The following is a 115,330-nucleotide window of genomic DNA, read 5'->3' on the forward strand; positions in this document are numbered from 1 at the left end:
ATCAAATCATTCTGGAAACGTATATGGCGTGGCTGATGTGTGGCACTTTCGCAACCCTGCTTCGAGGGCATATTCATTCTTGTCCTCTGTTCATTAGACGTTTTCCCCGAATTGACTATTTTTTTCATCGACAATAGAATTTTGCACTTGGTGAGGGAGTGTGACTATGGCGCTATAGTCATTTCAGATCATGGGCCACTCAGTATAAAATTGTATATTTTCAGATTCACAATCAGTATACCGCCCTTGGCGATTTAACGCTTTACTTCTTTCAGACGAGAATTTTGTTAACTTTATATCAGCAGAAATTAAATTCTTCCTCTATGTTAATCAAACCCCAGGGATGCCATTTGCTACTGTCTGGGAGGTCCTTAAAGGCCTACCTAAGGGTCAGATAATCTCATATTGTGCTAATAAGAAAAGGAGAAGCACTGAACGGCTAAGATTGTTGACAGAAGAGATATTGCTTGTGGACAGGGATATAGTCACTCTCCTTCGCCAGATTTAGTGAAGAAACGTATGTCACTTCAAACTGAATTTAAATACTCTGTCTACCCAACAGGCCGAATACCTGAACTCTAACGTCAAGGCATGGGTGCTATGAACATGGTGAGAGGGCGGGCGTCTTCTCGCACATCAGCTACGCCAAGATCAGCTACTCAAACTATTCCAGCAATAAACAATGATCATGGTATTAAATGCTCAGACAACGAAAAAATTAACTTGTGTTTTAGCCAGTTCTACCAATCACTGTACTCTCCAGACTCATCCTCTAACCTATCTGATTTGGAGTCCTTCTTTGAAGGCATAAATGTTTCCCTCTGTAAGCGCAGATCTGGCCGATGAATTGGAAAAAGACATTTCGGTAACTGAGATAGTTTTTGCAATTAGAGACATGCAAAGTGGCAAGTCTCCAGGGCAGATGGCTTTTCAGCTGAATTTTTTAAGAAAGTTTCAGAACTGCTCTCCCCCTTATTGTCAGTTTTCAATGAGTCTTCTGTTACCTCGTCACTTCCATTATCTATGCGTCCAGTTATTATCTCTTTAATACTTAAAAAGGATAAAAACCCTCTAAATTGTAGCTCATACCGGCCTGTGTCGCTTCTTAACACGGATGCAAAGATTTTCGCAAAGGTCTTGGCAAGGTGCCTTGAGAGGATGGTCCCCACTATTGTCTCACCTGACCAGACGGGGTTTGTGAAAAATTGACAGTCCTTTTTTAACATTAGGCGACTGTTTAGTGTGTTATGTGGCTCCCACTACGCCCGGCCACAAAGACGATGAAGTGGATACTCTCTCTCGATGCTGAAAAAGCATTTGACTGGGTGGAGTGGGATTATCTTTCAAGACTTTAGAAATATTTAAATTTGGCCCTAAATTTATTTCATGGATAAAATTGCTTTACTGTTTCTCCAGTGGCAGCGGTACGTACCAATAATAACATATCCAGCTACTTTGAATACAACAAGGTATAAGGCAGGGATGCCCGCGTCTCGCCCCTCTTATTTGCGATTACGATTGAACCTTTGGCTGTTGCTGTAAGACAGAGCTTAGTCATTAAAGGTAAAAATCGTATGGGTTTCTCTTTATGCTGACAATACTCTTTTGTATATTTTGGACCCCTGGTCCAGTATCCCAGAGTTATTGATCTTACTTGGTAAATTTGGGAAGATTTCTGGCTATAGGGCTAATATTCAGAAAAGTGAGATGATGCCAGTGACCTCTCTGGAAGGGAAAACTGCTGGCACAGTCCCATTTAAGGTTAGTGCAGGAAAATTCAAATATCTGGGTATTTGGTAACACCAATTTTAAGGACCTCTATATGTCTATCATCTTTTTGTTGGCAAATCTTAAACAAGACATTGCTCGTTGGGAATCCTTGCCTCTCTCCCTGGGGGGAAGGATAATTCAATCAAAATTGACTGTATTGACTAGAATTCTTTATTTGTTTCAAAGCTTGCCTATTTTTCTCTCTAAATCATTCTTTCCAACCTGGAAAGCCAGCTATCCTTTATTTGGAATAAAAAGCATCCTAGGAGCAGCAAAAAGATATTACAGCTGCCCCCTAATATGGGGGGCATGGCACTTCCTAATTGTAGTATTATTATTGGCAGCTAATATTAGAGTGTGGTTATATTGGTTAAGAAGGGACACTTCTGTGCCAAGTTGGGTGACTTTGGAGAGGGGCCTCAATTACATCCAGCTCTCCTGCGGCATTACTCTGTTCTCAGTTACCATTCCAGCAACCAATTTCAACATACTCCTCTAATCCAGTTGTTGTCCACACAGTTAAGATTTGCAATCAATGTAGACGGTCTTTTGGTTTCACCAGGTTATTGTTTGCTGCCCCTGTGACAAGGGAACCACATGTTTATTCCTTCTGTAACTGATGAGGCTTTTAATATATGGGCTTTGTACGGACTACATTCACTTATAACCTGTATATATGTTTTTTAGATATTTGCAATTGAGAAATCTTGTAAGGGCTAATTCTGACTGTTTTCCTTTATGTCCCCTCTCGGTCCCTTGTGGACAGGATATTTGACTGTAGTACAGTCACCAAACAGGTCTTAAGCAGCATTTACACGGTGCTCAGTTCATACCATGAGAACAATCTGGACGTTCTGAAACACAAATGGGAATTGGACTTGGATAAAAACATATCAGACAAGGTCTGGCAAAAGGTCCATACAGAATATTCACATGTCCTCAGTGTGTTTGAGACATGCTGTTATTCAGTTTAAAGTGGTGCACATGCTGCATTGGTCCAAAGACAAACTGTCCAGATTAAGATTAAGTTGGACCTGGATTCTGCATGTGATCGTTGCAAACAAACCCCTGCTACACTTCTACACATGTTTTGGACTTGTCCGGAGCTTCATGGATATTGGCTTCTATTTTTTAAGCACTTTCCAAAATATGTGGGAAAACTGTGCACCCGTGTCCTTTGACTGCATTATTTGGGGTGATCAAAGTGGATGCTTCTTTTAGCAGGTACCAGATGAACATAACTTTTTTTGCTCTTTGCTAGCTAGAAGACTTATTCTGTGTAAATGGAAGGATCACACCCTCCAACATATGGACCCTGGATTAGAGAGGTCATGTGTCATATACATCTGGAAAAGATTAGATATAGTGTAAAAGTGTCAGTTGAGAAGTTTTATGACATGTGGCTGCCTTTAATGTGTTATTTTGAAAGTGTGTCCGCTGATAATTTTGTATAACTGTTTATGTTGTGTATGCACAAACCTGTGTTAAGAATTGTATGATGTCATTCTAGATGCCTGACTACTGTTTACAACTCTAATTGATCAGTGAAACATTAAAAACAGTGAAAAACTTTTTCAAACCGCTAAAACGTATGTGTTTTGATTGTATTAGCTTAGCATTGTTGGGTTCAAGGCTCTGAGAAAACTGGTATTCCACTTGGTCGCACTGTGGAATAACTTGAAGAAGGGAATTAAAAGAGTAGAAATTAGTGTTGTCTTTAAGAAATCAATAAAAAACTGAGGAATACAGAAATATGAATCCCTGTATAAGTTTAGTAGTCTGTTCACCACCAGAAAGCTGGTCGTTGAGTGATTTTCTTATTGTGATGTATTTTTTGTCCGTTGATCATATGATTCAAATCATGAGATGTGATAAAGGAGCAGACAGTTTAAATTAGATTTTCTTTCTGCTCCTTTTCAGTTTTTCAGTCTATTGTGTTATTTATTTTGTGTAATTAGCTGTTAATTTTGTCAGTTTGCTGAAGAAAACTTTGCTTATTGCAATGCTACTTGAACAAAATTCCCCAGCCAGGCAAAAGACAGGGCAGCTATAGAGCTAGGGGTCCTAGTGAGGTAGCTGCTGCCAACTTAGCGACTCTGTGGCTATATTTATATATTTTCAGACAGTGAATTTTTTTCAAAAAGCAACATTTTCTGGTGTTACTGGAGAGTTTTCGCCCTGCTGGAAGTTGCTGCTGCTACGATTTGAGCTGCTGTCTGTCGCCAGATGAGGATCAGCAGGTAAAGAATAAAGTCCGGTTTTACTTTTACACCCTCAGAAGCACAAATCCGTCCCATTGCAGAAAGATTTAACATTCACGTCGTGATGTATAGAAGCACCAGTACGGTTCCACAGCATGAAAAACAAATGCTGTTTTTAACCTGTAGGGGGCGTTATGAGCCATTTTTGACCCACAAAAGGGATAGATATGTGTGTATAAATGGTGTGTGTATGAATGGTAAATGGTCCGTATTTTACATAGCGCTTTTACTGTACCTGGAATGATACCCAGAGCTTTTTACATATTCATCACATCCACACACTGATGGCGGAAGCTGCCGTGCAAGGTGCTCACCACGACCTATCAGGAGCAATTAGGGGTTCGGTGTCTTGCTCAGGGACACCTCAACATAAACTCGACTTGGCTGAGGATCAAACTGGCAACCCTCAGGTTACAAGAAGACCGCTCTACCTTGCTGTATATATATATATATATATATATATATATATATATATATACATATACACAGACATATATTAGTTAAAACAGATCTGTAACTTGCACTGAGCACAATCATTTCTTGCATTTTGTGCTTCATTACAGCAGGATGGGAATAAAAAATGTAGTTCAGCTCTGAAGCAGCTCTTCCACAATGCCTCCACCACTGAAATGATTCTGTTTCTTCTTCTCCGTTCCCTTCCACACAGAGACTTCCACACATACACACACTCTGAAACACCATCACCCCATCCCCTCCGTCCCTCCCCATCTCCCTGCTTCCTCTCCTCTTTGCTGTGCTGCTTCTATAATTCAAATTCTGTCATGCTTGTTCCAGACTTGCTGGCTCCAGCCCCCTCCAACCACCTTCCTCCCCTCCTCCATCTCGTTTTCTCTCTCTCTCTAGGAAAAGAAAAACGATGGGGAAAAAAGAGCTCTTTGAGGGACAAAGCTGACAGAACCACACACAGAGAAATATACCAAGCTGAACTAAACAGTAAATATGGAAACAGCCACGTTGTGCATCTGGGATTCCTGCAGAACACTCATCCTCATCTTTTCTCCTCAAGTCTGCTTCCTACTCATTAATTCGCCTTTTGTTTTTCCCTCATCCCTGATCTTAGTGGGAGATGAATTTCTGAATCACTTTAATTGCCTACTTAAAAAGGAGGTACTCAGCTGGTTTGGTATTGTGTCTCCATAAAACCAGAGGACTTGAGAGGGATGGACCATCTAAGGCTGAGGAACGTACTTGCTTTTAACCTCATGTACGTGCAGTCAGCCAGCTCTGTCATGGGCATAATTGTTCCATCACTTTCTTACTGTTTGTTACAGGAGGATCCCACCGGGGGGCGCACCAGAGAACTCAGACTAGATGCAGCTGCTGACTTTGTAGGATGGAAACTATGCTTTGAATCATTTAAATTTATTATTTTATTATGATTTTATTGTGATTTTTGCTATTTGTTGCTGCTTTTTACTACATTTTAATGCGTTCTCTGCACCATCTGTAAAGCTTTTAATGTTTATGTAAAGCACTTTGAATTGTCTTGTACATGAAATGTGACGTACAAATAAACAATTTCCACATGAACAATGTGAAAGAACTCAAGGGACTGAACAGCTGTGGAGCCAGAAGAAAACCACTAACCAGTGAGGCTAACCAGAGAAAAAGGCTTCAGGTCTCTAGGGAGCATAAAGACTGGACTCTGGAGCCATGGAAGAAGGTCATGTGGTCTGATGAGTCCAGGTCTACCCTGGTCCAGAGTGATGGAGAATCAGGGTAAGAAGAGAGGAGGATGAAGAGATGCAGCATCATGCCTAGTGCTGGCTGTACAGGTCTAGATCTAGGTTCAGGTCTAGGATCAGGTCTAGGATCAGGTCTAGGTTCAGGTCTAGGTTCAGGTCTAGGATCAGGTCTAGGTTCAGGCCTAGGGTCAGGTCTAGGTTCAGGTCTAGGATCAGGTCTAGGTTCAGGTCTAGGATCAGGTCTAGGTTCAGGTCTAGGTTCCGGTCTAGGTTCAGGTCTAGTACAGCTCTAGGTACAGGTCTAGGTTCAGGTCTAGGTTCAGGCCTAGGGTCAGGTCTAGGTTCAGGTCTAGGATCAGGTCTAGGTTCAGGTCTAGGTTCAGGTCTAGGTACAGCTCTAGGTACAGGTCTAGGTTCAGGTCTAGGTTCAGGTCTAGGATCAGGTCTAGGTTCAGGTCTAGGTTCAGGCCTAGGGTCAGGTCTAGGTTCAGGTCTAGGATCAGGTCTAGGTTCAGGTCTAGGTTCAGGTCTAGGATCAGGTCTAGGTTCAGGTCTAGGTTCCAGTCTAGGTTCAGGTCTAGGTACAGCTCTAGGTACAGGTCTAGGTTCAGGTCTAGGTTCAGGTCTAGGATCAGGTCTAGGTTCAGGTCTAGGATCAGGTCTAGGTTCAGGCCTAGGGTCAGGTCTAGGTTCAGGTCTAGGATCAGGTCTAGGTTCAGGTCTAGGTTCAGGTCTAGGATCAGGTCTAGGTTCAGGTCTAGGTTCCAGTCTAGGTTCAGGTCTAGGTACAGCTCTAGGTACAGGTCTAGGTTCAGGTCTAGGTTCAGGTCTAGGATCAGGTCTAGGTTCAGGTCTAGGATCAGGTCTAGGTTATTCCATCTTCCCTGATGGCTCAGTGCAGGATTCATGGGGCTCAGGCTGTGAAAGACTGGTTCAGGGAACAGGAGACATCATGTTCACACATGGATCGGCCTCCACAGAGTCCAGACCTGAACCCGTGGAGGATCTTTGGGTGTGATGAGAAGGCTTTATGCAGTGGTGGGACTCTCCATCATCAATACCAGATCTTGGAGAGAAATTAATGCAACTTTGGATGGAAATAAATCTTCTTACTTCACAGAAGCTTCTAGAAACAATGACACAGAGAAGCTGCTGGAATCAGAGATAAAGGAGGTCCAAACAAAGATTAGAGACTTTTTTTTTTTTTTTGGCCACACAGTGCACACACACACACACACACACACACACACACACACACCCTTAATCCTTGAGTAAGGTTTAGGTTCATCCTTACCCAAAAAGCTATAAGAAATCTGAAACGCAGGCCAAACTAACATTCAGCTCTTAGGAGGTTAACAAGCTCTGAATGAATCTGATCTGCGTATCCAGTAGATTCATAAGGATAATGTTTCCAGAATCAGAATTTCCACTAGGGAAAATTATCCATGTTATAAGGGCAAATAATTTATGTAATCACACACATTGTTGTAAGCTGTTTGTTCTGATGCTTTTCATGAAAATGCCAAACAGCTTGAACCTAAGAACAAAACAACTTTTAATTCAGATTTGTTAAATTCAGAACCTTCAATAAATGGGATAATGAAACTTTAAGCATAATAATTATAATAGAAAAATTCCTGACAAGTTTCATACAATAAGCCTTTAAACTAAATGACAAACTGAGAAGAAAAAGAACTGAATAAGCAGAAAGTGTTTAGTCCCCGAAACTGCTTCAAAATATTTGAGTTGAACTGAATGAAAGTTTGTTTTAAACATAAAACATTACAAATACACTTGTCTACGAATGCAACAGTAAACAAAAACAGTACATTTACAGTGTATGAAAAAAGAGTAGGAAGAAGCAAAAACTTAAAAAGTCCTACCCCTTGTTTCTGTAACTTTCAACCAACAACTTTACATCCCAAATCATTTGTACCTCTTTGTCAAAAACAACAAATATAAAGAAAGCGACAGTCCCTCCGACAGCTAATCTCATCTCCCACGAGTCGATAAAGAAAATGAATCCTTTGGAAATTGTGTTACGCTTGTACTCAGTTTGATATTTTCATCTACACACATGTGGATAAAGTTGTTGGTTCCCTTCGGTTAATGAAAGAAAAACTCACAATGGTCACAGAATTAACTTAAATCTGACTAAAGTAATAATAAATAAAAATTCTATGAAACTTAACCCATGGAAGTCAGACATTGTTTTTCAACCATGCTTCAACAGAATTATTTAAAAAAATAAACCCAAAAAAAATGATGGTACCCTTAACTTAATATATTGTTACACAACCTTTTCAGACAACCACTGCAATCCAACGATTCCTGTAACTGTCAGTGAGACTTCTGCACCTCTCAGCAGGTCATTTTTGTAGGTTTTTCTTTCATTAACCGAAGGGTACCAACAATTTTGTCAACTTGTGTAATCCATTCCATAGAGTCGCCATACAGACAGAAATGCACGAACTTTAAAATGTTGTTCACCAAAGTTGTTTGGAAGAGTTTTTTCCTCTTAATTGATAGCCCCCTTCTCTCCAGGAACAATCCCAGTCTCCGATCTATGGATGTTGTCCCCAAAGTAAGAACTGAACTGGGTAAGAAAGCATTTTCAGCGCCTTGACTAAATTACAATCTGAACTTCAGTTTAATGCCCTGTTACACTGAATGAGTTTAAAGCTGCGAAATCCTTGCAGTCCACGTTGTCTGCGTGCACGTTTTAATGTAAATTTTGTGTTTATTGTTTTAATGAGACTATGCTGCTGCCTTCCTTGCAAGGTCCCCTTGAAAAAGAGATCTTTGATCCCAATCGACTAACCTGGTTAAATAAAGGCTAAATAAAAATAAAGCTTAAACAAAGGAAAAGTTTTTGTCTTTTATGATTTCTTGCTTTATATTCCGTCTGCAATGTGTCACCAAACCTACAACTCCAGAGTTTATTAGTATGATCTCGGTAGCCTACATTACGTACTATTCTTACTGATCTCTTTTTGAAATGTGCTTAATGGCTTTAAGTCTCTTTCGTAAGTGTTAATCATTTAATCATTTGAACTTCTCAGTAGGAAACCGAATGTCTGAACCTGAACCTGGATTTTCTCAGTTTGCTCTGCTTGCAAATGAACTCTGGACTGAATGCAAACTATCAGATTCTTTCTTATTCTTGGGAAAGGACAGCCTCATTTAATGGGTCAGTTTAGCTGCTGTTTCTCAGACTAGAGAAAACAGATACTAACAGTCAAATAAATCCCCATTTTAATGAAACATTTCATAGATGGTTACACATAACAACCTGACACGAAGCCATCCCTCTGGTCTTCGACAGGGTCTTACTCTGTTGGGACCAGTATGTCCTTGTAGATGTAGAAATGGTGAATGAGATGTCCTCTTCTTGTCTGATGACCTCCACATTTGATAGGCAGGACTCACAACTCTTGCTATCTCACCACATGGCATCTCTGGGTAATTAGATCATAAGGAAACATTTGTCCTGGCCTGAATCTGCTCAGTACCACTGAAGATGCCACAGCAGACCTCAGTCATGTCTGAGCTACTTAACCAGTTTCTTTCACCACCGTCCTTTAATATTAAAACACATTTTTCTAAAGATACAATCATTCTTTGCTTCTTTGTGGGTCTGATCCCTCTAAACCAGTTCTCATTTCACCAATAAGAACCACACAGCTACACTGTGGGTTTACTGGTTTAATGAAAAGATGGATGAGGTGATGGAGAGATCTGAAAGCTCTCCGAATAGTCCATCAGGGATCTCCCATGATTCAAGGGTGGAGGAGGAGGCTCGGGGTGGGGGGTCTGTCTCAGGATGTCAGAAACCTTAGTGGAAGAAGGAGGGAGGAAAAGTTGAGATGAGTAAAAGCTGAAGAATGAAGAGATAGGATAAGGATAGAAGGATGGATGAGGGAGAGACAAGGGTGTATGAAGGGACGGGAAGAAGGGTAGACAAGGAGAAAGATTGGAAAGATAAATGGATGAGAGAGGGAAGGAAGGACAAATGGATGGATGGAGGGATGGATACAGGATAGATGGATGGATGGATGGATGGATACAGGATGGAGGGATGGATGGATGGATGGATACAAGATGGATGGATGGATACAGGATGGAGGGATGGATGGATGGATGGATACAGGATGGATGGATGGATACAGGATGGATGGATGGATACAGGATGGAGGGATGGATGGATGGATGGATGGATGGATACAGGATGGATGGATGGATACAGGATGGATGGATGGATACAGGATGGAGGGATGGATGGATGGATGGATGGATACAGGATGGATGGATGGATACAGGATGGAGGGATGGATGGATAGACGGTATCTGGTTTAGAGTTATGCTGCTTGTTGGTCCCTCCTTCCTGTCCTCTCTAACTCCAACCAGTCCAGGAAGATGGCCGTCCTGCCTGGCTTTGGTTCTGATGGAGGTTTCTTCCTCCATCCTGCATGGTCAGGATGGAGGACTAAATTGAAGACAGGATTAATGCAATCTGGACCCAGAAAGGAAAACATTCATCAGATCCTGGCTCATGAGCCATCCTACCTGTCTCGACCAGCTGGGGTGGAGACAGAAAAGACAGATCAACAGGCACCGCAACTTTTAACCGGAGAGACCTGCTGAGAGAGGTGCAACAGGAAGAGCCCAGTGCATCATGGGACGTCCTCAGCAGTCTAAGTCTGTGGCAGTATAACCAAGGTATGGCTAAGATTTATAAAAAATGAAGGTTTTAAGCTGATCTTAAATGATCTATTCACACAATCCAAGTCTGTTTGCTGGGAAAGTCGTTTCCTTTGGGGTCATTGTAAAGCACAAAACGAACTCTGGTTCGGATCAAAGAAGCAGACTCGGTCTGCCTACAATGCAGGTCTCGCTCTGCTTCAAGCGAACCAAATACAGGAAGTGGATTACAAAACAAAATGCATTGTGGGTTCAGCGCATGGCATGGTGGGTAATGTGGGGACGACAGGCAGCTCTGGACGGGAGAAAAGTCTGGCGGTCAGACCTGGAAGAAGCCCAGGACCGCCAGGATCTGATGCAGCTCCATGTTTAGGTGTTATGTTCTAGAAACTGAAGTTATCCAGCATTAACTAATAGATGACCCAGTTTTCTTCTTCATTGGTTGTCTCGTCTTCTCCTTCAGTAATTATTGTTGCAGCGCTGCCTCTGTGGAGAGTGGAACAGTTATTTAAATGGTCCGATTAGTTTGAGAATGCAGCCTAAACGCAGACTTGGTTCGGAAGAATGGTGCACCTCCCAACTGAACCGAGTCCCCAACTGAACCGAGTCCCCAACTGAACCGAGTCCCCAACTGAACTGAGTCTAGCAGGCTATCCTGGTAGGAATGAACCCAAAGGTAGAGACAGTGTCTGCCTCCAGAACCCAAACTGGGAGCTGGTTCCTGAGGGACAGGGGCTGATAGATGAGGGCTCTATCTCCCATCATACTCTGAGCCTCCCCTTCACAGTTATTATAAACTGGACTAAATGAATGGAACTATCTCTTTATATGTCTGACCTCCTCATCTCTGAATCCTCTTCAGTCAGGTTGTTCTGTCCATCGATGGCCCTTCAAGCCTCAACACTGACACATTTCTCTGGTCTGGCCTTCAGGTCTTACTGAAGCATTGCTTTTCTTCTCTCTTTGTCATTCATTTATAACATGTCAGCTTGTGTTGGAGCTAATATTCCCCTTTTCCATCATGCATGTCACCACATCAGAGTCTAATAAGCAAACAGATTTCAGTAAAGACCCTGAACACAAGCTCATCCTCTTCTCTCATTTGTATTTTTCTACATTTTGCATCATCTTTTCTACTGGCCTCACCCTCCTGAAATATGTTTGCATTGCTTTCTTCTTTCTTCTGAAGACTTCTGTGTGCATTTAAGCAGCTGTGTAGACACAAGAGTGGCAGATTTAGTGTGAGTGTTACATAGGTAACCTGATATTCATGGTTTGGACCAAACTGATGTGCAAACACCATGAAAAAGAAAATACTCCTCATTCCCTGCCAGCATAACAGAAAATGAAGGCAATTCTTTAGTGGGATTGTAACAGCAAGGTGTTTGATTTCAGACATGGATATATAATATAATATAGCAGCACCACATAAAATGTTTGACATCACAGAAATGATTGAACCTGTATTTGTACTGTGAGCTGGTACTACATGGATCAAAATGGACTGAAGTAAATTAATTTATTAGTCAGCAGCAACCATTTGGATTAGAAATTAGCTGCAAAATAAATCTGAATATTCTAAAGAAGCTGAATCTGAACAGGATTCATGTTCACATCTGGCTTCTTCTCTGCATGATGGAGCTTTAACCTGCATTTGTGGGTTTCAGGGTGAACTGTGTTCACAGACCAGTGGTTTCTGGAAGTCTTCCTGAGTCCATGCAGTGGGTTCCAGTAGAGAATCATGTCTGCTTTTAATGCAGAAGATCACCAGCATCCAGCCTTGTCCATGCATACAGAGATTCCTCCTGATTCTCAGATTTTTTTTATAATAATTTACACTGTAGATGGAGGATCTTCAAAGTCTGAGGAACATTTTTCTGAAATTGTTCCAGTTTTAGATCCAGTTTGTCTCAGATTGGTGAAGCTCTGTCCATCTTCCATCCTGAGAGACTCTGCCTCTCTGAAATGCTCCTTTTATACCCAGTCATGTTACTGACCCTGTTACCAGGTAACCTGGTTAGCTGTCCAATGCTCCTCCAGGTGTTTCTGGTTTGTACCAGTACTTTTCCAGCCTTTTGTTGCTCCTGTTCCAACTTTTTCCATCAGATTCACTATCAGCTCATATTTTCATCTCATGGTGAAAACGTCTGTGTTTCATCCTCTGATGTGTTTTTATCTTCTACGTGGGATAAAATGTGACTTGATGAGATTCATGAAAGTCCGCAACTACTTTGGAATCGAGGTCAGATTCACCACAACCTTTCCTTGACTGTATGATTTTGTTTAGACTACATAAATGTATTTTAGGAGTCCAGTTTTAGTTTTAGACACATAATTATTCTTTTTTCTAATATCATTTCACCACTCGTAGAGTTTGGAATCAGTCTGATCTCATGGGCTAATCTGCCCTCTTTATTTACTTTTTCTTTCAATCTTTAAGATACATACCATCAACAATAATCTGAATATCTCAAATGGTGCATGATGAATGTTTTATGGCATTCCAGGTAAACTTCACTTTGTAAAGCTGGGGCAGTTCTCTACAGTCAGATATTAATCTTAGGCTAAGTTTTTTTATTGTTTGTTTTTTGCACAGAATTTTTTCTTATTTTAAAAAGACGTGTCCATCAGTGTCCGTGTCCCTTGTCTGCCACACATGCTAAGGAACAAAGCATTTGATGTATGCTAACAGACCGTTAGGACCGTTTTCTAAAGCGGCTGCTGGAATAAGCCAACATCAGTCTTCATTCAGGGACAGAAGGCAGGGAAAGAAAGCAGACAAGCTGAGGGCTGTGAGCAGAATGTTGCAGGGCTTTCTTTCTGTTTCACTGCTCCCCTCCCTCTTTCCCTCCACCCAGTTAGCTGCAGACACCCAGAAAAACAGAGGGAGGGAAAAACAGAAAAGAATTGGAGGCAAAACTGAGGCCACACAAAGGCAGTGCTTGCTTTCTCCATCGCCAGCTTACTAATCGGCGTCTTTGCTGTGCTTCCATGCATGCCTGTCACCGCGTTACACGACAGCATTGCCATGGCGACCGGGGGTCCTGAGTAATCATTTGGTAGCAATGACCCCTATTCTCCAGAGGGAAGATGAGGGGGGAGGATGGAATGAAAGCGGAGCCAGCAAAAGGGGAGGAAGGGAGGGAGGGAGGAGGAGGAGGAGGAGGAGGAGGAAGAGAAGGGAGCAGCACAGCAAAAGCAGCAGGGACCCAAGCAAAAAAAAAAAAAAAAAGAAAAAAAAGAAAAAGAAAGAAAACAGATTTTCTTTCTACTGGCAGCAGGGGAAAGACCTTTTATGGTTTTATATCCAGAAGAAAACTCAGTCCAACCTGAAGGACGGGGAGAACTTGGTTTCATAAACACTGAGATTCGGAGATAATGAACGGGGCATAAATGACAGATGAGAGGGAGATTTTTACACAGGAAAGCACCGGAGAAACACAAAGCTTCTCAGACAGTAACGGAGTGAGTGCAGCGTGGGCTGACGGGACCTGCGGATCAGGTTCAGCCTGCAGGTGGTGCCAGAGAGACGCACTTTAATCCTGCTGGAAGCATCCACATTGAAGTTCATTGTGAGGAAGATGTGTCTCCACTTACCGAGGTTACAACCTAAGAAAATCATTTCAGTTCAGTTTATCTAATTAGCTTCATTATGGTCAATCAAACTGATTTAAAAAAACCTTTCTAATAAAAAGAAGATTAGGCTTATCTTAAATATTTGTTTAACAAAAGAAAAAATAGTCAACAGAATCATCAAGTGGTTTATCTTGATATCATTGGCTTTTATACTGGACTGGCCTCGGCAGTGGTCAGCAGCGTGGGCGGTGGGGGTCAGGGCACGGGCGGTGGGGTGGTGGTCAGTGCACGGTGGTGGGGTGGGTGGTCAGGCACGGCGGTGGGGGTGGTGGTCAGGCACAGGCGGTGGTCAGCAGCGGCGGTGGTCAGCAGCGGTGGTGGGGGTGGTGGTCAGGCACGCGGTGGGGTAAGTGGGTCAGGCACGGGGCGGTGGTCAGCAACGGTGGTTGGGGTGGTGGTCAGCAAAAAGGCGGTTGGTCAGCACGGTGGTGGTGTGGTGTGGTGGTCAGCACGGTGGTGGGGTGGTGGTCAGCACAGCGGTGGTCAGCACGGTGGTGGTGTGGTGGTCAGCACGGCGGTGGGGTGGTGGTCAGCACGGTGGTGGGGTGGTGGTCAGCACGGCGGTGGGGTGGTGGTCAGCACAGCGGTGGTCAGCACGGTGGTGGGGTAGTGGTCAGCACGGTGGTGGGGTGGTGGTCAGCACGGTGGTGGGGTGGTGGTCAGCACAGCGGTGGGGTGGTGGTCAGCACGGCAGTGGGGTGGTGGTCAGCACAGCGGTGGGGTGGTGGTCAGCACGGGCGGTGGTCAGCATGGTGGGTGGGGTGGTGGTCAGGCACGGCGGTGGTCAGGCACGGTGGTGGGGTGGTGGGTCAGCACAGCGGTGGTCAGCACGACGGTGGTCAGCACAGCGGTGGGGTAGTGGTCAGCACGGCGGTGGTCAGCACGGTGGTGGGGTGGTGGTCAGCACGGCGGTGGTCAGCACAGCGGTGGGGTAGTGGTCAGCACGGCGGTGGTCAGCATGGTGGTGGGGTGGTGGTCAGCACGGCGGTGGTCAGCACGGCGGTGGTCAGGCACGGTGGTGGGGTGGTGGTCAGCACAGTGGTGGTCAGCACAGCGGTGGGGTGGTGGTCAGCACGGCAGTGGGGTGGTGGTCAGCAACAGCGGTGGTCAGCATGGCAGTGGGGTGGTGGTCAGCACGGCAGTGGGGTGGTGGTCAGCACGGCAGTGGGGTGGTGGTCAGCACAGCGGTGGTCAGCACGGCAGTGGGGTGGTGGTCAGTTTGCATGTTCTCCCCCGTGTATGCATGGTTCTCTCTGGGTATTCCGGCTTCCTCCCATCATCCAAAGACATGATATTAGGTTACCTGGTCTCTCTAAATTCTCCCTAGGAGTGAATGTGAGTGGTTGGTGGAGCTGTGATAGACTGGTGACCTGTTTAGGTATACTGCTTCTCACCTGCTAATAGCTGGGATAGACTCCAGCTTCCCCACAACCCTGAATTGGACTAAGCCGTATGGAGGGATGTTTTTTATGTTACAGTAAGAGCTGAAGAAGGCCTCAGACTTGTGCAGCATTCTTCCTAAAATCCATGATTATTTTCCACCGATCTGTTTTCTTCTGCTTTATCTGACGTTGGTCATAGTGGCAACAAGTCCAAGAAGGAGATCCTGGATACTCCTCTTATGCTCTTTCCAGCAAGGTCCTAGGTCTGGGTTTGGGTCTGATCCCATCCACCTTCTGATGGAGGCTCATTTCTTTTGGTTACTACCCAAATCTCCCCACAATAGGTGAGAGGTTGGAAGCTATCGTCCAAGCTGGTCTATGATGGACGCTGTGGCAGACGTCTTCATTACAGTTCATAAAGCACCAATGCTGTCCTGATTCTGATGGAGGTTTTCTTTCCCGTTCTGGCGTGGTGGTGGGCGGTTTCCTTAGCTAGGTCATTAGTTGCAAAGTAGGACCTGGTTTGTGTAAACACAGCTATAACTGGATTAATGTGGATCATGTAATGTATTTGTTTTAACAACTAATACCTGAACTAGCAATTTTTATTATTTATTCAAGCATTTTATTATTTATTATTTTGATTTCCTAAGTGCAGCCATCCATCCGTCCGTACCGTCATCCATCCCATCCATCCGTCCGTCCATCCATCCATCCATCCGTCCGTCCGTCCATCCATCCATCCGTCCATCCATCCATCCGTCCGTCCATCCATCCATCATCCATCCCTCCCTCTGTCCGTCCGTCCGTCCGTTCCGTCCATCCATCCATCCGTCCATCCATCCATGCCGTCCGTACCGTCCGTCCATCCATCCATCCATCCGACCGTCCATAGCCAACCATCCGTCCGTCCGTCCCGTCCATCGCATCCATCCGTCATCCATCCATCCGTCCGTCCATCCATCCGTCCGTCCATCCATCCATCATCCATCCATCCATCCATCCATCCATCCATCCATCCATCCGTCCATCCATCCATTCATCATCCATCCATCCGTCCATCCATCCATCATCCATCATCCATCATCCATCCATCATCCATCCATCCGTCCATCCATCATCCATCCATCCGTCCATCTGTCCATCCATCTGTCCATTCAGCCGTCCATCCATCCGTCCATTCCATCCATCCATCCATCCATCATCCATCCATCCATCCGTCCATCCATCCATCATCCATCCATCATCCATCCATCCATCCATCCATCCATCCACTCATTCATCCACCCAGGGCTGCTACAGACTGGGTTTATACTGGGATTAAAAGCTTAGAGTTGTAATTGCTAATCTTGATGACATGTTTAAATAAATGGTACAGGGTTAAGGAGCTCTTGCTTCTGCTGGATTTTTGGATGTTCTTCGCCAGAATGGTGTCAGACTGATTTAATACCTTCTGCAGGAAAATGACTGAAACTATTTTCGTTGTGAAAGTTCTCGTTTATCTGGGTCATATTATTCAACGTTGGCTGAATCAAATGAACTGGACTGGGTTTAGTTTCTGTCAAAACAGAAGAGCTTCTCCAGTTCTGAGATTTGACTAAAGGAGTGAATAAAATGACTGAGTCGTGACTTACCTGAGATCTCATTAGAGCTGTCTGTTGTTCATAGTTTCACTTGAGGCTAAGTGTTGTCAGTCTCTGTGAGATAACTGAAAGGATGCTATTGAAGGTGGACACAAGGGGGATGTCTCAGGTCACTTGCCTTCTCTGTCCAAGATTTAACAAATGTGGTCATGAAAAGTGAATCCTGATGAGTTGGCTCACATGTTGATCTACCATCTGCTGAGGGGTTGTTTGGTTTCTCCACTGTAGACATTATTGCTGTCCTCATGGCACTGAAGACATCAGGTCCAGTCCTAGGATGAGAGCAGTTTCTGTCTGATGGGGCCAAGTTTTCCCAGATTGTTCCAGCCACAGTCAGGGAGGGGATGAACAGCGTAGAACAGCTGATGTGTTGGTGGTATTTCGGCAGGACTTTCCTCACGTTGGTGCTACAATAAACGCAGCCTCCGGCCATGAAGTCTCTGCCCTTGTCGATAACTTCAAACAGTTGTCAATGACCTCGTTATGTGGTTGAACATACACTGCTGTCATGACAACCAATGTGAACTCACACGGAAGATAATAAGGCCGGCATCTGATCATGAGAGGCTCCAGGTCCGGAGTACAGCCTGGTAAGAATAATTCCCACATCTGAGCACCACCTGTTTGTTCAGCACGAACAGACACCACCTCCCTTCCTCTTTCCTGAATGTATAGTCCGGTCCAGCCAATAAACGGAGAGTTCCTCAGGAACATGGCTTAGTCCGGGATTGAGGAGTCGAGCCAAGTTTCCGTTAAATCAAAAACGTTACAGGGTGTTAATCTCCCGTTGAAACGCCAGCCTGCCCTGAAGATCATCCAGCTTGTTGTCTAATAACTGAACATTTGCCAGAAGAATACTCGTAGAGGAGGCCGACTCCCCCATTTCCTCACCCGGACCAGGACTCCAGCTCGTGACTATCCTCTCCTCTGCCGCCTCCACCGCTCAGGTACAGACAACAGTGTAGGCGCCGCCATGGAGATTCCCCGTTGTAAGCTGGTGGCGATAAAGGTTTTTCCACCACCGACTTGATGCACAGTAATTTATCTCTATCATTTTGTATGACAGGGCTCACTATAGCAGGTTGCATTACTGAGAAAAAAAAAAGAATGAGGGACTAAAGTAAGGAAAAAAAATGACGTTAGGAGAGAGAGCTTGAGATGCAGCAGCCATTCTCTGCGCCATCTTCAACAACGACTCATCAGCCCTTTCTTTTTCTTCCTCACCGTTTCTTCCTGTGGTGGTGGTGGTTCTTGGTCGTGTTGCAGCTTTAAAGGTCCAGCCCAGGCAGCCACAAACTGAGCGCAGAAGTAAAGGTAGAAAATTCAGTGTGATATGTTGGTTTCCTTTGAGAGGCAACTTTTACATTATCAGTATCTGATTGAACTCTACCACAGAAGAAAAAAGAAAAATGTGTAGGAGCCATTGTTTCTCTTCATCGTTTGGTCCAGGTTTATTGTGGTGGTGTTTGTTTATGTTTGGAATGGGCACAGGTGACCCTATATTCCCCTCGACATTGGTTGCGTGTTGAGGGGAAGTGCGTATGGCTTGGAGGTGACAGTGGCACGGGGTGCTTGGGTGACGGGAGGTCACATGGTTTTACCGCTAATGTTTTCCTCTTCCATCACTTCTCCGCTCCTTAATGCTTTTCCACGTGGCTTCCACCATACCTTCATACCTGTCATAACCTCTAAAGCATCCATCCATTCCTGGACCTCAGATCATCATTCATTCATGTTCATTCATTCAATAAATGGGAACACACCCAAACTTACCTTTTAGTCTGGACTTTGGTTGCAATGAAGCACGTCATGACCTGGATCCCCCGCACCCAGAGCGACTAAAAGGATAGGACCAGATAGTTTGCTACAAAAAAACATCACATTTATTCTTTTCCCCTGGCATGAACCTCATAGTGTAGAAGATCCATGCACAGCCACAACAGCTTGTACTTCCATCCTCATACTGGTCATCAGTCTGGTCACATTCATCCCATTCCTCAACCAGGACGTCATGAAGGTTGTGTTGTTCAGTCTGTGTTCAGTTGGGTTGAGGTCTGGACTCCCAGCAGGTCATTCTGAAGGAACTCTGTGATGGTCTCGGCCTTGGAGGATGGAGTTAGGTCCCAGACTCTGGAGATATGGATCACAAATGGCTCCAGAATCTCTTTCTGACATGAACCAGGTACCAGCCATACATCTGTCTGACACACACCAGCAGCACAACAGTGAACGCCAGCAGGAGAATATTTCAGGGGAACTTAATCAGGCTTTCCAGTCGTAATACAACACTAGCTAGGATTATTAAAGATGAGAAATAATACACCAAACACAAACTTCCTGCCTTAAAAAAAAACAATAAATAAAAAAATAAACCACATAAGCTAACACACACACACTTTTATCATGTCTCAACAAGTGTTTCATGCATTTATCCCAAACTTGGCTTTGCTCCCCGTCCAGAAGTTGTCCAAAGAAATGTTACTTGATTGGATCACTGGGGTGCAGCAATGGGCAAAACCTCCCCTGTCAGTGATTACTGCCATGCTTCTAACTTGATCAGATTAGGTTGCTATGGAGACTGTCCCCTGCAGAAGTCTTTCCACCACATCTCTGCTTGCAGATGCATTGTTTTCATCTTTCTTTTTACTTTTAGTAATCTGGTTTTCCAACTAAAACTAACAATGTCTGCAGTATGTTTGTAAGCTTGGATGAACCAACCGATCATCAGCAAAATGAGGCAGCAAAAAAAACCGATTAAATGACAGACTTACAGAAATGTTTGTAGAAAGGCATGTTAAAAATTGAAATGTGTGGTCATATTGTACCATGATGTAAATAATTGTTTCTCTCACACACATAAGCTTAAAACTTTCTGTGAATCCAGGGAGTTGCATCTGATGCATGTAGGGATGGACATGAAAAGACTGGAGAGACATATTGCACAGATAGTCCTCCTCATGGTTCTGTGTGGGAGGAGAAAATGACGTAGTCTTCATCAAGAAATCATACTCAGTCATTTTCGGCACTTCATTACCTTGCTCTGTGGAATAAATCGCTAAAATCTCATTTCTTCTAGATATGCTCCACATAGTTTGCTCTGACTTGAACATACTCTAAGACTGTGCAGAACAGCTGGTAGTAATTAGGCTGAAGGTATCTACTGTATCTGCAGAAGAGCTGATGTTAATAGAGCATATTCAAATAAAAAGAGAGTAAAACTGCAGGCATGGATGGCAGCACTGAAAACTGCGAGATGGTCTCCAAGTGACAACCATGCATGCAAAGGAAGCAGAGAGAAAAAAAAAACCCATCAGCATCCACTTTGCTGACACCTAAATCTGTGCTGCAGTGCTGCAGAGAGAGGAAATAAACATGCTTAGGAAGACACCAAGGGGTGAAAATAAAGAGAGCACACACAGGAGTGTTAAAAAGGAAGTGGAGAGCGTCGAATGGTGAGGCTGAATAGATGTGGAGAGAACATAAGCAGAGGAGATGGGTGAGGGTGGGGAGGACGGCTGTGAGCAGGGGAGTGCAGATACAACGATGATAGACTGAAAAACAGAAAGATATGCAGTATAATGCAAGAATGTAGGGAGGGAAGGCGAGCATGGCAACGGAGAGAAACCAGTAGTTTCTGGGAAAATAGCTTATTTTACATCCTGACTATAGAGGGATAGAGAGATTTTATCTAATTTTAAAATGAGCTTCATCCTCAATAACATTGTTATATAACAGTAATGTAAATATAAAACAAAAAATATTATACAACCAACATCCTAAGAAAAAAGTTAGGATGGCTCTGTAAAGTGTAAATAAAAATAGAATACAATAGTTTATAAATCTTATCAACTCACATTTTATTACCAGTAGAAGATAAACTACATGTCCAGATGCTGAAGCTGGGACGTTTTACCATGTTATGGAAAATATGAGCTGATTGATGGTGAAAGGTCTGGACTGCAGGCAGGCCAGTTCAGCAGCCAGACTCTTCTCCTGTGAAGCCATGCTGCTGTGATGGATGCAGGATGTGGTTCAGGCATCGTCTTGCTGAAATCTGCAAGGCTATATTTATGTCATAAAATTGTATTGTATTTTATTATTATATCCACCGGGAGGCAGAACACATGTCAGATTGTCTAATGGGCATTTTGAAGTTAGTCCGGCTACGCTGAATGTTACCACAGTTAGGTCCGGCTACGCTGAATGTTACTACAGCTAGTTGGGCTACGATGAATGTTACTACAGCTAGTTGGGCTACGATGAATGTTACTACAGCTAGTTGGGCTACGATGAATGTTACTGCAGGTTAGTCGGGCTATGGTAAATGTTACTGCAGTTAGTCCGGTTATGCTGAATGTTACTACAGTTAGCCTGGCTACGCTGAATGTTACTGCAGTTAGTCGGGCTACGTTGAATGGTACTACAGTTAGTCGGGCTACGCTGAATGTTAATGCAGTTAGACAGGCTATGGTAAATGCTAATACAGTTAGCCTGGCTACGCTGAATGTTACACAGGTTGAGCCCTGCTATGGTAAATGTTACTACAGTTAGCCCGGCTATGGTAAATGTTACTACAGTTAGCCCGGCTACGCTGAATGTTACTGCAGTTAGTCGGGTTATAGTAAATGTTACCGCAGTTAGTCCGGTTATGCTGAATGTTACTACAGTTTGCCTGGCTACGCTGAATGTTACTGCAGTTAGTCGGCTACGCTGAATGTTACTACAGTTAGTCGGGCTATGCTGATGTTAATACAGTTAGTCGGGCTATGGTAAATGTTACCGCAGTTAGCCTGGCTATGCTGAATGTTACTACAGTTAGCCCGCTATGGTAAATGTTACTACAGTTACCCCGGCTACGTGAAAATGTTACTGCAGTTAGCCCAGTCCACACTGAATGTTACTACAGGCTAGTCGGGCTACGCTGAATATTAAAACAGTTAGCCCGGCTATGGTAAATGTTAATACAGTTAAGCCCGGCTACGCTGATGCTAATACAGTTAGCCCGCTATGGTAAATGTTAATACAGTTAGCCCGTCTAACGCTGAATGCTAATACAGTTAGCCCGGCTACGCTGAATGTTAATACAGTTAGCCCGGCTATGGTAAATGTCAATACAGTTAGCCCGGCTACGCTGAATGCTAATACAGTTAGCCCGGCTACGCTGAATGTTAATACAGCTAGTCCGGCTATGGTAAATGTTACCCGCAGTTAGCCTGGCTACGCTGAATGTTACTACAGTTAGCCCGCTATGGTAAATGTTACTACAGTTAGCCCGGCTACGCTGAATGTTACTGCAGTTAGTCGGGCTACGCTAAATGTTACTGCAGTTACCCCAGCTACGCTGAATGTTACTGCAGTTAGTCGGGCTATAGTAAATGTTACCGCAGTTAGTCCGTTATGCTGAATGTTACTACAGTTTGCCTGGCTACGCTGAATGTTACTGCAGTTAGTCGGGCTAACGCTGAATGTTACTACAGTTAGTCGGGCCTATGCTGAATGTTAATACAGTTAGTCGGGCTATGGTAAATGTTACAGCAGTTAGGCCTGGCTATGCTGAATGTTACTACAGTTAGCCCGGCTATGGTAAATGTTACTACAGTTAGCCCGGCTACGCGAAATGTTACTGCAGTTAGCCCAGCCACGCTGAATGTTACTACAGCTAGTCGGGCTACGCTGAATGTTAATACAGTTAGCCCGGCTATGGTAAATGTTAATACAGTTAGCCCGGCTACGCTGAATGCTAATACAGTTAGCCCGGCTACGTTGAATGTTACTACAGTTAGTCGGGCTAACGCTGAATGTTAATACAGTTAGTCGGGAGCTATGGTAAATGTTACCAGCAGTTAGCCCAGCTACGCTGAATGTTACTGCAGTTAGTCGGGCTACGCTAAATGTTACTGCAGTTAGCCCAGCTACGCTGAATGTTACTACAGCTAGTCGGGCTACGCTGAATGTTAATACAGTTAGCCCGGCTATGGTAAATGTTAATACAGTTAGCCCAGCTACGCTGAATGCTAATACAGTTAGCCTGGCTATGCTGAATGTTACTACAGTTAGCCCAGCTACGCTGAATTGTTAATACAGTTAGCCGGCTATGGTAAATGTTAATACAGTTAGCCAGGCTATGGTAAATGTTACTACAGTTAGCCCGGCTATGGTAAATGTTAATACAGTTAGCCCTGCTACGCTGAATGCTAATACAGTTAGCCCGGTTATGCTGAATGTTACTACAGATACCCCCGCTTAGCTGAATGTTACTGCAGTTACTCGGGCTATGGTAAATGTTACTGCAGTTAGTCCGGTTACGCTGAATGTTACTACAGTTAGCCTGGCTACACTGAATGTTACTGCAGTTAGTCGGGCTACGCTGAATGTTACTACAGTTAGTCGGGCTACGCTGAATGTTAATGCAGTTAGTCGGGCTATGGTAAATGTTAATACAGTTAGCCCGGCTACGCTGAATGTTAATACAGTTAGGGGGCTGAGTTATGACGAGGGCAAAACTGCTGCACTATTTAACATTTGCTGCGCAGTTTTGCTCTGGTTATGTTTCTACGATTAGCGCCTGATCTATTAAGAACTGCTCCTGTTATCATTTGCGGAGCAAACAGCAGTATTTAAATGAGGATTTAGCGGCGCTGTTGCTATCGTCATGTAAGGTTCTGGAGAGCAAGGAAACCGCAAACGCAAAATTAACTTTATCCGATAGAAGTTGAGACAAATAAAGGAGACAAATAAAAATATTGCGGAGTCGAGGAAAAAAAATCTAAATGTCACCAGAAATGCTGCAATATAGTTTCATATTCAAGTTCAATTTATTTATAAGGCACACTAACAACAACCTTTAGGAACCAAGGTATTGTACATATAAAAACATGCAAGGAACAAATAAGAAATAATAAAGGTTTAAAAGCTATAAAGAAATAATAATAATAATAATAATAATAATAATAATACAAGACAGGCATGATAAAGTCTTTAAACTTATCCAGCAATTCTAATATTGCAACGCTGGATCGTCTCCACACTCCTCTTCTCTGGCATTCTAAATATATTAATATAATAGAAAAAAATGCATTATCTTAGTCGCCTTGGTGTCTGTGCCTCCTCCTTAAAATTATTACTGCAGCCATTGCGCGTATACTGTTGTGCCAATTAGCACCTGCTTTTCAGAAACGCTATTTTTAGAGCAAACATAAACACCGCAAACTATTTGCGGGCTACATGAATCCCACTGCTGCGCAAACCAGATTTATTTGCATAGTCTCCTCCCACTAATGTGCACTTTCTGGCCGGAACGCCCATAATGCATATGCAGTAGCTTCAGAAACGCAAAGTGGAGAGCGGCGCAGTTTTGCCAGGATAACTGACGCAGTTCCATGTTTGTGGCTTTGATAGATAAGCTTGGGCCAATTTTAGCGGAGCAAAGGCCGTCTGCACCTGTTTTAGTACACGCAAAGCGTTAATAGATCAGGGCCTTAGTTGGGGCTATGGTAAATGTTAATACAGTTAGCCTGGCTATGGTAAATGTTACTACAGTTAGCCCGGCTACGCTGAAGGTTACTATAGCTAGTCGGGCTACACTGAATGTTAATACAGTTAGCCCGGCTATGGTAAATGTCAATACAGTTAGCCCGGCTACGCTGAATGCTAATACAGGGAGCCCAGCTACGCTGAATGCTAATACAGTTAGCCCGGTTATGCTGAATGTTACTACAGTTAGCCTGGCTACGCTGAATGTTACTGCAGTTAGCCCGGCTAGCCCGGCTATGGTAAATGTCAATACAGTTAGTCCGATTATGCTGAATGTTACTACAGTTAGCCCGGGCTATGGTAAATGTTACTACAGTTAGCCCTGCTACGCTGAATGCTAATACAGTTAGCCCGGCTATGCTGAATGTTACTACAGTTAGCCCAGCTACGCTGAATGTTAATACAGTTAGCCCGGCTATGGTAAATGTTAATACAGTTAGCCCTGCTACGCTGAATGCTAATACAGTTAGCCCGGTTATGCTGAATGTTACTACAGATACCCCCGCTTAGCTGAATGTTACTGCAGTTACTCGGGCTATGGTAAATGTTACTGCAGTTAGTCCGGTTACGCTGAATGTTACTACAGTTAGCCTGGCTACACTGAATGTTACTGCAGTTAGTCGGGCTACGCTGAATGTTACTACAGTTAGTCGGTGCTACGCTGAATGTTAATGCAGTTAGTCGGGCTATGGTAAAATGTTAATACAGTTAGCCCGCTACGCTGAATGTTAATACAGTTAGGGGCTGAGTTATGACGAGGGCAAAACTGCTGCGCTATTTAACATTTGCTGCGCAGTTTTGCTCTGGTTATGTTTCTACGATTAGCGCCTGATCTATTAAGACTGCTCCTGTTATCATTTGCGGAGCAAACAGCAGTATTTAAATGAGGATTTAGCGGCGCTGTTGCTTCGTCATGTAAGGTTCTGGAGAGCAAGGAAACCGCAAACGCAAAATTAACTTTTATCCGATAGAAGTTGAGACAAATAAAGGAGACAAATAAAAATATTGCGGAAGTCGAGGAAAAAAATCTAAATGTCACCAGAAATGCTGCAATATAGTTTCATATTCAAGTTCAATTTATTATAAGGCACACTAACAACAACCTTTAGGAACCAAGGTATTGTACATATAAAAACATGCAAGGAACAAATAAGAAATAATAAAAGGTTTAAAAGCTATAAAGAATAATAATAATAATAATAATAATAATAATAATACAAGACAGGCATGATAAAGTCTTTAAACTTATCCAGCAATTCTAATATTGCAACGCTGGATCGTCTCCACAATCCTCTTCTCTGGCATTCTAAATATATTAATATAATAGAAAAAAATGCATTATCTTAGTCGCCTTGGTGTCTGTGCCTCCTCCTTAAAATTATTACTGCAGCCATTGCGCGTATACTGTTGTGCCAATTAGCACCTGCTTTTCAGAAACGCTATTTTTAGAGCAAACATAAACACCGCAAACTATTTGCGGGCTACATGAATCCCACTGCTGCGCAAACCAGATTTATTTGCATAGTCTCCTCCCACTAATGTGCACTTTCTGGCCGGAACGCCCATAATGCATATGCAGTAGCTTCAGAAAACGCAAAGTGGAGAGCGGCGCAGTTTTGCCAGGATAACTGACGCAGTTCCATGTTTTGTGGCTTTGAATAGATAAGCTTGGGCCAATTTTAGCGGAGCAAAGCCGTCTGCACCTGTTTTAGTACACGCAAAGCGTTAATAGATCAGGGCCTTAGTTGGGCTATGGTAAATGTTAATACAGTTAGCCTGGCTATGGTAAATGTTACTACAGTTAGCCCGGCTACGCTGAGGTTACTATAGCTAGTCGGGCTACACTGAATGTTAATACAGTTAGCCCGGCTATGGTAAATGTCAATACAGTTAGCCCGGCTACGCTGAATGCTAATACAGGGAGCCCAGCTACGCTGAATGCTATACAGTTAGCCCGGTTATGCTGAATGTTACTACAGTGTAGCCTGGCTACGCTGAATGTTACTGCAGTTAGCCCGGCTATGGTAAATGTCACCGCAGTTAGTCCCGATTATGCTGAATGTTACTACAGTTAGCCCGGCTATGGTAGAATGTTACTACAGTTAGCCCTGCTACGCTGAATGCTAATACAGTTAGCCCAGGCTATGCTGAATGTTACTACAGTTAGCCCAGCTACGCTGAATGTTAATACAGTTAGCCCGGCTATGGTAAATGTTAATACAGTTAGCCCGGCTTATGGTAAATGTTAATACAGTTAGCCCAGCTACGCTGAATGCTAATACAGTTAGCCCTGTTATGCTGAATGTTACTACAGTTAACCTGGCTACGCTGAATGTTACTGCAGTTAGCCCGGCTATGGTAATGTCACCGCAGTTAGTCCGATTATGCTGAATGTTACCCGCAGTTAGCCTGGCTACACAGAATGTTACTGCAGTTAGTCGGGCTAAGCTGAATGTTACTACAGTTAGTCGGGCTACGCTGAATGTTAATGCAGTTAGCCCGGCTACGCTGAAGGTTACTATAGCTAGTCGGGCTACTCTGAATGTTAATACAGTTAGCCCGGCTATGGTAAATGTCAATACAGTTAGCCCCGGCTACGCTGAATGCTAATACAGTCAGCCTGGCTATGCTGAATGTTACTACAGTTAGCCCGGCTACGCTGAATGTTAATGCAGTTAGCCCGGCTACGCTGAATGTTAATGCAGTTAGCCCGCTATGGTAAATGTTACTACAGTTAGCCCGGCTATGGTAAATATTAATACAGTTAGCCCAGCTACGCTGAATGCTAATACAGTTACCCTGTTATGCTTGAATGTTACTACAGTTAGCCTGGCTACGCTGAATGTTACTACAGTTAGCCTGGCTACACTGAATGTTACTGCAGTTAGTTCGGGCTAAGCTGAATGTTACTACAGTTAGTCGGGCTACGCTGAATGTTAATGCAGTTAGCCCGGCTACGCTGAAGGTTACTATAGCTAGTCGGGCTACTCTGAATATTAATACAGTTAGCCCAGCTACGCTGAATGCTAATACAGTTAGCCCGGTTATGCTGAATGTTACTACAGTTAGCCTGGCTACGCTGAATGGTTACTGCAGTTAGCCCGGCTATGGTAAATGTCACCGCAGTTAGTCCGATTATGCTGAATGTTACTACAGTTAGCCCGGCTATGGTAATGTTACTACAGTTAGCCCGGCTACGCTGAATGTTACTACAGTTAGCCCGGCTACGCTGAATGTTACTGCAGTTAGCCCGGCTACGCTGAATGTTACTGCAGTTAGTCGGGCTATGGTAAATGTTACCCGCAGTTAGTCCGGTTATGCTGAATGTAAATTGCATCTAATTTTGTGCCGTGCAGTATGACTAGAGTAATCTCCAAATTCCGATACATAAACAATATGAGCACAGCATTTTTTTGGGCTCTGGTTACCTTTTTCAGTGTAACTCAGCTGCTGTAATACAACACCCACTGGTTTTAAATGCTGTGTAACAGACTGATAGATGTACATTTTAATTGTTTTTGCAAATGTTACATCATTATACAAAAAATCATGCTTATTATTTGTGGATTACAATTATGCATGAAAGATAAATCAGCCTAAATTAAATGAGATCTTAATAATTTCCCCTGATTGTGAAATTGTATGATAAGATGATGATAATATGTCATTGATCACTGGAAATCTATAATTACAACAGCATTGCTCCTACATGCACCAACGGACTGATGGTTTGCAGTCTGAATTTGAAGCTCTCTGTTGATTTTTTTTTTTTCTTCTTCTTCTTCTTCTTCTTTTACATAAAGAACTAAGCTGACTCTCTTGATACTCCATGCTAACTTATTATCACAAAACCTAATTCAGCAGGTATCACTGGTTCAGTTGTGCTGCTAGTCGACCCCTCTTTCCTGTCCTCTCCACCCCAACTGGTCCAAGAAGATGGCCGTCCTTTATGGTCCTGATGGAGGTTTTCCTTCTTGGTTCCAGTCCTGATGGAGGTTTTCTTTCCTGGTTCCGGTTCTGATGGAGGTTCTCCTTCGTGGTTCTGGTCCTGATGGAGATCTTCCTTCCTGGTTCCGGTCCTGATGGAGGTTTTCCTTCCTGGTTCCTGTCCTGATGGAGGTTTTCCTTCCTGGTTCTGGTCCTGATGAGGTTTTCTTTCCTGGTTCCGGTCCTGATGGAGATCTTCCTTCCTGGTTCCGGTCCTGATTGGAGGTTTTCTTTCCTGGTTCCAGTCCTGATGGAGGTTTTCCTTCCTGGTTCCTGTCCTGATGGAGGTTTTCCTTCCTGGTTCTGGTCCTGATGGAGGTTTTCTTTCCTGGTTCCAGTCCTGATGGAGGTTTTCCTTCCTGGTTCCTGTCCTGATGGAGGTTTTCTTTCCTGGTTCTGGTCCTGATGGAGGTTTTCCTTCCTGGTTCCGGTCCTGATGGAGGTTTTCTTTCCTGGTTCCGGTCCTGATGGAAATCTTCCTTCCTGGTTCCGGTCCTGATGGAGATTTTTCCTTCCTGTTTCCGGTCCTGATGGAGGTTTTCTTTCCTGGTTCCGGTCCTGATGGAGGTTTCTTTCCTGGTTCCGGTCCTGATGGAGGTTTTCTTTCCTGGTTCCGGTCCTGATGGAGGTTTTCCTTCCTGGTTTCCGGTCCTGATGGAGGTTTTCTTTCCTGGTTCCAGTCCTGATGGAGGTTTTTCTTCCTGGTTCCTGTCCTGATGGAGGTTTTCCTTCCTGGTTCTGGTCCTGATGGAGGTTTTCTTTCCTGGTTCCGGTCCTGATGGAGATCTTCCTTCCTGGTTCCGGTCCTGATGGAGGTTTTCTTTCCTGGTTCCGGTCCTGATGGAGGTTTTCCTTCCTGTTCCGGTCCTGATGGAGGTTTTCTTTCCTGGTTCCGGTCCTGATGGAGGTTTTCCTTCCTGGTTCCGGTCCTGATGGAGGATTTCTTTCCTGGTTCCAGTCCTGATGGAAATCTTCCTTCCTGGTTCCGGTCCTGATGGAGATTTTTCCTTCCTGTTTCCGGTCCTGATGGAGGTTTTCTTTCCTGGTTCCGGTCCTGATGGAGGTTTTCTTTCCTGGTTCCGGTCCTGATGGAGGTTTTCCTTCTGGTTCGGGTCCTGATGGAGGTTTTCTTTCCTGGTTCCGGTCCTGATGGAGATCTTCCTTCCTGGTTCCGGTCCTGATGGAGATTTTTCCTTCCTGTTTCCGGTCCTGATGGAGGTTTTCCTTCCTGGTTCCGGTCCTGATGGAGGTTTTCCTTCCTGGTTCCGGTCCTGATGGAGGTCATATGCACACAGTTTTTCTAAATTAATTAAATTAATTGAACTAATGTGGATCATATGATGCAATAATTGGATTATAACTGGACAATGATAAATTGGATTGAATCGGACTGTCTGTAAAAGTGTCTTGAGTTTATTTTGTTGGTAACTGGTGCTGTACAAATAAAGATAACTTTAATTTAATTTAGCATAACAATTAGGCACAGGAAGCCGCTCGAGTGGAGACTGGGACTAGAGGAACTTTGCTAATTGATGAACTCTAACTGTTGGTTGGAGTTGGAGCTTTAGATGAATCTAAAATGAAACAAATGGAATTGCTGCATATCAAGAAGTTATTTTCTGTTTGAACTGTTTCATTTGAGTCATCTCACTGCGCCTTCTTCTTCTGTGGTATTTTAATGGAACTGACCAGCGCTAGCGGCTGATATTTGCACAGCAGAGGTGCAGGTGCTGCAGAGAACCAGCTCATCGTGGGAAAACTGGAGTTACTGGAAGCTACATGGCTGCCTGAAATGCCAGACTGTGTAGCGTCAAAATGGAAATGTTTAATTCAATAAAGAGCATCTACTGTTTAAAAATATGTGTTGGATTTGCATAATGCATCACTGGTATGGCCGCTGTGCAGTAACTACTGGGTAAGTTCAACATTACTTATTATCTACGAAATGGACAGTACCATGATAACATGCTCATACTGGGCAAACTAGATTCCTTGCTGGTCTTTCTGTAATTTACTTTTCTTTCATAACTTCTTGTGATACACACCAGTGCACTTTGTAATAATGTGCTGTTGTGGTGCATATCTTCCATATATGTTGAATTTGTCTTCAGACAAACATGCCTGCAGTATTTTCCTGTTCTCATGAAATAAATATTTCCCATTTGATATGTTTTTGTGGTAAGATGTTGAAACTCAGCTCCAGCACCTCCACAGAAGCCTTCTCCACCTCTGAGCTTGTGCTCCTCTTTCCAAACAGCCGCCTCCTCTGGACAAAAAGGCACGGTTTGTCTTAGTCTGCATTCGTCATCCACAGAGAAGATCACAAGCAGATATCTTCCACACGCCCCTTAGCGTGGTCCTGGTCTTCTCTGGAGGGAGTTCCACGCTCTGGCAACTTCAGGTTGATCCTGCATGAAAGTAAAATCTTGTTGCACTCTGTGGGCTCCAGAGGCACCGTCCTACCTCAAAGGGAGACTTTGGAGGGAATAACAAAACACTAATCACACAGAGGCAGAAAACTAGTGCTGCACTGGCCTCTACAGGTTCCACACAGGTTATTGCATTCACATTTGATCCTGCATTAATCTACAGAGGCCACTGCAAGCTGGCTTTCCTGCAGCATGCAGCTGGGTGTGAGTGCACTGCTCACACTCCCTCATGGGTTTTCTCTCACATACAGATACTAACATCATTTATTTCACCTCATTTGTTAGAATAAGAGTTTTTACACTTGTTTTTAGTGGCTCTGAACCTCCAGGGATTGTTATGTTTCTTCTAAGACCAGGTTTGGTGACCTGCTCACTGCCATCTAGAGCCGGAAACTCCTGACAGCTCTGGCTGCCAGCTCCAAAACACATTTCTCTTTATGATTCATATTGCAGTCATTTTTACCAGAGAGAGAAATCAGAACTTCTTCTTCTAAAAAAGGAGGCGCTGACTTTTCTAGATGAAGAGGAGGTTCATGGGAGCCGACGTGTGCAGCTGGGAGAGCTTTAGAGCCACCATCTAGTGGCCATGAAGGCATTTCTGCATCTCTGTCACTATTAGACACGGCTTATGTCCTGAAGATGGATTTTCTGTGTAGACAAATAATGCAGGAAATTTGTGGCGTAATCCAAGAAAATGATTTAATGTGATAAGAGAATAAACACACAGCAAGAAAAAACCTGAGCTGGCACAGGTGTCAACACCTGGTTGAAATGAATGAACAAACAAACAACGTGTATGAAGAGATAAGTGAGAATAAATTTGTGTGTCTGAGAAAAACATAGACAAACAAATAAACGAGGAATTTTAATTCTGAACCACAAACTGCAGCACCAGAGTTGTTAATGTGAGGATGGACGGAGCATTTCCTCATGGATGAAACTCTCCTTCCCCCAAAGTTTCCTCATCTGCACTGCCGCTCGCCTCACAGCTCTCGCTCGCTCAGCAATCCCAAAACCATTCCAATAAAACATTCCGCAGGAAAAAGATAAAAACTTGTTTTTCTTTTCTTATTTGAGATATTTCCAGTTTACCAAAAGAGGTTTTCACAATGTGGACCACTGCCATGATTCAGCTGCTTCATTAACCTTCATTCTTCCTGGTTCTGGTTCTGATAGGGGTTTTCATTGCTGGTTCTGGTTCTGATGGGGGTTTTCATTGCTGGTTCTGGTTCTGATGGGGTTTTCATTGCTGGTTCTGGTTCTGATGGGGGTTTTCATTGCTGGTTCTGGTTCTGATGGGGCTTTTCCTCTCCACTGTCTCCTGGAGCATCCCAGGAAGGAGGGATTGAATCAAAGAGAAGCTCTGGTCCGATCCGGTGGTTTCCTTAGCGAGGTCACTATTAATGAACTGGTTTATATGAACACATAAATCGGACTACTGTTGATCATATGGTGGATTAATTGGATTATAACTGCACTGGGATGACTTTGTTGTGAATTGGTGGTATCTAAATAAAGTTGGATTGAATTGAACTTTATTGGTAGTGTTATTCTTCTTTTCTTGCTTTGATTGTTAGACTGGGGCTGGAAGGAGAAGGCTGGTAGAGAGAAGGTTTCCCAGCTCCGGGCGGCTGAAAGGAGGACATTCCTGTTAGACAGCCTGGGTGGAATTTGAATACTTCACAGGAACCGCCTGAAGCTGATTGGTCGAAAGCGACATATTTCTGGAGCCGTTGCTTGTCACTCAGCAGAGGCCACTGAGCTCATTGGCTAACTCTAAAAGGGGCGGGCTCTCTGGCCCAGCTATATATCAATGGCTGAGTTTCCCAGCATCTGTAAATGATTGCTGGCTTTCAGCGGGTTTCGGGGTGTGTTCAATGTTTCCTCTCGTAGCTGACTTGAACGTTTCTCCCAGAACACACACACCGCCACAGAGATAACTGAAAGTCGGGGTTTCTTCTCCGGTAGAGTGGACCGGGAGAGGACGCGGGGATGATCAACACTATGGACTGCGCCGTGGACGCGCAGAGCTTGATTTCCATTTCCTTAATGAAGATCCACAACTCCAGGACGCAGAGAGGGGGCATCAAGCTGCACAAAAACCTGCTCGTCTCCTACGTGCTGAGGAATGCCCGACAGGTCTACATCAAGGAAAAGTACGCGGAGATCTACAGGATGCAGCAGTATGAGGAGGTCATGACGGTCTGCAACGAGATCCAGGAGCTCAACCCGCTGGATCTAGACGCAGAGGACGGGGACGAGGAGGAGCAGACGCGGGCTGCGTGCTGCGGCTCTCCGTGCCACCCAGCCGAGGAGCCGCCATCGGCTTCACTGCCGGACTGCGAGCGTTCTCCCGGTCTGCGCTCCTCTCGAGGACGGCAGCAAAGACCCGGAGCCCTCGTTCTACCGGAGCTGCTGCATGGAGGCTTGCCCGGTGTCTCCCTGCCACCAGTTCCCCGCAAACAGCGCGCACTGCAACAAAACCACAGTGCTGGATCTGGACACGCATGTGGTGACCACGGTGGAAAACGGTTACCTCCACCAGGACTGCTGCTGTGACGCGCTGCAGTGCGGCCAGGGAACCGGGGCCGGGACGGTGTCTCCGGCCAAGAAACGCAAGGTCGAGTTCGGTTATTGTATCTCCGACGCGGAGGAAGTATCGGACTTCACGGCGTCGCGCAAAAGAGCGAAACGCGAGGACTGTTCCTACCCGGACTACACGGACACTTCCAACATCTCCAACCTGATCTCCATATTCGGCTCGGGGTTTTCGGGTCTGCTGAGCAGACAGGCGGACTTGGAGCAGATCTGTAGCAAACAAGCCCTGGCCAGTCTGGGGCGCGTGGACTCGAGCGATAGTGGCGTTTTGAATGAACACTTTATTTCCAGGGAGGCCGGCTCAGCTGTAACGTCCAAGTATACAAAACGCTTCATGTTTGGTGGCCCTGCCAGCTTATTTTTGGGTCCCATTCCTACATTACTGCACTTTCACATTAGATTGGTGGGAAACTAAAAGGTTACAGAAAATACACCCAAATAGGACAAATAAAAGGAGATTGAAGTGTGTCCCATGCACCATGCGCGATTAATGCAAACCGGCTGGAAAGACATAAAAAACAAGACAAAAACCAAGAAGAGAAAAGCTTAAATGTGATTACAAGTGAAGAAATCTTTAATGTAACCCATGAACACCCCGCAGCCACAGTTAATAAGCTGTCATTGGTGTAAATAACTGGGACATTAGCTGCCTTTGAAATGTTTTGTTATAGTCAAAATAATGGCAGAATATTACCTCAAAGCACACTTGTGTCGTACATAGATCATACATTTTTATACATATTTATATATGTAGAAGAGTGTGGTTGGTTGGATGACATCACTCCACCTTATCCGGTTTGGTAGGAAATATAATGTTACATCTGAGCCCGTCCCTTCCTTCCATGTCTAAATGGTCTTTATTTTTGCAAGAAGAAAAGATATTTATGAGAAAAACAGCAATTATATGACAGTAGTTTTGACAGGCGGAGGAAAGGTGTTGGTGCCATAGAGCCAAGGTGCTGGCTGTTCTTATTTCTGAATGAGAGTACACTTGGTGACCTAAATCTAATGAAATGGATCGACTTCTGTTGCCTTAAATCTGATGCAAACTACTGCTAGCTATTGTCATGAATTGAAAGTACTTTGAAAGTGAATGTCTCTGCTATCCTCTCCTGTCCTGGCTGAGGGACTTTGAAATGGATCTTGCACACCCTGAGCAGCTCACTGGCATGTCAGCCATCACGGTCAAGACTTCCTCACCTTTAAGAACAACACAAACGTATCTCACTTAATGGAGTGGACATCATAATTCTTACTTGGGGGGGTTCAGTGTCACTTCCAGTGTGTGATGTTATTTTTTTTTCTGTTTTAATTTATTTTTTAATGCCAATTTGTCACCCTTTCTTAGTTATGGTTGTTGCTTAAAGCTTTCCGCAGCAGTTCATAATTCCAGCATGGTTTTGTGAGTTTTAATTTAATAAGAATGATCACAGTCCTTTTGTTTTAAAAAGGCAAAACTCATGATTTAGCCATAACCAGAGAATCCATGCGTTAGCTTTATGATCACTATGTGTACCAAAATAAAGAGAGTATTCAGCCATTCTCTACATAATTTGTTGTTATTCTTGTATTTTTGTGTTTAATAAATTGCATAATACCGGGTAAAACTGTTTAAGATGATATTTGTTAAAATTTCTAATGAATAAAAAATCTTTCATCCCATCGGTTATTTTTGATTTTCAAGTAATACAAGCAAATATTTTACAGTATTAGAAACATGAGCAAACCAAGCTAAAGCTCCTGAACTGTGATGAAAGTAGCATTAGTCTTCACATTGTGGCACATGAAGGTAGTTATTTTACCAAATAAAGTAGCATTTTCACTTTCTGAAAGCATACACTACCTCTCCAGTTTTCTAAATAATCAACTTGATCAAATACAAATTTTTACTTTTTACTTTAATTTACTGAGCTTTAAAGATGCTTACAGTAGAATTTTGGGCCTTTCAGACAAAGCTAGCTAGCATGCTAGCTGGGTATTTAGTCATTTCTTAAGGATAATCTACACAAGCTCCTGACTTTAACCATCAACTGTGTTGACAGTTGCACTTTTTTCAGATTAAGGCAACATAACTTACTTACTAGCTTCTAAATAACCAACTTAAAGAAAAATGGTGTTTACTTTTTTTCAAAATGAGCTCACATCTGAATTCGTTAATTTCAGACAAAGTCACCGTATTTAGCCCTTTTTCTTAAGGCTTAGCTCATCTAAGCTAACCAGCTCCAGGCATTTGCTTGATAATAAGCTAAAAGTGTGTTTATATGTAAATAACATAATTATTAATATAATACTTGGCATTTCATGCTCTTTCTTCCTCTGTTCATCATGATACCAGTCAACAGACAAGGACGCATTTTACAAGCAGACTGAAAACTATTACTGAACTTGAAGCGTTTCTCTTCATTTAATCAGCATCTCACTGTTATTTTCGGTTATTTTACAGACTTTTTCTAGGCCTCTTTGCTAAGGAAAAAGGTAAAAAAGCTTGTGACCAAAAGACAAAGTGAACCAGACTTGGATCTTGCCTTAAACCAGTCTTCTTACGTACCCTCTGTCTCCAGTTACACACTTGCAACACAGCACACATTTTTCCTGTTACATGGCTTCATATAGGATTCTCAGAATTAACAATGAAATCGAGTACAAAATATTCTCAAAATACAGGCACAATGGAACTCGTTTCTCTATATGAACGATAAAGCCGGCCATGAAAACAAGACTCTTTAGTCTTCTTATCCTCTCAGGCTGGAGGGACTGAACTGGAAGGAGGGATATTCTGCACCGATCCTCTCGCATCATGTTGCTTTGGTTAGGTTAGTTGTGTTAGCGTGTGTGTAGAGCATGTTTAGCAAATTACGTGCCTGTTGTCAAATTATTTTTTCTCTTGAAACACCCCTGGTGTTGCCTAACATTTGATTTGCAGGATCTGGTGAAATATAAAGCTCTTCCTCCCCCCAAAATAGGCTGCGACTCGCCCAGACATGCCTCGCTTTGTAGCAGTGTGAGACGGAGTGTGTGAGCCGTTTAGAGAGTAGGAACCCATTAAAATCTAATATTTTTCTATATAATACAGACATATTAATACACAAGATTTTAAGAGTGTAAAGATGTTTTTCTATCATGAAAACACATGGGAGGATCTGTGTTCTCTTTGGCATGTAGACTGGGGAAACTGGGAGAACCAATCACGGATCTCCTGAGCTACAGCAACCCTGTTCTTGACTTGCATGGAGCATTGCTACCATGAATGATGAGGGTACGCATTTGGTCATTTTCACCATGGGTTTGCTACTTTAGGACTTTTTTTTGCTCCGTATATTGCCTTCACTCTTTAGCCTCGTCTGTATTGTAGCAGCGTGTCCAGGCTGAACATACGGTACAGACAACACTACAGGTTTATGCAGCTTTGCTTCATGCCCTGCTTTCATCTAAGCAGTATTTTCCAGTTTGAAGAAACACCTTGTTTCCACTTACTTGTGTGTTTCCTCCCTGATTTCATCTTGGGATATTGAGAATGTCCACAGTTTACCATAAGCGTGTTTCTTCTCAGATTGTAGCAGGAGGAAGTCTAATTTGTTTATGTTAATACGTGTATAGAATGACCATGACATAATACTGATTAGTAACACAAGTAAGTAAGTTTCAGGCAAGTTTTTCTACATTCAAACTGTAGGATCAGCCTCCATTTTGGTTAATTTCTAATCTCCATAACCTCATTTTAATAAACAAAAGTAAGCCACTAACTAGGAAACAATGGTAAATTAATGCAGCTGGAGTCCTTACAAGATGGTGCTACCATCCTATCGCACAACACCGTGTGATGTAACTTCACATTTTCTACATAGTAAATGGACTGTACTTATACAGCACTTTTCTAGTCCTGTTGACCACTCAAAGCGCTTTCACACAGTCCTCATACAGCATTTCTTTGGTTTTATACTAAGTGCTTTCTCCTATAACACACATTCATGCCCTGATAGACACGTCAGGAGGCAAACGTGGGGTTTCAGTGTCTTGCCCAAGGACACTTCGGCACGGGAGTCAGGGGAAGCCTGGAATCGATCCACCGACTTTTTCAGTGGGCAGACGACTTCTCTTCCCTCCTAAGCTACAGCTATAGACTTATGAACAGTGTTGGTAGTAACTCGTTACTATAAAGGCCCATTTATGTTGGATGCAGAAGTTGAATACGCAGACAGACGTCCATCTTCTGCGTTGGTTTGCTCGTAATTCGGTCCGTTTTCAGGGAGCTTAGCAATTCGGTCGCTTGACGCAGGAGATGGAGCAAAACCACCGGAAGTCAAGGGGCAGCGCTGAGCAGAAGAGCTGACATGTGACTGGCGAAAGAAACAAACCAGAGAAGAAGAGAATCAGGAAGGGAACAAAAAGCAGAAGAACGAGGAGAAGAACTGTAGTAAATTGCGCGAGCTTTTGAATAAAGACTCTATGTGAGTGTTTAGGGTCGTGTTGGGCGGTTGGAAACAACGTCATAGCGACGTCATAGCTACGCGTCACCGCTGCTAACGTGTCGGAAACTGACGTCGACTCACAGGAGCGAACTCTGAACTCAGCACTGCTAAACAGGCATGGATGTATGAGGATGGCGACATATGACAATTTTTTAAACGGATGTTGCTATTTACATACATATGGGAGCAGAAATGGGACTGAAGGCATTTTTTTTATTTATTCATTTAAGTTATTTGTCAGGGGACATTGCATTTGTACATAGTCACAAGATATTGTAGCTGATTGCCCATGCCGAATTTTTAGCCAAAGCTAGTTCTCAACTCTTGTCCCTGGTTGGGCCTTTCTACACTACATTACAATACATTAAAATTCAACATACGTTACTGTAACACTGTTAATTTAGTCAGTAACTAATACTCTAACAGATTACCCTTTAAATAAAGTAACTGAGTTTACCATTACCCTGTGGTGTGTTACTCCGTTACTAGCTAAATGAACACATTAGGGCCAGCAGCTGCGAGCTTCTTCCTGTGATGATGCAGCACGACATGGGCAGCGTTGCAAAGTCTGTTGGGCTTATAGTATTTTATGTGAAATCGCTTGTAAATATCGTCACTCTCCGCTTGGGGGCGTCTTCTGCTCTTGTTGCCATGGTTACCGCAGGTGTCCGAACCAGTATGCCTCTACCCGCACACATGCACAGCTTTACTTGACAGAGAGAGACAATACCTGCGAATAACTGAGGAAATACATAAATAAAATATATCTGATAATAGGTAGGAGAAGATGGTTAATTGGAAGGCTCAACATTCAGCATAGATTTTATTTTTGAGCAGCCGTTATATTAGCCTACATTTTATTTCTATTTTTTACTTCAAGTAATCTGCTGGTCTGAGTTAAATAAGGATATTAATGTGAGAATTATTCAGAATTTTCCTTTACAAAAGTAACTAAAAAGTTACATTTAACAGTAACACATTACTTGTATGTGTCATTACTTGTAAGTAATGAACAAAGTCACTGAGTTACATTTTGAATGAAGTAACTAGTAACCATAACTAGTTACTTTTATCAGTAACTAGCACAACACTGTTTATGAATTAATGTGGTTGCACTCTATAAGTTACATAACTCCTGAAAATGTTATTACCAAAGTTTGTTAAATATAACTATAAAGTTTTCACTTCAATATGTTAAATTGTAAGTTTGACTGTTAAGCTAACCTAGCTTAAACACGCTAGACTGTTTAAGCTAGGTTAGCCTGTTCAGTTCTTTGTTTATCCAACTTCCTGGAAAATAAAGTGATCTCTTTTATAAGTCCAACATTTAAGTAAATCTTTTTCAGCTTATTCAAGATATTATTTTGATGTCTTTTATGTTTTCAAATAAATTCAGTTCAGCTTTATTTGTATAACACCAGTTCACAACAGCATCATCTCAAGCCACTAAGCAAGAAGCAAATACAGGCAGCTGGAGGGCAGTCTTTACAAGATGGCTCTTCACTCCATATTTTAAATAACTTCATAATTTATTTATTATTGATGTAGGCTATATACATTAAAACCTTTCTTCAATAAGCTGAATTGTAGTCATCATTTTGACTGTTAAGCTAACCTAGCTTAAACACACTAGACTAGCCTGTTCAGTTCTTTGTTTATCCAACTTCCTGGTATATAATGTGGTCTCTTTTAAGAGTCCTACATTTAAGTAAATCTTTTTCAGCTTATTCAAGATATTATTTTGATTTTTTCAGTTAATTTCAGCTTTATTTGTATAGGGATTCAGGAAGTCCTGGAAGAGTGAATGGACCTCCTGTTTACCTGTACAAACACACTGGGAACAAGGTTTAAAAGTCTGGACAATGCTCTTGCAGATTTTTTTTTCACATTTAGTCAAAAACACACTATTGTTATTATGATTTATCTCAGATGTAGAAGTCATATATATTATAAATTAATTGTAGAACACTGAATTAAACATTTCCAATAATAACCCTTTATATATTGGTTTGTTGTAATTTTGTGTTTTGAACAAACAATAAACAAGAAAAAGAAATTTAGATAAGTTTTTTTTTTTTTAGTGAAATGTGTTTTATTTTTATAACTGTGTAGTGATAATGTGTTACTAAACGCAGTGATCTCAAATATCATCAACGTTAAAATTTATGAAAATGATTATGAATGAGTGTTTTTGTTAGTTGTTCTTATAATCCTCTCACCATTTGTGACTCAGCTCGCCCTGTGCTCTCCTCCCCCAGAGAAACTTTGAGTGCTGTTATCTCTTCTCTGTGCCACTTGGTGGTGTTCTTTAAAATCAATGAATGAACATATCAGTGTGGCTGTGTATACAGAGCAGAGCCACCTCAGGCTGACCCTCCCTCAGACTCTCCAGACTCACACCCCTCTCCCTCTCTCTCTCTATCATCCTCCTCCTCCTCTTCCCTGCTGGCTTGTTTGTCTTCTCTTTTTTCATCAGACTGAGGCATCGCTTTACCCCGACGCATCACATCCATCGCTGGCTGGCCGCTGCTGCTCGTGTTCTCCTCCAGCTCTGCAGGCTTATTCCAGCTGCAGCAATGGCAGCTTGCAGCAGGAAATGAGGACGTGCTTGGTGTAATTATGGAAAACTGGATGCAGGAGGATTTGATGTGAAGTTGTTTAGAGGAAGCACTTTCCCTAGATCACCAGTGTACTGACAGTTTTATTGAAAAAATACGGTTAAATCAAGTAGAAGTCCATGAATTCAGATCTGAAGGTTATTTTGGCCTCTCTTTGCAGCTGAGCACAATGGCTGATTTTCATGGTGAATACACAGCTCCTCCATCTGGAGTGCACGGGCATGTGCACAAACAGCCAAAACATAAAACAATTATTTAATTTCAGCCAAATGTGCTACAGAGCTAGATGTAGATTTTTATTTGTATCACAAAATTAAAGTATTGTCTGAGATAAAGGGATGTTCACAAATATAAATCAACAACTCATTTTATTTCTTTATTTTTTGTCACACATCACCTGATTCACAGGAAAGGGCAGAACCAGGTGGTAGGGGTGAGATGGGGGTGGTATCTGTGTGTGTGTGTTGGGGGTGGTATCTGTGTGTGTGTGTGTTGGGGGTGGTATTGATGTCTAAGTGCCGCAAGGAGGAGGGGGAGGTGGCGAAGACAACAAGGGAGAAGAGGGGAGGGGTGGGGGCTGATGGGAGGGAGGGATGCTTTGTCAGGAGAAGGTTTGATATGTTTTGGTGGGGGGGGGGGTGTCTCATGTGACAGCAGAAGGAAGCGTGGAGTGGGGGGGGGGAGGAAATAGGTTTTCTAGGAGGGGCAGCAGTCACCGAGCAGGTCAGCCAGGTTGCACAGGGGTTGTCTGGAGAAAACAATAGAGGGGGAGGGGTTTTTCTCATTTATTACTTTAAATGTTTTTATGTTTTAGTTCAATTCAGCTTTATTTGTACAACAATTCACAACAAAGTCATCTCAACACACTTTTATAGATACAGCCCAGTTATAACAAAGAAACTAGACCAGAGGAGAGGAGGAGAGGAGAGGAGGAGGAGGAGAGGAGAAAAGGAGGAAGAGGAGGAGAGGAAAGGAGGAGGAGAGGAGAGGATACGGGACAGTCCGGCTCGATACGGGACAGTCTGGCTTAGTCCAGCTCGGTACGGGACAGTCCGGCTCGGTACGGGACAGTCTGGCTTAGTCCGGCTCGGTACGGGAGTGTGCATTAGTTTGTGTTTTCAGAGGCAAAAAATGGGATGGGTTTCAGAATGAACTTTTTTACGGACCCTTCTGATGGGTCCCACTCTTACCAATGCAACCCTAAGGGGTGGAGCTTGACACGTTGCAATCCTCTGATTGGTGGAAAGAATCATCACTTCCTGTTTGACTGAGCAATAAGAACAAAGTTTGAACAGCTCCACGTTTAATTGGACGGAGGATTAGTTGTTGTTTAAACTTACATGACAAGAAGAAAGAAGACAGCCTGCTGGATGTCCACCATCCTCCTCCTTTTGGTTCTGGGTTGCCTTCTTTAGAATTCAAGAAAGGCGTCGCAGCATTTATTTCTGCTCCCTTACGTACGTAAACAGCGCCGTCTGTTTAAAAAGTTGTCATAAGTCACTGTCCTCATACATCCATGCCTGTTTAGCAGTACTGAGTTCAGAGTTCCCTCCCGTGAGTGACGCGTTGATATGACGTTTCCAACCGCCCAACACATCCTAAACACTTACATACAGTCTTTCTTCAAAAGCTCATGCAGTTTCTACAGTTGTTGTCCTCGTCTTCATTCTTCTGCTTTTTTGTTCCCTTCCTGATCCTCTTCTTCTTCTTTGGTTTGTTTCTTCTGCATCAAACGATGGATAGCTAAAGTTTCAGAGTAAAAATTAAACTGCAGAATGTTAAGGGTTATAAATGCTAAAATGATGCTAATGTGGTTAGCACTATTGTTCCACTTCATGACGCTGTCCCTGCAAGTTCATTCTGTCTTCATTCAGGTCTTCTCAATACAGAAACATGTGTGTAGGGTTGCAGGGTGATTTTCAGCTGACCTAGCTACCTGTCCAGGTGGACGCTGTTCCTAGTTGACAGCTCCACATGTGAAACTGTGCAGAAAACAGATGGAGCAACATTCAAATGTAAAGCTGGATTCATGCCACTTATACGCATATGTGTTCAATAATTATTTTAATCACGGTGTCTGTTATTCATATGAGGAGTAGGCAGCAGGAAAGGAGCTAAACACACTTCATTACATTACATTCAACGACTACCAGCAGTAACACACCTTAGATGGGAGCTTCACTACGTAGAAAATCATTTTTCCAAACCAGAAAATTAATTAGGCCACACAGATTGAAATTTAACCCCTTAACACCTAAATTAATTTATAATCATATAAAAACAAAAGAAGTATAGGTGGGAAAAATAAAACTAAAAGAAAGACACTAGTGCACTAGTAGTATATAGATGAGTGTACTTGTATACTTGAAAGTGTACTTTTGTAAACCTAAAATGACCTTATAAAGTATACTTAAAGTATACTTTTTTTCTTTACCTTAAAATGTTCCATTTTAGTCCAAAGAAGTATAAAGTTGGTATACTTTCTAGTACACTACAAGTAAATGGTCTGTAGTATACTTGCTACTTATACTTGTACTCAAGTAAACTTAATAAAATAAACTTCAAGTATACTACTTTTTGCTAAGGGTTGTCAGTGATGTTTCAATAAAAGAAAAACAAGCGAGGACAAAGATGGCTGTCAATGTTCTAACAAGCAGTGTTTAAATAAAGTTAACAAAGAAAACAGCAGACCAAAGAATCCGTCCAGTTCAGAAGATGAAGGACGACAGAACAAGAAGACAAACTGACATTTTCCAGCTGCTGGACAGACACTGAACCACAGGCAGTTTGCTCCGCTCGAAATCAGCCGTTAACTAGAAAGGCAGAGTCGGCCATCTTTATTGCCTTTATAGGTTTTATGAATTAGGGAACAAACATGGCCGACTCCTGTGAGACTGGAGGTAGGGTGGAGGCAAATACTCTACCTTCACTGCTAGATGACAATCAGACCAGATGCTACAAAACCAAGGGTATAGATGAAAAAATGAGGGAATTTGATCAAAATCTGAGTGTGATCTTTCTGGGGGAGGGTGAAGAAGCTTCTTGTTCGTGTCGGAGGAACAAAAGGAATAGTGGACACCAGTGACTGAGGGGGAGGTCCGTGCAGCTGTAGCCTCTCTTAACGGTGGAAAGGCTCCAGGACATGATGGGCTCTGCCCTGAGTTTTAGAAGAAGCTAAGCCAGCTTGTTGTTGGACCACTCACTGATTTATTTTCAGACTCCTTTAGGAGTGGCCACTTTCCCCCAACGCCACCTGATGTTTGACCCATCAGCCTCGCCGGCATGGATAGTAAACTGCTCGCTGGAGAAGCTCCTGCCAGCTCTAGTAGATTCAGACCAAACTGGGTTTGTACAAAAAGATTACAGATATGATACAGTACTCAAGTCAAACAATTTATTGACCACCTGCCGTATCCTTAAATGCTGGAAAGCCATTCGGAGGGTAGAGAGGGAGTCTTTAATGTACTGGACAGGTCTGGGCTTGTGTGGGGACTCATGGCACAATCGTCGCAGGGGAACCAGACAGGGCTGCCCCCGTCTCCACTGCTCTTTGCTCGGGAGCTCGAGCCCCTAGCCGAAGTAATCTCACAACAGAAAGACATGCATGGTATGTCGGTCAGAGGATCAGAACGATTGCCCTTTACGCAGACGACATCTTGCCTGAAATGTCAATGCCAACTATTACCTCTATTATTCGTGAGTTCAGTTCCTTATCAGGCTACAGAATAAATGATGGTAGAACGGAGATCATGCCACTGGGCAGTCCGAGGGATCAAGCGCTGCCTGTTAACTGTCCTTGTAAATTGTCTCCACAGGCTTCACCTGTCTTGGAATAAAAGTTTCACCAGACCCGACAGAGCTATGAAAGCTTAACTTCTCTCCCAGAGCAGCTAAAATAAAGAGGGATCTGGAGTGGTGGCACAATTTGCCCCTGTCCTTTATGGGACGCATTAGCTAATTAAGATTAATATTTCACCCTGGATATTATATCCGCTACAAATGCTACCCTCACGGATCTCTAGGAAAGTGGCTCTTGATATAAGGAGGGCATTCTCTAGGTTCATATGTCCCGGAAAGAAAGCAGAAAATGACAGTACTACTGTTAGCGTCTGGCTGTCAAGGCTTGGGTCTGCCAAAAATAATTTTATACAACTGGGCAAGCCATGCTAACCGTTTGTGGGAATGGTTTCATGCTCATCTTGAATCCAAGCCTTGTCTAGATTCACGGTCCTCTACGCCCTCCCCATTGTGGAGCTTGGTTATGGGGTGTTGGAAGAAGCTGCTAAGGGGTATTAGGAATAATCTGATTATATTCAACACAATCAGAGGGTGGCACAATATCTCAAAACATCTGGGAAGAGGAAGCTGCACCTCACTTCTCTGACAGGGAATCAAGATTTTCTCCGCAGGTCTCCCCCTCAGTTTTTTCGACATATGGCATAGCGATGTGATGGGAGAGTTAAACCAGAATAGCACACTAATGACCCACATAGAAGTCCACTACGGATTTCTACAGGTCAGCCATTTTATTAAAGAACCCCCCCCCCCACACCCCACCGACAAATCATGTACAGTGATGTATGTTCCTTATCACTCGAAGACATGTGACTCATTTTATTTCTTCCTTTTATACACTGCTATATCAGGTGATATAACAAGCATTGCACGGAAATGGGAGACAGATCTTGAATCTGAATGTACTGATGATGATTGGCGAGAGGCCATCTAAGTCGTCAGGGCTTCCTTTACGTACAACAGACAGAGAGAGACACAATGTAAAAGACTACACAGTCTACACGTAACCTCTTTCATTCCTGACAACATGCACCGTCAGGTCTCACCTCTGTGTCGAGGTGTCGGAGGGCGACTGGAACCTACCATCATAACTTCTGGCAGCGTAAACTGATAAGAAGATATTCGGGTACAATTTGGCAAGAAATGAAGAACATCTTAAAGGCAAAGGTCTTTTCATTCTTGGTCTCCCATCCAAGGAAGCTACTTTAACACGTCCGGAGTTTAAACTATGACACAAACTGCTGTTATTGGCCAGAAAGTGCATTTTGAGTAACTGGATCCAGGAAAAGCCCCCAGTCACGTTGTGGTACAGGGAACATTCAGGGTCCTTCCCCATGAAAGAATCAGTGCAGTCGTGAAGGTAGTGAGAGGTTTTTCTCTGAGTTCGGTCTCCGTTGTTCGAGTATCTTCCTGGACGAGCTGACTGAGCTAATGATGAGGGGTCAATACTCCACACAGTGGCCACGCCCACTGAAATCGGAATCCAGATGTTATTGTGTCCGGGTGAAGCTGATAATGAAGGCTACAGCCATGACCAATGTGTACGTTTGTAGAGCGATGTGGAGGAGCCTCGGTACTGTGGAGCCGGCAGTCGGGAGGAGAATAGATGGAGGATTTCTTTTCTTTTTATTTTCCTTTCTCCCCGTTATTTTGTCTATCTGTATGTCACTGTTGTGAGACTGTAAAGGGCTAAATTTGCACCTTGTATTTTTGTTAAAAAACGAAATTCTGTTGCAAAAAAACCAAATCATCAGATATTTTCTTTATCTTCTACTGGGAATAAAATATGACCTGATGAGATTTATAAACCACTGCGTCCCAACTAGTTTGGGTTGTAGATAACAGTCATGGACGGAGGCTCTGCTGTGATTGGTGCTTTGTGTTAATGTTCACACCACCAGCAATGAGTTAGGATGGAATTTTATAGAAGATAGAAATCAACTCTGTGATGAAGGTTTAAGCCCATGCAGAGACAAAATAAAAAGAGTAACAAACAAAGGGATAATTCAACCCACAGTCCCAGTTTTATTTCAATATTACAGTTTTCTCTGTACACGGTAAGAAGATCAAATGTGAATCCAGACTATACAAACTTGTGTTGTACATCATCCTGGTCTACAGCTGCATCCCGTTTCAGAAACGTCCTCCTTGGAAGACCACATTTCAAGCCCAGACACGTCGGAACGGGTCGCAGCAGCTGTCCCATTCCAGACATTCCTCCTAATGAGGCCCACAGATCCAACCTCTCCTCACTTCTACCGACTTTCACCAGCTAGCGCAGCAACTCAGACTTCCTTCATCCTCTCAGTTGTCCTGAAAATGATAGCAGCTTGTGTCTAACTGGGAAGTTCTGCTGTAACACAGCAAAACGCTGAAGAAATGTTGGGACATTTGCAGCTTTTCTTTCCCAACATGTTAACAGAAGCAGGCGTTCAACAGGCCACATGCAGCGTAGAGCAACACGTTCCAGCTGTTCCACAGGAACAAACCTTTCCTTTGGCTTCTAGTGGAGCCGTGGTCTCAGACTCACTTCATTTTTCTGTTCCATGCAACAACAGAAGCCAAGTCTTAGATTTTATTCTTGATATATGGTCCCACTTTGGGCCCGTTTGTACCAGGGTGGCATGGTTCAAGCGCCACAGCAGGTTTTCTCTAATATCTCAAACTATCTGTCTGGCCCGTGGGCTCGTTGATGCAGGCAGAAGTTGGGGATCGGACCAGTACAGTAATAAAAAAATAAAAGCATAATAATCATGGAATTGTGAGTACTCCAAATGTTTCCCTTTGTGTTAGTGAGAAGTACAACAACTACATTACCATTAAAGTTCAAATATTATGTCATTATTTTTTTATTTTAATATTTTTAAATATATATACATGTAAAAAATGTAAAACTACATTTATACTTTTATTACAAAATTAGTTACTTTAATTAGTAATATTAGTTACTTTTATTATAAAATAGTTAATTTTACAGTTATTTTATGGCAGCAATTCTTACACACTGGACCTTTAAACGTGGTGCTGTCCCTCCTTTGTTGTCATTGCAGAGTTGTACAAGAAGTAATCATTCTTATGTGGGGCAATGGCTCAGGTGGAAGAGCGGGTCGTCCAGTAATTGGAAGGTTGGTGGTTTGATTCCCACTCCCCCAATCATCTGTTGTTGTATCCTTGGGCAAGACACTTCCCCTTCCTTGCCTTCAGTGTTGATATCGCTGGTGTATTAATGTTGGGTGGTGGTCGGAGAGGCCGTAGGCGGGGATTGGGCACCCCGTTCTCGTCAGCCTGCCCCAGGGCAGCTGTGGCTACATGTAGCTTAGCATCACCAGGTATGAGTGAATAATGATAGAACGAAAAGCGCTATATAAATCTAATCCATTATTATTATTTGACCAGTCAACGGATTGCAGTGCTCCACCCTTTAGACTCAGAAGGTAAGATTGGGACGGTACCAGAAGAGTCCAAAAAAAATAGGCCGGGTTGGATATTCTGGCAGCCTTCCCAGTTTTCGCCTGTGGAAATGGTACCAGTCCAGCCCCTTGGTGGAAAGTAGCCTTTAATTCACATTTCTTCCTTATTCGGATGCTCAGTTTGAACTTCAGCAAGATGTCTTCACCACGTCTACATGACAACATGCTGCCGTGTGATTGGCTGGTTAGTGTTAACAGGAAGTAGAACAGGTGGAGCTGATGAGATGGATGGCTACTGTAGTATATGATAAGACCTCTGTGTAAATGAGAAACATTTAAAAGCATCAGAAGAAAGTGGAATAGGGAGAGGCTGGTAGAAATGCAGGTAAAGGAATTACTTACTCCTCAGGATGGCTCTTAATCTGTAAGAAAAAACTTGTTTTGTAGCTTAAGATAGTGTATGATCAGGCTGAATGTGCTACAGAAAACCTGCGACTGAACAGCTCCTGAGTTAAACAGCATAAAGTGAAGGCAACAGGGAGCTTTCAGTCTTTTAGGACCTGGTACAGCAGCAGTTTAATCTGAAACGACTACGTTCTTATCAAGTCCTCTGGTCTCCTGTTGGAGGGTCGGCCTCCTACATCCTGGAAGCCGGGGGAATTCCAGCTTCTACTAAAACTGCTGGTGAGTTCAAACACAGGACGGCTGTGTGTTGTAAATTTCACTTGAATTAGAGTTCCCCCACTCTGGGTGAGAACATCTATTAACAGAAATCTTCCTTCACATAGGGGAGTAGTGTAAAGTAGACTTACTCATGTAATATTCAGCACACTTCCTCCTCAACTCAGAGCCCATCTGCCTCACTGCTGGGTTCATCTCTGGGTCACAAGTCAGATGCTTCCTAGTACAAATAAAATACCGGGACTCAGAAAAGTCACATGGACCAACATGTGGAGAAATGAAATACTAGAGGTGACACAATCCATCAATACATTTTTGTCCTTCCCCTTGACTACAAAGTCAGAAATATCTCTCTTTCTCTTCATTCTCATATCTTCCTCTACTGAACCAGACTGGTTGCAGGATCTATTTCTCCTCATGTTCATGCTGCAGCTACTTTAAAACCAGCTAGCAGCCTTTCAGCCTCCTGTTTACATGAAACTGGATCATGTAGTGCTAGCTTAGTTAAGCTAATCTTTATTTTCAGCTCCAATGTGAAAATCTTGATGAACTAAGTTGATGTTTAATCCCTAAATACACTCACGGAAAACTAAATATTACCTGGTTTCCCCGCATTATGTTAAAGCTAATCTAGTGCTAGCATGAACTAGATTAGCACTGCTACGTAGCTTCATGCTAACATCAGGTTAATATAATAGTCATAAAATTTTTTAAAGCACCTTTCAAAACACACAAGGACACTACAATAAAAAAAAAAAATCAAAGATAAACAAAGAAAAACCAAAAAGTGCCGGAAGCTGAATTAAGTTATATGAAGTAGGCAATTTTTTAATTGCAAGTTTTGGGTTTGGATTTGGAAAGTGGAAGTTATCGTGTTACATAAAATTAGTAGTTAATTAGTTACTTTTTGGCTGTTTTATTTACTGGGTCTCCAAAATCTATTTAAAGAGCATGAACATCAGGAAATGGCGTCATGGAGACCAGAGACAGCCCAGTGTCTTCCTTCTTCACTAAGTTTTAGTCATTTATCTTCTGATATTGTGGTTGTCATAGACTCAACTCGTTACAAGCCTTAATCTGATGAGGAAATGCCAACATTTATCAGCCAGAGAAGAGACTGATTTTTATTTAAATGTCTGAACATTTGATATGAATGTGATGGTGTTAAATCAGCTGACATGGTCTCATGTTGATCTCTACGATTACTCCTGGTCATTGCTGATAAAATGGTTCAACAAGATTAGAAATCATTCACACATCATCTAACTTAGTGGGGAAAAAGGGGAAAAGTGGGGAAATGGGTGTTTGGTGGGTTATTTCTTTGTTGTATTAAAGCTTTATGGTAATATATCTGATACTGGTGGAAAGTCTGTTTATTGCCTTCATAAACAAAGCCACATTTGTAAGGAAAATGTACCTGTGGGATGAGCAGCAGAGCTAAGGATGTGGGATGTACACATGTAAAGATCTAAGCTAAACAGCTGATTCATGTGCACAAGCCACATCCTCAACTCTGCTGCTCATCCCACAGATACATTTTCCTTACAAATATGGCTCAACTTAAAAGGGAAAAAGGGTTTATAAGAAAGCATTGATTTAAAAAAAAACAAATAAATAACCCACCAAAGACTCATTCACTGACTTTCTGCAGTCAGTTTAATAAAAAATGACAAACTGTAAAATCCAGTTTTCATTTGTTTCTTAGGTTGTTTACATTTTAACACCAGATGAATTAGCCTTATATCCTGGAAAATAAAAATGTATCGCTTCTAATAATTAAGATTCATTTGGGTTTTTCAGGTCACAAAAATAGCTTTTCTTTTATTAAATTAAAAAGCACATGTCATGATCTCTCAAATGGAAACACATGAAAAGGTCGTAGCCGGACTAAAAACCACTCTTCTGGAGGAATAGCCAGCACTGCACAAGCACAACTATTTATTCATGTAGTTTAATTCCAGTGTTTACCAGAACTGAGCACATATGTATGTTTTTACTCAGCTCAGGCTTGATGATGTACACAACCGAGAAGAAGGTGGAAAACTGCAGCCAAGATTGTTTTGTCTAAACAGACTTTTTATGAACCATCTGGAGGCGTCTAAGTCTGCAGTTGTTGCAAATAGTTCATGTGTTTTGGGTATTTCAGTTATTGTTGCCAGAAAATCAAACATTTGGCCTTAAAAGCAAAACAAGGAAGGAGTGAAATGTTGTATTTCTATCATCTTCATCTGAAGGGAGGATCCAAACTGAAACAAATCCAACAGAAATCCCTCCATCCCTCAAACAACAGCCCTCTCTCCATCATGTGAATAACAGAAAAAAGAAGCTCCACAGTCGGACGCCGTCCACAGCGAGCTGTGAGGAGATGGATGTGGTGAGCAGTGTGGGGGTGCATGTGTCACAGCTGACTTCTGCTACTGTTGGATTAGCACATGAGGACGCTGGAGGTTCAGATGGTCGGGATTTTGGTCTTTTCCTCCGTCTGCGTAGCATCAAGGCTTCGCTGGCTGGATGGAAAGCAAGCTACCAAACTTAAAATGCTGGATCACCGGGAACTTCTCCAAACACTGCAAATGGAAGAGAAATGAAGAGAGTTTAATGACAGGCCCTACAAACCAGTTAGCCTACAGTAGGTAAGCTAACGGTTAACAGGTTAGCTGACCGAGTTGAATTTTCTGTCTTCGGTTTGAAACTGGGTGACTTTCTTTAACAAGAGGAAAGAAGATGAGGCTGCCCCACAAATATTACTGTTTTACAGAAAAGATCAACCTTTAGCATGAATTTACTTCACTGGAGCAAACAAGAACTTTGCCAAAACCCCAGTTCTAATAAAGTTTGGGCTCTGGGTAAAATGTAAATAAAACCAGAATCTCACCTTTATCCCCAGAAGAAGATAAAAACACGTCAGAGGATGAAACTGAGACGTTTCACCATGAGATGAAAATATGAGCTGATAGTGAATCTGATGGAAAAAGTTGGAACAGGAGCAACAAAAGGCTGGAAAAGTACCTGGTACAAACCAAAAACACCTGGAGGAGCATTTGACAACTAACCAGGTTACCTGGCAACAGGTCAGTAACATGGCTGGTATAAAAGGAGCATTTCAGAGAGGCAGAGTCTCTCAGATGGAAAGATGGACAGAGCTTCACCAATCTGAGACAAACTGGATCTAAAACTGGAACAATTTCAGAAAAATGTTCCTCAGACTTTGAAGATCCTCCATCTACAGTGTAGAATATCATCAGAAGATTGAGAGAATCAGGAGGAATCTCTGTGTGCATGGGACAAGGCTGGATGCTGGTGATGTTCTGCATTAAAAGCAGACATGATTCTCTACTGGAAACCACTGCATGGACTCAGGAAGACGTCCAGAAACCACTGTCTGTGAACACAGTTCACCCTGAAACCCACAAATGCAGGTTAAAGCTCCATCATGCAGAGAAGAAGCCAGATGTGAACAGGATCCAGAACCAGCTTCTTCCATCTTCTCTGAACCAAAGCTCATTTAAAATGGTCTGAGGCAAAGTGGAAACCTGGATGAAGATGTGAACTAGTTTGTGGAAAGCATGGACGGCGTGTCCTGCAGACTAAAGAGGAGAGGGAGCATCCAGCTTGTTATCAGTGGACAGGTGAAAAGCTGCATCTCTGATGGGATGGGGCTGCATTAGTGTCTATGGCGTGGGCAGCTTCCACATCTGTGAAGCTCCATCAATGCTGAAAAGTACATGGAGGTTTTAGAGCAACATCTGCTCCATCCAGACAACGTCTCTTTCAGGGAAGGCCTTGCAGATTTCAGCAAGACGATGCTGAACCACATCCTGCATCCATCACAGCAGCATGGCTTCACAGGAGAAGAGTCCGGCTGCTGAACTGGCCTGCCTGCAGTCCAGACCTTTCACCTTCATCAGCTCAGATTTTCCATCACATGGTGAAACGTCTCAGTTTCATCATCTGATGTGTTGTTTATCTTCTACTGGGGATAAAATTCTATAAAATCACTTTTTATTTAGAGGTTACACAGCGTCCTGACCGTTTTAGAACTGGGGTTGCACAAAGTTTAGTTGTTATTTGATGTTCAAAAGACAAAGAATCCCATAAACTGGACCTCTTATCTTTGGACCAGACACAGTGAGTGAAACCCTGACCAGAAGGAGAGTGGCTGTTTCCATTTGCCTCTCACTGTGCTGGAAACGCTGCAGACGGCCCAGAGCAGCCTCTTTGTGTGCACCGACAGACCCAGTTTTTGGGGAGCAGGGGTGGGGGTCTTGGCGGGCCGCAGTGGGGGCAGGGAGGCTGTACTGGGGGCAGAGGGGATCTGATCTCAGTGTGTCTGAGCGGTGACACGATCAGTCACGATCATCTGGGCAGAACTGGGGTGGAAAAACACGCCTCAGAGACCTTCGGTTTAAACGGATATTCAGTAAAGATATTGTGGACTCCTCCTCACATCCACCACACAGTAAAGTGGAGGCCAGCGGAGCTTTCTCTACCAGACGCTGCAGTTCTGCTTCATGAAGAGGTTCAGGAATCAGTCCTTCCTTTCACAATCACCCTGATCAATAACTCCTCCATGTGTGAGAGCTGATCATCATGTCTGCATTTACCCAAACACACCCTCCATCCATCATGATTCTAGACAGTCTGTGTGTAGAGATGTTTCGTGGTTTTTTTGGGCTTGTCTTGTATTTACTGAGTTTATTTTCTATTTCTCTATATGTTTACATTTTTTTCTTATAATCTTTCTTTTTTTCTCATTAATTATTAGAAGATCTGCTCAGAAATAAAGGGTCCCATGAAATGATGTAGTTGTTGATGAAATTTCTCTGGACTTAAGTGCACATTATAACGTCCAGAACAACTCAGCTGTGATGCAGCTCCATGCATGCGAGGACACACTGATGTAGCGCTGAGCCGCCTCTGCATGGGACGTGTGAATTAGAGGAAGTTTGGCAGGTTAATGAGTCTTTATTTTTTTCCTATGCATCATGCAACTGATGTGAAAAGGGCGTTCAGCAGCCATTTAGCTCCAATTTACCAAATTTATTCAAAATGAGACCGGCTTCTGGACCGGTTCCTGACATCTGGAACAATCTGCTGCTCCAGACCGGCTTCTGGACCGGTCCCTGACATCTGGAACAATCTGCCGCTCCGGACCGGCTTATGGACCGGTTCCTGACATCTGGAACAATCTGCCTCTTAAGACCGGCTTCTACATGGACCAGCAGATGGAACATGGAAAATCTTGGAAATCTAGAACTTCCTGGTGTGTGGATGGTGGAATACGTGGGATGAAGACCTTCATGATAAATCCTGCCGTGTTTCTGCTGCTTGAAGGACCACTTATGGTGTTTTTATGGCGCTGTTGCTATGGCGATCAGCTATTTGACTACACCATAATCTAGACTGTTTGTAGGAGTCTATGTGGCCTTCATCAGAAAGATTGCAGGACGTCCTGGTGGATGAAGCTAAAACATTAGCTCATGCTAAATGAACTCATCTCAGGTGTTGTCGGCTTCTTAATTAGAAACCAGATAAGAAAGCAGCTACAGCTTTTATCTCCCTGATCTTCATTTTATCTGTAACACCTGGCCAACTAACAGAGAAGGACCTGTAGTTAATCACAAGGAGCAGTGGGCGGCCAGACCCTAGTACCTGAAGAGCAGGTAGGGAGGTTAAGGACCTTGTTCAGGAGCCCATACTGGTTCACCTTCATTGCCAGTCTGGTTTCTTTAATCTGGGCCTTCCAGTCCCAAGACCACCTCTCTAAAGCCGCGTTTCCACCAGCAGGTCTGGGTTGCTAACACAGCAACCTTATACTTACCTGGTAGGCGATAGATGCTTCTGCTACATAACAGTGTGATGTCATAGCGGTGTGACAGCTTCCGTTGTTATAACCGAGAAAACACAACGAGAACCAACGGAGGATGACAGACTTCCAGAAGTCGTCTTTCTTCTTGTCATTTGGATGTAAACAACAATAAATCTTCCGTATATTTAAACATGGAGCTGTTCTTGCTTTGTTCTGATTGCAGAGTCACGCAGGAAGTCATGATTCTTTCCACCAGTCAGAGGATTGCAGTGTGTCAAGCTCCTCCCTTTAGGGTTGATTGGTGAGATTGGGACCCCAAAGGGTAGTAAAAAAGTAGGACGAATCAAGTTGGATATTCTGGTACCTTTCCAGTTTTAGCTTGTGGAAACACAAAGAAAATGCATCTTGAGACGTCTGGACCCCATGGTGGAAACAGGTTTTAATTGCTAGGCCATCTAAGAATGATGCTAACAAGTCTTAGCATTTAGGAGTGAGTCTGAAGGAACAAATCTTCCTCTGTAAGCTTCCACATCTGCGAAGCTCCATCAATGCTGAAAAGTACATGGAGTTTTTAAAGCAACATCTGCTCCCATCCAGACAAAGTCTCTTTCAGGGAAGGCCTTGCAGGAACTACTTTTTACACCATGCCGACCATCACCCTGGAACTACTTTTTACACCGTGCCGAACGTCACCCTGGAACTACTTTTTACACCGTGCCGAACATCACCCTGGAACTACTTTTTACACCATGCTGAACGTCACCCTGGAACTACTTTTTACACCATGCTGAACATCACCCTGGAACTACTTTTTACACCGTGCCGAACATCACCCTGGAACTACTTTTTACACCATGCTGAACGTCACCCTGGAACTACTTTTTACACCATGCTGAACGTCACCCTGGAACTACTTTTTACACCGTGCCGAACGTCACCCTGGAACTACTTTTTACACCGTGCCGAACGTCACCCTGGAACTACTTTTTACACCGTGCCGAACGTCACCCTGGAACTACTTTTTACACCGTGTTGCTGCATCAGATTCTCTATCAGCTCAGATTTCCTATGACGAAGTTGTTTATCTTCTACTGGGGATAAAATATGAGTTGATGAGAATTATAAACAATTACATTCTGATTTTACTTACTTTTTACAACTTTTTTGGAATCAGGGTATGTATCCAATAAAAATTTGATTTCCAAAGCTCTGTTACGTAAGAAAAAACATAAGAAAATAGAAAGAATTTTTAGAAAACTCTAAACTCTTTAAATGGCTTCATGTCGTAACAGAAAGAGCAATCCAGAAACATACTGTAGAGCCTTCTGGACGAGGCCTTTTTATTTGTTCTCCTTCCTGTAGAATCCGCTTTCATTTCTTTCCTCCATAACTGAAATAAACTTGTTGAAACTGAAGACTAACTTGTCTTTGAAAACAGGGATGACGTGATTAATCAGCTCATGTCTGTGCAAGCTGACCTTTTGTAAGGAACTGAAATAAACCAAAGTCCGTGCATGTCTGGGGAAGTGTTAGAAAGGAAAGACCTCACTTTAGTTGCAGTTAAAGGGTTTTAATTTAAGAAAAAAGCTGCTGGAAGGAGGCTTTATAGGTAATATACAGAGTAAAATGAAGTGTTTGAGCCTTCGTTTCCACTCAGATCAGAACAAACTCCTCAGACTGGAAATCAGCTCCTTCTAGGTTGACTACAACTCTGCTCCAAACCTTGTGTGGGGCCAGGAAAAGGGAGAGAGGAATGTGAGTCTGCTGATGGTTGCTTCGGGCTTGGAGGAAGGTCGGGACAGACCGAGGGGAGGATTTAATGAAGGGAACGGAGGGGGAGGGAGAGGCAGACAGCTTGGCCCCTCAGCTCTTTGGGAAGACTCGCAGGCTGCTCTGGAAAACACAGGATGTGGGCATGCAGGCGGGGAGAACGGGCTTAGACATCCCTCCAATCCCACCCCCATCCACCCACACACACATCTCCATTCTCTGCATTAACCCTTTCCTCCCTCGCTTCCTAGAACCAGGCCATCAGGGAGTTTTCCTCACAAAGATCCTCTTCACTCCGCTCTCACCAACCTCGTTTTTTCAAGTCATGTTTAGAAGAAGCAACAGTTAGGTTTTCTACTGGTTTCTGGTGCCGTAACTGGAGTTTACATGAATAAATATATTTTAAAGCCTTTTGTTAGGAAAAAAGAAAAGTAATCAGATGTATAGCTGGAAGGAAGATCTAAATGTTAGAGCTCATGTTATCCCAGGACCAAGCAGAATGAAACCAAATGTGTTCAGTTAAAAAGCTTCAACTTGGGAAGAAATGTTCAAAATAAAGAAATCTGTCCTCTTTCTGAGATAGAAAGCAAAGTTTCCCAGCATGGCTCAGCAGCAGATTTTAATTAATTTTAAGGATTTCTATTCGATCATTGTCCAGATAAACTGATGGTTACTTATTATAAACAATAACGAAGTTCAGGAAAAAGTTTCACTTTATTTGAAGCACAAATGTTAAATAAGATCCTGTCTCTTCTCTGAGATCTCCTCTAACGAAGGCTAAACCATCATCATCTTCATCCCGTCTCTTCTCTGAGATCTCCTCTAACGAAGGCTAAACCATCATCATCTTCATCCCGTCTCTTCTCTGAGATCTCCTCTTACGAAGGCTAAACCATCATCATCTTCATCCCGTCTCTTCTCTGAGATCTCCTCTAACGAAGGCTAAACCATCATCATCTTCATCCCGTCTCTTCTCTGAGATCTCCTCTAACGAAGGCTAAACCATCATCATCTTCATCCCGTCTCTTCTCTGAGATCTCCTCTAACGAAGGCTAAACCATCATCATCTTCATCCCGTCTCTTCTCTGAGATCTCCTCTTACGAAGGCTAAACCATCATCATCTTCATCCCGTCTCTTCTCTGAGATCTCCTCTAACGAAGGCTAAACCATCATCATCTTCATCCCGTCTCTTCTCTGAGATCTCCTCTAACGAAGGCTAAACCATCATCATCTTCATCCCGTCTCTTCTCTGAGATCTCCTCTAACGAAGGCTAAACCATCATCATCTTCATCCCGTCTCTTCTCTGAGATCTCCTCTAACGAAGGCTAAACCATCATCATCTTCATCCCGTCTCTTCTCTGAGATCTCCTCTAACGAAGGCTAAACCATCGTCATCTTCATCCCGTCTCTTCTCTGAGATCTCTCAAGGCAGTAAAAGTCGGTCCTATCTAGTCTTATCATGTTCTCTCTTTTTATTTCTTCTTTTCCTCCGAAAATGTTTTATGTTTCTTTGGTGAATCAACCACGGTTTGGGTTTACAACGGCCAGTGTGTTTATTTTCGCTTGCTAACGTGTGATGCAGTGCATAAAGCTAACGTCACGAGGCGTCCCAGAAGAAAAAGTAGTGAAGTGGTTTCTGCTGGGTAGCGATGGCTTCAGGGATGTAGATAACAGATGTCGCTGTGACATGAACGGAGTCCAGAGTTTCAAAGTAGGAAAGTTAGGTAACGCGTCTTCAAAGGTCTAGCTTCACTGAACCGATTGAAAGGTAACATTTCAAACTTTAAATGGATCATGAGGCTGCTTCTGTTCAATATCCCTCCTCAGATTTACATTTAATATTTCTTATGAGAATAAACTACTTAGACTTGAATTTGATGGAAAACAAGCTCCTATTTGGCTGTATTATAAACCACATTATCCAGCCAGAAACATGCCGTTTTTATTTCTTTAAAAAATCATCTTTGATGATGAGCAGCATCGTCTTCGTCCCAGCTGATCTCATCAGCTGTTTCACCAACAATTGTTTTTTATTTTTTCAGATGAAAGGGTTTAACCATTGCTTGTACTGACAAGGCGTTGGGAGTTGAGGTTAATCTACCACTGATGCACTTCCGAGCCAGCAATGGAGGCAGCAACAGCAACAAAACAGGACCACTTGGGTGCATGGAAACATGCGTGAAGCTGGCGGAGCGAGGACACACTGTTGGCTAGAGGGACACGTTTACCAGCTTGGAGCATGTAAATAATTTCAATAAAATACATGTTTTTATATATTATTTCAGCATTGATTGTTGCTCTATGTATTGCTCAATCTATTGATTGCTCTATGTGTCTGAGAATTTACTGTCAACTGTGTTAACCACGATAAAACCCTTAATAAACATAAATCAGCAATGGTTTGCTCCAAAGTCACGTGACTCACGTTGCTGGAGGGCACATCCTTTTTGGTGGAAAATCTGGAGACGGTCTGGGAAGTTTCAACTCCTCCTTGTCAATATTTAATCAAAACAATTGTCCACACGTTGAGTGGGTTCATTTGTCCACTGTGTTATCAACATTCTTCATTTTTTACAAATGTAAAAAAAAGCACAAAGAAATATGTGTTGATCACGATCACATGGTGACATCTTCAACATCTGTAGCTAGCATAAACATGGAAATGTGGATCCATAAACAATCTCTTCAGTGCATTTACCAAGAGCCTGTACGGGGCCTCGGCCTCCTGGTGACATTGTAATATATACCTGTGTGTCATCTGCGTAGCTATGGCAACTAATGTTGTTCTTTATGACCTGTGCCATGGGAGCATGTAGAAGTTAAACAGAAGAGGCCCCAGGATGGAACCTTGGGGAACTCCACATGTAATTCTTGTCTGCTCAGATGTAAAGTTACCTACTGACACAAAGTACTTCCTGTTCTCTAAATAAGATTTAAATCAGTGTAGTGCAGTACCAGAGAGGCCCACCCAGTTCTCCACATACTCTCAACATGCAAGTAAATGCCCAAGTTTTGGACACCGACAACAAAGATTAAATAAACAAGTATGGACAAGTTGTTAATGTAAATAATTCAGGATTAATGGTCCATGATGTTTTTTCTTATATATTGTTACATTAATAATTGTTCAATAACATGGAATTGGAATAAAGGAAGAATGAAAAGAGACGAGTAAGGATAAAAGCAAGAAGGATGAGAGGAAGAATGACAGATCGAAGGAAGAATGGACAGAAGGGAGGGGATGGGGGATGTTAAAAAAAAACCTTCTCAGTTGAAAATCAGTCAATCAAAATGAAGTTTTTGTTGCAAAGAGAGGTTTCTTTCTACTTTTCCTTATGTGTCCTGTCAACTGTGTTATGTTGTCAACTGTGGTACATACAATTCTTGTGCCATAATTACGTTATATGTTGGCTAAATTGTAATATAAATGATGAGGGACATTTCTAGAGTGACGACTTAAGGCCCATTTATGCTCAACACAGACGGACGGACGGACAGTTTTCATCTGCCTTCTGCTTTAGTTATATATGTAATTTGGTCCGTTTTCAGGGAGCTTAGCTATCCGTTACTGATGCAGAAGTTGGAGTAATACCATGAGAAATCGCCGGGGCAGTGCTGAGCAGGATAGCTGATAAGCGACCAGCAAAAGAAACAAACCAGAGAAGAAGAGGATCTGGAAGGGAATGAAAGAGCACAAGAGGAATGAAGACGAGGACGACTGTAGAAATTTCTTGAGCGTTTGAAGAAAGACTATATGCGAGTGTTTATGGCAGAGGTTGCTAACAAGCGAACTGCGGTCCGGATTCGGACCCAGAACCTCCCACATGGACCCGGAGTTAAAATATAAAATCTGACGGGTGCTTTTACTTTAACTGGCGCAGCTTCTGCAGTCTTCACTGCACCGGTTAGGAAACGCGGGCCAATTGCATGTGAGGTAAGCCATCCCACATGATGCCCTCAGCCAATCAGTGTGTGAGGCTCCCGGTGGTAAACTGCCCGTCGATCAGACAGAGCAGGGATACAGACGACTGCGCCAGAGAATGGCAGCAGTGTTGCTAAATCGGCCTGTTTCAGCGACTGTGGGCTGGTTTTTCTAAGTCTCTTGCACATATCGTCAGTTCTGGATTTTTTTATATTTGTATATTTGTGTATATATATATATACACACACACACATATATATATATATATATATACATATATATATATATATATATATATATATATATATATATATATATATATATATATATATACACACATATATATATATATATATATATATACACACGCATATATATATATATATATATATATATATATATACACACACACACACACACACACACATACATATATACATATATATATATATACACACACACATATATATATATATATATATACACACACACATATATATATATATATATATATATATATATATATATATATACACACACACATATATATATATATATACACACACACATATATATATATATATACACACACACACATATATATATATATATATATATATATATACACACACACACATATATATACATATATATATATATATATATATATATATATACACACACACACACACACACATATATATATATATATATATATATATATATATATATTCATTATAACTTCATGGACCTTGGCACCAAAAGTTTTTCTCTAACTGGACCATACTCCTACACCTGGTTTAGGGCATGTTGGGCGCTTGGAAACAACGTCATAGCGACGCATCACCGCTGCTTAACGGTGTCTAAAACTGACGTCGGCTCGCAGGAGCGAACTCTGAACTCAGCACTGCCCCCTAGTGGAGGAACTGACTTAACCATGGCAATATTAAAGACACATGGAATCACCAGGACAACAACGTTTGAAACGGACGTTGTTATTTACGTACGTACGGGCGCAGAAAAGGGCCTTTACGTAATGATGCTGAGTAACTTTTAAATTCAGTGTAATATGGATTTGTAGACTCTGGACAAATTGACCCAAGAAGTTGCAAACAATTGTTTTTACAAGCTTAGTATTCCATTTTCCTCTTTGACGACACACCTTTTGTCCGTAACACAGTTGACAAAATAATTAACCGGGTGTTTATTTTGATTGGAACATTTAAGAGACATTAACTGAGCTGGCTCACTTCAGGGTTTCTGGTTCAGGCTATAGTGGAGACAGTCGTCATGTCAGTGTGAAGACAAACCTTTAGAAAAATCAACACCAGTTACCTCTGTATTTTTGTGCAAAGTATAGCAAACTTAAAAGGTCATTTCCACCAAACAGTTCATGTATGTATTCAGTTAAATATGTTTTCAGAAAGTAGATGGCTGGCAACCTGGCTCATCTTTAGTCCGTTAGATTAAACCAGCTCAACAATCTGATGATCGTGTTTCCTTAAATGATGATTAAAAAAAAGAAGAATCTTTCTTCACACACTTCTACTGCTGCACAGAAACAACTGCATTAACTGAAAACAGCGACAACTAACAGTAAACACACCACAGTGGGCCATTTAAGTACTCTGATTACCCCGACTTCTACCCTCTGCAAGGAAAATGTTCCTATTAATATATCTGCAAAGAGTCCGGTGCAAAAAGATGACGGTTCATGTGACGCTCTGAAGAACAGGAATCATAAGATATGATCAGTACTATTTCTTCTAGTTAGAGATTTTTCATCATTCTGCTTAATTCAAACATGCTTTTAGACTTTTTCAGCTTGGATGTGACAGACAGACACATAATAAATCCTGCATCCTCTGCAGCTGGAAAAACACCATGAACCTTTCACCAAACCAGTTGTCAAACTGGTAAATCAGCCACTGAAGTGGAAGAAGCGCACGTACCTCTGCCTTGTACATTCGGATCAGGCCCTGGTTGACTTTGGACCAGGAAGGAACGGCACTGATGTTCCACAGCTGGTTGGAGTGCTCAGCAAACGGACCCGTCTTCATCTGTACGACATCCACAGAAACAACTTTCAGTTCTGCCTAAGATCCTTGAATCACTAGTAAACTCACAGTTAAAACAATTCTTAATTACCAATAACATTTTAAATAATCTCCAGTCAGGCTTTAGAAGTGGCCATAGTGTCACTGCTGCTACAACTGTGACAAACGATATTATCGGGGCCTTAGACAGAAAACAACACTGTGATTCATTATTTGTTGATCTTTCTAAGACGTTTGATTCAGTTGATCATGATTTGTTACTAAACAAATTACAATCAATTGGTTTAAGTTCGAAAGCTGTTGGATGGTTCCAGAATTATCTCTTAGATCGTTCTCAGTGTGTTTATGTTGAAGGTTATACATCTGAATCGCTAGAGATAACCAAAGGTGTCCCTCAATGATCAATCTTGGGTACCATTTTGTTTTCTATCTTTATAAATGATTTAGATAAAGACATTCAAGCAAAACTACATATATATGCTGATGATACAGTGATTTACACCCAAGCTTGCACACATTGCAGGAGCAGTACATGAACTTCAGGCTGCATTTCAGGCATTGCAAAATACATTGTTGAGTCTAAAATTAATTTTTAAACACACATAAAACAAAGTTTATGGTCTTCTCAAAAACTCAATCACAGCTACTTGACAACTGTCATATCTCGTCTTTAGATGGACAATCCATAGAGAGAGTATCTTCATACAAGTACTTGGGGATATGGATTGATGATAACCTCTCCTTCAATGTACATATTAAAACTTTAGTCAAAAAGCTTAAAGTAAAACTTGGCTTTTATTTTAGAAACAAACCTTGCTTTACTTTTAGTGCTAAAAAGAGACTTGTGGAAGCTACTTTTCTGTCTGTGATTGATTATGGTGACATATTGTACATGCTGCATCCTCAATCCTACGTCATATTGATTCAGTGTACCATGCCTCACTACAATTCATTACAAACTCCAAGTCCCTCACTCATCACTGCATTCTTTATGATTTAGTTGTTTGGACATCTACCAAAATTCGTAGACAGCAGCATTGGTATATTTTCATTTACAAAGCAATACCTGGCAAACTTCCGCTATACCTCTGTAACCTCCTCTCTGTATGCTCTAATACCTTTCAGTTACGCTCCTCAAAGTGGTTACTATTTAATGTTCCCAGAGTTGCAACAGAATTGGGAAAAACTGCATTCTCCTGTTCAACATCTTGGGGATGGAATAATCTACAGAAAGATCTTAAACTAGAAACACTTATGTCCATTAATGAATTTAAAGCTTCCATAAAGAATGTGGTGATGGAGACATGTGCTTGTTTTTTTTTTTTTTTTTTTAGATGTTTTTATGACTATGTACTTGTTGTCTTACTATGAAAATGTAAATTATTATAATATGTATTCTGCATTTACTTTGTGCTTTGGCTGCTAACTTGGCCAGGTCTCTCTTGAAAAAGAGATTTTGAATCTCAATGGGACTTCCTGGTTAAATAAAGGTTTTAAAAAAACAAAGACAAATGGATTTCAGGTGAGAATTAACTGTTAGTTTAGCAACAGCAGATAACAGATTCATTCCCGACGAGGCTTTAAGATCACTAAATTAATGTGGAAACAAGCTTTTTAACAAACTGATCTTTGTTTAAAAAATTAAGGATTTATTGATTACATCCTAGTTTAAATAACAGATAAATTATCATGAAAACAATAGTTTAAAACAATATGTTTCCCTTTAGATTTAGTTCACACATTTGACAACTAACCAGGTTACCTGGTAACAGGTCAGTAACATGACTGGTATAAAAGGAGCATTTCAGAGAGGCAGAGTCTCTCAGATGGAAAGATGGACAGAGCTTCACCAATCTGAGACAAACTGGATCTAAAACTGTGGAACAATTTCAGAAAAATGTTCCTCAGACTTTGAAGATCCTCCATCTACAGTGTAGAATATCATCAGAAGATTCAGCGAATCAGGAGGAATCTCTGTATGCAGGGGGAAAAAGCTGAGGGTTAAAGAAAAAAAATTAAATGTTTCTCCAATTGTTTTAATGTGTGTCCATTACTTCAAAACATAAACAACATGTCAGAGGATGAAACTGAGACGTTTCACCATGAGATGAAAACATGAGCTGATACTGAATCTGATGCAGCAACACGTCTGGAAAAAGTTGGAACAGGAGCAACAAAAGTACCTGGTACAAACAGGTTGATGAGATTACTAAACCATCGCATTATGTCTTTATTTACATTTTACACTGAGTCCTACTTAATCTGACAGAAAAGGTAAAAGATGTGTTTCTCTATGCACTGGCCTGCAATCATGTGTATAAATGTTCCCGTAATTTGACTTTCGACCTTTGCCCCTGTCCCGTTCACACAGAGATTCCTCCTGATTTATTTAAACTTTTCATGTTCTACACTGTAGATGGAGGATCTTCAAAGTCTGAGTAACATTTTTCTGAAATTGTTCCACAGTTTTAGATCCAGTTTGTCTCAGATTGGTGAAGCTCTGTCCATCTTTCCATCTGAGAGACTCTGCCTCTCTGAAATGCTCCTTTTATACTCAGTCATGTTACTGACCTGTTACCAGGTAACCTGGTTAGTTGTCCAATGCTCCTCCAGGTGTTTCTGGTTTGTACCAGGTACTTTTCCAGCCTTTTGTTGCTCCTGTTCCAAATTTTTCCATCAGATTCACTATCAGCTCATATTTTCATCTCATGGTGAAACGTCTCCGTTTCATCCTCTGACGTGTTTTTATCTTCTACTGGGAATAAAATATGTTGATGAGGTTTGGAAATCACTAAACACAGCGCCCTAACTTTTTAGAATTGGTGTTGTGCTTCCTGGTCAAACTAACTTTTGATGGTAAAATTGTAATTCATTCATTCATCGGAGTCCAGAGCAGCATGTGCTGCAGGCCTGAATAGTCCCACCATGTCATCTTCTTGCAAACACCCTTCTATTAATGCCACAAATCTCCACACTGGATTGGCCAGGAAGTCTCATCCACTGTGAACGCATCAGCCAAGCCCAACCGTCTGGCCTTCCTTCCCTTCCCCTCCGGAGAAGTGGTTTAGAGATGCCATTCATCTACTCAGCCTTCCCCTGACAGGACCTCTGCTGATTGCAGACTAACGCTCTTTATTTAGAAAAATCCACAACCTGGGATGAAGCTGCTTTACTATCTTTTGTTTAGATTGACTGCTTGACACCAGAGATTGGACATAGATGGTATAATAAAACCCATATGTTAGATTGTGTATGAAGTCATTTTGGGCTTTTCTCCTCTATAGAATACATTCAAAATACTTATTTTCTGTATTAGTGATGTAAAATGCAGCAAAAAGAAAAAAAAGACAAAAACCAAAAAGAAATGTTTGAATTTCTGAGTACATGAAGGAAAAGTTAACACAGCTTTCCCACCATCATCCCACCCCTGAGAGGCTGAGGAGCCCGGACCTAGACCCTGGGGCATCAATCTAAACCTTCCCCCCTCCTTTTTCCATCCTCCCCCCACCCCAACACCACTCCAGACACTTTCCAGGCCTCGCATGAGAACACATGGGGGGAAGGGCATGGAGGAGGGAGGAAAGGAGGGGGTGGAGACAGCCCAAATTCCCTGGAGGAAGGAGTGATTCACAGCAGCATGTGGGGAAGGAAGTGACTCATGTTCAGGGCCTGCACGCACACACAAAAGCCCTGTGTGTTAAGTTAAAAAGACACACATGAAACATCCGGGTGTGTGAACAGGAGGAAGATACCTGGACACACGTATGGAGCGGACAGCATGCTAATGTCAGAGCAACAGTAAACAAACAGAAAAACAAGTCTAAGCAAGGCCATGAACAGCTCTGAGAAAACAAAGAGGCCTCAGAGTTTGCTCTGAGTAACGTGGACCATTTTCCCACTTAATGTTTCATCTCAGCTGAGACAGTTAGCGTATGTGTGTTTATCAGAGCCCACGTGTGTTGTTTTTATTCATAAATGAATGCTTCACCTTCACAGCTGTGAGTGACCAGTAGGGGCAGTTGTCTGGAGGAAAGCAGGCTCAAAGGCCACAACCACACAGACAAATGATTTGCTTTTAAAAAGTTTTTCCTACAAAGCTTCTCCAGAATCCACATGATTCAAGGTGAAGCGCTGTAGTACCTGCACCAGGCCTGTAGGTGGTGCTTAAAGGCGGGCCTACACCAGAAGAGAAGAAGACATGGAGCCTGCCCAGATGTAAACCACCAGCAATAAAGAAGCAGACGAAGAAGAGGGAGGTCTGCACTAGTGCTTTCACACAGACACGGTTCTGGTTCTGTTCTGGAGTCTCAGAACTTTGGTGCTTTCTGGTAAACCAGCCTGCATTCACACCAGTTTAACCAGAAATAAACTGGGAGGACTTCACTGTGCAGAAGTAAACATCAACATCTTGGAGATTTGGTCCTTCAAGTTGATATTTCAGTCATCAGGCTCCATTATAACCTGCAGTTTCCCAGAATAAACTATATCTTCAGACGACTGGGTGCATATAGATGCTAGGATGAAATTATAATTGGTTGCCAGGCGACAGAACAACACAGCTGGAAAGATGGACATGTAGCACCACAGCCAGCTTCACTTTTGTCCTTTGGCTTTTGCGGTGTCACATTAAATAGAAAATGGTGGTGTGTGCAGAGATACTTTAGCCGTTTTAGAAGATTAGTGCTTCAGACTCTAGAACCGCTGTTTCTGTCTGGATCAAGCATCCAAACAATAAACATCGGCAGCAGAATCACCTAAACCACCCGGCGTGGATAGGACTTAAACTGACCCAACATTAGCCTCTTCTATTGTTTATTATTTTGTTTACATCCTACAAATTCAGCAACTCCATCAGGTTTGCGTTTTCTAAAGCGCCCCCTAGTGGAATCCTCTGGTAACAAACATGGTACACAACGAACAATGTACAAGTGAACCATTGTGATCATGACAGAGATGGCTGACTATGTAAACGTGAAGTTAAAAGTCAAGTATACTCTTGTTCCTACTGTCGGCATCGTAACCTAAAGTTTAACTAAAGGCTCATTTATCCTCAACGTTAAACAGACACCAAGGGAGCCTTTTGTCCATCCTCTGTATTCAGTTTGTGCTTATTTCAGTCCATTTTCCCAAAGCTAGCAGATAAAAAAACCAACCAGGGCTGTAAATTCACAGCAAGAATCACACAAAATATAATAAATTCCAGCAAACCAGCTGTTATAATCCGGGAAACTCTCACATACAATCACAGCGGTGTGATAATAACGTGCAGTGCAGGTTTGCATCGGAGCCATAAAACAAAAAGAAGAGGACTTCCACTACAGACTCAGTCCTCTCTCTGTCTCTCTGAGCTCTGCTGTTGTCGCTCACGCTGGGAAACCGAACGTTGTCGGTAGATTTCCTGCCGGTGCGACGACCCAATCACGGACGGCTGGTTTAAATGTAAATCTGAACTCTCGTCTTCTGAAGGGAAAACCATCAGAAGATCAGCACTAGTAGCGGTGCTGGGGTCAGTGGTGTTGTAGCACCAGTGCCGGTAACGTTACCAAGTGGCACAAAGAGAAGTTTCAGGCTAGCTGGCTCAGAAAATATCGGTGGCTTGAACATGTGGTGACATAAACCGCACAATTTAATGTCCGGTGTTCTGTTTCTAACACAGCAGCTGTAAAGAAAACAAAGGCACACTTGCACTTTGAAAAGGAAATTAACAGAATTCTTAAAACTTTATAGAAGAAAATTACCAAGCCCATCTGGTGAGATCAATAGAAAAAAAGTTATCCCATGGACACACACTATTAGCCTGTGGAAGAGGTCATTGACTTGTGGCCACATGTTAGTTAAGCACACATCTATGTGCCCACGATTTAAGAATGCGTGGCCCCAAGTTTTTCCTTTTATTCCTCTCAATATCACCAAATGGCTTCAGACTAAATTAACCTAGTCACAGTCCCAGACTAAATCAACCTAGTCACAGTCCCAGACTAAATTAACCTAGTCACGGTCTCAAACTAAACTAACCTGGTCACAGTCCCAGACTAAATCAACCTAGTCACAGTCCCAGACTAAATCAACCTAGTCACAGTCCCAGACTAAGTCAACCTAGTCACAGTCCCAGACTAAATCAACCTAGTCACAGTCCCAGAAATATTAACCTAGTCACGTCTCGGATTAAACGAACAGTCTCAGACTAAATTAACCTAGTCACGTCTCGGATTAAACGAACAGTCTCAGACTAAATTAACATAGTCACGGTCTCAAACTAAACTAACCTAGTCACAGTCCCAGACTAATTCAACCTAGTCACAGTCCCAGACTAAATCAACCTAGTCACGGTCTCAGACTAAATCAACCTAGTCACGGTCTCAGACTAAATCAACCTAGTCACAGTCCCAGACTAAATGAACCTAGTCACAGTCCCAGACTAAATTAACTTAGTCACGGTCTCAGACTAAATTAACCTAGTCACAGTCTCAAACTAAACTAACCTAGTCACAGTCCCAGACTAAATCAACCTAGTCACAGTCCCAGACTAAATTAACCTAGTCACAGTCTCAAACTAAACTAACCTAGTCACGGTCTCAGACTAAATTAACCTAGTCACAGTCTCAAACTAAACTAACCTAGTCACAGTCCCAGACTAAATCAACCTAGTCACAGCCCCAGACTAAATTAACCTAGTCACGGTCTCAGACTAAATAAACCTAGTCACCGTCTCAGACTAAATCAACCTAGTCACCGTCCCAGACTAAATTAACCTAGTCACAGTCCCAGACTAAATTAACCTAGTCAGGGTCTCAGACTAAATCAACCTAGTCACGGTCTCAGACTAAATCAACCTAGTCACAGTCCCAGACTAAATCAACCTAGTCACAGTCCCAGACTAAATTAACCTAGTCACGTCTCGGATTAAACGAACAGTCTCAGACTAAATTAACCTAGTCACGGTCTCAAACTAAACTAACCTGGTCACAGTCCCAGACTAAATCAACCTAGTCACGGTCTCAGACTAAATCAACCTAGTCACGGTCCCAGACAAAATGAACCTAGTCACAGTCCCAGACTAAATGAACCTAGTCACAGTCCCAGACTAAATTAACCTAGTCACGGTCTCAGACTAAATTAACCTAGTCACGGTCTCAAACTAAACTAACCTAGTCACAGTCCCAGACTAAATCAACCTAGTCACAGTCCCAGACTAAATTAACCTAGTCACAGTCTCAAACTAAACTAACCTAGTCACGGTCTCAGACTAAATTAACCTAGTCACAGTCTCAAACTAAACTAACCTAGTCACAGTCCCAGACTAAATCAACCTAGTCACAGCCCCAGACTAAATTAACCTAGTCACGGTCTCAGACTAAATTAACCTAGTCACGGTCCCAGACTAAATGAACCTAGTCACGGTCTCAGACTAAATCAACCTAGTCACCGTCCCAGACTAAATTAACCTAGTTACAGTCTCAAACTAAACTAACCTAGTCACAGACCCACACTAAATCAACCTAGTCACAGTCCCAGACTAAATTAACATAGTCACCGTCTCAGACTAAATGAACCTAGTCACCGTCTCAGACTAAATCAACCTAGTCACAGTCCCAGACTAAATTAACCTAGTCACGGTCTCAGACTAAATGAACCTAGTCACGGTCTCAGACTAAATCAACCTAGTCACCGTCCCGGACTAAATTAACCTAGTCATGGCCTCAGACTAAATGAACCTAATCATGGTCTCAGACTAAATCAACCTAGTCACCGTCTCAGACTAAATCAACCTAGTCACCGTCTCAGACTAAATGTACCTAGTCATGGCCTCAGACTAAATAAACCTAGTCACGGTCTCAGCCTAAATGAACCTAGTCACCGTCTCAGACTAAATGAACCTAGTCATGGCCTCAGACTAAATGAACCTAGTCACAGTCTCAGACTAAATCAACCTAGTCACCGTCTCAGACTAAATGAACCTAGTCATGGCCTCAGACTAAATGAACCTAGTCATGGCCTCAGACTAAATGAACCTAGTCACCGTCTCAGACTAAATGAACCTAGTCATGGCCTCAGACTAAATCAACCTAGTCATGGTCTCAGACTAAATCAACCTAGTCACCGTCTCAGACTAAATGAACCTAGTCATGGTCTCAGACTAAATCAACCTAGTCACCATCTCAGACTAAATGAACCTAGTCATGGTCTCAGACTAAATGAACCTAGTCACGGTCTCAGACTAAATGAACCTAGTCACGGTCTCAGACTAAATCAACCTAGTCACCGTCCCAGACTAAATTAACCTAGTCATGGCCTCAGACTAAATGAACCTAGTCATGGTCTCAGACTAAATCAACCTAGTCACCGTCTCAGACTAAATCAACCTAGTCACCGTCTCAGACTAAATGTACCTAGTCATGGCCTCAGACTAAATGAACCTAGTCACGGTCTCAGCCTAAATTAACCTAGTCACCGTCTCAGACTAAATGAACCTAGTCATGGCCTCAGACTAAATGAACCTAGTCACAGTCTCAGACTAAATCAACCTAGTCACCGTCTCAGACTAAATGAACCTAGTCATGGCCTCAGACTAAATGAACCTAGTCATGGCCTCAGACTAAATGAACCTAGTCACCGTCTCAGACTAAATGAACCTAGTCATGGCCTCAGACTAAATCAACCTAGTCATGGTCTGAGACTAAATCAACCTAGTCACCGTCTCAGACTAAATTAACCTAGTCATGGCCTCAGACTAAATGAACCTAGTCACGGTCTCAGACTAAATGAACCTAGTCACGGTCTCAGACTAAATGAACCTAGTCATGGCCTCAGACTAAATGAACCTAGTCACCGTCTCAGACTAAATGAACCTAGTCATGGTCTCAGACTAAATGAACCTAGTCATGGCCTCAGACTAAATGAACCTAGTCACGGTCTCAGACTAAATCAACCTAGTCACGGTCTCAGACTAAATTAACCTTGTCATGGCCTCAGACTAAATGAACCTAGTCATGGTCTCAGACTAAATTAACCTAGTCATGGTCTCAGACTAAATTAACCTAGTCATGGCCTCAGACTAAATGAACCTAGTCATGGCCTCAGACTAAATGAACCTAGTCATGGCCTCAGACTAAATGAACCTAGTCACCGTCTCAGACTAAATAAACCTAGTCGTGGCCTCAGGCTAAATCAACCTAGTCACGGTCTCAGACTAAATGAACGGTCTCAGACTAAATGAAGAGATGGAGCAACCTTCTAGAAGCACCAAGCCATGGTAGCTGCATGAATGAAACGGTCTGCCAGAAAGCACCGAGCTAGTACAGGTACACCTGCGAAAGATGTGGACAAAGCTGAGCTACAAGTCCTGTTTTACTTAGTAATGGATGAATCTGCCATAAACACCAAGTAACTCATTCAGAGCACAGATGATAATCAGATTAAAACAAAACTGTCAAGGAAGTCCTAAAACCACGTGAACATCGATTCAGCATAACAGAGGATTGAGAACAGTTAAAAAATCCACTGAGTAACACAAACCTCACCAGTCTGGTACTCAGTCAGAGCTGGACCCTCCCCAGGACCAGTTTGATTTTACTGGGACTCTTATCAAATAGAAAGAGATGGAGTTGAGGAGATAGACAAGAGAACAGAGTTTAGAGGGAGATGATTTATTACACTGATGCAGCTGAAAGAGTCAAGTTCCAGCAATGAATAAAGTTTTTATATCAAGTCGGTAAAGACGGATATGCGAGCAGGTTTAGAGCCTGGAGACGAGACCAGAGATGTCTGAGAGGAAGAAAGGAGAAAGAGACAAATGGAAGCTGCATTAATCTGAGTGGAGAGTAGGACACTGCAGGACCGTAGTTAAGCTCACCGGTAAAACCCCCCCAAAGTGGAGAAATCCCCCTATGTGAAGCATGTAGGAGGGAATCCCCCCCACCAAATCCCGTTTAGAAAAATTAATTTCAGGCCCTGAAGGCAACAGAGCAAACAGAACAATACCACCAAAAACGCAGCGCTGACGTGACCAGTGAAAGAAAGAGGAAACGGCCACACAGACCCCCGTCTACCATGCTGCCTCGTCTCTCTCTGAGAATGAACATCATCATGATCTGCTCCACCGTCTCCATGTTTGTTATTGTCTGAAACTGACGTCAGAACTCGGAGGTGAACTTTGACCTCTGCACTGCCCTCTGGTGGATGTGCTGTCCATGCCAACATAGAGGATGCACGGTTGCGGGAGGGCAATGCTTTAGGCCTCATTGATACTGCCTTATGTATGTAAAAAGATACGTCCTTTAAACACAGATTCAGCCAATCCTCGTGAATTTTGCCTCTGCTGAACTGAACCAAAAAGTTCCACCTTGTCTCGACCACAAGACTCAGTCGGACTGAATGCCTCCACACCAGGATGGTTCGCTAGACTGGCTACAATTTTATCTAAATTTTACGAAGCGTCCGGACCTTTTTGGGAATTGGGGTTTGTATTTGTGTCGTCCTCATGTTTTAATCACAACTTTTAACACAAGTTCAGCTAATTCTAATGAATACTGCACATCTTTGCAACTTTGTTCAATCACAACAACTTTAATGCAACTGGGACCAATCACAAGGCTCCTCTGCATTTCCTCATATCCTTACATCATCCACTTCACTTCCTGTTTCTGATTTTGAACATGCAGATGTGAGCGAGAGAAACGTGATCTGATAGTATGTTAAAGTAGAGGGCAGCAATACGACACAGCTCAACCTGAAGAAGAGAAATGTGAAGCACCTGTCATCTAAAACCACCATTAAAGACTGTGCACAACACTTTCTCAGAGTTCTGCATAAAATGGAGGTAAACCCCTGCAAACCATCTCTATCTGCGTACGATGTCTTCTTCACTTTCAGCATCTGTCATGTGCCTGCTGGACCTCACGTAGAAAGTAAAATGTCATCGCTGCTGAAGTCCAAAACAAAGCAGAAACATGAAGTAAAACCAGACACTGCTGATCGAAGTTCAACTGTGTGGAAGGCGTCAAACATTCAAGCCAAGAAAATGGTGAGATTAAAACTAGCAGAAAGGAGATGGAGAACCGGTGAGGACCGTCAGGAGGAGGGAGGCCAACGTGGAGGCAGAAGAGGAGAGGAAAGCAGAGATGAAGGTGGTTTGAGCTGGGAAAAGGATGTAGCTGCCTCAGTTACAGCTTCCTCCACTTCCCTTCGTTTTCCTCCTAAAACCCCAAACAAAGCACACAGTTCCTGTTCTGGCATGATACCAACTACATCCATCGGCCCCCTCCCTCCCCATCTTCCTTTTCCTGGAAAAAAACTAATTCAGCCCGAGTCAAACTATTTAATCCCAGCATCTGAATCTGGACCAACATGTCGTCATCACACATCAATATCTGATCAACATTTCATCAGAATAAAAACGTGAAAACATCAGATTCTAACACAGAAACGCTTCCATTTCTCTGATTATTTTCACCATGAAGACCAAATCAATCTGATTCATTTCCATTATTTCAGGGACGAGAGATGAAGTTCTGAGACAGAAAAATGTCTTCAAAGATCCACTTTTCCACTTTGTTTTCCACTCACAGCCACGAGGAAAGTTCTCTGATGAAACAGCAGCTTCTCATTTAGAAACCTGCAGGTTTTTAGATTTGAATTTATCAGCTTCTCCTTCCCTGAAACTTTCAAGCTTTCAATTCTTTTTTCATCACAATAGAGTAAAAGACAGCAAGAGATATTTTACTTATGTAAAAGAAAATGAATTAATCTGTTAAAAATTTATTTATATTATTAAAAAAATAAAATAAAACTTAGAGAATAAAGACCTAGTGTTTGATGTGGTTAAAAAAAGAAAATAACAGACTTAAGCCTCATTACAGCAATAATACTTTACCATAAAATGAATAAATGAGCTAAAGGAACGGTCTCGTTGTACACCGATGATAATAAAAATGATGTCACTATTTGGGTGGTGCAGAATCGGCTCGGCTTGCCTCCCGTGTGTGCGTGGGTTATCTCCAGCTTCCTCCCGCCATCCAGAGATGATGTCAGGTTAACTGGTCTCTCTAAAGCCTCCCTAAGAGTGAGTGGTTGTTTGTCTCTCTGTGCTGGACTGATGACCTGTCCAGGTGTACCTGTCCAGGTGTACCTGTCCAGGTGTACCTGCCTCTCGCCTGTTAATTGCTGGGATGGGCTCTAGCTTCCCTGCGATATAGAAGATGGATGAATGAATCACTATATGTAATATCACCTCCATCCAGTACTGTCATGATTAAAAGAGTAATAAGAAGACTAAGAAGAAGAAGAAGGTGCAGCTCTGACCCGCTCCCAGGATCCCAGTGGACAGTTTCTTTCTCCCACCTCGTTTATGAACTTGATGCAGTCCAGAAACATGTAGTCCTGGTGCTGCTCATTCACCACCCTGTCCTCAATGAAGTGTCGCGGCTCCAGCGTCGGGTGATCTAAGGGGAGATCAGACTGTAGGTCAACATGGCCGCCACCAGGGGTCGCCATTCTACGCCACCTCCCAGCACTCAGGAAATCCAGATCAAAACCAGACATAATGACACAGGGTGGTCTTAGATCAACAATACCAGAACTATGAGGAAACATGCTTTACTACAACACAGTACAAATAAGCAGATTGTGTTTTTTACACAAGTTATTTTTAAACCAGGAAGTAAAAATCAGCTTCAACATGAGACTCCAACCATCTCCCTCCTATTCATGGATCTGAATTCATCATTTAAACACAGATTTAGCGTTTAAATTTTTAACAGAGGAATCATTGTTGATGGCTGGCCGGTGTTTGATGTTAGACTGATGACCTCTAGTGTTTGGAAACTGCTATTACATCACATCCCAGTCCTCTCTGCCTGCCTATAAAACCCACACACAAAAGATGCATGATTTTTACCAGGACCCGTGTGTGTGTTTGAGTGATCTTTATGGGTGTTGGAAGGCTGGTAGATGATGACTTTTGGACTTAGTCAGATCAGGTGTTGCCTTTGCTTCCTCCCTGATAAAAAATGTCCATTTAAACTGATTAGTTGAAGACAGGATGAAACTGCAGCTCAAGTGACTGAAAAGTTGGACAAACTGACTTATTTAGGTCAAAATAAGGTGGATCATTTCAGGGGGCTCAGGACCATATGTTTGGTTTCTAACATTTTGTCACTGATGCTGCATTCAGTAAAACACTTTTCATAGTAAAATAATGAAAGGGCACTAGTTAGAGGTCTGAGTTCCTTTTCAGGGTATAAAACAACAGGATGGGGGACTGGTGGGTGTGCTCCAACTACGGGGATCACACTCCTGGTAAGGTCTATTCAGGGGTTGTGGAGAGGAGGATAGTCTACCTACCAGTCTATGTGTGCTGTTTTGGGATTTTCCTACCTCGTCCTGTCCAGCATCACAGCAGCAGAATGATGGTCTGGCTGCTGACTGTTTTATTGTAAGGCTCTTGTTTATAATTCAAGCATTATTCTTTATTTTTTCAATTTTTCTGTTGTTCTTTTACATATTTATGCTGGACCTGGACTCTCCCTGAACACTCTCCCCACTGAGGGACTAATAAAGGTTATTATTCTTAGACAGGGTGAGAAGCTCAGTCATCCAGGAGGAGATCAGAGTGGAACTGCTGCTCCTCCACATCCAGAGGAGCCACAAGAGGTGGCTCAGGCATCTGGTCTGGATGCCTCCTGGACACCTCCCTGGGGAGGTTTTCTGAACAAGTCAACCAAGAGGAGGTCCTAGTGAAGATCCAGGACATGCTAGATGGACTATGTCTCGGCTGGGCTGGAAATGCCTTGGCATGCCCTGCCAGGGAGCATGAAGAAGTGGCTGGGAAGAGGGATTAGGTGCTGCCCCTGCAACCCAACCCTGGATGACCAGAAGTGAATTCCTCCAGAACTGCTTTAGTCCTGGTGTGATAGATGAAGCAGGTGGAGGAAACCTTCTTCAGAGGTTTTCTCCATATCAACATGACAGCATCACACAGTTGCTGCAGGTTTGTCGGCTGCATCCATGATGAGAATCTCCCGTTCCACCACATCCCAAAGCTGCTCTACTGGACTGAGATCTGGTGGCTGTGGAGGCCGTTGGAGTCCAGTGAACTCATCGTCATGTTCTAGAAAGCAGGTGGAGATGATCTGAGCTTTGTGACATGGTGCATTATCCTGCTGGAAGTAGCATCAGAAGATGCTCCACTGTGGTCATAAAGGGATGGACATGGTCAGCAACAATACTCAGGTAGGCTGTGCTGGTTAAACCAGGCCACGTTGGTACTAAGGGGCCCAAAGTGGACCAAGAAAACCTCCCCCCACCATTACACCAGCAGCAGCCTGAAGCGTTGATCCAAGGCAGGATGGATCCATGTTTTCATGATGTTTCCAGCAGATTCTGAGCCGAGCATCTGAATGTGGAGCTGAAATGGAGACTCATCAGACCAGCAACGTTTCTCCATCTTCTATTGTCCAGTGTTGGTGAGTGTGTGTGAATTGTAGCCTCAGTTTCCTGTTCTTAGCTGGCAGGAGGCACCCGGTGTGTCTTCTGCTGCATCCTGGTCCAGACAACTGCTGCTCTGGATATTTTCTCTTCTTCAGACCATCTCTGGAAACCCTGGAGATGGTTGTGGGTGGAAATCCCAGTAAATACTGAGACCAACAGCCATGCCACGTTCAAAGTCTTTTAAATACTCTGTCTTCATCATTCTGATGCTGCTGTGTGATTGGCTGGTTGGATAATTGTGCTAACAAGCAGTCTCACCTACAAGCTGGGAACTTCCCCATATGAAGGGCAGAAACTGGAAGTCATCCAGCCCCCACACCCCCTGGCTCCCAGCAGGCTCCATCCTGTAGGTCCTCTGCAGCTTCCGCATCACTGAGAGATACCTGGAAAAAAACAGAGACCCAGTAAGCAGCAGTGTCGGTGTCAGAGTTGGTGTTAATATTCATCACCAAATTTACCAGTAAATTCTCACCTGTTAAAAACTTTAAAGACGATAGCCAACTGATCGTCTACCCTGAGCGCTCCGACCTTACAGAGGCAGCAAAGGAACGCCGCGAAAGCTGCTTCATGACCTGAGAAGACAGAGACGTCCCTCTATGTGTCAGGAAACCACGGTCCACCATTCTGCTGGTAACTGAACACCAACATGCGATGACAAATGAGGGAAGTGGGCTCGATAACGATGCTGTAGCTCAGGGATGTCCAGTTATGGTCCAGGAAGGCTGCCACCCTGCAGGTTTCAGACATCCTCCTGGAGAGAAGCCCTCCAGGACCACAACTGGAATCCCTGCTGAAGGTGATGAAGATGCTACCGATCCTGAAGGTTATGGAGAAAAATGGCAGATTTTGACAGATGTTGGACACTTTTTACCTGGTCACAAAGTTCAGGAACTACGGCAGCTGCACGTGTGACGATCCTCCAAACAGCCTCCATGCAAGGCTGGGACCAGTCAGACCAGTAACCCCGACTGGTCTACAGTCAGACCAGTAACCCCGACTGGTCTACAGTCAGATCAGTAACCCGGACTGGTCTACAGTCAGACCAGTAACCCCGACTGGTCTACAGTCAGATCAGTAACCCGGACTGGTCTACAGTCAAACCGGTAACCCTAACTGGTCTACAGTCAGACCAGTAACCCTAACTGGTCTACAGTCAGACCAGTAACCCCGACTGGTCTACAGTCAGACCAGTAACCCGGACTGGTCTACAGTCAGACCAGTAACTCTAACTGGTCTACAGTCAGACCAGTAACCCCGACTGGTCTACAGTCAGACCAGTAACCCGGACTGGTCTACAGTCAGACCAGTAACCCCGACTGGTCTACAGTCAGACCAGTAACCCCGACTGGTCTACAGTCAGACCAGTAACCCGGACTGGTCTACAGTCAGACCAGTAACTCTAACTGGTCTACAGTCAGATCAGTAACCCCGACTGGTCTACAGTCCGGACTGGTCTACAATCAGACCAGTAACCCTAACTCCAGTAACCCTGACTGGTCTACAGTCAGACCAGTAACCCGGACTGGTCTACAGTCAGACCAGTAACCCCGACTGGTCTACAGTCAGACCAGTAACCTCGACTGGTCTACAGTCAGATCAGTAACCCGGACTGGTCTACAGTCAGACCAGTAACCCCGACTGGTCTACAGTCAGATCAGTAACCCGGACTGGTCTACAGTCAAACCGGTAACCCTAACTGGTCTACAGTCAGACCAGTAACCCTAACTGGTCTACAGTCAGACCAGTAACCCCGACTGGTCTACAGTCAGACCAGTAACCCGGACTGGTCTACAGTCAGACCAGTAACTCTAACTGGTCTACAGTCAGACCAGTAACCCCGACTGGTCTACAGTCAGACCAGTAACCCGGACTGGTCTACAGTCAGACCAGTAACCCGGACTGGTCTACAGTCAGACCAGTAACCCCGACTGGTCTACAGTCAGACCAGTAACCCCGACTGGTCTACAGTCAGACCAGTAACCCGGACTGGTCTACAGTCAGACCAGTAACTCTAACTGGTCTACAGTCACATCAGTAACCCCGACTGGTCTACAGTCCGGACTGGTCTACAATCAGACCAGTAACCCTAACTCCAGTAACCCTGACTGGTCTACAGTCAGACCAGTAACCCGGACTGGTCTACAGTCAGACCAGTAACCCCGACTGGTCTACAGTCAGACCAGTAACCTCGACTGGTCTACAGTCAGATCAGTAACCCGGACTGGTCTACAGTCAGACCAGTAACCCCGACTGGTCTACAGTCAGACCAGTAACCCTAACTGGTCTACAGTCAGACCAGTAACCCTAACTGGTCTACAGTCAGACCAGTAACCCCGACTGGTCTACAGTCAGATCAGTAACCCGGACTGGTCTACAATCAGACCAGTAACCCCGACTGGTCTACAGTCAGACCAGTAACCCGGACTGGTCTACAATCAGACCAGTAACCCCGACTGGTCTACAGTCAGACCAGTAACCCCGACTGGTCTACAGTCAGACCAGTAACCCGGACTGGTCTACAGTCAGACCAGTAACTCTAACTGGTCTACAGTCAGATCAGTAACCCTGACTGGTCTACAGTCAGACCAGTAACCCGGACTGGTCTACAGTCAGACCAGTAACTCTAACTGGTCTACAGTCAGATCAGTAACCCCGACTGGTCTACAGTCCGGACTGGTCTACAATCAGACCAGTAACCCTAACTCCAGTAACCCTGACTGGTCTACAGTCAGACCAGTAACCCGGACTGGTCTACAGTCAGACCAGTAACCCCGACTGGTCTACATTTAGGGTTACTGGTCTGTTTATTTGCTGATGAGGGATTTTCAGGGTCCTGGAACGCATCTAGACTTTAATTAGTGAATTAATCTGCCTTAACGCTGCCAACCACCGATTTTAGCTCAGAAACTGCTGAATGGCTCTAAAATTAATATTAAAACACCGGATTGTAGATATTTGCTGCTGCACGTGAGCAGGAGGTGGTGAGGAAAGCCAGAAGCATCCTCTGCTTCCCTCAGACTGCAGATCCAGATCTTCTCCAGGCCAGAACTTCTTAAAACAGGTACATTTGATTTTTTTTTTATTTTTATTATTTTGTTAAAGCTTATATTTTGGGTTCTGTTCTTTATTTAATGGTTTTTATTGGACCCTTTTCCGTAGTGTATGAGTGGGAATTTTAGTGCTTGCTGTAGTGACATTGTTCTTCTGGAGGACCATTAGTGGCAGCAGCTTGGAAGGTGTTGTTACCTGTCCCGTAGTCTATCCTGGTCGGGTTCCCCACAGACTCCTTCAGATAGACGCCGATCTCTGGAGCTGCAGCACTTCTGTCAGCAGGGAGCACTGCCAACACCAAGGCCTCTGCTTCCTGTACAAACACACATCATCCTCTACCTGCAGGGCGTCACACATCCTATAAGCACGGATGCACGAGGGAAAACGTGCGCACCAACCTGCTCGAGTTTAGCGAACCAGGTTCTGTAGGCCTTATTCCCGAAGCGTGAAGGCTGGTCAACAGGAGGAGTCTCATCGATCCATCGGTCCAGAGTTCCCAAAAGATCAAGAAGCTTTTCCACCGTCTGTCAGACAACAACAGCAACAAGCCACCATATTCTTCATCATCATCATCGATAAGGCCAGAAACTGGATGACCCTCAGATCTGAGGAAAAGATTAAACCTGTACAGCATCAGAAACACTGGTATACACCCTAAAGCCTGTTTGAACAAGTTTGCTAGAGCAAATTAACTAAAAATAACATAAACATCATGTCAGAGGATGAAACTGAGACGTTTCACCATGAGATGAAAATATGAGCTGATAGTGAATCTGATGGAAAAAGTTGGAACAGGAGCAACAAAAGGCTGGAAAAGTACCTGGTACAAACCAGAAACACCTGGAGGAGCATCGGACAACTAACCAGGTTACCTGGCAACAGGTCGGTAACATGACTGGTTTAAAGGAGCATTTCAGAGAGGCAGAGTCTCTCAGATGGAAAGATGGACAGAGCTTCACCAATCTGAGACAAACTGGATCTAAAACTGGAACAATTTCAGAAAAATGTTCCTCAGACTTTGAAGATCCACCATCTACAGTGTAGAATATCATCAGAAGATTCAGAGAATCAGGAGGAATCTCTGTGTGCATGGGACAAGGCTGGATGCTGGTGATCTTCTGCATTAAAAGCAGACATGATTCTCTACTGGAAACCACTGCATGGACTCAGGAAGACGTCCAGAAACCACTGTCTGTGAACACAGTTCACCCTGAAACCCACTAATGCAGGTTAAAGCTCCATCATGCAGAGAAGAAGCCAGATGTGAAGAGGATCCAGAACCAGCTTCTTCCGTCTTCTCTGGACCAAAGCTCATTTAAAATGGTCTGAGGCAAAGTGGAAACCTGGATGAAGATGTGAACTAGTTTGTGGAAAGCATGGACGGCGTGTCCTGCAGACTAAAGAGGAGAGGGAGCATCCAGCTTGTTATCAGTGGACAGGTGAAAAGCTGCATCTCTGATGGGATGGGGCTGCATTAGTGCCTATGGCGTGGGCAGCTTCCACATCTGTGAAGCTCCATCAATGCTGAAAAGTACATGGAGGTTTTAGAGCAACATCTGCTCCATCCAGACAACGTCTCTTTCAGGGAAGACCTTGCAGATTTCAGCAAGACGATGCTGAACCACATCCTGCATCCATCACAGCAGCATGGCTTCACAGGAGAAGAGTCCGGCTGCTGAACTGGCCTGCCTGCAGTCCAGACCTTTCACCAGTACAAAAATAGAAATATTCTTTCCTTCTCTTCGCATCGCAGCCGTATCAATCACATGCACGCTGCCCTCGTATACAAAGCAGCACGTGGAAAGAAGGCAAGAAAAATACTGTCATGACAATCTACACTGTATACTATGAGGCTAAGACCAGGATTTAGAAGTCCCATCCAGAACTTTGCTACTGTGTGTAGCAAAGCAAACTACAGGCAGTGTAAAAAGCAAATGCTTCAACTTTCAGATTCATAAAAGCGTGCGCACACATTTCCCACACCTGTTTCCATTTATAAACCAGAATCAACTCTAAAATGGGTGCACGTGACATCAGACCAGTAACCCTGACTGGTTGTAGACCAGTAACCCTACTGGTCTACAGTCAGACTGGTGGCTGGATATCTTAGTCAGTAGAACATCCGTCTGCCATGCAGGAGATGGAAGTTCAAATCCCACAGGGGGTAACAGTAACACCTTCCAGCTGGGACCTTCGGCAGTAAATCTTTCTGAAGAAAAGCTGCTAAATGACGGTAATGATGCTGGTAATGTAGTCTTTTGTTTTAATGTATAAATAAATATATACAGATACATCCGAGACTGGTAGCAGTTTATTTAGTGTTAAATAATATTTCTTTCTAGTTGCTGGGTGCTCCAGCTGGGTGGGTGGTGCTCCAGCTGGGTGGGCGGTGCTGCAGCTTGTGGTTGGAGAGGGTGAGGCCAGAAATGTTGGCAGCAGACTCTCCACCTCATCATCTCCTTGAGTTTTTTCTGGACCGATGGTGCCGCCATTTCCCGTTTCTCTAGATGATGTGCATTTGCCAGGGTCAGAGTTGCCGTAGAGGTAGGAACATTTTCCCGTCAAGTTTGGTTTTTAAAAATCCCTAAAGCTGACTCTATTTGCCGTACGCTGGTTTTTGTACCTATGCCAGCTTTAGAAACGAGGCCTCTGGTATCAGCTCCTGCTGCAGGTATCTGAGGTTTTTCCAGCTTTGTGCTGCAGCCACTTTTGGACTTCATGGAATAAAACAAGCCGGTATCGAAGTCGTTGAAGTTTTTACTGAAACTCTTATTGGACTTTATGGATCAGTGGAAGGTAACTGTCATCTGCTATATCAGCTGATCACTATGATCGATCTGTTGCTGCGTGAAATCATTCCGCTGTCAGAGATCTGAAGACAATATAATTTCCGCTAGTGTTCTCAATAAAGTCCAGCAAGTTTAAAACTCAGCATTGTTTTGAAGCTGATGCAGCAGGATGTCCAGCAGCCCTCTGCTGGAGGGGGAGGAGTACTGCAGCTCCGCTCTGACTGCACAGTCAATCTGGATACCACACCAAAATGCACCCACATATCGGCCGATGCTAGTAAAAAGAAACACAAAAATCGGCCTCATATATTGGCTGGCTGATGTATCAGTCGATCCTTTTTACACCGTGCTGAACATCACCCTGGAACTACTTTTTACACCATGATGAACATCACACTGGAACTACTTTTTACACCATGATGAACATCACACTGGAACTACTTTTTACACCATGATGAACATCACACTGGAACTACTTCTTACACCATGATGAACATCACACTGGAACTACTTTTTACACCATGATGAACATCACCCTGGAACTACTTCTTACACCATGATGAACATCACACTGGAACTACTTTTTACACCATGATGAACATCACACTGGAACTACTTTTTACACCATGCTGAACATCACCCTGGAACTACTTTTTACACCATGATGAACATCACACTGGAACTACTTTTTACACCATGCTGAACATCACCCTGGAACTACTTTTTACACCATGATGAACATCACACTGGAACTACTTTTTACACCATGCTGAACATCACCCTGGAACTACTTTTTACACCATGCTGAACACCACCCTGGAACTACTTTTTACACCATGCTGAACACCACCCTGGAACTACTTTTTACACCGAGCAGAACATCACCCTGGAACTAATTTTTACACCATGCTGAACACCACCCTGGAACTACTTTTTATACCGAGCAGAACATCACCCTGGAACTAATTTTTACACCGAGCAGAACATCACCCTGGAACTACTTTTTACACCATGCTGAACACCACCCTGGAACTACTTTTTACACCATGCTGAACACCACCCTGGAACTACTTTTTACACCGAGCAGAACATCACCCTGGAACTAATTTTTACACCATGCTGAACATCACCCTGGAACTACTTCTTACACCATGATGAACATCACACTGGAACTACTTTTTACACCATGATGAACATCACACTGGAACTACTTTTTACACCATGCTGAACATCACCCTGGAACTACTTTTTACACCATGCTGAACACCACCCTGGAACTACTTTTTACACCATGCTGAACACCACCCTGGAACTACTTTTTACACCGAGCAGAACATCACCCTGGAACTAATTTTTACACCATGCTGAACATCACCCTGGAACTACTTTTTACACCATGATGAACATCACCCTGGAACTACCTTTTACACTGAGCCGAACATCACCCTGGAACTACTTTTTACACCATGATGAACATCACCCTGGAACTACTTTTTACACCATGATGAACATCACCCTGGAACTACTTTTTACACCGTGCTGAACATCACCCTGGAACTACTTTTTACACCGAGCCGAACATCACCCTGAAACTACTTTTTACACCATGATGAACATCACCCTGAAACTACTTTTTATACCGTGTCGAACATCACCCTGGAACTACTTTATTACACCATGATGAACATCACCCTGGAACTACTTTTTACACCATGATGAACATCACCCTGGAACTACTTTTTACACCATGATGAACATCACCCTGAAACTACTTTTTATACCGTGTCGAACATCACCCTGGAACTACTTTTTACACCATGCCGAACATCACCCTGGAACAACTTTTTATACCGTGTCGAACATCACCCTGGAACTACTTTTTACACCGTGCCGAACATCACCCTGGAACTACTTTTTACACCATGCCGAACATCACCCTGGAACTACTTTTTATACCGTGTCGAACAGCACCCTGGAACTACTTTTTACACCTTGCCGAACACCACCCTGGAACTACTTTTTATACCGTGTCGAACAGCACCCTGGAACTACTTTTTCCAGACGTGTTGCTGCATCAGATTCACTATGGGCTCAGATGGTCCATCACATGATGAAATGTCTCCGTTCCACCATGTGATGTGTTGGTAATGTTTAACAGGGAATAAAATATGGCTGGTTGAGATCTGGAAATAATTTACTTCTGGTTTTAATTCCACTTTACACAGTTACTCAGTACTCCTGACTACTGTAATGGAGTTTTTACAGGTGTCTCTCTAAAAAAAATCAACCAAGACAACTGCAACTAATCCACAAAGCACTATGTAAAATGTTCTCCATCGACCACACGACGTCCCCATTTCTGACCCCCCGAGGCCAGAGTACATAGTTAATGCAGAACCTGCCCCCTCCAAACAAACTCGTTCATCCCCAACAGCTGGAATATGTAACAATGCTGCAAGTGGCTGCTTTAAAGGTCCACTGATAACAAAGGCAACATACCTCAGACACTTTATATTCACATGTGAGCTTCTTTCCCTTCACGCCTTCGTTCAGAGTCAGAATGAAGCCTATGTAGTCAGCGTAGGCCTGGAAGAAGGAGAAACATCAGTTTTATTCCAGAATAACCTCTGCTGTGTGAGGAACCAACAGACCACTTACACGTCCTCTATATTCCTTGTCTTCCATAGTTTGATCAGAAATTATACGCAAAAATAAAACCATGTCACCTCCTCTCTCTGAAGTCTGCCAGAACCCTGAATGAATTTAAATCCCCCCAGAGAGCGCCATCCTGTGGCCAGGCTCTGCACTATCTTTTCTCTTTTCTTTTTGATTGCTGATTTAATTGCTGTTTGATCTTTTATTTTGTATCATTATTATGATACAAAAGGGAACCTCTTGGTATGTGAAAGCCCCAAATAAATAAAGTTTGATCGGATGTTGGTGCAGAAAGACACAGTGCAGACAGCTAAAGGCAGGAACCCACCTGGGATCGCTTCCACTTCCCCATATCAGGCACCATGCTGATTTCCTTCTTCGGGACCATGTAGGTGGTGCTGGCAGTGACTGCAGGGGCTTCATCTTCAGGAGCTGATCCTAACAAGATCAAGTCAGACTGTTTTCTTCATCTTTAGGTAGTTAATTTAAAAAACTAATAATTACTTAAAAAAACTTTATTTATTTACTTTATTTCAAACTTTTTTCTGTCTTGATTTTTTTTAAGTACAATTCAAGATTTTTTGCATTATTTCTGAGGGTTAGGATTATTTCTGAGGCCTTGAAGGTTGTTCTGATCCTTATTTCAGATTCATGGACTTGTTTCCACCAAAATGTTGGGAGCGATCTTCATTTACCCTTTGGGATCATTTTCTTTTGTTAAGATCACAATTTTCTGCCTGATGCTTCCCTCCAACATTGAGAATAGACATCTTGTCCTCAGTGATGAGCTTTATTTCATGTGGTTACAATCTACCCTGAACAGCTCTGGATCAGGGACTCACAGCTGTCTCATCCATCTCAGCAGAAACCCATTTCCAAACAAAAACTCGCAACAAATCTTAATTTGACATAGATATGAATTATTTTGAGGTATTTATTAAAGAATTGTGACATTCTCGGTGTTAGCATCAAACATTAGCATGAAACCAATAAACCCACACGTCTAAATCCCGTTTATCCCACAGATGCTTCTGATAAACCAGTAAAACACAAAGATGCTACGCTGAATGTCCGTGTTTGCTAACGCAGCTCTTCTCCGACAGCAAACCAACCACCGGGGATTGTAAACAGTCTGTTAAAGAATACAAAAAATAATTATAGGACAACTTCAGGTAAATAAACTAATGAACTCAGCTGCAGCTCCATCCAACGTGAGGACGAGTTTAGCTTTTATATGAGAGAAGTGGGCATGAGCCTTTTGGATGAATTAGTTAGCCGTGATGGTGATGCTTGAGTTATAAAGCTATCTGCTGGGGTAACGTGCATTTCAACACGTTTCAGCAAATTAATAATAAAACTTGTTTATTCTGAGCAGAAGCATCCATCTCAGCTATTACCTGTCTGCTGCTCTGTTTCCGCCATGGCGAGGTGGATACTCTTCTTCGTGTGTATCTATTTTAGCAGCATTAAAATGGGCTGGTGCTCTTTACTGCCCCCACATGTTCAGTCCGTCGAAATGCCAGTCAGTAAGCGAAATACAGCGTCAATGTTTTATGTGAACTTGTTAAAGAAGTAAATAATTATCAACATTTTATATAATATATATGTAATTACAAATTTTGCTATTTTCTCTTAATGTAGTTTTGGTTAATATAAACATAAACACACACACACACACACACACACACACACACACACACACACACACACATATATATATATATATATATATATATATATATATATATATATATATATATATATATATATATATACAAAATAAAGTTCATAAAAAGCTATATGCTCATATAGCTAATAGCTATATTGTAATATAGCTATATGCTACATCCATACAGCTCTGTGGCATCAGCTTATTAGATGTAGTTGGTTTAAAAACAGTGTTAACCCTGCACACACGCAGCACATATTTGTGAGCGTGTGACAGCCGTTTCATCCAGTCCTTTATTTGAGCAGCTGCTTCTGTAGCTGAGAAATCAGGTCTGTTTCTCGTGCTTGTCAGTGCTTCTGAGTACCGGTGCATTAAGACCGACCTGAGGAGCTGGACTTTGCTGGACTTGGGTCGCTGGCAGGTCGGTTTGTGGGCGTTTCTCTGGATGCAGAATGTGGGGCATTTGCGGCAGAACTGTGGTGAGTGCGCATATCTTGTTGAAACGTCTGTTTATAGTGCTAAGCTAACTTTTGCGGACTGTGATTATTTGTGACATTGACTTGACGACAGCTTTCGTCGACTTGTATTAGCTTTAATGACTCCTGGTGATGAATTAGTTAGTGTCAGACGGCAAACGCCCGGCGGTGACGGCATGTTTGTTAGCTAGCGGTTAGCAAAGTTTGCCTTAAATGAACCGAGGTAGCTAGCGGTGGTTGCTAACATTCACACCGGCTAACACAAGTAGGTGAAAGGTGAACAGCGGATAATTAGCCAACAACAAAAATAGACAGAAACACCGCAGGTGTCTTATTTACTTTACTTTGAGCTTTTGAATCCAAAGTCATTACTTGTGTTTGGCATCAAACACAGAATAGGCTGTCTTGTTTGAACATGTTGTACATTTTAGATAAAGTTATCATCCGCAGCTTTGACAGGTAGTATTCTGTCTTAGGCGACCTGCTTTTTCACACCATGTTTAAATATTTTTACTATAAATCCAACAAAGATGAAAAACAGTTTTAAAAAAATCCATTGTATTTTATGTCAGGTTGCTTTCTGCAGGTGATTGTGTTGCGTTTGAGGTAGTCACGTGATCTTGTACCTATTACAATAACCTGGACATTAGTATGCTTTAGCTGAGTTTAACATCCCTGGTACCTGTAAGCATAATGGTGTACAACAATAAAAGTCAATAAAAAGTTCACATTGACATGATTTAGATTTACATGTAATAAAAGCAACAATATGAACATGTAGTTAAATTCCTCTTTTACTGCTTCGTTTTCTTTTTTTTCCTCAAAATGTTGTGCCTTCCAAAGGGGGGGATGGCAAAGGCTTGTGGGTTCGTAAGACCCAGACACCTGGTCAAGCCCGTATCAGCGACTCGTGTGGCTGGCAGATACCTGACCCACCAGAGGGGGTTGCCATGTCTGCCTGTCCCCCCTCTGCAGCAGACCTGTGAACGTTACATCACGGCTCTGGAGCCCATGGTAGAGGCTGATGAACTGATGCACACAAAGCAGCTGCTGGAGGAGTTCAAGAAAGCCAGTGGGCTTGGAGAGAGGCTGCAGAAAGGCCTTGAAAAGAGAGCGCATGGCACTGAGAACTGGGTAAACTCAAAAACATGTTTTTGTACTTGAATAAACTCTGACTCTTCATAACTTGAAAAGCAAACTGAGCTTGTTCTAGTTTCAATAGATTTCTGTCTTACTCATCACGTTATCTTCATCCCTGATTGATTTATGTCTGCTTCTCTCTCTGTGTGTTTGTAGCTGTCAGAGTGGTGGGTTCAAGTGGCTTATCTTGAGTACCGGATGCCAGTGGTGGTCCATTCAAGCCCTGGGTTGGTCCTGCCCCGCATGGATTTCAGTGATAAGCAGGGGCAAATCAGGTGATCAGACACAACTCAAGACATTACAGTGTGTAGAATATTTGACGTGCGTCGTGTTATTTTATGCTTCATGAACAATCTGGTTCCAAAACTGTTGGGTCTCTGTGTAACATGAAAATATGAGATCATTGTAAATCTGATGTCAGAGAAAATGTCCAACAGTGTCCCCATATTATACAATGTCCCATATTACACATATTTTTAACAATTTCATGCGGCATTCAGAGGTCCAACAACGTTGTTTTCAAAGTGTTTTACCCCAAATTCAGCCGTGGTCCTTCATCTCAGCCGTTCCAGACTTCCTCTACTGAGAACGGCTGTTTCTGAACCTTTAAATGTTCATGAGTGGAGCCTGGACACGCCCCTCTCTGGGACAGGATCCGGCTTTCGCAGGCGCCCGCTCAGTGAATTTTAGAGGGCAGGCTCAGCTAGCCGGGGACAGGTCAATGGCAGCATCCACTACCGGGGGCAGAGTTTATTTCCTGTCGTGAGGTCCAAAAGGGGAAGATCTCAGACTCACAGAGACTCGACAAGATCAACATGGCGCGCTACTGAAACAAACGCCATACAGCCTGACTAATGGAGGCAAGAAAAAAAGTTCGATATTCCAAACCACACCAACCCGGTCACTCTGGATCACAGCGAAGAAGATCTCACCAGCCCGACGGTTTCATTCATGAAAGCTTCCAGTGGATCCTGATGGGGAAGTCCAACAACGCTGCGATGACGACCTCCAAAACCGGCTCCTGCTACAAAAGGGTTCGCCCGGCGGGTTCCCCCGAAGCTACCAGCCCAGTTTCTCCAACCAGCAGCGATACGACGGGAAGCTATCCAGCCTCGATGCCCGGCTCTCCCTGCTGGAAGTTCTTCATCGTGAGTTTCAGTCTTTAAAAGAACATTTGGAATAAAGCCAAAAGCAGGTGGAAGCTGTTGCTACGGAGAACAAGGCCCTCAGAGACTCGGTGGAAAGCCTTACTGAAGGAGTAAGCCGACTATTAGAGGAAAATAAAAAAATGAAAGAATTAGTCCCAGCCTTCAGGCTCGTAGCATGAGAAATAACTTAGTTATTTCAGGGATCCCTGAGCAGGTGGAGGAAGATACAGAGGCAGCTGTTAAAAAAAAAAAAAAGGAAAAGGTAAAAGCCATCTCCTTTCATCGAGTTCACCGCATAGGAAAAAAAAACCGGAGGGCAGACCCAGGCCGATAGAAGCTAAATTCGTTCTCCACAAAGAAAAAGAAGAGGTGAAGCGTTGTGGCAGACAGCTTTGTGGGACTGACCTTAGTATGAGCGATCAATTTCTCAGAGAAATCCTGGAGCGTCGCAAGATCTTGTTCCCCATCAGGAGAAAATTCCTGGACGGAGGAGCCCGCGCAGTCATCTCGGTGGACAAGCTTTACGTTAATGGACAGCTACATCGTGACCATAACACCACTCCCTGGCTCTACTGACCTCAGATATGTATCCACACAATGCACACTTTGCACAGGTGTTATAAACGCTAATCAGACTCACTGGGCTAAAGTCACAGAGTTTAATGTTTGTTGACAATAGACAATAATACTGCCAGTTTCTAAAGTTCACAAATATGGACTTATTTTTTATGGGTTCATTTTCTTTTTTCATACTTAGATAAATCACTTGGAATGTGCACGGAGCTGGGACCAGAGAGAAGAGACTAAAAATCTTTAATAGATTAAATGATCTGCAGGCAGACATTGTGTTCTTACAGGAGATTCATATGACAAAAACATCAGTTAATGCCCTCTCTACAACCCAGTTTCCTCATGTTTACTCAGCCTGTTGTAACTCCAGACAGAGAGGGGTGGCCATTCTGATAAATAGAAAAATAACATTCACAGAAATCAGCGTTATCACAGATCCAGAAGGGAGATTGATCATAGTAAAATTATCTATTCAAAATATGAAGTTATGCTTAGCTAACTTATATGGCCCAAATGTTGACGATCCCTCCTTCTTTCACTCTTTCTTCACATCACTTTCTGAACACACAGATAGCACACTGATCGCAGGAGGGGATTTTAACATGGTTCTGGGCTCAGCTGATAGATCTAGTAACACTGTAAACCATCGAAACTGGAAATCCACAAACACTGTAAAACAATATATGGAAGATTTTGGACTTTGCGATATATGGCGGTCTTATCACCCTAATATCAGAGAGTACACCTTCTTTTCCTCAGTTCACCATTCATACTCTAGGCTAGATTATTTTCTGGTTAGCAGCTCTTTGGTAAGTGAGATTTCAGAGACCCAGATTCACCCCATCACTATCAGCGACCATGCCCCAGTTTCCTTTACTTTGAGGAACACGAGAATCACACCACCGACTAAAAGCTGGAGATTTAATACAGCGTTGCTTAAAGATCCCGACTTTATCAGCTACTTCACAAAAGAATGGGCTATATACTTAGAAAACAATGACAAACCAGGAGTCTCAGCATGTGTTCTGTGGGAAGCAGAGAAGGTGGTAATGTGAGGCAATATTATCTCTTTTACATCACATAAAAAAAAGAAAAAATATTAGAATTAGAAATAAGAATTAAATCATTAGAGGACGCCTACAGTGCTTCACCAGATGAACCAACGATGACCCAAATAAGGAAGCTAAACTGGAATTAAATGAAATAATTAACAAGAGAACAGAATTTCTGGTGCAAAGATTACGCTTGGAGACATTTGAACACAGAGTGTGTCTCAAACCGCGCACTTACATGAGTGCACTGGAAGGTAGTGCGTAGTGCACACTAAGCACTACCTTCTGTAGTGACACTTTGTGGGTAAGTCCTGATCCAAATTGAACACTAACGTTTTGCACTTACTGGTAGTGATGTACCAGCTTAGCAGCGCCGCTCCGTTAATATACTTTTTTTTTTTCTTCCAAAATCACGTTAACATACGTGTTTTTATGTCATCATACTTTTATGCTATTAAATGCCTTTAAAATTCCTCATTAACAAAGAACCGTGGCCTCCACTGTATTAATCTATGATAACAATAGAAACCATCAGCACACGTTCATGTGTCTTTGCGTGTCTCCCCCATACCTGTTAGTATAAAGTGCAATTTAAAACACTGAAAAACAGCTTTTAAATAAGCAAAGATATCTTAACTGAATTAAAGTATGTTACATTATACATGTGTTTTATTGGTGTTTACACTGATACGTTCACGTCTGCAACAGGAAACCGATTATACTAGAAACCATCATTTAAAATATGAAATGCAGTAATGAAGACGCTAAAACAGGGATGCAGAAAACATTTTATTTAAACTTTTTATTAAATCATTTCTCTCTTGCCGCCTCCTCTTCTCCACAGCAGCGTCCTAGCCCGCAGGTGGTAAATGCCTCAGTGCCACTGCTGGCTCGGTAGTTTGATGCCACAGTGACCTACGGTGAACACAAAATGGAAGTTTATATAAAAGCAAACATTATTATGTACTTTATGGGTACTTTGCAGACGCTTATCTAAAGTGATGTACAATCAGCTACGGGTTCGTCAGCGGTACCATGGAAACGGACCGGTTCTCTAACCAGCGGTGTTTCCAGATCAGTTTTCAGATCAAGGACCATTTCGTTTACGCCAGAGACCCCGCAGTGCTTAATCTGGAGGTTCAACAATCATGAATAAACATACGGAACCTATAGCATTAATCATTTTTAACACTTATAGCCCATCTACATCCGCAAAATCGGCTATAAAACTGCTAACATTTACGTTGCTAACTCTACTGCAGCCTCCAACAAATGATCAGATCCATAACTGTCATCAGGGATAGAAGAGATAAGAAGCATGCTGCAGTTTATATTAGAATTACGATCAAATAACTTCATACAGTAGAAAATACTCTCCGCCTGCATTGGTACCGCTGAGTCGGTGGCTGCCAGCTCTGAAAAACTGGTTGAAAGTCCCTCCCCTTCCGCTACGTCAGCAAGTTTAGTGCGTGTAGTGTCCATCGTTTCGCACTAGAATTTTTGGCCGAGTTTAGGGCAGCATCCGGGTACTTTCAGTGCACTGAGTTTTTACTGAAATTTCTTTGTCAGCGCACTAAGCACTTAAATGTAGTGTCCGAAGTATAGAAGTGCGCGGTTTGGGACACACCCACAGTAATAAATCCGGAAGATTTTTAGCTAACCAGTTAAAAATAAATAAGGAAAAATCTACCATATCAACTGTTAAAGATTCAGTAGGTAATATTAAGCATGACGCAGATGCAATAAACAACATCTTTACAGATTTCTATAAAACTCTGTATACATCACACTTAGATCCATCAGACAATGATATCCATCATTTTCTTAACAACATAGATCTTCCAGGTTTACAGCAGGAACAAGTCACGGCCTTAGATTCCCCCCCTCACAGTGGAGGAGCTACATGAAGCCCTTAAACATATGCCCTGTAAAAAAGCCCCAGGTCCGGATGGCTTCCTAGCAGAGTTCTATAAAGAATTCTGGTCAACACTGGCCCCTACATTTTTCAAAATGGTGACACAAATACAGGAAAATGGTTACTTACCCCCAAAAATAAACTCTGCCACCATTACTGTACTATTAAAACCAGGTAAAGACCCAACAATACCATCTAGCTACAGACCCATATCACTGATAAATGCAGACCTTAAAATAATTTGCAAAGCATTAGCTGGTAGGTTAGAGAAAGTAACTCCTCTCATTATACACATCAAACAGGCTTTATAAAGGGCAGATATTCCTCTGTTAACATGCGAAGACTAATTAATGTAATAGATTATTCTACCATCAATAACCTGGAAACAATAATAGTTTCTTTAGATGCAGAGAAAGCTTTTGAACGAGTTAAGTAAAAAATATTTACAAAGGGGTACCAGACAAGGTTGTCCACTATCCCCCTCACTTTTTGCTATATTTATTAAACCGCTAGCCGCTGCAATTAGACAAAATCAAGCTATTAAAGTCATTCAGTCCAAAAATATATTTCATAAAATAAGCCTTTATGCTGATGATGTTTTACTATTCCCCCAGAACTCACAAACCTCTCTATCTGCCCCTGCCCCGTCGCGCTGGGGGCTCCAGTCTGGGGACCCGTCGGCTCTGGTCTGAGTGGGCCGCTGCTCTGTCTTTGGCCGTCCTGGGCTTGGTCATTATCCTAGTTTCTTTATGTATCATGTAGTACTGTGGTAGTTTATATTGTTTTTGTGAATACGGATTTAGGCAGCCTAGACAACTTTCATTCATTCATTCATTCATTCATTCATTCATTCATTCATTCATTCATTCTCTCTATACGATACGATTATTGTTTGTTTATACTGGGATTAATAGCTGCTACAGACTGGTTTATACTGGGATTAAAAGCTGTTAGAGACTGGTTTATACTGGGATTAAAAGCTGTTACAGACTGGTTTATACTGGGATTAAAAGCTGTTACAGACTGGTTTATACTGGGATTAAAAGCTGCTACAGACTGGTTTATACTGGGATTAAAAGCTGTTACAGACTGGTTTATACTGCGATTAAAAGCTGCTACAGACTGGTTTATACTGGGATTAAAAGCTGCTACAGACTGGTTTATACTGGGATTAAAAGCTGCTACAGACTGGTTTATACTGGGATTAAAAGCTGCTACAGACTAGTTTATACCGGGATTAAAAGCTGTTACAGACTGGTTTATACTGGGATTAAAAGCTGCTACAGACTGGTTTATACTGGGATTAAAAGCTGCTACAGACTGGTTTATACTGGGATTAAAAGCTGCTACAGACTGGTTTATACTGGGATTAAAAGCTGCTACAGACCGGTTTACACTGGGATTAAAAGCTGTTACAGACTAGTTTATATTGGGATTAAAAGCTGCTACAGACTGGTTTATACTGGGATTAAAAGCTGTTACAGACTGGTTTATACTGGGATTAAAAGCTGCTACACACTGATTTATACTGGGATTAAAAGCTGTTACAGACTGGTTTATACTGGGATTAACAGCTGCTACAGACTGGTTTATACTGGGATTAAACACTGCTACAAACTGGTTTATACTGGGATTAAAAGCTGTTACAGACTGGTTTATACTGGGATTAAAAGCTGCTACACACTGGTTTATACTGGGATTAAAAGCTGTTACAGACGGGTTTATACTGGGATTAAAAGCTGCTACAGACTGGTTTATACTGGGATTAAAAGCTGCTACAGACTGGTTTATACTGGGATTAAACACTGCTACAAACTGGTTTATACTGGGATTAAAAGCTGTTACAGACTGGTTTATACTGGGATTAAAAGCTGCTACAAACTGGTTTATACTGGGATTAAAAGCTGTTACAGACTGGTTTATACTGGGATTAAAAGCTTTTACAGACTGGTTTATACTGGGATTAAAAGCTGCTACAGACTGGTTTATACTGGAATTAAAAGCTGCTACAGACTGGTTTATACTGGGATTAAAAGCTGCTACAGACTGGTTTATACTGGGATTAAAAGCTGTTATAGACTGGTTTATACTGGGATTAAAAGCTGCTACAGACTGGTTTATACTGGGATTAAAAGCTGCTACAGACTGGTTTATACTGGGATTAAAAGCTGCTACAGACTGGTTTATAATGGGATTAAACACTGCTACAAACTGGTTTATACTGGGATTAAAAGCTGTTACAGACTGGTTTATACTGGGATTAAAAGCTGCTACAAACTGGTTTATACTGGGATTAAAAGCTGTTACAGACTGGTTTACACTGGGATTAAAAGCTGTTACAGACTGGTTTATACTGGGATTAAAAGCTGCTACAGACTGGTTTATACTGGGATTAAAAGCTGCTACAGACTGGTTTATACTGGGATTAAAAGCTGTTACAGACTGGTTTATACTGGGATTAAAAGCTGCTACAAACTGGTTTATACTGGGATTAAAAGCTGTTACAGACTGGTTTATACTGTAATTAAAAGCTGCTACAAACTGGTTTATACTGGGATTAAAAGCTGCTACAGACTGGTTTATACTGGGATTAAAAGCTGCTACAGACTGGTTTATACTGGGATTAAACGTTGCTACAGACTGGTTTATACTGGGATTAAAAGCTGTTACAGACTGGCTTATACTGGGATTAAAAGCAGTTACAGACTGGTTTATACTGGGATTAAAAGCTGCTACACACTGGTTTATACTGGGATTAAAAGCTGCTACAGACTGGTTTATACTTGGATTAAAAGCTGTTACAGACTGGTTTATACTGGGATTAAAAGCTGTTACAGACTGGTTTATACTGGGATTAAAAGCTGCTACAGACTGGTTTATACTGGGATGAAAAGCTGTTACAGACTGGTTTATACTGGGATTAAAAGCTGCTACAGACTGGTTTATACTGGGATGAAAAGCTGTTACAGATTGGTTTATACTGGGATTAAAAGCTGTTACAGACTGGCTTATACTGGGATTAAAAGCTGTTACAGACTGGTTTCTACTGGGATTAAAAGCTGCTAACCACTGGTTTATACTGGGATTAAAAGCTGCTACAGACTGGTTTATACTGGGATTAAAAGCTGTTACAGACTGGTTTATACTGGGATTAAAAGCTGTTACAGACTGGTTTATACTGGGATTAAAAGCTGCTACAGACTGGTTTATACTGGGATGAAAAGCTGTTACAGATTGGTTTATACTGGGATTAAAAGCTGTTACAGACTGGTTTATACTGGAATTAAAAGCTGTTACAGACTGGTTTATACTGGGATTAAAAGCTGTTACAGACTGGTTTATACTGGGATTAAAAGCTGCTACAAACTGGTTTATACTGGGATTAAAAGCGGCTGCAGACTGGTTTATACTGGGATTAAAAGCTGTTACAGACTGGTTTATACTGGGATTAAAAGCTGTTACAGACTGGTTTACACTGGGATTAAAAGCTGTTACAGACTGGTTTATACTGGGATTTAAAGCTGTTACAGACTGGTTTATACTGGGATTAAAAGCTGCTACAAACTGGTTTATACTGGGATTAAAAGCTGTTACAGACTGGTTTATACTGGGATTAAAAGCTGCTACAGACTGGTTTATACAGGGATTAAAAGCTGCTACAGACTGGTTTATACTGGGATTAAAATCTGCTACAGACTGGTTTATACTGGGATTAACAGCTGCTACAGACTGGTTTATACTGGGATTAAACACTGCTACAAACTGGTTTATACTGGGATTAAAAGCTGTTACAGACTGGTTTATACTGGGATTAAAAGCTGCTACAAACTGGTTTATACTGGGATTAAAAGCTGTTACAGACTGGTTTATACTGGGATTAAAAGCTGCTACACACTGGTTTATACTGGGATTAAAAGCTGTTACAGACTGGTTTATACTGGGATTAACAGCTGCTACAGACTGGTTTATACTGGGATTAAAAGCTGCTACAGACTGGTTTATACTGGGATTAAACACTGCTACAAACTGGTTTATACTGGGATTAAAAGCTGTTACAGACTGGTTTATACTGGGATTAAAAGCTGCTACACACTGGTTTATACTGGAATTAAAATCTGCTACAGACTGGTTTATACTGGGATTAACAGCTGCTACAGACTGGTTTATACTGGGATTAAACACTGCTACAAACTGGTTTATACTGGGATTGAAAGCTGTTACAGACTGGTTTATACTGGGATTAAAAGCTGCTACAAACTGGTTTATACTGGGATTAAAAGCTGTTACAGACTGGTTTATACTGGGATTAAAAGCTGCTACACACTGGTTTATACTGGGATTAAAAGCTGTTACAGACTGGTTTATACTGGGATTAAAATCTGCTACAGACTGGTTTATACTGGGATTAACAGCTGCTACAGACTGGTTTATACTGGGATTAAAAGCTGTTACAGACTGGCTTATACTGGGATTAAAAGCTGTTACAGACTGGTTTATACTGGGATTAAAAGCTGCTACACACTGGTTTATACTGGGATTAAAAGCTGCTACAGACTGGTTTATACTGGGATTAAAAGCTGTTACAGACTGGTTTATACTGGGATTAAAAGCTGTTACAGACTGGTTTATACTGGGATTAAAAGCTGCTACAGACTGGTTTATACTGGGATGAAAAGCTGTTACAGATTGGTTTATACTGGGATTAAAAGCTGTTACAGACTGGCTTATACTGGGATTAAAAGCTGTTACAGACTGGTTTCTACTGGGATTAAAAGCTGCTAACCACTGGTTTATACTGGGATTAAAAGCTGCTACAGACTGGTTTATACTGGGATTAAAAGCTATTACAGACTGGTTTATACTGGGATTAAAAGCTGTTACAGACTGGTTTATACTGGGATTAAAAGCTGCTACAGACTGGTTCATACTGGGATGAAAAGCTGTTACAGATTGGTTTATACTGGGATTAAAAGCTGTTACAGACTGGTTCATACTGGGATTAAAAGCTGTTACAAACTGGTTTATACTGGGATTAAAAGCTGTTACAGACTGGTTTATACTGGGATTAAAAGCTGTTACAAACTGGTTTATACTGGGATTAAAAGCTGTTACAGACTGGTTTATACTGGGATTAAAAGCTGCTACAAACTGGTTTATACTGGGATTAAAAGCTGTTACAGACTGGTTTATACTGGGATTAAAAGCTGTTACAGACTGGTTTACACTGGGATTAAAAGCTGTTACAGACTGGTTTATACTGGGATTTAAAGCTGTTACAGACTGGTTTATACTGGGATTAAAAGCTGCTACAAACTGGTTTATACTGGGATTAAAAGCTGTTACAGACTGGTTTATACTGGGATTAAAAGCTGCTACAGACTGGTTTATACTGGGATTAAAAGCTGCTACAGACTGGTTTATACAGGGATTAAAAGCTGCTACAGACTGGTTTATACTGGGATTAAAATCTGCTACAGACTGGTTTATACTGGGATTAACAGCTGCTACAGACTGGTTTATACTGGGATTAAACACTGCTACAAACTGGTTTATACTGGGATTAAAAGCTGTTACAGACTGGTTTATACTGGGATTAAAAGCTGCTACAAACTGGTTTATACTGGGATTAAAAGCTGTTACAGACTGGTTTATACTGGGATTAAAAGCTGCTACACACTGGTTTATACTGGGATTAAAAGCTGTTACAGACTGGTTTATACTGGGATTAACAGCTGCTACAGACTGGTTTATACTGGGATTAAAAGCTGCTACAGACTGGTTTATACTGGGATTAAACACTGCTACAAACTGGTTTATACTGGGATTAAAAGCTGTTACAGACTGGTTTATACTGGGATTAAAAGCTGCTACACACTGGTTTATACTGGAATTAAAATCTGCTACAGACTGGTTTATACTGGGATTAACAGCTGCTACAGACTGGTTTATACTGGGATTAAACACTGCTACAAATTGGTTTATACTGGGATTAAAAGCTGTTACAGACTGGTTTATACTGGGATTAAAAGCTGCTACAAACTGGTTTATACTGGGATTAAAAGCTGTTACAGACTGGTTTATACTGGGATTAAAAGCTGCTACACACTGGTTTATACTGGGATTAAAAGCTGTTACAGACTGGTTTATACTGGGATTAACAGCTGCTACAGACTGGTTTATACTGGGATTAAACACTGCTACAAACTGGTTTATACTGGGATTAAAAGCTGTTACAGACTGGTTTATACTGGGATTAAAAGCTGCTACAAACTGGTTTATACTGGGATTAAAAGCTGTTACAGACTGGTTTATACTGGGATTAAAAGCTGCTACACACTGGTTTATACTGGGATTAAAAGCTGTTACAGACTGGTTTATACTGGGATTAAAAGCTGCTACAGACTGGTTCATACTGGGATGAAAAGCTGTTACAGATTGGTTTATACTGGGATTAAAAGCTGTTACAGACTGGTTTATACTGGGATTAAAAGCTGTTACAAACTGGTTTATACTGGGATTAAAAGCTGTTACAGACTGGTTTATACTGGGATTAAAAGCTGTTACAAACTGGTTTATACTGGGATTAAAAGCTGTTACAGACTGGTTTATACTGGGATTAAAAGCTGCTACAAACTGGTTTATACTGGGATTAAAAGCGGCTGCAGACTGGTTTATACTGGGATTAAAAGCTGTTACAGACTGGTTTATACTGGGATTAAAAGCTGTTACAGACTGGTTTACACTGGGATTAAAAGCTGTTACAGACTGGTTTATACTGGGATTTAAAGCTGTTACAGACTGGTTTACACTGGGATTAAAAGCTGCTACAAACTGGTTTATACTGGGATTAAAAGCTGTTACAGACTGGTTTATACTGGGATTAAAAGCTGCTACAGACTGGTTTATACAGGGATTAAAAGCTGCTACAGACTGGTTTATACTGGGATTAAAATCTGCTACAGACTGGTTTATACTGGGATTAACAGCTGCTACAGACTGGTTTATACTGGGATTAAACACTGCTACAAACTGGTTTATACTGGGATTAAAAGCTGTTACAGACTGGTTTATACTGGGATTAAAAGCTGCTACAAACTGGTTTATACTGGGATTAAAAGCTGTTACAGACTGGTTTATGCTGGGATTAAAAGCTGCTACACACTGGTTTATACTGGGATTAAAAGCTGTTACAGACTGGTTTATACTGGGATTAACAGCTGCTACAGACTGGTTTATACTGGGATTAAAAGCTGCTACAGACTGGTTTATACTGGGATTAAACACTGCTACAAACTGGTTTATACTGGGATTAAAAGCTGTTACAGACTGGTTTATACTGGGATTAAAAGCTGCTACACACTGGTTTATACTGGAATTAAAATCTGCTACAGACTGGTTTATACTGGGATTAACAGCTGCTACAGACTGGTTTATACTGGGATTAAACACTGCTACAAACTGGTTTATACTGGGATTAAAAGCTGTTACAGACTGGTTTATACTGGGATTAAAAGCTGCTACAAACTGGTTTATACTGGGATTAAAAGCTGTTACAGACTGGTTTATACTGGGATTAAAAGCTGCTACACACTGGTTTATACTGGGATTAAAAGCTGTTACAGACTGGTTTATACTGGGATTAACAGCTGCTACAGACTGGTTTATACTGGGATTAAACACTGCTACAAACTGGTTTATACTGGGATTAAAAGCTGTTACAGACTGGTTTATACTGGGATTAAAAGCTGCTACAAACTGGTTTATACTGGGATTAAAAGCTGTTACAGACTGGTTTATACTGGGATTAAAAGCTGCTACACACTGGTTTATACTGGGATTAAAAGCTGTTACAGACTGGTTTATACTGGGATTAAAAGCTGCTACAGACTGGTTTACACTGGGATTAAAAGCTGTTACAGACTGGTTTATACTGGGATTAAAAGCTGCTACAGACTGGTTTATACTGGGATTAAAAGCTGTTACAGACTGGTTTATACTGGGATTAAAAGCTGTTACAGACTGGTTTATACTGGGATTAAAAGCCATGGATTAGGTTTAGTAATGTTTTGGTAAAGTAATGTTTAGTAAGTAAATCATTCAGCCTTAGTAAATTATCGTCTTCTTTGTCTTCAGGTTTGCTGCTAAACTCATCGCTGGTGTTCTGGACTTCAAGACAATGATCGACAAGTACGTGTTAAACTTAAAAAAGTCATTTCACCTGTTACAGCTTCGAGGTGCTTCTATCCTCCAGCAATGAAATCATTTAGCTTCGGATGTGTTTGTCATGTCCTGCGTCCTCATCCTGCATGTTTTCCAGTGAAACTCTACCAGTGGAGTACCTTGGAGGGAAGCCTCTGTGCATGAACCAGTATTATGAAGTGCTGTCATCCTGTCGCATCCCTGGTTTGAAGAAAGACTCTGTGGTGAACCACGCCAAGAGCTCGAACCCTCCCAGACACATCACTGTGGTGCATAACTTCCAGGTGAGGGACTTCGTTTTAAACCCCATATCTGTGTCACCCATACTGAGTCAGCACAGCAGGCTAACTCTCCGTCTTCCATGTGGAAAGTTCTTTCAGCTGGAAGTGTACAACAGCAACGGGACTCCGCTGACGGCAGATCAGCTCCTAGTTCAGCTGGAGAAGATCTGCAGCGCTTCCTCAGAGACAGAGGCCGAGCCTGTTGGCATCCTCACCACCCAGCACCGGGACTGCTGGGGGAAGGCCTACCTCAGGCTCGTCAGCGGTGAGTGAGGTCGTTCTGGATGTGAGGGACGGCTTCTAATAAGATGTATTAGATGTGATGCCCAGTACCGTCAGAAGCAGACACTTGTTGGTCATGCTGGAGGAGCAGGTAGTTTGTTTGCTGTTTTTGGAGCACAGGAGACCCAGTTTGGGAAGACTTGACTCAGATCTGATGACGCTCAGGCGACAACATTCAAGCTGTGCACCGAAGTAGTAAACTGGTTTAAACAGTTTAAATGTCTTGGATGTCTGAGCTGTTCTTAGCTGTCAAAAACTTTAGACCTGGGCTGGTCAACACGGATAAAAAGCATCAGCGTAAGAGCGACTCCGCCTCCCGTGTGTCCAGTTGTCTGCAACTCGTTCTGAATATAACTAAAGCGGTTGTGGGAGGAGTCTGCAGTAAAGCACTGCAATGACAGCTGCGCTCGATTTGAAAACAGCACAAATTGAAGGACAAAAATAATCGGACCATTTCATTTTTATGATCGTTGAAAACCCAGATCGTAATTGCCATTAAAATTAGATTAATTGCCCAGCCCTAGTGTAAGCCCAGCTTTAGAGACGATGTCAGTAAATACTGACTAACATCAAGAATAGACCAGAAAATCTGATTAGTAAATAGTTAAATAACATTTTGATGAAAATAAAACAAACAAGTAAATGAATAACTAGCTTCTGGGTGGGAACAGCGCTTCCAGTTTTACGGCCAGTTTCCACCGCATTCCGGCTGTGCTGCGGTTTCGTACCGACCTCCATCACGTCCAGAACGCAGCTCAATGGTTCAGATTGGGCCGGAGAGGAAATCAGATACAGGATCAGTACAGCAGCCAGCAAATTTCAAAATAAAAGCCTCCGTGCAGATTTGAGATTGCATAATATAAACATTACACCATTAACGGTCAGGGGGTCTCAGTGCTGTTTTTTTTGTTTTCATTATGGAAAACAAGACGTTTGTTGAATTGGCGAATTGGCTTCACGGGAGCTGCGTACCTGGATCCACGTCCGACATGCTCCTGGTGTCAGTTGTTGTGCTGTGGAGGCCGGAACGAAACCGTGGAGCAGCCGTAACATGGCTTCTTTTTACTGCACAACTTCACCCCCATGGTCTGAGCATTTTCCCACTTTAAGCAAAAAACATTTTTGCTCAAAAAACAAACAAAAATCATTAAATTGGAGTGGAAAAACTTCGTAGAGTTGCATGAGCTGATTCAGCCACTTTCTTCCGACTGCCTTTCCATCCGTCTGAGTTTCCGTCCGACTGCGTTTCCGTCCGACTGCGTGTCCGTCCGACTGCGTGTCCGTCCGACTGCGTTTCCGTCCGACTGCGTTTCCGTCCGTCTGAGTTTCCGTCCGTCTGCCTTTCCGTCCGTCTGCATATCCATAAACATGAGGCTAGCCTTTCTAAACATACAGTTAATTATTTATTGTCATTCCAAGCTAACGCTCAGCATGCTAATCATATTAATCATGCTACCAACATATTTAACACTTATATGAGGAGCTTTAGAGAAGTCATGGGCCTCGTCCAGTTGAAGCTTTCAAAGCACCTCATGAAATCCTAAATGTTGGCAGACATGGGCTTTTTCACTTTGTAGGTTTTTATCTGGCGTTTCCCTCCGCCATGCTGCAGGTACCGCATCTGTCCTTCATCCTGCATGCAACTCTTTGTTCTAAGCGCTAAACTTTATTATCCATCTGAAACGGGAGAAACAGCTGTCAACCTCGTTTTACTTTGAATTTAAATTATATGACACAACTGCATCCATTCAGAATCGTCCCGTTCAGGATCTCCATTCGTCTATCAGCACCTCGAATGTTCAGCACTAGAAACGTGTGTGATGAGTGATGTAACTAATCATGGGAGAATAACAGGTCTGATGAACAGATGAGTTGGAAGGTGTGTATAACAATCTATAGGAAAACAAGTCTGTATCTGGTCAGATCTCAGATCTGCTGTGTTTCTAAGTGTACCTGAACGTTGTGTGTCTAGATAAGACCAATAAAGAGTCCGTTGGCGCCATCCAAAGGAGCATTTTTACGTTGTGCTTGGACGGAGCAATGCCTCAGGTTGCCGACGAGACGTACCGAAGCCGGGCTGCCATCCAGATGCTGCATGGAGGAGGCATCCGGGGAAACAGCGGGAACCGCTGGTTCGACAAGACGCTGCAGGTGACCGCCTCGCCATCCTCCACTGAGATGTCAGCCATGATCCAGGACAGAAACGCTGATGCAGCAACCTTCCAGCGTTTGGCTCGGGCTGGCGGGTTCTGCTCAGTTGGTTCAACCTCTGTGCTACCTGCAGAGTACTGCTTCATGCTGCTTCATGCTACTTCATGCTGCTTCATGCTGTTTCATGCTACTTCATGCTGCTTCATGCTACTTCATGCTGCTTCACGCTACTTCATGCTGCTTCACGCTACTTCATGCTGCTTCTTGCTACTTCATGCTACTTCATGCTGCTTCATGCTACTTCATGCTGCTTCACGCTACTTCATGCTGCTTCACGCTACTTCATGCTGCTTCATGCTACTTCATGCTGCTTCACGCTACTTCATGCTGCTTCATGCTACTTCATGCTGCTTCATGCTACTTCATGCTGCTTCATGCTACTTCATGCTGCTTCTTGCTACTTCATGCTACTTCATGCTACTTCATGCTGCTTCATGCTACTTCATGCTGCTTCATGCTACTTCATGCTGCTTCTTGCTACTTCATGCTGCTTCATGCTGCTTCATGCTACTTCATGCTGCTTCACGCTACTTCATGCTGCTTCATGCTGTTTCATGCTACTTCATGCTGCTTCACGCTACTTCATGCTGCTTCACGCTACTTCATGCTGCTTCACGCTACTTCATGCTGCTTCACGCTGCTTCATGCTACTTCATGCTGCTTCATGCTACTTCATGCTGCTTCACGCTACTTCATGCTGCTTCTTGCTACTTCATGCTACTTCTTGCTACTTCATGCTACTTCATGCTACTTCGTGCTACTTCGTGCTGCTTCGTGCTACTTCGTGCTGCTTCGTGCTACTTCGTGCTGCTTCGTGCTGCTTCGTGCTGCTTCATGCTGCTTCATGCTGCTTCATGCTACTTCATGCTGCTTCATGCTACTTCATGCTGCTTCATGCTGCTTCATGCTACTTCATGCTGCTTCATGCTACTTCATGCCGCTTCATGCTGCTTCATCTAAACTTTTCCCAGCTTGTCTCAGATCCCATTCCAGACATTTTAACTCAAACTGTAAAAACAGTAACATTTTTAACCATAGAGTTTAGGATGAGCATTGTCTCAGATTCATGCAGTTTATTTTATTTCTTTTATTTAGTTTTATTTCAATTTATTTGACTATTTTTATGACTATTTTTGAGTTTAATATTTTTCCTTTATTTTTTTGTTTTAATTTATCTTTTTTGCTTTTTATTTGAATTATTTTCTTTGTTTAAGTTTTGTTTTATCTCATTTTTACTTTTTTATTTTAGTCTTGTTTTAGTTTTAATTTGTTTACTTTGTTTTTATTTTACTTTGTTTATGCTGTAAAAGAATTGATCATAGACATATTGAACAAGTCTTTGTGGCTTTCTTTACGAAACAGATTTTTCTGTAATATTTAATCTATTTTTAAAGCAGAAGAGGAATGAATTCCTTTTTCTTGCTCGTCATCTTTTACTCAGTTTATCATCGGCGAAGACGGGACATGCGGCGCAAACTACGAGCACGCCCCAGCCGAGGGGCCGCCCATCGTGGCCTTGATCGACCATGTGGTGGAATACACGTAAGAAATCCACAGGTTTGTCGGAAGAACGTGCTCAGAAACGCCTCTTTCTCATGTAGCATCTCTTCCCTGTTAACAGGAGGAAGTCTGAGGCGGTTCAGGCTGCCATGGCTTCTTTGCCCACACCTCGTAGACTGCAGTTCAACATCACAGCTGAGATAAAGAAGGACATCGAGGAGGCCAAAGTCAGCATGAACAAGTGAGCCTAGTTTACAGAATCTTTCTAAGACTGAGTGGCGTCCCTGTCCTGACCTCCGGCTCTGCCTCCTCAGGCTGGCTCAGGACCTGGACATGAAGGTTATAGTATTTGGCCACTTCGGAAAAAATGTCCCAAAAGCTTACAAGATGAGTCCTGATGCCTTCATCCAGATGGCTCTCCAGCTGGCCTACTACAGGTGAGATGATCAACACCATCAACCTGATGAGGGCTGAAGTTAAAAGTACAAGTAATACTTCTTTTTTAGAAACTAAGATCATTAGTTCCCTCAGTGTGTCTTCATGTCTGCTGGCAGGATGTACCAGCGATGCTGTGCCACATATGAAAGCGCCTCGTTGCGAATGTACCGGCTGGGCCGCACAGACACGATCCGATCCACCTCAAGTGCCTCGGCTTCCTTTGTCAAGGCCTTTGATGACCCCAGTAAACAGGTCTGCAACCAGGTTAACTTTATCCCTTAAACCTCCATCAGGTCTCTCTCCTCCACCACCAGCAGCGGTGGTGTGTAGCTCTGTGGGGTAAATGTGATGGTTATTTAACCCTTTAGATGATCTACAGAAGTTTTCCAGCATTTCTGTCCCGTCCAGGAGGTTTACAATCCAGCCACTAAATGTAGTTTTATTCAGAGACTCTATCTGGTAAATCCACAATGATCCATGATAACAGCATTATTTATCACATTTCACCATAAAAACATCACCATCACTACTATGTTGCTAAGAGACCTCTATTTAGACCTGGACATGATGATGAAGCCACTTCCTGTCAGACTTTCCACCAATCAGAGAGCTTAGATTGACGGTAATGTCCAATCAGGAGCAGCCAAAGATCAACCAGTGAGCAGAAAGTTCTATGTGTGTGTGAAAAGAAGAAAAATAATGCTCCTCTATGGCTGGAATAAAGCCAAGAAGACGTTTCTGATGCACGGTGGCGCCACAAAGCAGCTGAGCTGGAGTTGCGTCATTTGGACATTAGACCATCCTGTTAAGTGTCCTGATGCCCATCTACAATGTCAATTCCAAAAATGTTGGGGAACTAACTGACAACTAACCAGGTCACCTGGCAACAGGTCAGTAACATGACTGGTATAAAAGGAGCATTTCAGAGAGGCAGAGTCTCTCAGATGGAAAGATGGACAGAGCTTCACCAATCTGAGACAAACTGGATCTAAAACTGTGGAACAATTTCAGAAAAATGTTCCTCAGACTTTGAAGATCCACCATCTACAGTGTAGAATATCATCAGAAGATTGAGAGAAACAGAAGGAATCTCTGTGCGCACAGGACAAGGCTAGAGGTCAAAACTTAGAAAAGGCCAAATGCTTCTCCAGGTGTTTCTGGTTTGTACCAGGTACTTTTCCAGCCTTTTCCTGCTCCTGTTCCAACTTTTTCCAGACGTATTGCTGCATCAGATTCACTATCAGCTCATATTTTCCATCACATGGTGAAATGTCTCAGTTTCATCATCGGAGATGTTGGTTATCTTCTACAATCGATTACTCCGATCAGCTGTGAGCCTACTTACTCGATCAGACATGGCAGAAATGTGCGCAATGACAGCAAGTTTCTCAGCATCGGATGTGTGGCAGTGATTTGGGTTTCTCCAGAAAGACGTGTAGCCGATGCAAGGTATGTCAGCGACTGGATTCCCATAAAACCAGCAACACAGCAAATCTGTTTAATCAATTAAAGGAAAACCACCTCAGTGATTACACAGAAAGCATGAAACTGCAAGCAGTCCACACAGTCTGCCAGTTTGGCACCAAGTAAACCTCGCAATTTATCCGCTACTAGCACTTTAGCTCTACTAGCTGTTTAGCCGCTGCTAGCTGTTTAGCTTTACTAGTGGTTTGCTGCTGCTAGTGGATTAGCTCTACAGCAGTCAATGTTTTGGTCATTTGCAGCCATTGTGCTGTACAAGCAGCATTCAAAGAGGAATAAAAGTTTTTCTACAGTTTGATTTACACTGGGGCTTCGGGGGTACCTTCATCAGTCAAGTGCGATCACGTATGTATATATAAATAAATGTATTAGTGCACAGCATGGTCAAAGATAACATTCTGCTGCTACTGTATGCAGTACATACTACTGCATGCAGTGCATATTACTGTGTGCTGCTACTACTGTATGCATTACATACTACTGTATGCTGCTACTACTGTATGCAGTACACTCCATATTCCCGGAGTACTCCCCCCCCCCCAAAGATTTCCCGGGGGACACGTTCGAATGCCTTCTCCAAGTCCACAAAGCACATGTAGACTGGTTGAGCGAACTCCCATGCCCCCTCAAAGACCCTGAAGAGGGTGTAGAGCTGGTCCACTCTTCCACGACCGGGACGAAACCCACACTGCTCCTCCTCAATCCGAGGTTCGACTATCTGACGAATCCTCCTTTCCAGCACCCCTGAATAGACCTTACCGGGGAGGCTGAGGAGTGTGATCCCCCTGTAGTTGGAGCACACCCTCCGGTCCCCCTTTTTGAAGAGGGGGACCACCACCCCAGTCTGCCAGTCCAGGGGAACTGTCCCCGATGTCCACACGATGCTGCAGAGGCATGTCAGCCAAGACAGCCCTACAGCATCCAGAGCCTTAAGGAATTCTTGGCGGACCTCTTTGCCCCCCGGGGCCCTGCCACCGAGGAGCTTTTTAACCACCTCAGCGACCTCAGCCCCAGAGATGGGAAAACCAGCACCAGCTACACCAGACTCTGCTTCCTCCGCCTCAACAATAGAGGCACGGAACACGGCCCACTCGGACTCAATGTCCCCTTCCTCACCCGGGACATGGTTGAAGCTCTGCCGGAGATGGGAGTTGAAACTCTTTCTGACAGGGGACTCTTCCAGACGTTCCCAGCAGACCCTCACAACATGCTTGGGTCTGCCAGGCCTGACCGGCATCCTCCCCCACCATCTAAGCCAACTCACCACCAGGTGGTGATCAGTTGACAGCTCCGCCCCTCTCTTCACCCGAGTGTCCAGAACATGCGGCCGCAAGTCTGACGACACGACTACAAAGTCAATCATCAAACTGCGGTCTAGAGTGTCCTGGTGCCAAGTGCACATGTGGACACTCTTATGTCTGAACAAGGTGTTCGTTATGGACAGTCCATGACGAGCACAGAAGTCCAACAACAAAACACCACTCGGATTTAGATCAGGGGGGGCCGTTCCTCCCAATCACGCCCCTCCAGGTCTCGCTGTCATTGCACACGTGAGCATTGAAGTCCCCCAGCAGAACGAGGGAGTCCCCAGAAGGAGTGCTCTCCAACACCCCCTCCAAGGACTCCAAAAAGGGTGGGTACTCTGAACTGCTATTTGGTGCATAAGCACAAACAACAGTCAGGACCCGTCCCCCTACTCTTAGGCGGAGGGAGGCTACCCTTTTGTCCACCGGGGTAAACCCCAACGTACAAGCGCCAAGTCGGGGGGGCAATGAGCATGCCCACACCTGCTCGGCGCCTCTCACCGGGAGCAACTCCAGAATGGAAGAGGGTCCAGCCCCTCTCAAGGGCAGTGGTTCCAGAGCCCAAGCCGTGTGTCGAGGTGAGTCCATCTATATCTAGCCGGAACCGCTCAACCTCGCGTACAAGCTCAGGCTCCTTCCCCGCCAGAGAGGTGACATTCCACGTCCCTAGAGCTAGCTTCTGCAGCCGAGGATCAGACCGCCAGGGTCCCCGCCTCTGGCAGCCGCCCAGCTCACAATGCACCTGACCCCTATGTCCCCTCCTGCAGGTGGTGAGCCCACGGTAGTATTTACTTTGTATGTTAGTAAAATCTTGAACTAATCTCTAGTTTCTTTAAAACTGACAGTATTAAAAAATGGTGATTAAAAATGGAGATTGGACAACATGAAAAACATCAATGGTGATCTGTTTTCTTCTTCCATATGGCCCAGCCCTGGCTGGATGACATGGTTGTGTTCTGGTTTTACATTTTGCTCAGCAGAATGAGTCCTGGTGAATGTGATGTCAGAAAGGAGACGCTCTCTCAGCTCATGTCTCATGTTCTTCACACAGAGCTCAGAGAAGGTGGATCTGATGGAGAAAGCTGTGAAAGCACACAGATCCTACACCAATATGGTGAGTCTTCACACGGCCAGGACAGCCAGATGGCTCAGACCTCTTCTAGTCCTCCTCCTCTGTCCTCATCGTGTACTTTTCTTCTACTCCTTCTTTGCTTCATTCCTCCTTCCTCTTTTCTCCCACTTCTTTTCTTCTTTTACGACTCCTATTTCTTCTACTCGTTTTCTTTTTCTACTCCTCATTCTTCTCTCTTCTTCCTTTTCTTATTGTGATTATTCTACCACTTTTACTTCATCTCCTTCCTCCTCTTTCACACTTTTCTTTTACTCCTTTTCTTCTTTTTTACTCCCATACTTCTTCTTCTCCGCCTCCTCCTCCCTCTTTATCTCATCCTTTTTTTTCTTCCTTCTCCTTTTTAATGCTTTTACTTCTTTCTTCTTTCTACTCACTATTCTATTGCTTCTTCCTCTCGTCCTCCTTCCTCTTCTTCTACTCCACCTTTTTTTGTCTTTCTGGTGCGTGGCTGTGTTCCTGCTTCCCTCCAGCAGTTAAATTAAACAGTAATGGCCGCCGGTGAGGTTAAAGGACTTGTGTGTTTCCTGCCAGGCGATCAGCGGCCAGGCCATCGACCGACACCTGCTGGGCCTGAAGATGCAGGCCGTAGAGGAAAAGCTTTCTGTGCCCGCCATCTTTAAAGATCCCGCCTACGCCAAAGCCTTGCACTACCAGCTGTCTACAAGTCAGGTACGTTCCTTTCAAACGCACCGACAGCCCGAACTAACAGAGACGTTCATGTCCAGTCTGACTCCAGATGAAGCAAAACGCCTCCATCTGTTTTCCTCTGAAGGTTCCGTCCCAGACCGACTGCGTCATGTGTTTTGGCCCAGTGGTACCCAACGGCTACGGCGTGTGCTACAATCCCATGAACGATCACATCAACTTTGCCGTGTCATCGTTCAACAGCTGTAAAGAGACGAACGCAGGACTTCTGGCCCAGGCCGTGGAGGACGCCCTGCTGGACATGAGGACGCTGCTGGATCAAACTCCCAGAGCCAGACTGTGAGCTCGCCAACCGCTCGGCTCACGGCGAGGCGTCCGGTTCGGCCTCTGCCATCCTCACCTCGCCGCGGTACGCCGTGCAGGAGATGCTGTAAATCCATATTAAATTGAAATCATGAAGCACATGTTTACAAGAGAATATGAACCTGGAACGTGTATGTTGTTGGATTATAACAATCACACCGATCAGCTGATTCTGGAGCAGTCGCTCACTTTGTTGATCTGTTTGGAAAATCCTGAACTGGAAATTGTTAGGTTTTAATCTATTGGTCCGACAACATTTCTTAATATTTTTTAAATCTATTTTTAATGCAATCACTCAATAAGTGACTTATTTTCTCATTTTTAGTTGCAGCTGAAGCTCACGAGTTCATACCTGTGCCTTCGACCTAAAATCAGTCCACACTTTGGCCTGTGTTTGATTTCAGCTTCTAACTTATTATAAATAATTAAAAGATATATTTACATCCCGGGCTGAGGAGAGAAGACCACATATAACTTCCACAGCTCCGTGTGGGCTCGTGGTTCTGCCTCATATATGGACGGATCGGATGAGATCAAAATTTCGGGGAGGATTTTGACATGAAGTTTTTACAGATTATACCTTTGGGATAGCAGCAGCTGTGGGACTTGTCTGGTATTTATGGCTGATTCAGAATCTGAGCTTTCTGTTAGTGTTTACATGCATAATGAGTTTATACGGAAGCCACGAGCGGACATTTCTCCCACCATTTATTTCTGGTGCTCTTATCTGAAGATCACAAGTTGCTTTTTCTTCTCGTCTTGGGAACTCCACATTTTCTTGATAACGACAGCCTGCACCCGGCTGCCAGCTTTGTTTTCGTGTTTAAGGCGAGTTCTAGAATTAGAAGTTAGCTGCTGATAGAGGTGGCATGATTAAAAGAAATAAAAGAAAGCACTAAACAGGATTAAAAGAAAGCATTTTTCTTTCCATGTCATGAATTATTCGTCTTGTGAAAACGATACTTGTCATATTGAGATAAATGATAGAGCTAACGAAGCTAATGCTTATATCAGGATTATGAGATGATATATTCCCGACTTACGAAAACATTCTTGTTGTCTCAGGATAACGGGGTAAATTCTTCTGGTATCGTGTCAGAATAATCCTGTTCTTTACAAGAACACAAGATAACTTTTGTGTAATAACATAATTTATCCTTGTTATAACATAATAACATAATTGGAAAAGCTATTAATTTATCCCCTGAAATTGTTGGGATTTTTGGATAACATAAAATATTCCATTAGCTTGTGATATTTATCTTACCTAGTTATTTCTAGAAAACAACATCATCATCTCACAAATCCGTCCTTGTTATCTCAGGATGAGATGAATTATTCCGTCGCCTTACAAAACCAATCTGTGGTGTGGATAAATTTTCTGTCCTCTTCAGAAGACGACGATAATAACGAGATGAATCCTGAGAAAACGATCGTTTCACCTACAAGATGAAGGATTGTTATGTCACAAAAACCATCGTGTACGTGGAGATAAAAATGTAATTTTTTCTGATACTTCACGAAAAAACATCTCGAGATATTGACATACTTTCTGTTATCTCACGAAAACAAACATTGTTGCAAGAAAACAGTGAAAAATTTTCTGTTACCTCAAGACAGCCAGTTAAATTCATCCTCGTTATCTCTGAAAAACGACATAGATTATTCCGTCATTTTGCAAAGATAATCCTTATTATCTTGAAATAACAACAAGATTGATTTGTTATCCAGTAAAAACCATCCAAGATTCGCTGAGTTAATGAGACAAACTTTTCACTTATCTCGTGTAAACAATCTTGAGATAACGAGATATTCCTTTAGCTTGCAAAAACTGTTAAGATGAAGAGATAAATCTTTACATCTGGGGAGATGACCCTTGCTGTCTCAGAATAACTGAAAAAGATTATTCGGTTATCTCGACAAACAATGTTAAAAAAATCTCTAAGCATGGTCACTCTCAGCTTCCATAGTTTGCGCTCCTGTCTATCAGTGTAACATATTTAATATTTCCAACCATTTTTCCAAAGTCTGACTGAGCAGTCTGGTCACATCTGGGTGACCGGGTTCCGGGTTTCGTTAAATTTCTGGTGACAATGATCCCTCCATCGGTAAACGGCTGGTTTGAAGCTGCCAGGTTGTAAGTGATTCCCTTTTATCTGTGATGGGCATGTGAAACATTTCAGGTTGTTAATAACCTTTACTTTAACACTGCACTTCTTGATTGACTTAAAAAGTTGTGGCCAGTTGTCATCCGTCCTCATGTGAACATCGCTAACGTGGAAATGAAGCTCATTTAATGAGGACTGAACGTTGTGTCATAGTGATAAGATGTTCTTGTCGAGGCGGAGGCACATATTTGCATTTCCTCTTTAAATAAATGATTATTTTTCAAATCAGTTTTCAGCTGTGACTGTTTTTGTCTTAAAGTTGATGATAGTTATGATTGTTGTTGGTAGCAGTGCTGTTACATCAGGGATGTAACAATACAATCATCTTCATCGATTCAGTCATCAATGAGCCGTTAGCGTCAATCGAACTGAAACTATGGATCAAACACGGATCCAGGAATCGTCTGTAAGATGTTCTTCAAAAGGAAAATGTGGAATGGTTTCTGTTTACTCACTTCCAACAACCAAAATACAGTGATCAGACTTTACTATTCTATCCACTTCTGTCCAGATAAAACCATCTGATCCACATTAGTCCAGGTTACCATAACTGTGTTCATAAACCAGTTCATAAAATAACGAGATAGCTAAGTAAACCATCAGGACCAGGAACCAGGGAAAAACTCAGTCAGAACCAGAACCGGGAAGAAAAAAAACCCATCAGAACCAGAACTATGAACCAGGAAAGAACGCAACCAGAACCAGGTACCAGGGAAGAACTTCATCACAACCAGAACCAGGAAGGAAGACCTTAATCAGAACCAGGACCAGGAAGGAAGGCCTTCATCAGAACCAGGACCAGGAACCAGGAAAAAACTCAGAGACGTGAGAAATAAACTGATCTTTACATTAAAGATCTGGATCAACAAGTTATAAAAGGTCCATAGAAGGTAAGCTGGTTGTTTTGGGTTCAGTATGTGGTAGTAGGGGGATCGGTTCTGGTCTACCGTCTGGTGGTGGTAGACTGGATCCTAGTGCGGAAGTAGGGGGATCGGTTCTGGTCTACCGTCTGGTGGTGGTGGTAGACTGGATCCTGGTGCGGAAGTAGGAGGATCGGTTCTGGTCTACCGTCTGGTGGTGGTGGTAGACTGGATCCTGGTGCGGAAGTAGGGGGATCGGTTCTCGTCTACCGTCTGGTGGTGGTGGTAGACTGGATCTTGGTGTGGTAGTAGGGGGATCGGTTCTGGTCTACCGTCTGGTGGTGGTGGTAGACTGGATCCTGGTGTGGTAGTAGGGGGATCGGTTCTGGTCTACCGTCTGGTGGTGGTGGTAGACTGGATCCTGGTGTGGTAGTAGGGGGATCGGTTCTTGTCTACCGTCTGGTGGTGGTAGACTGGATCCTGGTGTGGTAGTAGGGGGATCGGTTCTGGTCTACCGTCTGGTGGTGGTGGTAGACTGGATCCTGGTGCGGTAGTAAGGGGATCGGTTCTGGTCTACCGTCTGGTGGTGGTGGTAGACTGGATCCTGGTGTGGTAGTAGGGGGATCGGTTCTTGTCTACCGTCTGGTGGTGGTAGACTGGATCCTGGTGTGGTAGTAGGGGGATCGGTTCTGGTCTACCGTCTGGTGGTGGTGGTAGACTGGATCCTGGTGCGGTAGTAGGGGGATCGGTTCTGGTCTACCGTCTGGTGGTGGTGGTAGACTGGATCCTGGTGTGGTAGTAGGGGGATCGGTTCTGGTCTACAGTCTGGTGGTGGTGGTAGACTGGATCCTGGTGCGGTAGTAGGGGGATCGGTTCTGGTCTACCGTCTGGTGGTGGTGGTAGACTGGATCCTGGTGTGGTAGTAGGGGGATCGGTTCTGGTCTACAGTCTGGTGGTGGTGGTGGTGGTAGACTGGACCCTGGTGTGATCGTAGGGGGATCGGTTCTGGTCTACCGTCTGGTGGTGGTGGTGGTGGTAGACTGGACCCTGGTGTGGTAGTAGGGGGATCGGTTCTGGTCTACTGTCTGGTGGTGGTGGTAGACTGGATCCTGGTGTGGTAGTAGGGGGATCGGTTCTGGTCTACCGTCTGGTGGTGGTGGTAGACTGGATCCTGGTGTGGTAGTAGGGGGATCGGTTCTTGTCTACCGTCTGGTGGTGGTAGACTGGATCCTGGTGTGGTAGTAGGGGGATCGGTTCTGGTCTACCGTCTGGTGGTGGTGGTAGACTGGATCCTGGTGCGGTAGTAGGGGGATCGGTTCTGGTCTACCGTCTGG

The 115,330-nt window shown here is 42.9% G+C and overlaps 3 protein-coding genes and 1 long non-coding RNA gene across 4 annotated transcripts; 2 read left to right on the forward strand and 2 right to left on the reverse strand.

Moving 5' to 3' along the window:
- Positions 1-32,902: 32,902 nt before the first annotated feature.
- On the forward strand, positions 32,903-34,055 carry LOC121629510 (immediate early response gene 5-like protein). Its single transcript, XM_041969120.1, is given in 3 exon segments — positions 32,903-33,376; positions 33,378-33,884; positions 33,886-34,055. Coding segments are annotated over 3 exon segments (876 nt in total). The 5' UTR covers positions 32,903-33,040; the 3' UTR covers positions 33,919-34,055.
- Positions 34,056-47,500: 13,445 nt separating this feature from the next.
- Positions 47,501-48,942, reverse strand: LOC121630177. The gene is made up of 3 exons (XR_006008484.1): positions 48,751-48,942; positions 48,341-48,360; positions 47,501-48,254 (listed from the first exon to the last, which is right to left on the reverse strand). It is a non-coding gene; the product is annotated as an uncharacterized LOC121630177 (long non-coding RNA).
- Positions 48,943-50,551: 1,609 nt separating this feature from the next.
- ptpa (protein phosphatase 2 phosphatase activator) lies at positions 50,552-86,678 on the reverse strand. The gene is made up of 10 exons (XM_041969217.1): positions 86,559-86,678; positions 85,490-85,599; positions 85,006-85,092; positions 80,116-80,241; positions 79,913-80,030; positions 77,139-77,238; positions 76,925-77,049; positions 74,519-74,619; positions 62,075-62,182; positions 50,552-51,186 (listed from the first exon to the last, which is right to left on the reverse strand). The coding sequence occupies exons 1-10, from the start codon at positions 86,581-86,583 to the stop codon at positions 51,112-51,114; spliced, it is 975 nt and encodes a 324-aa protein (XP_041825151.1). The 5' UTR covers positions 86,584-86,678; the 3' UTR covers positions 50,552-51,111.
- A 393-nt stretch (positions 86,679-87,071) lies between these two features.
- LOC121629575 (carnitine O-acetyltransferase-like) lies at positions 87,072-111,383 on the forward strand. Its single transcript, XM_041969216.1, has 14 exons — positions 87,072-87,309; positions 88,150-88,440; positions 88,603-88,721; positions 101,265-101,318; positions 101,449-101,614; positions 101,702-101,876; positions 103,866-104,044; positions 105,546-105,646; positions 105,726-105,845; positions 105,919-106,041; positions 106,159-106,294; positions 109,880-109,942; positions 110,492-110,629; positions 110,733-111,383. Exons 1-14 carry the CDS (start codon positions 87,283-87,285, stop codon positions 110,946-110,948), a joined length of 1,908 nt encoding a protein of 635 aa, XP_041825150.1. The 5' UTR covers positions 87,072-87,282; the 3' UTR covers positions 110,949-111,383.
- The last annotated feature ends 3,947 nt before the right edge of the window (positions 111,384-115,330 follow it).

Source organism: Melanotaenia boesemani, chromosome 19 (assembly GCF_017639745.1).
Source record: "Melanotaenia boesemani isolate fMelBoe1 chromosome 19, fMelBoe1.pri, whole genome shotgun sequence".
In the NCBI taxonomy this organism is placed as follows: domain Eukaryota; kingdom Metazoa; phylum Chordata; class Actinopteri; order Atheriniformes; family Melanotaeniidae; genus Melanotaenia; species Melanotaenia boesemani.

Coding starts and splice junctions, on each gene's coding strand:
- LOC121629575 (XM_041969216.1), top strand. CDS start 87,283: ATGTGGGGCATTTGCGGCAGAACTGTG. Junction 101,877..103,865: donor CTACCTCAGGCTCGTCAGCG/GTGAGTGAGGTC, acceptor TTGTGTGTCTAG/ATAAGACCAATAAAGAGTCC. Junction 106,042..106,158: donor CTCCAGCTGGCCTACTACAG/GTGAGATGATCA, acceptor GTCTGCTGGCAG/GATGTACCAGCGATGCTGTG.
- ptpa (XM_041969217.1), bottom strand. CDS start 86,583: ATGGCGGAAACAGAGCAGCAGACAG. Junction 77,050..77,138: donor GTCTTTAAAGTTTTTAACAG/GTGAGAATTTAC, acceptor GTTTTTTTCCAG/GTATCTCTCAGTGATGCGGA. Junction 62,183..74,518: donor GCATCAAGTTCATAAACGAG/GTGGGAGAAAGA, acceptor GATGTCGTACAG/ATGAAGACGGGTCCGTTTGC.